Here is a 138712-nt window from a genome sequence, read left to right as displayed (position 1 = left end):
CGGGGCTGGCAGCCGCTGGTGACGGACTCGGGCCTTGTTTGCGGGAAACTCGGCCTCACCCACCCCAGCGAACGCGCCCTGAGCGTCGGTGCGGGGCGTGCGGTATTCAGAAGTTGCGTAGTGACGTGTATCTTCACCACTCCGCCACATGTGGTTTAATCACGAGCGTGTCTGTTTTCCGATGCCCCCGGTGCACCAGATGGAAGACGTCCTGAAGGCCCTGCAGACGAAGCTGTGGGACCTGGAGGCCCGGCTGGCCTTTCCCGGCGCCGACAGCTGAGGCCCGCGCAGGGCCCGCCCAGACCTCCCTGCCGAGGGCCGGTGGACGTGCGTGCAGCAGCAGTTCCTGTTACGGGTCCACTTCCCGTAGAGCCGGGGGCTCCGGCTGGCTGTGCACCTTGTCGTTTCTTGTATTGGTCAATGAGCATAATCGTACAAATCGAAATTTTAAACCCGTTTTGTGATACTTGCTGGAAATAGGATTTAGGAGTTTTTTTTCTGATAAGAAACTGCCATGATTTCTGAACTGTTTTCTCCTTTGTATCCAATTCATTATTCTTCATTTTGTGCTTTCTTTAAAACTTTCTTTTGTCTTTAATATTTGAGTAATACATAATATCATGTAGCAGGGAAAACCGTAGCAGTTTTCCTGCCGCTGTGCGACCGGATCTCCTCTAGAAACAAACGGCACAGCTCTCTGGAGACACCGGCCAGCTGAACTGTCCGTCTGGATTGCTTGGACACTTGCACGCGAACAGAACACCATGACCTCTAATGAGCAAACCCCGCTCGTCCCTGTCCGTTCACTGCTGTCTGCCTCTGAAACCTGCAAGGGTACTTGCCAGAGAAAAGCGGTCACCTCTGAGGGCGGAGTTCGGGGAGTTTTCAGTTTCCCAGTTTCCTATGATGTAAGATTTACTGTAAGCACACATTATTTTTATAATCAGGAAGAGAATAAAGATTAAAATGGTGTTTTCCAATTGTTTTTTTATGAAACTGTGAGGATGTGCCATGAAATCCACACCTTTTAGTGGCTTAACAACTGAGTTTCTCGTCAAGAGATGAGACGTGAAAGAGCGCCCAGGCCACGGCCTCCAGTGCCAGGGCGTGCGGGGGCTGGGAGCCGGGGTCACCCCTCAGGTCCCTTCAGGAAACTGTCGGTGGCTTCAGATTGGCCACAGTTGGGAGGATTCACACCAGAGAGGTCAGCGAGTGCTGCAAAAGGAAGATATGTCCCCCCAGAGAGCTGGTTTCCTAGCACGTTACTTTAGTTAAAAAAAATTATTGATTGATTTTCGAAGAGTGAGATGAAGGGAGGGAGAGAGAGAGAGAGACTGATGGATTCATTGGTTGAGTCTTGTATGTGCCCTGACTGGGGATCGAACCCGCAACCTTGGCATATCAGGCTGATACTCTAACCAACTGAGCTACCCAGCCAGGGCCTCAGCACATTACTTTACATTTTGAATCTCCATCCACACTCTTTAAAAAAATTTTCTTTATTTTTTAAGATTTTGTTTATTTTTTAGAGAGAGGAAGATTTGGAGAAAGAAGGAAAGAAACATCAGTGTGTAGTTGCCTCTCCTGTATCCCCTACTGGGGACCTGGCCTGAAATTCAGGCACGTGCCCTCACAGGGAATCGAACCGGCGACCTTTCAGTTCACACGCTGGTGCTCAGTCCTCTGAGCCACACCAGTCAGGACCCCTCCACACTTTTTTATTTAAAGCTTAAGAGAGAAGACAAGACTCTTTAACAACCAGTAAGACCAAGTCCTAACATTATCATTTATCTAAAACGAAAAGCTGTTTCTTCACGCGTCAGTGACTACAGCCACATTCTGTTGTTCCCATCTGGAGAAAAAGCAAAACATGTTGAGTCATCCCTGGGTCCCCACAGGGACCGGTTGCAGGGCCTGCCTGGACGCCAGCATCCTTGGGTGCTCAGGTCCCTGATGTAAAAGGGCGCGGCCTTTGCCTCTGACCCAGCCCACACCCTCCCGACTGCTCGACCCCACCGAGAGGACTCCCAGGACCTCCTGCAGGGGAGACGCCAGGTGGGTCACCGTGAGACTGCGTTGGGGGAGGGGCGGCAGGAGAAGGTCGTGTGCGATCCATACAGACGCACCGTCACGGGCCCGACCACGCAGTTCACGGCAGCGACCGTGCAACAGTTCTTCCCAAGCATTTTTAAAAATACTTCATTGATTATGCTTTTACAGTTGTCCCAGTTTTCCCCCTTTGCCACCCTCCACCCAGCACCCCCACTCCCTCAGGCCCCCACCATTGTTCACACCCATGGGTTGTGCATGTAAGTTCTTTGGCTGCTCCATTTCCTATCTCCGTGGCTGTTCGGTAACTACCTGTTTGTACTTCCTAACCCTCTCATCTCTCACCCCTTCCCCCACAGCCCTGCCCCATCCGGCAACCGTCAAAACTCTCTCTGTATCCATGATTCCGTCTCTGTTCTTGTTTGCTTAGTTTGTTTGTTTAGATTCAGTTGTTGACAGATTTCTATTTTTTCCCATTTTATTCATAACTTTGATTTTTTGAAGTAAGCCCCTTTAACATTTCGTATAATAGTAGTTTGGTGATGGTGAACTCCTTTAGTTTTTCTCTTGTCTGGGAAACACTTTATCTGCCCTTCGATTCTAAATGATAGTTTTGCTGGATAGAGCAATCTTGACTACAGGTCCCTGCTGTACATGACTTGGAATATTTCTTGCCAATCTCTCTGGCCTACAAAATTTCTTTTGAGAAATCAGCTGACAGTATTATGGGAGCTCCCCTCTAGGTAACTAACTGCTCTTTTCTTGCTGCCTTTAAGATTCTTTATCTTTAACCTTTGACATTTTAATTATAATGTGTCTTGGAGTGGGCCTCTTCACATCCATCTTGTTTGGGACTCTCTGAGCTTCCTGGACTTGCATGTTAATATCCTTCACCAAATTAGGGAATTTTCTTTCATTATTTTTTCAAATAGATTTCCAATTTCTTGCTCTTTCTCTTCTTCTGGTATCCCTATGATGCAAATGTTGGACTTCTTGAAGTTGTCCTAGGGGGTGCTTACACTACCCTCATTTATTTTTTGGATTCTTTTTTCTTCTTGTTGTTCTGATTGGTTGTTTTTTGCTTCCTTATGTTCCAAATCATTGATTTGATTCTTGGCTTCATCCACTCTACTGTAGATTCCCTGTAAATTGTTCTTTATTTCAATTAGTGTCCCCTTCATTGCTGACTGGGTCTTCTTTATGCTGCTGAGGTCCTCACTGAGCTCCTTGAGCATCCTGATCACCAGTGTTTTGAACTCTGCATCTGACAGATTGCTTAATTCCATTTTGCTTAGCTCTTTCTTCTGGAGTTTTGATCTGTCCTTCAATTTGGGCCATGTTTCTTTGTCTCCTCATTTTGGTGGCCTCCCTGTGTTTGTTTCTACATATTAGGTCGAGCTGCTTTGACTCCGTGTCTTGGTCGTGCGACCTAATGTAGTAGGTGTCCCTTGGGGTCCAGTGGCACAGCCTCTTCTATCACCCAAGCTGAGTACTCGAGGTGCCTCCTCTGTGTGGGCTGAGTACACCCTCCTCTTGTGGTTGAGGCTTGGTTTCTGTTGGCAGGTTAATGGGAAGGATTTACCCAGGCCAGTCAGCTGCAAGGACTGGCTGTGACCACTGACCACCAACCTCTGCCCTCCATGGAGGATCAGCTGTGCAGGGCAGGGTGGTGGTTCTCTGACATGGTCTGTAGCTGTCCACTGAGTGCACAGGCTCTGGGTTTCCTGGGTGGTGCAGGCCAAGGTCAGCCCCCACCTGTGTTCCCCCCAGGGCCGCCCTGCCTGAGCTATAAAGCAATCTGAGGTGGCTGCTACTTTTGCTGGGCTTGGGGATTCCCAGGTGAAGCCAAGCTGGCAGCTGCTGGCTGCCTGGGGCTCATTCAACTGGATTTCTGACAGTTTTGAACGATGGTTGTTCTATATTTTAGTTGTAATTTTGATGTGGTTGTGCAAAGAGGCGAGCGTGTCTGCCTATGCCACCATCTTGACCAGAAGTCCTTTCCGAATATTTTCAGTCAGTGGTTGGCGGAATCTGAGCATGCGGAATGGGTGGATAGAGGGCTGACTGTACCCAAAAGTAAATGACTTAAGGTTTTATATAAATAGATAATGTTATAGAAATCATTTGCTCTCCCTGATTAACCTAAATAGCTGGGCTGTTCCACGCCTGTGAACAAGTCAAGGCAGTCCATTTGCGATCATTTTTCAAGTGAATTGACATACAAAAATAAAAAGAAACTACCCCAAATGCGGTGGTGAGTGGGGTTAGAACTGGATGTTAACCGTGTAGATAGGAATGCCAAGGGGAAGTTACCAAGTGGAACCTATTTACATGGGTAATTACCCACCTGTGATCACTCTGTCTTACCTATTCCATCCTCCTCCTCCCACATCGAGTTTAAAATACTCTGTATCAAAACAAACATTCTTTCTAACCAAATACAATGAATTCTTGGGTTGGGGGCGGGTGTAGCTGCGACTCTGCCACTTGCAAGGAGATGTGGAATCAGTGTGTGTGGCAGGTGTGGGGGAGGAGACCCGGGCGGCGGCGGAGGTCCGGGAGTCAGCGCCGTTGGGGACCACCTGGGGGTTCTGGTGGTCAGCAGGAGGCCCTGAGGAGGACGCTGTTATCGATGTGGAGATTCACAAGACCCCCCCCTCCCCGGGGCCGTCTGAAATAGCTGCCTTCGTGACCCTGATAGGGCAGGGAGGTGGGGGCAGGGTGACCTCAGGGCTGGGGTCCACAGCCCGGGAGCTTGAAGAAGCTAAAGAGAAGTGGTTACCCAGACTCCTCAGTGTCTGGGTGTGTGGGGACCTGCCTCCCTGGGGCCTGTGGTCCCCAGAACGGAGACCTGACGGAGCAGCCCAGCCCCCGGACGACCCACAGGGCGGGCACCCCCTGGGAGCTGGTTGGGAGCGCAGACCCCCAGGCCCGGCCCTGCTGCCTGTGAGCAAGGCCCAAGCTGAGCGGCGCCCTCGGGTCCCCTCTCGCCCAGGTTGGAGGCGGGCCGGTGTAGGGGACAGTGGCGCAGTGCCCCTTTCCTGCGCCTTTCCGCTCTGTCCCGGTCACTGACCTCTCTGATCACGGGCGGCAGGTCTTCAGGCCTGCTGGACCCGGAGAAGTGGGCTCCTCGAGCGTGGAGCTGGGCTTGCTTTTCCCTGATCCGACCACCAGGGGCCGCGTTTCACCACATCAGTATTCACCCCGTGCGGCCTGCAGACACCCCTCGGCCCTGGTCACCAAGCTCCTCAACTAAACTAACGGTCAAGGCCTCCCCCAGCCCCTGCCAGACTGCCAGCTGCTCAGGTTGCTCAGGGCCCTCAAGTCGCCCCCTGCTGCCCCACCAGCGCTGCCCTGAGATGGGGAGAGCCTGCCACACTGGGACTCCACCTTTCCCCCTCCAGGTGTTTGACTGGGTTCGGTACTGCGTCCCTCCCCCAGGGCTCCCCCTGCTGCCAGCTGGGGTGGGGACCGCCAAGGGCGAGGTGTCAGGTTTCCCAGAGCAGCGCCCTGACCCCCAGCGCTGTCCTGGAATGCTCCTGGGCGCTGCGACCACGGAGTCCTTTAGACAGGCTGAGGGACAGTGTTGTTGTCTCCGTGAGCTGCCTGTTGCGTCAAACAAGTTTCCTTCCAAGTGGAGGGTTTTCTGGAGCCTTGGGGTGCCGTAGGCCCCCTTGCCCCCGGGGACACGTTCTAGGGCCCGCAGGTGCCTGAGACCCGTGTGCAGGGGCAGGCAGAAGGGGACCACCACCGCTCGCAGGAAGAGACGGGAATGAAGACGCAGCACAGCGTGAACTGATGTGTGTGCCCACCGCCGTAAGCCCACGTGTGCCCACCCCCGGTCCGCTGCGTTTCACACACGCAGGCCTTTCCGCTGGACGGGAGCCGTTTCCGGCTCCTCTCGGATGCGCCAGGGGGGCCGCTCGCTAGCGCTGGTGTCCTCTGGGGCTGTGGCTCCGCCCGAGAAGTGTCCCTGGGACCCAGGCCCGAGGGCAGTCCGACCGAAAGCCGGGCAGGGAGGGTGAGCTGCGTGGACACACTGGACAAGGGAGGGCTCACACCCCGGCGGGCCAGAGCGGGTCGGTGCGAGGTTGCATCACGCTGCTCCGGATGCGCGCAGCCTGAAGCAGCGTCGGTGGCTCCTGGAGCCTCCCACTCCAGGGTGGTGATCCCAGACTGCGGCGGGCCGCGGGTGACGGAAACCGAGCACAGCCAAACCCACAGGGGGAGCCGTGTGTTCCGGCAGTGACGCTGTCAGCCAGACTTCTCTCACGAAAACGAGGTTAAAAGACGAAACAAAACATACTTGTGCGTTAAGTGGCTTTACATTACGCAGTGCAGTGCGGCCGCGGCAAAGCGGCCACGGTGAGAGCGGGCTGGGCTGGGGAGCCTGGTCCCGCCGGCCTCTGAGCAGCCCTGCAGCCCAGCCCCGGCTCCTGCCGGGCCCCGGCCCGCTCTCCCGGCCCCTGGGACGCCCTGTTCCAGTTCCCCCTTCGACGACTCTACTCCGAGCAGTCGGAAGCGTCCCCGTGGTTTTAATTAAGTGATGACCGGAAGTGCGCGGTTCGGGCAGCAGAGCTCGCAGGGTCACGCAGAGCGCCCCTCGTCTGCCAGACAGCGCCAGGGTCCCGCGCTCGGAGAACCGGGACCACCCAAGGGGCTTCCCGCCCACGCGCTGGCCGAGTGCTGCTCCTGCTGCGGGACTGAGCGGGGGGTGGCCGGCAGGTGGCGCCTCCTGCAGATGCTGGTGAAGGGACCCCTGGGATCCCAGCAGGATCAGCCTGCGGGCACGTGAGCGCGTCTTTGGCAGCATCTCGGGCCACCGGCGGTGAACGAGGAACGTTAGTTTTCGAAGGGCGTCGGGGCTCCTCTGTCCCCGCTCGAGGTGCTTTCAGGGAGAGGGGTGTGGGTCCTGCTGGGGTCACTGTACGCGCCTTCCCGAAGCCACGACCCCCCACAGCCTCCGGTCATCAGGGTTGGACGTCAGCCGTCCAACAGGCGGGCCAGCCCGGGGACGCCAGCGCCGGGCAGTTTCCACGGCAACCGCTGCCGCCCCCCCCTTGCAGGGCCGCCTGGGAGGATCTTCTGTCGCAGCTCATCGGTGCTGGGGGTCGGGGGCGTCTGCGCGTGGGGGGGGGTGTGGTTCCGGCCGAGTTTGTTCTCTCCCCAGCGCTGAGCGAGGCTCTGAATTGAGCTGCTTTGTGGTGGGAAGTTAATAGTGTCTTTAAAACACACCCAGCCCACCTATCGGAGACTCACTGCAAGATCTCCCAGCGATTAAGAAGTGAAGAGCCAGGACTCTCACAGGAAAAAGAATCGTTTTTGTCACCAGATGGGGGAGGGGCGGATGAGCCGTAGCCAGGCTGGGGAAGGAAGGGCACCAACCGTCCGCACCCCCCAGGACGCCCGCAGTGTCGCTGACCCCCCTTATCTGTGGTTCTGTAGCATCTCTCATCCACACCAGGGTGCAGGGGGGAGCGCATGGGGGGCACGGAACACATCAACCACCCCAGGCCAGCCAGGGGGTCACCCTGCCCTTGGTGCCTCCCAGCGAGCCGTCCTGGGGACACGGGTCCCGGCTAATGGAGCCGGACCCCTCCCTCCAGGCTGGAGTGGGAGAGACTCCAGGGCCCCGGATGAGGGCCAGGCAGACAGGAGCAGGTGAGGGGCTGCCCCCCGCAACACCATGGGGGTTTGAACCACAGTGCAGGGACACCCCGGAAGCCAAACAGAGAGGAGAGGAGGGGAGGGACTCAGGCGCGGTGATGCTGGGGGGAGCACGTGTCGGTTGGCTGCCCTCAGTGGCGTTGTGACTTTGTCCAGTGAAGATGAGCACCTGGGACTTAAATTGGAGCAGTGACACGTGAGGTTCTGGGGACAGAAATCCTGCACAACCCACAGGAAAACAGTGTTTGTGGCTTGTGGTTCACCCTGTGTCGCACGCAAACACAAGTCACAAAAAGCGGCCGCCGTGAGCTCGGGAAATAGGCCTGGTGCTGCCCCAGAGACGTAACCGAGCTTAGCGTGCCTACTGAGTCAAGGACAAGAGAAAACAGACAAAACAAGGTGGTTGTCTTAGGACATTAAATCAACTTCCGGTGCAAACACACGTTTGTTCTCCAACCGGATGCGGTTTCCTGAGACCACGCCTCACCACGATAAACAGTGATCCGAGCCCAGGCCGCTGCAACAAAGTGTCGGACTGGGTGTCGGACTGGGCGGCTCCTCCTCCCCATCAGCGGGAGCTTATTCCCCACCGTTGCGGGGGCTGGAAGCTCAAGACCAGGGTGCCCGTGGGTGTCGGTTCCGGCGAGGACCTCCCCGGTTGCAGGCATTTTCTCATTGCTCCTCGAGGGTGGGCACGGACGAGAATGTTCTCTGGGGTCCCTGGGATCAGGGCACCGGTGTCAGTCCTGAGGGCTCCACCCTCAGGGCCTAGGTGCGCCCGAAGGCCGAACCCCCAAGACTGTCAATTTGGGGGGTTAGCATTTCAGCATAAGAATTTGGGGACAGATACAACAGTCCATTGCAAAGTACACAAAAGTATACCTTTACTGTGGAAAAGTGAGAAAAAGCAGATAACTGAAGGAAGACAATGAAGTCGTCTGTTTCTAGCAGCCATAAACAACTACTAATATTTTAGTATAGATCCTTCCACACTATGTCCTGAGTATTTTATGGTTTTTATTTTTTTATTTTTAAAGAGAGGGAGGGAAACATCAGTGTGTGGTTGTCTCTCACGCGCCTCCTACTGGGGAACCTGGCCTGCAACCCAGGCATGTGCCCTGACTGGGAATCGAACTGGTGACCCTTTGGTTCACAGCCCATGCTCAGCTTGCGGAGCCACACCAGAGAGGGCTGTCTCCCTCTTTTTAATCAACCTTTAATTTCAGAAGAGTTTCTGGTTTATTCACAAGACTACGGCAAAGAGTTCCCACACCCAGTTTCCATGTTGTCACCGCTGCTCTGGCGTGTCTGTCACCAGGAACAAAGCCGGGCGGACACCCGCGGTTTCTTCAGATTTCCTTAGTGTGTCCCCCCCTCCCCCGCCACGTCCCTGTCCATCCCGGGCCCCCACCCAGCTCAGCCTTGCAGCAACGTCTCCTTCGGCCGCTCTGGACCGAGCTTCTCCAACATTCCTTGTCTTGGGTGATCTTGACGGGCTTGAGGGGCGCGGGCCGGGTGTTCTGTAAAACCGCTCCCCTTTGCGTTTCTTGTGCCTTTTGCCCAGTTGGAGTCCCTCCTCGGGTCCAGCGGCCGCAGCCAGAGTCCAGGGAGGCAGAGCGGCCACCTCAGGTGGGTGCAGAGGGGGGTCTCCTCGGACCCAGCCAGCGAGCCTCCGTGTTTGGAGAAGTCGGACCCCCCAGGGCCCATGCGAACTATCACCGTCACGAGAGTAAATAAACGTTGGCAAGATGTCCCTGAAGCGCTCTGGCACATGCCGGGCGCTGCGCGAGAGCGGCCCCCACCCGTCTCCGGGAACACGTCCAGCTGAACAGGCTTTGACTCTCTTTCCCAGAGTTTGTGACTACCCGGGGGCCTCCGTCGAGGCGAGCAGCTCCCGAGACCCCACCGCACCAAGGGAGCCCCCTGCACACGGGCCGGCACGTACAGCGGCGCCTCCTGGGGGAGCGCCTGTCTCCTGGCCTCCACAGAGACTGACCAGCAGCGGGACCCTCGGTCATCAGTGCTGACGAGGGCAGGGTCCCCTGGCCCGGGGCCAGCAGTGGGGACACGAGCCCCCGGCTCGGCCTGGAGCAGACAAAGCTCAGAGGGGACTTAGAAGGAAATGCCCGTTTTATGTAGCGAGGAGCTAAGCCGCAGTTCACGTAACATGATGGTTCTTAGACACTTGGGGCCACAGAACTCGGGGGAACCTGGGGAGGCTAAGGACACTCTAGAGGAACACACGTGCACAGGCACGTCGGCACCCGGTTTCAGGAGCCGCAGACTGAGAACCTCCGACAGAGGTGGGGGGGCGAGGCAGCGGGAGGAGGAGGAGGAGCACTCCGGAGCCTCGACGAGTGTGGCTTCCCTGAGGGGCCTCAAGTTCGGTGCCATCCCGGGGTGGGACACGGGGGCCTGGCTGCGGGGCGGGCACGACACAGTGTCCACGGAGATCTCGGCGCTCGCTCCAGACGAGGCTTGGGGAGCGCTGGCCCAGCAGGGTCCCCTGCTCTGGCCCTGCCTGGGAGGCCGGCCCGGGGTTGGGGAGGGCAGCTCCGGTCTGGAAAAGCACAGTCCTGAAAACATGATACCCTGCTCTGGGAAGCGTTCGGTGTACTCGGCATCACAATTTGCTTTATTTTATTTTCAAATGAATTTATTCATTGGGGTGGCGTTGGTTGGTAAAATTGTACAGGTGTCCTGGGCAGAGTTCCGTAATACGTCACCACCCCAAGTCCAGGCTCCGCCCACCACCGTTTATCCCCCATCCACCCTCCTCTGCCCTCCCCTCCCCTGCCTCCCTCTGGTCCTCACCACACTGTGACGTGGGTCCCTGAGGTTCTTTTCCGTTGCTTAATCCCTGCACCTTTTCTACCCAGTCCCCTGAGGGCCCCTCCCCTCCGACAGCCGTCCGTCTGTCCTCCGTGTCTGTGAGTCTTTCTCTTTTGTTCGTTAGTTTATTCTGTTCATTAGGTTCCACACGTGAGTGAGATCACGTGGCACTTGCCTTTCCCTGACTGGCTCATCCCACTCAGCATGTGCTCTCCAGGCCGTCCACGCCATCGCAAGGAGCAGGAGCTCCCTCTTCACTGCAGCCACGCAGCGTCCCACTGTGTCACGCCCCACAGCTGTTCCAGCCACTCACCTACGATGGATGGACACCGGGCTGCGCCCAGATCTGGGCGACTGGAAGTGACGCCGCTGTGAACACTGGGGTGCACGTGTTCTTTCGAGTCAGTGTTCTGGGTTTCTCGGACACATTCCCAGGAGTGGGATTGCCGGCTGATAGGCAGTTCCAGTTTTAATCCTTGGAGGAAACTCCACACCACTTTCCCCAGCAGCCACCCCAGCCTGCAGTCCCACCAGCAGCGCATGAGGGTCCCCTTTCCCCACATCCTCACCAGCACCTGCTGTTTGTTGATTGACTGATGATACGCGTTCTGGCTGGTGTGAGGTGGCATCTCATGGTGGTTTTCATTTGCATCTCTCCCATGATCAGTGGTGCTGAGCATCTTTCCACGTGTCTGTTGGCCGTCCGCGTGTCCTCTTTGGAGGAGTGTCTGTTCAGGTCCTTTGCTCATTTTTTAATTGGGTTGTTTGTTTTTTTCTGTGTTGAGTTGTACGAGTTCTTCATAGGTTTCGGATGTTAACCCCTGGTGAGATGCGTGGTTGGTGCACACGCTCTCCCGGTCAGCGGGCTGTGTTTCCCTGTGGCTGACGGTTCCTTGGCTGCACATCCTTGCCTGTGCGGAACCTGTTAGTCTGAGGTGGTCCCGCTTGTTTGATTTTTCTTTGTTTCTCTTGCCCAAGGAGACAGGTCAGAAAAAAATACCACTGTGAGAAACGTCAAGAGTTTACTGCCTGTTTTCCTCTTGGAGTTTTATGGTTTTAAGTCTAACATTTGGCCTTGAATCGGTTTTGTGAATGGATTAAAGGAGGTGGCCTCATTTCATCTTGTTTGCAGGTGTCTATCTGTCCGCCTTTCCCAGCACCGCCTACTGAGTACACTGCCCTCCCCCCACTGTGGGTTCTTGCCGCCTCTGTCCAGGATTAATTGGCCACGAAGGCGCGGGTTCATTCCTGGGCCCTCTGTTCTGCTCACCGACCCGTGTGTCTGTTCTTACGCCAGCGCCACGCTGTTGGGCTACAGTGGCCTTGCACTGCAGTCACAGTAGCCATTGTCTGCCGTTACCATGGGGATCGGGTGGCGTGCTCCCTGCAACTTTGTTCCCCCTCAACGTTGGGGGGGCCGTGGGAGGTCTTTCCTGATTCCGTGTACATTTTTGGATCATCTGTTCTAGTTCTGTGACATACGCCGCTGGTGTCTTCATGGGAATGGTGTCGAGTCTATATACTGCTTTGAGTAGTCTGGACGTGTTAGTGATGTGAGTTCTTCCTCTGCACGAACACGGTCTGTGCTTCCACTCATCTGTATCTCCCTCAGCTTCTCTCCTCGGTGACTTAGTATTTTCCAAGGACAGGTGCGTGAGAAAAGGTGCTGGTGAAATCTATTCCTAGGCGTTGTTTTTCTTTTGATGCAGCTGAAAATGGGATTGTTTTCTTAGTTTTCCTTTCTGGTAGTTCACTTATTATTGGTGCACAAAAATAGAAATGATTTCGGGATATTTATTTTGTATTCTGCTACTTGACTGAACTCATTTATCAGTTGTAATAGGTTTTCAGTGGAATCTCTAGGGTTCTCTATATACAGCAACATGTCATCTGCTCATAATTTTCTTTTAAACCTCAACACAATCTTCATATTTCTGATGGATACGCCGAAAAAAAATCCAACAAAAGCCCACGAGTTTCCCTGCCCCACGCTCACGCTGAACCGTTAGTTAGCAAGAGGCGCCGGGGCTGGGCTCCCCCACAGAGGGCAGCGGCGGGCAGGCCGGCGGGAGCGCATGGGTCGGGGGCCTACCGACTGTCCCTGCGGGGCTCTGCCAGGCCGGCTGCACAGGGTGGGGGGTCTGGGCTGCGTCACCCCCAAAGCCAATGTCCCCATCAGGGTGTGTGTGTGTGTGTGTGTCTCTCTCTCTCTCTCTGTCTCTCTCTCACACACACACACACACACACACACACGGCGTGAAGAAGGCTCACATTCCCCAACGACTCACGTGCAGAAGCAGCTGCCCCTTAAGCTGCTCCCCTCGACCCTGCACCCCCCTTTCCAGGACGTCCAGTTCCTGGGCTGGCTCTGGGGACACTTGCTGTCACCTTCCTCGACGAGACACGCGCTGCAGCGTGTGGGCGTGTCGGGTTCCACTGTGGACCTCCGGAGGCGGACGCCCCTTTCTGTGGCCTCTCAGCAGCCTTCGGAGCCTCCTCTTCGCCGGTCTCTCCTGGCTTCCCGGGAGAGGAGCCCGAGAGAACTGCTTCTCAGCCCTCCTCACAGGCGGGCGCGGGGACACTGCCCAGTGGCCATCTGTCAGATGCACCCGCTCGGGCATGGGAGGACAGGGACATACATGGGGTCCAGAGGCCATGGGTCCGGCTTCCACAAGGCCAAAGGGGCGCAGGCTCCGACGCCTGGGGCCTGGTGTCAGCAGGGCCCCGAGATGTGGGGGCACCCACAGGGCAGCCCCTGGCGTCTCAGATGTGGGTCCTGGAGATTCGGGGTGCTACCCAGTTCGACCACCTCATTCCCTGCTTCTCCCGACTGGGGTCGGGGCTGTGGTCTGCAACCAGCAGCCTCGACGTGCGCGCTGCGCGCTCCGGGGACGAAGCTCCCCGTTTCCGGTCACGGTCCAGGGTCACGCTGTCCCATCGGTCGTTGGTGTTTGCATGATGACGCCCACGCGAGCGCTGTTCCCTGTGGGCCGGCGCGTCCCTTCCCGTCTCACCGCCCAGTCTTCTTGCTCCGCTTTCCTAGTGTCCGTCTTCATTTGGAGGCTGCTTCTGCAACTTCCTACTACAGAGAAAATATCTTCCCAGAAAACAGAATAAAGGTCCTCAAAAAACTTAAAAATAGAATTATTCTACGGCCCAGAAATTCACCTTCTAGGTAATCCCCCCAAGGATCCGAAAGCAGGTTCTTAAAGCGACCTCTGCACTCCCACGTCCACGGCAGACGGCAGACGGCAGCCCAGGGGAGCCCGCGGCTCAGCGGACGCGCGGCCGTGGGACGGACTCGGAGCCGCGGTCCTCGCACGAGGGTGGACGGTCACTCGGAGTGTAAAGAGGAGGGAAGTCCGGCCCACGCCCCGGCCGGGTGAGCCTCGGCCTCACGCCCAGTGAGGTCAGTGAGGTGAGACTGTCGGAGGGAGACAGATCTGTGTGAGTCCACCTCTGTGCGGGGCCGGAGGGGTGAGACTCGGAGACGCGGGAAGCAGGACGGTGGGGCCGGGCTGGGCCGGGGGCCGGGGGCTGGGCCGGGGGCGGTGCAGGGTGAGGAGCTGCGGCTGGAGGTCAGCACAGTCGGGGGTGGGGGAAGGAGAGGAGAGGGTTCGGGGACGGGTGGACGGCTCGTTTGCACGACGACGGTGTGCTGGTGTGCTCGCCCGCGCTCACGGCCGCCGGGCCGCACTCCCAGGGCAGGCGAAGGCGGCAGGTGTCGAGTGTGTTCCACAGCCGGGAAGAGCTGCCAGGAGCCCCTTTCCGCCCTCCAGCCGCGTCCCCAGACGCCCCGAGCCTCTGTAAGGGGTGAGACGTCTCCTCGCTTTTTGAGCAATGCTCTGTTCCGGTTCAAGGTTTTGTGTATCCTTCCGTTTCCAGCGGCGTCGCCGGCACTCAGGGCTTCTCTCTCCGCAGTTTGTTTGGGGGTTTGGGGGCTTGTCTCTGGTGCCGAGGCCGGTCCTGGGGCACCAGGTGAGCCCTCGGCTTCCCATTCACCTCAGAGCCAGGCTGGGCGGGGTCGCGGGGCCGTGTGGCTGCCTCTGTCGGGGGCGGGGTTGGACGGGCAGGCCTCCTGCGGAGTCGGGGCGCGCTGAGGCCGAGGTGCAGTCAGGACCCCACCGAGGCTTTCCTCCGGGGCCGTCAGCATCTCGGGAGAGGAGTCCGCCGGCCTCCCGGGGTTCTGGGAGCGAGTGGGGGGAGGGGCCGGCACACCCCCACTTTGTAAAACCGACTTTCTCTCGGGGCCCTCGTGTTGTCAGCCCCGTCCTAAGGCAGGCCCCACGCTGGCTCCAGGACCCCCAGGGCCCTGCGGGAAAGTCATGACCCACTTGTCTGCCGTAGCAGCTGTGGGGGGGCCGGGGGTCCACGGCTCTCTCGGCTTCTGGTCTCACTCCCCCACGCCCCTGCCGGGGCTCTCTGGGGTCGAGCAGACTCAGCCAGAATAAACTGGAGCCTCTGCCTCCGGGCCGGCGTCTGGGAAAACCCAAGCCCAGACCCTGTTGTTCAGCCAGGGTCGCCGTGCGGCCAGGAGAACAGAAGCAGCCCAGAGGGACCTGTGTGCCTCTGGCCCCCCCCATGAGGGCCCTTCCTTCACACACACACACACACACACACACACACCCCTTTCCTGAATACAGGGCTGCGGGGTCCCTGCCTCCCCTTCTCGATGAGCCCTGGAGCAATTCCAGGAGTTAAATGGCAGTGACGCCACCACGGGGGAGACGCCACCACAGGGGAGACGCCAGAACCCCAACAGCCGCCCTTCCCTGTCCGGTTGGCCGCTCGGGGATGCCTGGCCCCTGTGCCCGGGCCAGCCTGTCCCTGCCTCTCCTCTCCCACTTTCTGGGACGCACGGCTGTGGAGACGGGTTCCTGAGAGCTCTTGCAGGAAAGTTCCAGAGAGGGCCCTGACTGGCGGGGTGCAGGCCAGGTACTGCCCCAAAGGGCTCACCAGGCCCGCGGGGCGGGGCATTGCTGGGACTGCCGCCTGGCCTTTGCCTTTCGTTTTCCCTCCCCTCCCCCCCACCTCCCCTCTCTCTCTCCCCCCACTCTCGCCCTCCCGCCCTCCCACACCCCTCCCCCTCCCTCCCTCTCTCTCTGCCCGTCATCTGTCATCCATCACGGCAAGAACAAACTGCCTGAACATTGGTAAGAAGACCCGGGCCGTCCCCGGTGGGAAGGGGGGTCTGCACGTGGTGCCGGCGCCGGCCCCGGCTGTGGCTTCCCCAGGCCGTCCGCGGGGCTGCCATGCCATGGGGGCAGAGCTGTGCGGTGCGCCCCTGCAGGTTGGGGAGGACAGACCGCACGCCCGCCCCCACCCCCTCACTGTGCTGGCCGCCCCGGTGGAGACTCGGGGGCGGATGCGTCCAGGGGACCTTTCAGCTCATGTTAAAGTAAAACAACCCAACATGAAAACCCGCGACAGCCTCTGGGCTCAGAACCTCCGCCGTCTCCCCCGTTTCTCATCAAAGCCGGGCTGGCCTCTCCTCTCACGCGGCCCTGGGCGGCCTTGATGTTGACCTAATGCGACATAATCAGGCGGACAGGAGACGGGGTGGGGGCCGCCTGAAGCCGGGCCAGTTGTCTGCCTCTGGCTCCTCGGAGCCCTGGAAGCCGGGGCCGGCGGCCACCTCCGGCTGCCCAGGTGGGCTGGCAGGTGACCTCGCCCCCCTTCCAAGGGGTTGCCCCTGCCGGTGACCGTCTCTCTGCTGATGCCCCTGCGCCCCGAGCCACGTGGCTGGGACATGACAACAGAGAAGGGACACTAGGTAAAAATCAGGGACCTCTAAACTGAAAAAGGACTTGGGTAATAATGTATCCATATCGATTCGTTAATTGTTACAAATGTGCTGTAGTAATGTAAGATGTAAGATAGGAACGTGAGAGTGTGCATGTGTGTGTGTGAGTGTGTCGGGGGTACATGGAAACTGTACTATCTCTTCAACTTCTCCGTAAATACAAAAATGCTCTGAAAATAAAATCTCTCCCGAAGGCACGGTTCCTGGTCTCTCCGAACCTGTGCCGTTTGAGATGGGAGTAAGAAACCGGCCCACAGGGCGTGCCGGGGTCTGAAGCCGAGCGTGTGAAGGGTTTTACACGCGGTCAGCGCACGGCAGTCTTTACGGCCCCCTGTTCTCCCTTAACTGACTGAACGTAGTTGCACAGCCGCCTCGAAGCCCAGGTCTGCCCGTGCCCACACCGTCCGGTCTCCAGGGGTCGCCGTTTCTCCAGAGAGTGGCCGGTGTCTCCTCGGTCCTCCGCAGGCTGGGTGGCCTTCGGCTATGTGCCCTGGATGTCATCGTGAAGTTTATGGTGGAATTCTGGATTCTCTTACACTCTTCCAAAAAGAGTTGATTTACTTTTGCTCTCTTTGTTCCGGAACCTAATTGATTTGATTGAACTGAAACTGCAGGCTCACCTTCGGTGCTCAGAAGCCATTGCCGTTCAGATACGGAGTGACCGCATTTTAACCACGTGGTGAAAACAGGTTCAGGCGTAGATCCCCCGCCCCCGAACCGTAAGCCCGTGTGAGGCAGGATCTCCTGCATCTGTGTGTCCTTCACATGCAGCCCCGTGTTGCGCACAGCGGCCCTGCCACCCGGCTGAATGCAGGGTGGACGAACCACGTCCCCCGGGGAACGTGCGCCGAACCGGAAGGACGGAACTAAGAGATGCAGGACCGGGGGGGGAGGGGGAGCTGGGGTTCAGGTGTGTGTCGGCTCCCACCTTCCCACTCAGTGTGATCTTTGGTTATTTATCCGGCACCAAGATCTGGGCCTTGGCGACATTTAAACCACAGGCAGTGAGGGTCTAATCGTGACTTGGGCTTCGATTCCATAATGTGGAATTAATCTAAAAGGTACAGATTCGAATCACAGTTCAGGCCCACAACTCGATCCTCCTTTATTCATTTATTCGGTCCCCGTCTGAGCACGGTGCTCTCCCAGGCTCCGGAAGCAGCAACAGCAGTGAGCACAGCTCCCGTCCAGAAGGGGTGAGGACACACGCAGGTGAGCCGTGGACTCAACCACTGTTTACGGAGCACGTGCTTCAGGCCGGCACTTCGCTAGGACACGGTGACAGGAAGAGGGACAATCCCCTGTTCTCGGGGACGCGGGGTTGCTCTGGAACTCCGGACCCGAGGGAGGTCTCCCACATCCCAGGCATTTCAGTGCTGCCCGCACGGCTTTCTTTTTTCTTTTTGTTCTTTGTTTGTTTTGCTTTGGTCCGTGCCATGCGGTTGCTGCTGACTCATATTTTATTCAAGCCTCCCTCTTCAAAAGCTGGGATCAATTTATTTAAAAGGGAAGGCTATCACGCGGATCGGCTGTGCTGCTCATGCTTTTCGAATCCACATGGAAGCACACGCACCGCGATGAAAATGACTAAAAGCGAAATACCCAGCATTACCGGGCCCGGCCCCGCTCTGGGAGACGCTGCCGTGCGGTGCTACATGCGGCGACAGGCGTTTATACAGGGAAAGGTTCGACGGGGCCATAAAGGGGGTTGTTGATCCCACCCGTGCTTACAAGGAGCGCTGTGCGGAGGAGTCTCGCTAAGGGAAGTGGCCTTTACCATCTTATCCCCCGCGGTGGTCAAAATAGAGTCCCCCCAAAGCTGGCCGGGCCCCACTCGGGACCGTGGACTGCACTGCACGACAAGGTGGAGAGAGTGGAGGTTGCGGATCATCGCTAACCAGCTGGCTTTCGGACGAGGCGCTCAGGCGGGGCCACGTGGGTGAGCCCGGTGAAATCACCAGGGACTTTCCAAGTGGAAGAGGCGGGCGGGGAGAGTCCAGGTGATTGGGCGATTGGGCGTGATTGACACGGAGGGGGCGCTACCGCCGTTGCTGCAGTGAAGACAGGGGCGGGGCCTGCTGCAAGACCCGCACGTGGCCTCTGGAAGCGGGAAAAGGCGCCCATCAGCGCGCTCCCCGCACCTGGGGGCGGTCACGCGGCCTTGCAGACACCCGGGTAAGCGCACGGTTCGGCCGCGGCCGGATTCCCGGCCTGCGCGCGTGCGGGACGGCCAGGCTGTCCGTGCGTGTTGTGCTAAGTCACCGCGTTTGCGATCCTCTGTTCTGGCGGCCGTGGGAGACCCTAGGACCCCACGGCGCCGCGGGGCGGATCTTAGGCTCCGGCTAGAAATAAGCCACCCGTAGTGGGGGCGCCCCCTAAGTTCTTGAAGGGCAAGAGCCTCCTCTTTCTGTCTCCCGCAGACCCAGGGCCCACAGTCACCGCGCACACAGTCGGGGGCCAGTGACCCCTTGTTCGCGCTGGTGGACGGCGACCGGGCGCGGGGTGCACCGAGGAAGGACGGCGCAGGAGGCGGAGCTGCCTGAGACGGGGCGCGCGTCGGTGGTGATTGGAGGGACAGCTCTCACTCGGTGGAGAACAGTGTTCGGGGGGGTGGGGGGCGAGCAACGGGAAGCCCGCGCCTCGCGGGGCAGGCGGGGCCCTTGCGTGGTGCACCCAGGAGTCCGGCGGGGTCCTGAGGCCGCAGGGAGCCAGGCCCACCTCCTTCTCCGGGGCATTAGGTGACACGGTCTCGCCCTCCCTCCAAGCTGGTTTCTCTGTAACACCCATGGCGCCCCGAGTTTCTGGGGCCAGGATCCTTGCAGTCCCTGTGGATGTTTGGGGACAGAGCCCAGCCTTGCGGGTGTGGCTTCTTGCTTGGGCAGAGGGTCCAGTGCTGCCCATTAGGAAAGGCCAGACAGGGAGGCAGCCGCGGGCCGACAGCGAGTCCCAGCCCCCGCGCTCCCTCCTGCAGAAGCTGATGAACCGGGGAGGTTTCTGAGTGAACCCCGCCCCCCATGTGTGTGCAGTGTGGCCACGGAGCTGCCCCTGGGACCGCGGCTGGGGCCAAGGGCTTAGTTCTGGAGACGTTGCTTCCGCCCCTTCCCTGTGCGTTGGGGAGAGAGATTATTTTGCTTTCTTGAAGTTCTGGTGCGGAATGAAGGGACAGCAATGAGTTCCAGATGCTTGTGTTTTTCTCCTCCCGTAATTGGAAACAAAAACACAGCGTGGCGTTTCGGTGGAGAGCGCCAGACCGGGTTTCGCTCGCCGTGATTTACAGCCCAGCGGGGGCTGCGGCCGCCCCCACGCCCGCCCGCTCCCCAACACGCTCCCTGCAGACCCCGCTCGGGCCGTCCCCGCGCCTGAGGGGGTGCCACCGCGGGTCCTGGTGCCGGAGCTCTGGTGCCCGGAGCCCTCCCTTGCACAGCAGACCTCGTGGGGCGGGCAAGTGGCCGCTCAGTCAAGGGAGGCTTGTTCCGCAGACGCCGGCTCGGGCCTCCTTTAATTGGGGCTCCCCTGGCGCACCTCCGTGTCTCCCTACACCTCATTAATTTCCCAGGAAGGGGACAGCGAACCTCCCAGCTGCAGCGTTCCAAGCAAAGAGCAATTAAAAAAAAAAAAAAGAACAAGCGACCAGAATCTTGGAGTATAAAGTGATCTTAGGGAGAAAGAACGCTCAAATTACCAGGGACTCGGTGTGCAGCACCCGCCGTTTCGGGAGACCTGGACGGCTGTGCCGGGGAGACTCCCGGCCACGGTGGGACTGCCTCAGCCTCCCTGTCGGGTGGGCAGGGTCACCCTAAGGGCGAGGGAAGAAACACTCGTTGCATTTAGGTTCGAAGCGGTGGGTTCCTTTTGGAACCCTGCCTTCGGCCCTCAGCCAGTGGCCGTCGGAGCCTGGAGCAGTGGGGGTGTGGGGCCCACACTCAGCCCCCACCCACAAGACGTAACCGCCGCGCCGTCCCCTCTGTCCAGGGAGCAGGGAGCGTGTCTCGGGTGCCCGGCAGCCTCCAGCCCTAGTCTCCAAGCAGCCAGGGGAGGGGCGCACACAGAGCTAACCAGCCGCTCCGGCCTCACTCGGTGCGCACAGCCCAGGGGCACAGACGGCGGCTCTGGCCCGGGGCTGAGATTTGAGACTGGCCCCTTGCCTTTTGTTCATGGCGGAAGAAATGCTCGTTCAAGTTCTCTCCTGATGCCAGGACCCTCAGGTCAGCCTTGCCGGGCAAATTCTCTCGCGGCTGGTTCTGTTGCCTTTTATACTTTCCTCTGGCAGCGTCCAAGCAACTCACTCTCACCACGTGACTTGTCATCCCCCAAGTGCCTGCAGTGTCCTGGCCACCCCCCAGGGGCCCACATTGGTAGCCATCTCGATGCCCACTCTCCAGGCCCCTGGGTCACCCGGCAGTGCCGGAGCCCGCAGGCCAACCCTCTGTCCTGCCCTCGCTCACTGTCCACAGCCAGGCGTGTGGTCTGAAGAGATGACTCAGTGGTTTCTCACCTTTGCAGAACCTTCCGGAGGCCGGGGCTCCACCCTGGATCCAGAAAGTCGGGGCCCCTGGGGTCTAAGCCTTGAATCTTAAACCTGCTGCCCCCGGAAGCTGTGCGCACTGGGCTGAGAACCACGCAGGGGGGCTGGGTGACTCGGGGTTCAGGGGCGATTTGGAGTGCTGCCCCCTTTGCAGGGAGCCCTCCGCCCTGCCCTGGGCGCCAAAGCCCGCTGCCACTCTCCACGAGCAAATAGTCGGGGGGGGGGGGGCTGAAGCAAAAGGCAGCTCCTCATCTGACAGGCCCCCCGGCCCCAGGCTGGCTCCCGCCCCTCCCCCGTCTCCCGAGCCTAGTGGTTCTGAAGACCCGAGTGAGCCCCCCAACCCTGAGGCTCCTCTGTCCCCGACCGGAAGCGGCTACGCCCTGATGCCACAGAGTTTTGTTTTGTTTTGTTTTGTTTAAAGCGTGGATAAAACAACTACGGGACAGTTACGCAATGGAAGACTCTCAGCCGTAAAAAGAAGAAAGCCCTGCCCTTTTCAACAGCACGGATGGCCCGGAGAGCATTGTGCTAAGAGAAATAAGCCAGTCCGTGTTTGAGTGAGACACACACCACGGGATCTCACTCCTTCCCGTGCGGCTTCTACTGAACACACGGAACTGACCAGGGACATGGGGACAGATGACAGCTCGTTGCGGGGAGGCGTGGGGGTGGGGGGACTGAGCACAAAGGAAAAAGGACTCGTGGACACGGCCACAGTGTGGTGATTGTAGGTGGAGGGGGCATAAGGGGACTCACTATTATTGGAAAAGCACAGTCAAGATTGAATGAATGAATGGGTGGAAGAGCTGTGACCTCCAGCAGAAGGTCTGACCCAGAGGGCTTACACTGCGACCCAGGCACTTCTTTGCTGTTGGGGCTGCCCAGGGAGGTGGCCCCCCAAATCTGGAGCAACTGAGACCAGAGGTAGGTGTCATGCCGATGGAGTTCAGTGTCGCTTCCATGTCCGATAAAGGTCGGCTTGGGGCCCTGGGTGAGTTCTCTGGGCCGACCGCGCCTGGCCCGTGGCTCTGACCCGGCCACGTGGACCAGCTCCTGCCCGTCCAGCCTCCAGCATCGGGGCGCTCCCTGCAGTCAGGCAGGAGCCCCGCCCCCCTACAAAGCGGGGCTGTCCTGAGCTCTCCAGCAAAACACAGCCTCGCCTCCTCTCCCCGGCGAGGGGGAGGGCGCCAGAGCGCTGTTCTACAGTGACGGTCAGCCAACCGCTCCCGGGGGGTGGACGCTGGCCGTCTGCCTGCTTGGTAATTGAGTTTTATTGGCGTGCGGCCACACGCCTTCATGTATGTGTCATCTGTGGCTGCTGTCGCGCCCCAGCTGCACAGCTGAGCGCGGTGACAGAGGCCTCCTGGCCAGACGGCCGGACGCTGCTGACCCCTGCACGGAGGGCCGCCCCTGCCTGCCCGGCCTGCCTGGGCCCCGCGGGGCCCTCGGGCACTGCGATTCTCCAGGTTCTCTCTGGCGCCTCCTCCCGTCCTCAGGCGTTTGCGGAATCTCCTCCTGGACGTCTCCTGGGCCTTTCGAGTCGCCGGGGCTCGGCCGGGGCGACCACATACATAGTGAATGGGTCCAGGCCAGGGCGGCTGCGGGTTCGAGGGGCCTGGGCAAGACTCGGGGTAACAGGCAGGTCCGGGGCTGCCCTGGGAAAACGGAGAACTGTGGCCGTTTTAAGCGAACACACTCATTATCTTCTCCCCCCAAACCCGGTCTTTCTCAGGAGTTCCCGGCAGCTCTGGCGTTGCCGCCCTGCCGGGGCACCCCGGAGGAAGCCGGACGGTCCTCCACGTCACCCTCCCCTCTCCGCCCACCTCCAGCCCCTCACCTGCTCCCGCTCCCCACTCCTCTGTGGGGCCCGCCCACTTCTCCCAGCTGAGTGGCCCCGGCCGAGTCTCACCTGGGAGTCTCAGCCGCCTCCTCACAGGCCCGGAGCCCCGGCGTCAGCCCCTCCTGCCCCCCCCCCCCCCCCCGCAGCAGCCGGACGGGATCCCGTGGAACTTGAGCCTGGTCGGGACACCCCTCTGCATAAAGCACGTGGCCTGCCCCCATCCTCTTCCTGCGTGGCACCTCCCCGAGCCTTTCTGTGCTGGGATCTTCCTCCGCGTCCTCTCCCGCCAGAGCTCACCCTCCACGCCAGGCCGCCAGCCCCACGGGCGGGCGCCGTGCTTGTCCCCAGGGCACCCAGCCCCACGGGCGGGCGCCGTGCTTGTCCCCAGGCCGCCAGCCCCACGGGCGGGCGCCGGGCTTGTCCCCAGGCCACCAGCCCCGCCGGCTGCTGGAACCAGTCGCTGTAAACTCCGTCCCCGGAAACAGCAGACCTTCCTTCCCTCCGGTTCTGGGGGCCAGAGCTGTGACAGGAAGTCCTGCAGATGCCCCCGTGGGGACCCAGGGGGCCGCCTCCCCCAGCCCCTGGCGCCGCAGCCTTTCCCTGGCCGGCGGCCACGCAGCTCCAGCCTCGGCCTCCCCCGTCCCCTCTCCCACATGGGACCCAGTGAGTGCTTCGTGGAGACGCCGTCACGGCGTCAAGGGCCCGCCCAGATGGCCCACGCCCCTCCCCTGGCCTCCAAGTCCCCCCTCGTGTTCTCTGCGAAGATGCTTGCCCCGAGTCAGGTCGCGTCGACCGGTTCCGGGGCGAGGGTGTGGGGCTCGGCCTGCCCTGGGGACGAGAGACCCGGTTGGGTCCCACAGGAGTGAGGCTCCGTCTTGGGAAATTCGGGTGAGAACCCTGGCAGACCAGGGGACAGAACAGGTGTCAGCGGTGGCCAGGGAGGTGCAGCCTGAGGACACTGCCCCCGGGGTCAAATGCAGGCCGTTGTCCCCTCCCCCATGCTGCCCCCTCTGCCCCCAGAGACCACTTCCCTAGCAAAGTGCTCTGGTGGGAGTGGGCAGGGTGGGGGCGAGGGGTCCAGGCTCCTGCTGCCGGTTTGGAAGGCGGCCGGGCAGCTCACAGCTCCAAGGCGCCACCCTGGGAGTGGGGCCCGGTCCCTCTGTTTCTACATCTGATTGTATCGTCTCCCGCTGACCGTGCTTCTCTGGGGAGCTCTGCCCAGCACAGCTGGGTATAAAAATTCCATTTACAAATAGTTTTCACTCGTAGTTTTAAAAGCATCGTTCCCTTGTTCTCCAGATTCCGTTATTACAATTGAGAAGTCTGACTCCGTTCCAATTCCGAATTCTCTATTGGGGGCCTATTTTTTTTCCGCCCTTGGGATTTTTAGGGTATTTTTCTGAGCCAGCTCTCCTTCTCGAATCTTAAGAGGGTTTACCTTGATGCGGGTCTCGTTGTCACTCCTCAGGCCGCAGCTCAGGGAGCCCTTTCCGTCTGGAGATGTGCGCCGGCATCGGTGGGGTGGGGGGCAGCGGCGTCCCCTGCGCCTCCGCTCTGTCCCCCGGAACCGCTTCCCTCGGTGCCGGCCTCAGGCCGACTGGTGGGTTCCCACGGTTTCCTCTCCTCTCTCCCGTTCCACAGTTTCTTGTCTTCACCCTGGGGGATTTTTTCACATTTGTCTTCTAACTATTCATTTTTTCTATGCCCTTTTAAAATTTCTGTCCTCATACTGTGAACTTCCAAAAGCTCTTTCTCCTTCTATACCTTCTACAAATGTTACCCCTTTTTTACTCCGTCTCACCTTTCTAAGGAGAACTTTTTAAAGATTTGTTTAAAAACATTTTTCCCCACTGCTGTCACTCTCTGTCTCCTTGGAGTTCTCTCGTCTGCCGTTTTCCACTGTCATTCAAGCCAGAAGTTTCCCCTCGGATGCCCGGTGACCCCTGGTTGTCCATTTTTAGTCAACAGTAAAGCACAGGGGCGTTCCTTTGGGGGATAAAATGTTTTGGAACTTGATAGACAGGTGGTCGCACCAAACTGTGAATTACTAACTGCCACTGGATTTGTCCATTTTAAAATGGTTAATTTTATGTTATGTGAATTTCACCACCAAAAAAAAAAAAAAAACTGCAAGAAAAGAAAAGAGTGCGAGAAAGGAGCACAAAACCACATCGGGACCAGCGTCTCTGTTGTTGGTGAGTCGGGCCCGCTGACTGACAGGCCGGGTCCCAGGGGAACGGCCCGGGATCTTGTATCTCACTGGGCATTTCCTGTGTCAGCACCCGTTGCCTTGCCCATGAGCTCAGTTCCCCAGCAAGGGGTGCTCGTCTCCTGCTGGGGCAGGTCCACGCCCAGGGCCCAGAGTCTGGGCGCCCAGGAGGGGTGGAGGGCGTGCCAGCGCTGATGCACCTGTCTTTTCTCGGTGTGGTGTCGCTCACCCCACTGTGCTGCTTCTGCCAACTTCAAGGTCAAAGGCACTCAGGTTCATCTTCTCCCGGGAGAACACAGTGACCCAGTTCTCTGCCGTGTTCCAGCAGGATGACCTCCCGGCCGCGTGGACCCGGGAGGTCTAGCTTCGCACTGTGCTGATCCGCATCTTATTCCCACCCACATCCCTGCTGACCTGGGTTCTTGAGCCTCCAAATCTTAAGACACCCACTTTTGCTTCCTCCTTGATCTTCAGCTGCCTGCAGCTACCCGGCCCCTCCCAGACACAGGGCTCTCCCTTCTGCTGACTGCACTGTGTGTGTTTTCAGGCGCAGGGACGGCCTCCTTTTGGCGTAGGTGGTCCTGTGCACGGCTGCTGCCCAAGGAGGGCCGTGCGAGCACGGGCACAGGGCAGCGGTGCAGAGTCTCGGGACCTAGCCTCCGCCGCGCTGACACCGACTGGCTGTTTGCACGTGAGCGTGCAGCGGGGCGCTCCGCATTCCTGTTTTGTAAACGCCTCCTGACTGTAACACGGTGGGTTGGAGGCGGGTGCGTTCCCAGCCCTCTGGGCGGGGGCGGGGCCAGAGATCGAGTGTCGGCCCCTTTGGGAGTTGAGAATTGCTGGGAGTCCCTTTGAAACCCCCAGCGAGCCGGTCATCTAATCCCACCGCACCTTTGGGGCAGCATTTTCAGCTGAAGGTATAAAGCTCGTTGGAAGTAAGGGGATACTGGAGACACAAGATAATCCCTGGGGGACAGAACTGTTGAGGACAAGGGGACCAGAGCCTGGCCTGTAGGCTGAAATCGATATAAACTCCCAAGCATAAAGGGCGGCCAATAGTTTGGCCTTGCATTTCTCCCTCAGTGGCCCCTCCTTCCCGAGGTCAGGTCCTGGCGCCCAAACTGCGGCTGAAACTGGAGTGTGTCCAGCACTCGGGCAAGAGCGGCTCCTGGGCCTCAGAGACGCCCAAAGCAACGACGGAGCAAATGCTCACATTCTGGAAAGACACACAACACGTTCAGAGGGAGGGGAGCCGCAGGGGCTTGGGGGGCGGGGTCCGGGGCCCAGAGGAGGTGTGGGGACGTGGTTGCTCAGGGGCTCCCTGCAGATGTTTTTAAACGCAGAGCCCTCTGCAGGGGGACTCCGAGTCCGGGCGGCTCTGAAAGCCTGCTTGGGGGTTTCAGAGCCTGAGCCCTGCGGACAGGTGTGTGTGGTTGCGGGCCCGAGTCCCGTGCACCTGAAATGATTCTTTTCTCCCCGGCTGCCCTCCTCCACCGCCCCCCCTTGCTTTTCTGCTCCTGTCTTTCTGGTCTTCCTCCTCCCGAGGTCACCCCTCTCTGCAAACAGGGCTGTCCTGTCCCTCCCTATTTCCCAAACCCTGGGCCCCGCCCCTGCCCCTCCCTCTAGCCCATGGCCCCTCCCGGCTGCAGCCTGCCAACCTCTCAGCGGTCAGGGGGGCCTGGGAATCAATCCCTTTGGGTCACTGATGTTTATCTTCCAAGTTGAAAAGTTTAACTGCAGCTCATTGTGAGGCCTTGGAGACGACAGCTCAGGGGCAGCAGGGGGGAGTCATAAATTCCACCCACCCTGCTGGACACCCACGCCCGCAGCTGCCCCGGCCATTCAGGGCTCCACGGCTGCAAGGCTGTGCCCACCCGAGACCACCGGCCTGTGGCAGCTCTGGTCTGCTCGTTTCTGCGCTAGAATTTAATCTCCCCTCCGCCCACTTTCGCCCGACTCTCCCGGTCCTCTCTTCGGGGTGACTTCTTCAGTCCCACCTGGCTGACTCAAGTGCGGGGGGTGGGGCCGGGAGCACGGGGAGGCGGAGGAAGCTCTCGGGCCAGGTCGCACTGTGGGGCCGCGGCGGCCCAGCAAGGCCTGTGCGTTCCTCTCCGGACGAACCGGAAGTGGTCTGACAGGTGGAGGAGGAGGCTTGGCTTCCTCTGAGACGTTAAGCTGAGTCAATCTTTTCTCCATCCTTGATGAATGAATGAATGGGTTCATAAGCTGGCTTTTTATTTATTTTTTTAAGATTTTATTTTTAGGGAGAAGGGAAAGGAAGGAAAAAGGGAGAGAAACATCCATGTGTGGTTGCCTCTCACACGCCCCCTACTGGGGACCTGGCCCACAGCCCAGGCATGTGCCCTGACTGGGAATCGAACCAGCGATCCTTTGGTTCACAGGCTGGCGTTGAATCCACTGAGCCACACCATCCAGGCTATAAGCTGGCTTTTTAGAAGCTGTGGGTTTTTAAACATACCCACCCACCCTCCCGAGGGCCCTGGAGTGCCAGTCAGAGCAACACAAAGTTCTGAGCGCAGGGGAGCCACGGGCCCAGCGGGGCCTCCCGGGAAGGCCCCCCAGGGCCCTGCGTTCCTGCGGCTCGGGTGGGGAGCACCTGGCTGCCCAGAGACACCCTGGCTGGCTCACTGTGCGGCCGTGGGCCTCGCGCCTGCTCCGCCGTCTCCTTCCGCTGTCGGTGGGACTCGGGCTCCTTCGTGGGGTCCCAAGGACACGTCCCCGGGACCTGTGTGAAAGGTGCGGCCCCGCAGTGAGGTTCATCCAGGTGGGAAGATGCCCCTGCGTCCAGTCTCCATCCGTCCCTCCCGCATGGAGGAAGCCCAGCTGGGGCTCCAGCAGGGCCGCAACAACGGCCGGAGCCCAGAGTGTCTGCGTCGCACTGAGGCTCCGTCCTGCGGAGCCCGCGGGGCCACACGGCCGGGGCCCCCACGGCTGCTTGGCCGGCGCGGTGGTGGATGTTTCCCGCTGCTCCAGCGTGGGTCCACCTGGCTGCGGCCACGTGGCTGCTCACCCACACGGCTGTCGAGGGGGAATGCGTGAGCTCGCGGGGCAGGTGCGGGTCATGAAGCGAGGGAGCTGCTTCCACCCCGGGACTGCAACCGGGGGCTTTTCAAAAGGACTGACCGACTTCCCAAGGTTTCCCTGACTAACGATGGGTCCCCCCAGCTAGACGGACAGGCCTCTGTGGTCAGGCACTCCCGCGTCCCCCAATACTCCGGTACCGCAGGGCGAGCACAGCCCCCGGCGCGGGAGACTCCCCGCGCTCCCGGGATGACGTCTGCTCCACAGCGCCCCCTGCGGAGGGTGTGAGTCGTCAGTGCCGCGGCTTCCTGGCCCAGCACGCAGCGCGTGCTCCCCGGTCATTAAGCTCCGCGACTCATTCCCTTCGCTCTCTTTCTAATTAACAATTAGCTAACGACCGACAGTAATGCCCACGTGCAAAATCTGAACGCAGAGAACGAGTCCTCCGGTGGGTTTTTACGGCATCTGCGATCCACGCAAGAAACACTCGGCCGCGTGGACCGCCGGGCCCGGGCGAGGTGGGGCGGGCCGGGGAGTCGGCGGCCGGGCAGGCCCCGGGCGGCGCTGGGCCGGCGTCTCTGCTCGCCGCCTTCTGTGCCCCGCCTCTCCCAACGGCCACCGGGGACAGTTAACGGTCACGTGGACCAAGACCCTCTTCTCCACGGATCCCTGCTCCTCGGGGCTCCTCGAACTGGTCAGTGGGCCTTGATTCCGGGGCGTTCGCGTTCGTCTCCATGTTCGCTTGTAGCGAGAATCCTGCTGAGTCCGTTTACCCAGAATCCCCCCCCTTTGATGCTGGGTCCGGGTTCTTCCCCCACCCCCACCCCCACCCCCGCGTGACGGCTGATCCCCCCGGGCTGCCTGGCCGGCTCGGCCGGAAGCCCCCACCCCGGGGTCTCCCTGTGGTGACTTCCCATCCACGGACCCCACCCTTCCCCTCGGCGGTGAACCCCATCTTCTCGTGCTGCATTCGGAGTCAGGTCTGATTTCTCCCCCTCCGGTGGTCCCTGCGCCTACCCCGCTGACCCCGCTGACCCGCGCTCCCTCACCGCCCGTTCCCCGAGTCACCGAACCCTCGTCCCTCCAGCAGTGGTTCTGACTGAAATCGCTTTTCTGTGCGTGTAGCGCCAGCCGGCGCCGCAGCTGTTGTGGTCACTGTTACTGAAGCTCAGCTTGGCGGGGTGGCTCCCTAGCACCCGCGGCTGGGGCTGGTGGGCTCCCCGCCGTTTGGGCTCCGGGCCGGGACCCCTGAACTCAGGGGCCTGCTCTCCGCCCGAGGCAGGAGGAGGGGCATCGCCAGTTCGAGGAACTCCTGGAGCACGGAAGAGCTGCCGCTGGCGCTGAGCACGGGGATACTTGGATGAACCTGGACTCCCTGCCCCAGTACACAGGTAGTTTCACCTGCTGAGATGGGAACGCACCAGCCCCCTTACAGAGCATCAGCTGTGCTCCCCACGGGGACCGCCGCCCTGGCCGTGAGCTTTGAAATGGGCCCTGGGCGTGGCGTGCGATATTTGGGGGCATGTGCTGTTCAGGGGAAATATTCTGAGCAACTTGAAGGAGTTTTTTAAAAAATATATTTTATTTATTTACTTTTAGAGAAGGGAAAGGAAGGAGAAAGAGAGGGATAGAAACATCACTGTGTGGTTGCCTCTCATGTGGCCCCCACTGGGGACCTGGCCTACAACCCAGGCGTGTGCCCTGACTGGGAATCAAACTGGCAGTGCTTTGGTTCTCAGGCCAGTGCTCAATCCACTGAGCCACAGCAGCCAGGGCTGAGGGAGCTTTTTAAAGCCACCGAGCCCTGTGGCCAGGCTATGTGTCACCAGAGAGATCACCCGCTTCCCACAGGCTCTCCAAGCCTCCCTGTCTCCCGGGCAGATCTCGAACTCACTGCCGCCAGGCCGCGCCCGGAGCTAAAGGAAACTCGGGAAGAAAAGAATTTGAAAGGGGCCCGGAGACCCCGCACGAAGTCAACGAGCTGGACAGAAGGAGCCGAGGAGACTCTTTAGGCCTCACCTGTGCCCTGCGGGGTGGCCGGGACGCGGTCATGGAGGGCAGATGGCTGGTGTCTGGGACGGATGCTGGCCGTTATGCAACGTTCCCAGGGGCGGGGGGGGGGGGGGGACGGGACACCACAGAGGAAGCCTGGGGGGAAGAGAGTAGGGGTCATGTGACCCGGGCCCAAATCCAGGGTCAATTACTAACACCCGTGTGACCTCAGAGGTGTCACCTCTCCTGTCCCCAGTTCCCTCATTTGCACAAAGAGGGAGTTGGGCAAGGCCTCCCCGTTTTGAAACCTACAACCAGGTAATGTTCTTCACTCCTCCATTTCCTGCCCCGGCCTCCACGGGGCGCAGGGAAGGGTCTCGGCGGGCGGCAGCCGTTGCCAGCAGTTCGGGGAGCACCTGCCAGCCCCCGCCCCCAACATGTGCAGGAAACAGTAGTGTCACTGTCCCCCACGATTGACACCCAAGTGGGGTGTGTGGTGAGACAGCCTTCCATGGACGTTGTCTGAACCATGAAGACAGGCAGCCCCGTGGGCCCCAGACCACTGGGAAGCCTGTGGCGGGCTCAGGCCCGTGGAGAAGGTCCGTTTTTCCACAGAAGCACCACGAGCCTGCAGGAGCTGGCCAGCTCGAGCCTCTGACTGACGCCTGAGGTGACGCCTCCGTTTGTGGTCCCATGTTGCTGTCCTCCTGGCCTCCCGTCCTTCCTTCGTCCACACGCCCACCCACCCATCCATCCATCATCCACCATCCACCCACCCATCAGTCCAGTCACCCACCCATCCATCCACCCATCCACTCATCCACCCACCTACCCATCCACCATCCATCCACCCACCCACCCACCCATCTATCCATCCACGATCATCCACCCATCAGTCCAGTCACCCACCCATCCATCCACTCATCCACCATCCACTCATCCATCCACCCACCCATCCATCCATCCACCATCCACCCACCCATCAGTCCAGTCACCCACCCACCCACCCATCCATCCACCCATCACTCCAGTCACCCACCCATCCATCCATCCTCTATCCACCCATCCATCCACCATCTACCCACCCATCCACTATCCATCCACCCATCAGTCCAGTCACCCACCCACGCATCCATCCTCCATCCATCCATCCATCCATCCCCCCACCCCATCTTCCATCTGTCAACCTCCAGAAGTGGTCACTGAGCACACGTTTTGTGAGGGCTGCGGTGGACCCTGCGTGGGACACGAGGGACGAGTCGCAGGTGGCCCTGTGGCAGAGGAGCCCCTTGGAGATCTGGAGAGACTCCAGCCACCGAAACCCAGGTGACGAGGCGAGAGTGGCCGTGCTGAGGAGAGCGCAACAGCGCTGTGGGGTCCTGTGGACCCTCCCTGCCCGCCCCCTTTGTTCTCTGGGACACCTGTGTGGCAGCCTGTCCCTGCCAGACATCCCCTTACCTGACAGGGATGCCGTGGTCACGAAACGGCCGGCTGGGACGTGGCCCTCCGAGGCATGGTCACTCCGGGGCAGCAGCAGTGCCTGGGGCCACCGCCACGTGCACTCAGAGACGGCACCCAGAAGGGGCAGCGTCCCTCCCCGCCGCTCCGGAGCTGGCCTCCGACCCGGAGAGGGGATGGGGGGTTGCACAGAGCGGCACCCGGAGGCGAAGGGCCCCGGGACAGCGGCAGCAGCGCAGCTCGGGGGCACCGGGCCGCCTGGGCTCTGGAAGGCCAGGGGCAGCAGCCCCGGGGGCCACGCGGGAGCATCACTGGCCCCATGGCAGGGGTGGGTTTCCTGTCTCCTGCCCCCCCCCCCCCCCGGGCACAGCACCCGCCCCCCTCAGCTGCTCCCACTTCCGGCCCCGGGACAGAAGGGTGCTCTGCTCGGGGCCCCTCTCCAGGCCTGGCCTTCAGCACGCACCTCCCGTGGGCACCGCTGGGCGCCTGCGGCCAAATACGACTCCAGGCGCGGACTTCCTTCCCAGCTCGCCGACGTCCTGGGCTCCGCCGCTCGCCCGAGGGCCCCCCGGCTCCCGAGAGCAAAAACGGGAGAAAATCCACATGAAGAGGGAAATGTATCCACGGACTGGAAGGCTCGACACAGCAGAGACGTCCCTCCTCCCGCAGTTGAGCCGCAGAGTTACCGTGACGCCAACCGCTTGTTTCTTTCTCCCGCTGATTTCCAGGCCGCCTGCTCCAAGCGTGACAAGAGCACGTCCGGCCGCCTCTCCCGCCGGCGAGCCGCGGGGAGTCCTCCCTGTGGGAGGGCCGAGGCTGCTTCTGCCCCTGACGGTTGCTTGTCGGGCTCCTCTCGGACAGACCTGTAAGAGGACACGTTTCCAGATTCGAGGACGACACGCGGCAGAACGGGTGAAATGATGCCCCAAACCCGGTGAGGGGGCCCGTCGGGTTTGGCTGGAGTTTTGTTCCGAAGGGATCAGGATGAGTTTAAATAGTAACCGAGGTACAAGCCTGAATTTAGGCGCCCCAGACCCTCCCGTCCGGTGTAGAAGGTGGGGAACCGCCGCGGGCAGCGGCGCCCAAGAGGAAACCAGGTCTCAGGAGCCACCGGGGCCACCGGCTCCGCGGGAGAGTGAGCACAGCCCGGCCCGGAGTGTCCGCCCAGCACTGCCGCCCGCCCTGCGGTCCCGCAGGCGCCCGGTCCCCTGGGGCCCATTCGAGGAGGAGCCCCAGCGACCCGAGAGTCCGCCGCCCGGCCGCGCCGGGCGGTGGGGAACTCAGAGCCGCCCTGTGGGAGTCACGGGGGAGGGGGCCGAGTCCACTCAGCCCGGGAGCCGGAAACTGGAAGACAGGGCAGCCGGCCTTCAATGTCAAAGGGACGCCGTGGGGGCGAGCATCCTGACCCTGCTCCCCCAGAAAATGCACAGAAGGCAGAGGGGCGTCTGACGAAGACCCGACCCCCAACACCTGGGGCGGGCGAGAGACAGAGCGCCTGCCTGTCCCTTCGGCTGACACACTGGCTGCCACGGGGGCGGCCGAGGGAGGGACCCAGCATGGGAGGCCGGGGACTCGGAGGGAGGGGCTCCGGGCTGTTCTCCAAGGTGGAGCCTCTGACAGGGAGAGACAATGAGCAAGGGAGAGAGAACAAAGCCCAGGACCCCCAGGACGCAAGGGGATGAGGGTGAGGGAGCAGCCCACGTCTGGGAGGGAGCTGGAGCCCCCCAGGCGGACGGGCTGCGGTGGGGGGGGGCGTCAGAGGGGGACGCGTTTCCCAGCGACGGGGCGGGAGGAGGCCTCTGGGGAACGCAGGCCTGCCCGAGGAGGGGCGTGTGCAGGCCACAGGGAGGACCTGCGGCCCCGGTGCCGCTGCGTGCGTGTGCTCAGCATGCGGCTGCACCCCCCCACCCCCCACCCCCCACCCCCACCCCCCCATGCAGCCTCGTCTCACTCGGGGGCTGTGGGTCACCGGGACAAAGCTGGTGACAGTGAGACAGGCTTTCCTCCAACAACAGGCCAGTTGGCGTCTGACCTGCCTGCTTTTTAGGGACCAACAGCAGCCCCTCCGGTTCTCAGGGACCTCCAGCTCCGTAAACAGGAAGTGTGTCGTCCCCAACCCACGGAGGAGAAACTCACCGACAGGAGCTGAGCCATGTGCCCGAGGCCCCTCAGTGGGGGGCGGGGCCCGGCGGCCAGGCGTCTGGCTCCAGCACGCACAGCCGGCACGCACGGCGTCACACAGAGCGGCCCACGTGGGGCTGGGGGCTGCACCGAGATTCGAGAGGCCGGCCTTCTCTGTCTTCCCCTGGAATCTTCCGGAAACTCAGCCCCACACTCCAGTGCTTTTGGTGGGACGGCCTCTTGCTGGGGCCTGGGAAGCGGCCGTGTCCTGCCTTACGGGACCAGCAACGCACACCGAGGCGCGTGGCAGCAGGCGGTGTGCAGGCCACACCGAGGCCGTGGGGACGGGCGGCCCCTTCCGCGGTGCAGGGGGCGGTGAACCGGCCTGCCCGCGGCCTCTCCTCACACGCAGCAGCTTCCTCGCACGCGACCCGAGTCCCGCTGGCCGGCGCGTCACAGAAGGAGGGTCTGAGCCCGTCCCCGCATCTGCTCTGGACCCTCAGAGGAGGCCGTGACAGCCCAGGCACAACGGCCCCCGACCCGCCACGTCCCACAGCCACGGCTTCCTTCTTGTCCACGCTACGTGTCTCTCACGGGTCGGCTTCGCCCCCACTCACATCGTCTTCTTCCAAATCCAGGCCGGTGACACAGCCTCCTCCCGGACCATCGTCCTCCCGGCGGGAGAGGGAAGGGACCGCGGCACCACGCCCCGCTGCCGTGCCGGGAGGTGGCGGCCACGGGACTTCTGCCAGCATCGTCGGCAGGAGCCAGCGGCAACGCCAGGCCTGGTGCTGGGGATGGTGGGGGGACGGCAGAGCACCAGCTCCTTGGGGAGGGCCAGCGAACACTCCTGACCGACACTGCCATCTGTGACAGTCTCGAAGCACAATTCCTTGCAGACAGACAGAAAGTTCCGCCCCGAGCATGGTGACCCAGTAAAACGTCCTTGCCCTCGACCGGGAGGCATCCGGGGAGCGGCGAGGGAGGGAGGGGAGGGGCGGGAGGCGCCCCTGGAGGCCAGCAGCAGGAGTCAGTGCTCACGAGGGAGGGAAGAGAGCCGCTTTGGAGGCCGAGTGCCAGGGCGAGTGCCCTTGACCGGGGTGCTGCGGGGCGGGGGCTGGGGGCTGGGGGTGCAGGCGCAGGGTTGGGGGGGTGGCCGGTGCAGAGGGCGGGCTTGGAGGAGGACGGCCGGCCGGCCCTGCCCGAACCTATTAATGTCTCATCAGAAAACGGAGCCACTACTTTCCCGTGACCCAATTTTAAATTAGACTTCTTAAAGAAGCTGGGGAGGGGGGGCAAACTTTAATCCCTAAAGGAGCTTAATTTCTCCAAAAAAAGAAGGAAGACAAGGAAAAGGAGCATGCCTGGACAGACAAGCGCCCTTCGGTTCAAGGCTCGGAATAGAAACAGTCGGAGAGCAGGCCAGGGCGAGGCTGGGGGTGCGCTGTCCCCAGCCGTCCCCATCCCGAGGGCCGGAGGGCACCATGACACAAGGGGATGGCACCTGGCCGAGGGGCCCTGAGGACGGTGACAACGTTTCCCCACTGAAGCCACAGCGCACACACACACACACACACACACACTGTGAGCCGGGCCAGGACCCGTGACATTGAAGCTGTCCTAGCAATCTGGGCTACGGGGCCACGGAGCCCACGGGGCCCCCTCCCAGGCCCAGATGCACGGCCCGCGCAGAGGGCTCTCTCCGGACAGGCCTGGCTGCTGCTCGGACCTGCCCCTCAGCTGTTTGAGAACCTGAACGTCGTCACAAGCGTCTGGGCCAACCTCCTGGGTGTAAGGAGCCGAAAGTGGCAACCTGTGCTGGCAAGCAGGACAAACCAGCGACGTGAGCGGGCATTCGACAAGGACGGGGAAGTCCGGCGTCCATGCCCACGGTTCCAGAGCCCCCTGAGGGCCCGTGAGGAAGGGCAAACCTCTCACTGATCCCCTCCCCCGGGGCCAGCGGCCCGGAGGCTCTAGCAGAGGTGAGGACGAGGCGGAAGGCCCGTGTCCCCTCACCTCCTCCCGAGCAGTTTGCAGGCAGCAGGCCGCCAGGCTTGGCCACCAGGCCGGCCAGGGGCCCCGGGGCCACGGCCCAGCCCCACGCCCGCCTTCCAGCCTGCACACGGGTGCGGAGGGCAGGCAGCTTCCCCGAGGGCGGGGCCCCGGGGCTGGGACCTCGCTTCTGCAACGTCCTACTTGCGGGCACTTAGCTGCGCGGCCGCCGCTGGCTGCGGGGGAGGCTGGGAAGTGCTGTCCCCCTTGGGCGTTCACACCTGCCGGGAGGGCGGGGCCGGGACCCAGGCTCCGTGAAGAGCGGTAAAGGACGCCCACCGCTGTGTGTCCACAAACAGAAATCGTGCGTCGTCAAAGCCCCTGAATAGCACGCTCGGGCCGATAACAGTACCTGGGACCATTGCCCAGCGTGAGGAGCGCTGATGGGCGGTCTCCAGCTGTCCGTGGGGTCTCTGAGACCCTCTCCAGCGTGCTCGTCCAGCAGGGGCTGCCCCACAGCCACCCCCCTCAGGCCGCCAAGCCTCCCGACGTCTGAGCTTTGTGGCTACTCGGGCAGCACCCAGGGAGTCTGCGGTGGCCCCCGCCCCTGCAGGTCCAGGGCCCCCCAGGGGGTTCCCCTGGGGCTGCAAGACTCCGGCCAAAGCTGAGGCCCCTGCTGCCTGCCTGGGCGTCTTCCTCTGCACTCCCTCCCCCGCCCCCCTCCCCATCCCTCTCCCTGCGGGTGTGACCCCGGCGCCCAGGCACAGCAAACCGGCAGCCCCTGTGGTTGGCAGGATCGTCCGTCTAAACGTTCAAGTCTGTGCCTGTGCTGCTTCTAAGCTCGTCCCACCTCAGGGGGGCCCACGGCCAGGAGAGCAAGCGGCCCGTGAGGGTACGTGAGTGCCCCCCGCCCCCGCCCGAAGACAAGGCCCAGTGTGGCGGGCTGACCTCCGCCCCTGAGTTCTCGCCTCCCCTCCGGGGCCTTTCTGGCGGCTCGTCCGAGCCCGGCTAGAGTCCCCAGGGGCACACGGCGTGTCCTCAGCCGCCCGGCGCGCGCCTCACCACGTTGGACCGGCAGGCGGGCCGTCGGCAGCGGGGCGGGTGTCCCGTGGTGCCAGAGAGGGAGCCGCAGCCCCGCAGGCAGGTCCCAGAGGACGGCGGGGGCCAGGCCGGTGTCCCTGCTGGCTCAGCGGCTGCTAAAAACGGCGGCAGAGACAAGGCTGGCGAGGCAGAAGGACATTCGTGTTGGGACCAGCCTCCCCCCCTTCCCCGGGAGCTGGCGCTGTCTGGGAGCTGCGGCCAGCTGGTGCCGAGCCGGCAACCCACATTCGCAGGTGTCCCGCTGCGGCCTCCCGAGGAGACGGACAGACGGACAGATGGAGTCGGGGAGGGTGGGGGCGGGGCAGTGGAAAGGAGGCACCGGGGACAGGACTGAGAGCGGAAGGGAGAGGGAGGGAGAGCAGCAGCAAGAGGGCGTGTGGGAAGGAAGACACGAGATGGGGGGCGGGGTGGAGGTCGTCCCGTTAGCTCAGCCCGGGGTCCAGGCTTTTCCCGTCCAACCCCCTCACTGCAGGTATCATGATTAAACCGCATCCCCTCTCCCACCCCCCAACACGTACGGTGAAGCCCCGCCCCCAGGACCTCAGAGCGTGACCTCGTTTGGCACCAGGACCTCGGCAGATGTCGTCAGCTCAGATGCGGCCGTGCCGGAGCAGGGCCGGCCCCGCTGCGCCGTGACCGGTGCCCTTCCAGAAAGCCCCGGGGACAGAGCGAGCAGCCCTGCGGGGTGGGCAGCGGCTGCGGTGCGCTGGGAGCCACCAAGCTGGAGGCAGCGGGGGTCCTTCCCGCAGGTGTGGGGGCGCAGCCCTGCTGACCTCCATCCAGCCTGCGGGGCGCGGGGGGGGGGGGGGCGGGGATCTCTGCTGTCCAAGCCCCCCAGCTTAGGGCCCTTTGTCCCAGCTGCCCTGAAGGACAAAGGCACAGGAGTGCTGGAGGGGGGCTGGGGCCCCGGCCCCCGAGGAAGGCGGCTGCCCCCAGGCCCACGAGCACACTGGCGGGTGGCTCCCTGGGGGGCGGGTGGCTCCCTGGGGGGCGGGCGGCTCCCCGGGGGCCGAGTGGCTGTGGGGAGGGCCAGACCCGGGCAGCTGATGGGACACTTGCAGCTCGCGGGGCTGCAGCTCTGAGCTGGCCGCGGTCCTGGCTGCAGGGCGGCTCCTGGGCACCAGGACCGCGCCCCTTGTCCCTCTGCAGCGGCCAAGCTCCCAGACCCCCCCCGGAACCGCCATTATCCCACCCCCCTCACGTCTGCCCGCCGCTCCCCGGCCCCAGAAGGGCGCTCATCGTCCCCGCACGTGCTCCTGTGGCCAGGTCCGGGCCATCTCTGGTCATGCAGTAAAACCAGAGAATACATCGAAGGCCTCAGGGAAAACGGGAGTCCCTGTTCCTGGCGCCTCCTGCAGGGGGTGCTCTTCTGCAGAGCCACGCCCGCTCCCCCCAGGGCGTGGGAGCTAGCACTCCAGTCCGGGGGAGCCCCCCCACCAAGGACCAAGGGCCACGTCCAAAAAGACCCTTTGTGGGCTGGAAAGACAGGGTAGGGAGGGAGCAGGTGGTCCGCCTCGCAGGAGCCAACCTTGGGCAAGCACGGTGTCTCTTCCGCGTGTGGTCAGGGAGAAGGCCCCCGAAGTCCACCCGGATGGAAGCTCGGACTTCAGGGCTCGCTCCCGTCCTCGGCTGCCACGGGCCCTGCCTCTAATGTGGGCGAGAAGCCCTCTGGCCCGCTCTCGGGGAGAGACTCGGGGAGTGGGGTGCACGGTGGCACCGTGGGGCGCTGGGACCCCAGGTCATCTGGGCGCCAGGGCAGAGCAAGGGGCTGCACGACACACGATGGGACACTGCGCAGCGGCGAGAAGGACAGGGCTCCTGCCCGTCACCACAGCGCGGACGGAGCCGGAGAGCATCACGTTCAGTGAGATGAGCCAGGCGGCGAGGGGCCAACACCACGCGATCTCACCTTTACCTGGAACCTAGCCAAGGAAACGAACGAGCGAGCAAAACACAACCAGAGACATTGAAGTTAGGAACACACTGACAGTGACCAGAGGGGAGGGGGAGGGGGTAATGGGGGGAGGGGGAGGGTTTTCAGGAACGACCACAAAGGACACACGGACAAAACCGGAGTGCAGTGGGATTGAGGGGGGGAGGGGGGGATGGCTGGGGTGGGGGAAACGGGAACAACTGTGCTTGACGGACAATAAAAAAAAGTTAAAAAAAAAAAGAGAAACAAACGAGCCAACCAGAGAACGGGCCGACGACCTTGGCAGACGCCTCTCAAAAGGAGACACACAGGTGGCAGGGGAGGAAGCCCAGAAAAGACGCTCCGAGTCACGTGTGGCCAGGGAAACGCAAACGGAAGCCACGACGAGACACCGCCGCGCACCGGCCAGGACGCCCGAAATCCGGGACGGCGGCACGCCCTCCCGGCGCTGGCGAGGACGCGGACGGCGCAGCCGCTCCGCTTCTTACCAGACGGGGCGGCTCCCGCGCGCCGTGCTGCTCGCCCCTGGAGCGGAACACGCATGGGCACAGGGAACGCCGCGCGGGGTGTTCACGGCAGCTTGCACCACCGTCGCCAAAACCCGGCAGCAGCCACGACGCCCCTCGTGGTGGCGGATGAACACGCTGTGTCCGCCTGGCCGTGGTGTGGCGTCCGGCGGTCAGCAGATAGGAACTACCAAGCCCTGAAGAGACTCGGAGGAAACCCCGTGCCCGGCACGGGGGAGGAAGAGAATCGCGGGTGGGACGGTGGCCGGGCTCGAAGCGGCCAAGACGGGGAACCAGGGAAGCTCCGTGGACGGGCAGACGGGTGGAGAACGGGAGAGTCACAGTCACAGGAGAACAGCACAGCGACACGTCACTGGCAGGGTCCAGCTGGGGGCACACGGCGTCTACGGCCCAGTCCTTACGCTTTGCTGTGTGTTCGAGCATCTTCACGACGAAGATAAAGCCCCGCCGTGAGGTGGTTCTACGATCACAGTGGGTTTCCTTTTCTCCCCGAAGCACCAGCCTCCAAGTGCGTGCGCCAGGCGGGCGGCCGCCCTGTTCCCTCTACCTTGGACACGTGTAGGACGACATCCCGGAGCGGGAGGAGGGCACGGGGGAGCCTCATGAGACGCAAGTGCAGTTCACGGTTCAGTCGAAAGTCCCGTGTCGAGACTGGCCCTTTAGCTGTGACAAGTGTCCGGGGGGAAGGAGGTGAAGGGTGACAGGAACTCTTCCCGCCGCCTTCACAGCTTTCCCGTGACTCTCACGGGTCCTGTGTCGCCAGCGTTGCTTAGAAGAGAACCTTGGATGAGGCCAGGCCAGAAGAGAGACTATGTTGTCTATTCTTCCCAGAGAAATACCGTCAAGTTCCATTTTATAACCACATCCTTACACAGCCCCAAATGAAGTAAAAAAAATAGACTGCAGTGGTGTGTCAGGCCAATAATTAAAACATTATGTAATATTTTATGATGTTGATGGTATTTGTCAGCTTTTAAAATAATTAAAATTGTATGTTTTCCCTGTATTCTAAATATTTACTCGTGTGCCTAATGTTCTGTCTATTATTTCACATTATTTTTCCCTTGAGGACCCCCCGGGGACAGCGGGGTCTGCCCCCGGGCACTGGGGCCCAGCATGAGCCAGTGCAGGGTAAGACCCGGGTCACTGGGACACTCTGCGGCCCCCCAGGCCAAAGGCATTCATTTAGATGTTCCTGAAATAAACCCACGGGAAGCACCCGTCGCCCACAGTGTGTTTCCGCGGCTGGTAAACAAGAACTTGGCAAACATGTTGGGCAGCCTCCAGAGCAGAGGTTCGGGGCCGGGCTGCCCACCGAGTCCCAGGGGGCGGGGCCAGCGTCTCCGGGGGCGGGGCCAGTGTCAGTGACACACTTAACTCCCAGCGACTCTGACACTCAGCAGGGTTGAGAATCACGGAGCGAGTCCGACCCCAGGGGTCCAACCAGGGGTTCACGCCATGGGTCCCATCGCGGTGTCCGTGTGACCTGTGTGCCCATCGCCGAGGCTGGCAGGAGGGACGCACTGAGGGGTGAGGACACCGTCGGGGCCGTCGGCCTGCACATCCTGGAGTGGGGTCAGTGTCTAGATCTTTCTTCGGGGAGAAGCCAAAGAGGAAGTGAAGCTCGGACGCCCGTGGGGCTAACGATGGGGATGAGCCCAGAGAGCTGCGCCCCACGCTGCCCCGCCCCGGGGTGCTGACAGGTCGGAGAGTGGTCCGTGGGTTCCCAGAAGCTGAGGCCGGCCGCAGCCTGTGACGCACCCACACAGCACTGTGGGCTCTGACACCCGTGGGGCTGTGCTGGGGGGCCGGAGCCCCTGCCCGCAAGGAGACAAACACAGCCGAGCAGCAACAGCTGTGCGGTTGCTGAGGAAGTAGGCGGTGCTGGCCCGGCGGGAGGGGGTGCAGGAACGGGTGAGCGGTGGGGGGTTAGGAAGCACAACTCGGTGGTTACGGACCAGCCACGGGGATGCGAAGTGCAGTCCGGGAAACGGAGCAGCCGGACGACCTATGCACGACCCAGGGCCAGGAACAATGGTGGGGGGCTGACTGGGGGAGTGGGGGTGCTGGGTGGAGGGGGCAGGGGGGAAGACTGGGACAACTGTGAGAGCATCATTAACAACATATAACAAAAACAAAAAGAAACACCGATCTATTTTTTAAGAAAAGAAAATATAAAGGAAGAGAGAGATAAAGAGACGGGGGTAGGGAGTGTCCAGCTTACAACAGCAACAAAAATATGAAATAAGCCCTGGCTGGTGTGGCTCAGTGGACTGAGTGCCAGCCTGTGAACCAAACGATGGTGGGTTCGATTCCCAGTCAGGGCACAGGCCTGGGTTGTGGGCTGGGTCCCCAGTAGGGGGCACGTGAGAGGCAGCCACACATGGATGTTTCTCTCCCTCTTTCTCCCTCCCTTGCCCTCTGTCTAAAAATAAATAAATAAAACCCTTAAAAATACATATATAAAATCCTGGGGGGAAACTTGCAGGATGTACAGTCAGAAAACAACAAATATGACTGAATATGTTTTATGTTTTTACAAATCCACTTTGCAAGCAGAAAAAAGAGAGTTAGGAAAGTTTAACATTGTAAACACGTGTATTTATCCCACACTAACTATACATATTCATTAGAATATCCTAATAAAACTACTTTTTGACCTTGACAACAACTGTAAGGCTGACTCGGCAGAACACGTGAAACCGGAGAGGGGAGTTTCTTCAGGCGGGGGAGGCGGAGCACGCACCTTACCAGACACCGAAACACATTTCAGAGTGAGGACGCAACGGCCCAAGCGAGCTCAGGCTCGAGCAGCTACGGAGCAGAACGAGCCGCGCAGAAGCCGCCACAGTCACACGGCGGAGCCAGGCGGGATGAAGGCAGCGTCTGAATGGGGGACACGTGAGTCGCTCCACACAGGACCCACAGTATCGGGGACCGTGTGGAAAAAACCACGCCGGGGCCCCTCCTCCTAACACCCACGGTCGTAACTCACGTGTGGGTTATTGCGCTTCTTAAAAACCTAAAGGCACCGGAGGAGAAGAGGTAAAACCTTTATGTAAACTTGTCGTAGAAAGAACTTCTTAAGCACAGCGCCAACGGAAAAATCAACGAAGTAACATATTGCGAGAGATGATTACAAAAAAATACTTTTATAAGTCTAAAATAACATGAAAGGCCGAGTACATCTGGGAGAATGGCTATGACAGATATGAAAACCACAGGGTTTCAAATCCTTAAAGTACAAAGGACCCTGGCAGATAACGAGAGACAAATATTCATACAAAATAAATGGGACAGAGAACGAATGATTTTCACAGTAACTACACGTAGCCGACAACACATGGTGGGGGGGGAAGCATTCCACCCCCTCCGTCAGCAGAATCTCCAGGAAAACAGAGAGAAGCCTCACAAATGAGCAGAGAGGGCACGGAGAAATAGGCTGCCCCAAAACCGTGAACGGGCTAGGGGTTCCTGGAAGACGGTTCGGCGACGTGCCCTCCAAAGCTCCCACAGACGCTCAGCCCCTGGCCCGGCCCCCCTTCCGGGCGCTGGTTGGGAGGTGACAGCGTAAAGCACAAGGCGCAAGGAGGCCGAGGGACACTCCCGTGGGGGCTGCAGCAAAGCAAGGAAACCTTTTTTTTTAAAATCGAATTATACATTTGAGGTTTCAGAGGAGGACTCAGGCGGGCATCACAGACAGATCAGAATCCGTGGAACCTTCTTTATGGCCTCCTGCTGGTTTTAGTTTCTGCTTTGAATCAGGCGGTGGGAGTGACCTTGGTCTCCCCCGCTGTGTCTGTCATCTTCAGATCTCAAACCATAAACCCCATTCTTTTTTTAAGAATTTGTTTATTTATTTTTAGAGAGGGGGGAAGGGAGCGGAAAAGAGGGACAGAAACATCAATGTGTGGTTACCTCTCGCATGCCCCCTACTGGGGACCTGGCTCACAACCCAGGCATGTGCCCTGACTGGGAATCGAACCAGCAACCTTTCACTTCGCAGGCCAGCGCTCAATCCACTGAGCCGCACCAGCCAGGGCTCAAAGCACACCCTTGACAAAGATGTTCAATCTACCGTTAACACTGTGGTGATGGAAACCTGGAAACGCAGCACACGAAGCAGTAAGCGAGTCTTTTAAAACGCCCGGCACGGCCACGACAGAGCACCGGGCCACGGAAACTCACCTTTGCACTGCGTACTCCCCGGCACCGTGAGGCATTCACAGCTCCGCTGGTTAGAGACAGAGTCCGAAGGCGGTAACCAGGTAAGACCCGTTTTTGTGGAGTACATATTTGAAATTCCGTTTATGCAGAGAAAAAGCCCAGCAGACGAAACAGCAATATGAGTACCATGTTTAGCTGTGTGGGGCGGGGGTGGGGGAGGGGATGGGCAGTGCTTTCTGTTTGTTTGTTCTTTTAATCCATATTTTCTGAATTTTCTCAATGAAATGACTTGCTTTTGTAATAAAGAAACTAACTGAAAATTTTAGCTGCCTAGTTTTAATACTTTCTGGGGCAAGACAGAGTCTGAGTTAATTATTTAATTAAAGAAAACAGATTGGCAGGCTCCAAGCCCTGTCTCTGGGCGCCCGAGCCCTGGTGACAATGCCTGTGTTTGTGAGTGAGACCCGTGGCAGGCCACACCCGAGACCAGGAGGCAGGGGAGGGAAGGGGGCCCTCAGGACCTTTGGTCTGCGGAGCCCGAGGCTCTCCTGGGCCTTGCCGGGCTCCCGAGAGGCCTCACCAAACCTGTCCCCAACCTCAGCTAGGGACAGTCAGCACGCACCCAGAGGCTGACCATCCCACTTGCCCTCTTGGGCCCCCTCCCCCCACCCCGCCGCCTTCCGGGGTGGAAGCCAACTGAGTCAGGCCTGGAGCCCTGCAGCCCAAGCTGGACAGAGGCCCCGGGGATATGCGCACCGCCACAGCGGCGCCAGGCCCGGCCACTGTGGTGCTGGGGCTGCGCTGCTCGGGATTGCAGCTCCTGCCGCCCTGCAGCAGAGAAACGGGCTCTCCACGCACAGCTGCTGGAGAATCCCGAGTTAGTTCCCAGAGAGAGGGAGCACTCAATGGGGCCAACCACCACCCGGACCGCAGTCCTGGGTGGGGGCCTCTGTGGTCCCCGCCTGCTCCGCTCTGTGAGCCAGCAAGGCCACCGCCCCTGCCTGCCTCGACGGAGCCACCCCGCCCAAAACACAGGTCGCCCTGCCCGGCGCCATTGATTCCCCTGAAAAGGTTTTTTTTTTAATATGTACTAGCTATATACACTGTAAACAGATTACTTTGGTCTTCTGGAAAAAAATATATTGTAGCCTTGTATTCTGGCATATTGTTCTTTCATCTTCGCTTGTTAAAAAAAAAATCTTTCCAGTGGCTTGCCTTCCGCGGGAGAATAAATAGTACGTCGTTTCCGGAGGGACTTCGTAAATGAGTTCAGATCTTAGTTTAAAAATACTTTCGTGTCATAAGACGGCTGCAGAGCTAATACTGGCTTTTTTGCTGCTGCCGCTCCTCTCAGCTAACCCCCACCCCCACCTTCGTGTTTTGCCCCACCGCGCCCAGCCGCGGAGACAGCAAGAAGCGGGCTGAACAGTTAGTTACCTGCGGGCCCAGGCACGGCGGCCGGCCGTCCTCCTGCGCAGGTGGGCGGGACGAGGCGGCACCGACGGGAGCCTGCGCTCGGACGGCGTCTGGGCGTGCAGGGCTCGCAGGGCACGAGGCACAGGAACCCGGTGCCCGGCGGAGGGCGGAGGTCGCCGCGGAGGTCAGGGTGGGGAGCGGAAAGGGAGGTTCCCCTGCTTCCCCTCTTTCCTGCAACTGCGGAGCCTGCCTGCCACCCCCAATCTTGACAGTGGGGTGGGGAGCACCCCCAAAGGTGTCCGGGGGACCTCCCTCCCCTGACGAGTGTCATTCCATGAAACAGCGCCCAGAGCGGGAGCAGCATTCCCTAGTTTTCCTGTCTCGACGCAAGTGTCTCCGGCCTCCCGACCCCACACTCACTACCCCCCGCCCCTCGGAGGGGGAAAGCAGACCAGCAGGCGTGGCTTCCGGCCCCGGCCCCGGCCCCGCCCCTTCCGGCGGCCGCCCTCAGCTGAGCGAGGCCCACGTGCGCCTGTGGTTTGAGGGCCCTGGCGCAGGTGCTGGTGCACCTGAAGCCCGGAGGAGGGATCCCCCGGCCGCAGAGTCGCAGGCCCGGCCGGCGCTGCAGGCTGGCTCTGCCCTGCTGGCCCCTCCACTCTCAACACGTGCATCTGGTCGAGGCTGGAGGACAGTCCCAGGTCATGCACCAAGTTCATGGAGCGGACCGGAGGGACAAGAGGCCACGGGGTCCGCCCGTGCGGCTGGCACGCATGTGCCGTGCACCTGTCACCCTGCAGGGCTGTGACACACCTGGCAGAGACAGCCCCTGGGGACCTGCTGCTGCCCACCTGGGGCTCCGGCAGACTGCCCCACCCGCCTGTTACCAATCTCTAAGTCTTTGGCAACCCACTGCCCAGACCCCCGCTGAGCTTGGACACACCCCCTCCCCTTACCTGCTCACACCAGGCTCCTGTGAGTCTGTGAACCCCTGGCGCTGTGAGGTGGCCCCGTCTGCCGCAGTGTGGTCTCCCGCCGCATAGGGGGCCCCCAGTCCCCGCAATTCCATTTGGAATTGATCACTGAGATGCACCCGCCTACAGGATCTTCCTGCACCCAAGGGTGTCCCATGGTTTGCCAGCCTCCACGATGGGGCGATGCTCTCTGGGTACAATCCCTGCAGCTGAGCCAGCCCAGGCCTCCGGGGGCCTGGAGGCTGCAGGCACGCTGGACGCCTGGTGCTGCCTGAGAGCTCCGCCTGACACAGCCCCGCCCCTTCCCCGTGGGCTGCCGGGAGCCGCCCTGGGCCTTTCCTCTGTATCTGTGCAGCGGGATGTTGACAAGCAGCCCTCTTTCCTGCGAACGTGGTCAGGATGCAAGGACGGAATGCGTTTGCAATCCTTAACATGTTCCGGGCGCGTGGTGCTCCCTGAATGGCAGCTGCCATGAGGAAGGAGGCCCAAGGGAGAGGGCCTCAGTTTGCTCTCTGTGACCCAAAGAGAAGAAACAGGGTGAACGGGCGGGGCTGTAGGGAGAGGTTGCAGCTGGGCTAAGGAGCTGGCCAAGGACGGGGAGGGGGAAGCAAGGTCCTCCCGGGAAAGGTGTTCAGCTCAGGACAGACAGCATGAGTGACCGAGTGGCCTCGGGGCCACAGGGGTCAGACCACCTTGGCCTTCAAGCTCCTTCCCACGCAGAGGCCTAGGGGACACCTGGCGATGGTCTCCCACGGGCTTTGAAACAGACACAGTGGACTCAACATTGTCCCCCTTATGGAAAACCAACTGTTAGGGCTTCAGTGGTTTCTGTCTCCCCAAAACTCACGTGAAATCCTAACCCCTAGGGCCTCAGAGTGTGCCCACCTTTAGAAACGGGGTCACTGCAGATGTAATTAGTTGAGATGAGGTCATACCGGAGTAGGGGGCCCCTCATTTCATATGGCTGGTATTCCTTATAAAAGAAGGAAATGAGCCCTGGCTGGCGTAGCTCAGTGGATTGAGCACGGGCTGCGAGCCAAAGCATCACAGGTTGGATTCCCAGTCAGGGCACATGCCTGGGTTGCAGGCCACAACCCCCAGCAACCGCACATTGATGTTTCTCTCCTTCTCTCTCTCTCTCTCTCTCTCTCTCTCTCTCCCCCTCCCTCCCTCCCTTCCCTCTCTAAAAATAAATAAATAAAATTGAAAAAAAAAGTAAAACAAAAAAAGAAGGAAATGAGGTCACAGACACGCACGTTGGGACGACTCCATGTCGATGTAAAAGCAGAGATTGGGGTGCAGTGCCTGTGAGCCGGGGAACACAGAGGGCACCCGGAAGCCACCAGAAGCCGGGAGAGAGGCCTGGAGCAGGTGGTGCCATGGCCGCGCAGGGCACAGCCCTGCTGGTGCCTTGGTTTCCGAGTTCCAGCCTGCAGAACAGACACAGTTTGGGCAGGGAAGCCCCTGGCGTGTGGTGCTCTGTCACGGCAGCCTGAGCAGAGTGACATGTCCCCTCGGAGTGTCTTCTCGCCAGGAGCGGGACAGCCACCTTTTCCTCCCTGTGGGTGGCAGCCTGCTTTGCCACCCTGTGCCCGGTCGCAGGCAGGCGTCCAGCAGCCCAGGGTTGCCTGTTGCGGACAAAGCCATGCTCAGAGTGCTCAGAGTCGGAGCGGCGGCCTGCTCCAGGCCCCTCGTGGGAAAGCAGCCCCCGGGGCCCAGGGAGCTCTGGCTCCAGAGCCACGTGAATTGTGGCCAGGCAGGAGGAGTATGGCCTTCCCCGGCCAGGGGTCACGGCCCCTCTGCTCAGATAAGAGCACCCACGGGGCCCAGGACAGGGGAAGAAGTAGAGAACAGGATCCCGGAAGGCCCCCTGACGAGCAGCTTTGAGGACCCGGCTGCCCTGCGGCCGGTGGGTTAATGCAGGCCACTGGGGCCCCAGTCCCGGCGCCAACGGCGTGGGGCTGGACACGCCCTGAAGAGGTGGAACCTGAGCTCTAAGCGAGGTGCTGCCCTTGAGTGCAGCGAGCACACAGAGGACAAGAAGCCAGAAACCATGGCTTCCACCGTCAGTGTCCTGAAACCCTTCGCGACACCTCGACTCTTTCCAGCACCCTCGGTGCGGCGGGCACCGTGGCGGGCCCCTCGTGGGTGCTGAGTGCTTCCATCCTCTCTGCTCCAGGGGCTGAGCCCCTCCCTCAGCCCAGCTTAGGCACCAGGGGACGGGGCCCAGAGCAGTTAAGGAACCTGCCCGAGGCCAGCTCCGCACTCAAAACTACCCGGCTAGCGGCTTCCCCTTGGGGCGCTGCCCCGGGGAAGTCCCTGGGCAGACAGTGGGTGGGGCCGGACCGGTGGAGACCCCTGAGGTCGTGAGGGACAAGGTCGAGGGCCTGGCCCAGGGCTCTTGTCTCCCTGTGAGCCCACTGCCCGGCGCGTCGCCAAGCCCCACCGGGCAGAGCTGAGCGGGCCCTGGCGTTCGTACGTCCCCACCGCTCTCATGAGGAGGCTGAGCCTCTCGAGGCGACGACCGGCCCCAGACCCCAGAGCACGTCAGTGGCAGAACCAGGCCAGCAGCAGCGTCCTGGTTTCTAACCCAGCATCTTCCTTAAATACCACGCTGTCTTCACAGGAGGGACTCGTTTCCTTCCGGAGCCCGAGAGAGTCTCTAAAGATGCCAAGAAACCCTTTCCTGCCCTTCAGGTTGTGACGTGTCGGTGGGCCTGGCCGCCGCGGGTCTCCCGTGGGAGTCTGGGGGTGGGGAGGCACCGGGACACGCACCGTGACTCCAGCTGGGACCAGCGTCCCACCTGCTGCGGGCGGGCGGGTGCCCCCGGGGGGGGGGGGCAAACGCAGGCGGACATCTCCCCAGACCGCATTCAGGTGTGGAGCTGAGACAAGTCCGTCAGCCCTTTGCACTTCCCATACCGGCCACTGCCAGTGTCGCCGGAGGACGGCGAGGGATTCGTGTCCACACAGCATTCGGAGGCAGCTGAGAGAGCAGGTGTCAGCTGTTAGAGTGTCTTGAGACACGTCTACGAAGTTTCCATCCATCCAGCCACCCCCCCCCCCGTGTCCATCTACTCCTCCGTCCGTCTGGCCGCCCGTTCGTCCGTCCGTCCGTCCGACCCCCCGGGTAGCCACTGCGTCCCTCCTCTGCACAGTCCCCCCAGACCGCAGGGCTCCCGACGGAGCCGACCCAGCTCCCGCCCTGCGAAGGCTTGGGTTCCGGCGGGGGGGCGGGGGGGGGGGGGCAGGTTCTGGCTGCGACTGCCCCCGACGAATTCAGGAGGAAGTAACCGAAGGCCGGAGGGAAGGGAGAGGCCTCCTCGGAGGGCGTGACATGAGGGTGGGCCCTGAGTAGGGATTTGTTCAGCTGACACTGGTAGAGAGAGAGGTCACTCAAAAGAAAGAGCAACGCACAGGTGAAACCTGTGTGATCTTACGGACTAAGGTCACTGCAGTGAACAGAAGCATGTTTAATGCTCACCCGAGGATACGTGTGCACTGAGCCCAGAGAGAGGAGGGCGGAGGGAGAGGGGGAGGGGCGAGGATGGTCAGAGAAATGTTGCCGGCTGCCTCCCACTCGCGCCCCGACCTGGGATCCAGCCCGCAGCCTTCCGGTGCACGGGAGGACGCTCCGACCAGCTGGCCCACCCGGCCAGGCCCCCCAGTAAACATAATAAACACACCAGCACACAAAGGAAGGGATGCATGGCGTGGGAACGAGACGGGGTGATCACGGAGAGAAGCAAAGATGGGTGGGAGCACAGTGGGGGTGGGGCAGGCAACACTCAGGACCCTCCGTCGGTGTGTTCAGCCACTGACGGACAGACGGACAGCTGACGGTGGCCACACCTGCAGGGCGCCGTCCCCGGGCTCCTCAGGAAGGAGAAGCGGCACAGCCCAGCCACAGTGACCCGGGAACCTGACTCTCACAGGCCGTTTCTTTCTTTTTAAACCTTCACCCAAGGGTATTTCTTATTATTGATTAGAGATAGAGTAAGGGAGGGGGGAGCATCAAGGTGAGAGATACACACGGACTGCTTGCCTCCTGCGTGCGCCCGACTGGGAATCGAACCCACGACATTCTGGTGTACGAGAAAACACTCCAACCGACTGAACCACCCGGCCAGGGCTCACGGGATGTTTCTTTGTTGACGTAATCTACTTGCCCAAGATAGACTAGACTGGCGGGGAAAAACACCTCTTGACGAGTACACAGTAACACAACTCTACAGCTCATAGCAAGAGCTGACTCCAAAGGAAAGTGAAAACCCCTCCACCTCCTGCCAAGCGGAGTATTTGGAAGCCACCCAAGGCAGAGGGTCCCCTCCAAACCACGGCTGCCGGGGGCGCCCGCAGTGGCCTCTCAGAGCCCCTCGGGGTGTGCCCTCTCGTCCCGCCCGGCGCCCCCAGCCCGGGTCTCGTGGTGAGCACGGTGATCAGGGTGCGTGCTGCCGACGCGCACCCAGCCGAGAGGAAAGTATGCCTCGTCCCTTCGCCTCCAACCAGACAACTTCCCCGGGTCTCCTTTCTCTCGCACCGAGAGTTCTAGGGGCCAGCGGAGGAGCGGGGGAGCAGGGAGGTGCGGGTAAGCAGGCTGAAGGGAAGGCGGTGGCGTGGGTCGGGGCCCCGGCCCTCGGCAGGAGGTGCGCAGGTGTGCCGGGGGGGGGACCCGCCATCGCACGCGAAGCGTGTGTCTGCGCCTGTGCTCCTTTGGGTGAGCAGCGAGGGGCGCCACGGCTGGACGGATGGGCATTCTATGCATCAGCCAGGTTGCCCCTAAACCGGAGACTGGGAGTGGAGCCAGAGCAGCCCTGCCGCCTGCAAGGTCCCCGCCGAGAGCGGACGGGCGTCTCTGCCCGGGGCAGCGGGCGGAGGGCCTCGAGCCGGGCTCCCTGGGCTCAGACCCGTTCTGCGGCGGGTGAGCTGTGCGGCCGGGCAGTCGCCCGCCCTCTCCGTCCGCGGACATCCCCGCGGGAGGACTGTCCGCAGAAGACAGGGTCTTTCCTTGGCTAAAGAAGAGAAGCATTCCCTTGGAAGATTGACAAGAATGACCCTGAGGGAGGAGGGAAATGGGGGAGGAATAAAAGCAAAGCTCCCGGAGGCCCCTGATGACCCCAGGGTGCCAGCCGCTGCACAGATAACCTCTCCGCCCTGGCGTGTCGTCCAGATCCGTCCTGGGGCTGAAGGTAAACGGCCACCACACCCAGTTGTGTGAGTAACGGGACTTCGCCCCTCTGGGTGCAGGCCGCCCTTCTGTACGTCGTCCCCGTGCTGTGAGCAGGGGCCTTCCGGGCGGCGAGGGGCGGCGAGGGGCGGAGTGCCACCAAAGGGAAGGACACAAAGGAAGCAGAGTAGTAACCCTCATGGGCTCCTGAGACTGAGGAGGTGCACGGGGACAGGGCAAAAGGGGGGCAATGATGCCCTGGCCGGGCAGCGAAGCTGGTTGCAGCGTTGTTCCAATACACCGAGGTTTCGGGTTCGATCCCAGGTCGGGGCACACACAAGAATCAACCATGGGACGCATCAATAAGCGGAGCAGCAAATCGATGTCTCTCTCTCTCATCGACTTAAAGAAAAGAGGCGGGGGGGGAGGGGGTGATGGTTCGTGATGCGCCGACCCATCGTGGTCGAGGGCTGAGAACCTGCGGGGGAACCCGAGGCAGGAGGTGAGCAGGTTGCCTGGGGGGGACTCACAGGGCTGCCATTTCCTGGGCGTCCTCCTGAGCCGTGGTGGCGGACACCCAGCCGGAGAGACGTCAGGAGTCTCTGTTTGTATGTGCCCACACGTGTATTTACATTGGTGGTCACACTCATGCCTGCGTGGAAGGAAGCACACTCAGTCAGACTGCCCGCTCCCCTGTCCTCCAGTGCCAGCGCGCAAGGACGCCGCCTCCTCAGAACCCCCAGCCGAGTCAGTGCACACAGGCTCAGCAGGCGGGCTCAGGGCCACGGCCCCGCCGCCCCTGGCCCAGGCCTCAGGGAGACGCCCGCTGGCCACCCACCGTCCAGACTGCGAGCTCCCGGCGGGCAGGGAGGGGCCGTGGGTATCCAGGCCAAGACCCCACGGCGTCCACACAGTGGGCGTTCAGACCTGTGACTTGGCAGCGTGGGGCCCAGCATGGGGCACAGCCCGGCCTCCAGGGCTCGGGCAACCAGGCAGGCACCCTGAGCCCCCATGCCACCCCGTCGTGGGCGTCTGGTCACACGCCTGTGGGAGAGGAGCCGGGAGGCAGTCCTCACCCAGCCGGTCAGTGCGAGGCCTGCTCGGCTGCCCACGCGAGTGCCTGAGGAGTGGACGCGCCCGCCCACAGCCGGGCTGGCCGGTGTGTCTGAGCTGGAGCCGGTCACTCCGAGTCGGGGCCGCAGACGGCCCGGCCCTCCCGTGGGTCCTGCAGAGGACCGCAGTGCCCGGCCAGCCAGGGTCACAGGCTGCTGGGGACAGGCGCCCCTGCAGGGCTCCCTGGGCGGGTCACTCCCGGCACCTGTCTCTCCCGCCCCTCCCCCACCCCCACGCCGGTCACGCCAGTCAGCGAGGGGGAGAAAACCCCGAGCGGGAACTGTGTGGACAGGATCAGCCCGCAGAGCCGGATCAGTCAGAGGGTCGGCCCTGGGGAGGGGGAGAAGGAGGAAGCCGGATCCCGCTCCTCAGCCGAGACTCAGATTAATTCCAGATGCTTCGAAGGATTAGCCAGAAAACTGGGGGGGAGGGGGGGGTGCCGGGAAGGAGGGGGCTTCAGAGGTGCTGCGGGCTGGAGGGCTGGAGGGCGGCCCCGCGGAGGCAGCTCCCGGACGGGAGAGCGGGGAGAGCGGGGGTGTCGCCGGGGAGGGCTGGCCGGGTGCAAACACACACAACCTGCCCACAGGCAGAGACGCCCCGACCCCCAGGGCGAAGCACAAACCGTTTGGCACACGCGCCACGGGGTTAACAGGATTCACGTTTAAAGAGTTCTCACGAAACAATACAAGCTGAACAATAGCAAAAAAGCCAACATAGGCGAATACACATTCGCCGAAGAGATACAAATGATGATGCCCATGTGAGAATAGTAAAAACAGCTAGAAACCAAAGACTAGTTAAACCAGCAACAAGGTATCATTTCAGCTATCAAAACCGGCAAACATTGTGGAAAATCACGCTCCTTGAAGGGTGTGACGTTGGTCATAGGAACGGAGCCGTGCTGACCGGTCAGGTCTGGTAGAGCTGTGGTGCGAACGTTCGCTGGAATTAACCGCCACCGCCTCCCCGCCCAGGGCTGACCCGCTCTCCGGGCCTGCAGCCTCTGCAAACGTTCAATCGCATGCCCGCCCCGGTTCTGCAGGGTTAGACATACCTGAGATCTCCGTGTCTCTAATCTGTGTCTCTATCTTCTCATGCTGCAAACAGACCCAGGGTTTGGGGGCCCCGCCCAGGCACGACCGCACGAGGTGCTCCAGTGTTGCACTTTGAACTGAGTTGGGAAGGGGAGCTTGCCTCATCTCCACAGGTGTCAGCAGGGTAGCCGCACCCGCCAGGGCCGCTTCAGGTCCTAGCTCCTGGGTCTCGGCGGTCACCATGGGGGGCGGTCCCCAAGGCCCCTCCCTGTGTGTCCTTCACTCAGGTGGCTTGGCTCTCTCCTGGCGCTCACCTCAGGCAGCGGGCCATCCCCCATGGCCGCGGGCTGCCCCGGAGCCTGGCAGGGAAGCTGCAGGACTCCTTAGCGTGGAGGCCGGGCGTGGCTCAGCCTCACTCTGCCCACGGCTGACGCACGAACGTAGCTGGGCCAGCCCGGGTCCAAGGGGAAGGGCGACTGGGGTGGGGGTGGCCCTCACTGGGGCCAGCAAAGGAACAGTGTCCCCGGCTCCGGCTCCGCACTGGTAGGAACATTGTAGCAAATTCCCTGGAAGTGTACGCTGGTCGGTCAGGAATGGAGTTTGCATTTCCCCGCATAGAAACTCCTAACCTCAGCAGAGCCAAGTGGGAGAGGATGGATGGCGCGCCGTGTGTTCTCCTGCCAACGTGCGCCTCTCACCCGACGCGGTGGGCGCTCGGTCGGCTCGGACGCCCCAGGACCACGGCTCCTGGGCGCCACTCACCAGGGTCACTGCCATCTAGCAGCAACGCCTGCTCCTCGCTCCCTTAGAAGCAGCGGACGACACGGATAACCGTGAGCTCAAACGTTGCTTAGGTGCCCGACGTCTTCGGTGACCTTGGAGACGCAGCAAGCACTGGGGACACAAGTTCCCCAGGCTCATCCGGCAAGATCAGCACCGGCCTCCGTGAGGAGGACTGGCAGACGCCGCAGACATTCAGCTGCAGCCACTGTGGCTGCGGTGGGCGGGACCCCAGAGCGTGAGCAGCGAGATGTCTTGACCCCGACCCCCCACCCGCCCTGGGCCTGCTCCATCTCCCACGGGACCGGGACCGGGCTCCTCGGCTGTCTCCGTCTCGTCAGTACTGCCCACCTCCCCTGCCCGCTGGTCACCTGCTGGTCAGCTGTTGTATCTGGGACTGCAGACCGCGTCCCTCTCAGATGGCGGCAGCACCAGCACCACGTGCTGGCTGTCCCCGGCGGCTCCCTGAGCACCACCCACACCGACAGCCACAGCCCTGCCAGGCTCTCACTCCCAGCCCCTCCGCAGGGGCGCCTGCCCTCGGTGTTTGCCCTCCCCCTCCCCCATCCCTCCCCCTCGGGTGCCAGCCCTCGCCGAGCTGCAGCCTCCCCCCATGGACCCCGATGGAGCTCGCCCGTGGCCGCCTCTGCCAAGTCGCCGGCAGACCCTTCAGCCACATGGGCGACCTTCTCACAGCACAAAACAGGTGGCCCTCAGTCTGTTCTTCTCGGGACAGAGCCCGGCGCCTCCTTCCCCGCCTCCCCGACGGCCGCGGCACAGGCCGCCCTCTCTCTGCCGTGAGGGTGGTGTCTGCAAACCTGGGCGTGGCCCGATCTTGGCTCTCAGGTTCCTTCCAGGCCAGGGAGGTTCTTAATCTTGAGCCCAGGGCTTCACGGCGTGCGAGACTCTGGAAGCAGGACCCACAGGGGGGTTGGAGCGTGTTGTTTTTCTGCTGAGATTCCCAGAACCTCCGGTGGACCCGCCTCGGCCAGTGCAGGTGGCCAGCGCCTGCCAGCCCCGGTCTGCCCACCACAGAGCCCTTCCCTGCAGTCCCAGCCCTGCCCCACCCTTGTGAAGCTGAGGAGCCTGGGTCCCCCGATCGAGGGGAGCCCACAGCGGCTTGCCTGGGGCCACTGTTGCCCCTCCCAGCCCTGCCAGGTGCCCCAAGCGCCCGGCCCCCAGGCCAGGCTGGCTGCACACCTGTGTCCCCACCAACCGCAGGCTCCGCATGCTCCTGCCTTGCCCCGGACGACCTGTTTGACCTCCAGGCCCGGCCCGTGGCACCACCCTGAAGCTCCCTCTGGTCGAGGGGACAGTGGCCGTTGCTGCCGCCCAGCGTCCAGCCTGTGAGAGGGCTCTGCTCGGTGCCAGGCGTCACTAGCGGCGCCCTCGCTCGGCCACGCACCCGCCGCACGTGCGGGGCTACCGGGCAGCCTTGCTGCTTGGCAGGTGAGACACTGAGGGGCTGAGAGAGGGTCGACACCGGGCCACGGGCACCGGCTGGCATGCAGTGGTCCTCAGAGTCAAATACGCCCCAGCACGAGCCAGGAAAGCCGCCTCAGCACCCAGCCCGCTGGCCCCGTGCGGGTTTCCAGGCTGCCACCCAGAAGTCTCTGACGTGGCCGGGCCCGTGGAGGTCCGGGTTAGCAGGTCCCCGCAGAGGCCGGGGGAGCCAGCCCTGGGGGCTGGCCTTCCCCTCCCCCTCTCCCACCATCACCCACCCCCGTTTGCTTTGTTGTCTGGCCTTGACCTCGTTGGGGTGGCAGCTCTGTGGGCCCACAGGCCTCCGGGGTCCTTTCCCCCCGCTGACCCCCAAGCCCCTGGAGTGGTGCTGAGACATCGTGGAAACTGGACGGCCCTGAACCGCGTGGGAGTGAGGGGGACGGACCTCACACTGTCCATCACGGAGACTCACCTGTGCTGACCATTCTCCCCCCACCCCGGGCCCCCTCTGGCCTGCTCTGTGCCCCAGGCTGACCCCTGCCTGCACTCCCCAGGCCCTCTGGGGGCCCAGCCGTAGCCAGGAGGGCAGGAGGGGATGGGGGTGGGGATTTGGCCTGGGTCCCTGGACAGCTCCTCACTGGGCCCAGATGACCCCCTCCCCACCCTCCCCTCCCCCCAGGCCTGGGGCGGGAGAAGTCGCTCCGATTGTCAGCACCTGGAGCCCCTCCTAGGGGTCCCTTCCCCATCCACAGCCAGTGGCCGCCCCCCAGGTGTCTGAGTCTGCACCGCCTGGGACCAGGGCTTCTCCTGGGGTCCCGTCAGCGCCACCGGGCAGCCCCCCTGTGTGCACGGGACTCAGGTGTCATCTCTGCCTTTCCAAGTGGTGTGAGCGTGGGCTTCCCCCTTTTTTCTCTAAGTGTCTGAAGAAATGCTGCGCCTTCATTTATACATTGTCCTCTGTTACTGACACACCGACTAAAGGTGACATTTATCCGCATTACACTGTGTGTGTGTTTGCCACCCGGGAAAACTTGTGTTTTCACTGTGTACGATGTAGAACCATCTAAAGAGCTATCTTAAATAAAGCAAGGATAGGTTTAGAAAATACAAAATAAGAAAATATCGCTTTTAGCCCTGGCTGGCGTAGCTCAGTGGATTGAGCGCGGGCTGGGAACCAAAGCAAAGCAGGTTCGATTCCCAGTCTGGGCACATGCCTGGGTTGCAGGCCACGCCCCCCCAGCAACCACACATGGATGTTTCTCTCTCTCTCTCTTTCTCCCTCCCTTCCCTCTCTAAAATAAATAAATAAATCTTAAAAGAATGATAAAAAAGAAAACATTGCTTTTAAAATTTAACCTCCCCAAAGTAACTCATGAATTTAGAGCTAGTCTAGTAAAACTATTGAAGTTTGGAAGGGGTGTTGTTGCTGCTCTTCAGGGTTTTTCCCAATTGTTTTTAAACAGACAATCAAATTTACTCAGGTAAATATCACATTACTTGTGGAGACTTCCAATAGCAGCTCACGGCAGGTGGAGATGGTCTTCATTGCTTTCAATAAGGTCTGTTCGATGTCAGACTTCAAGGATGGCCAAAGTACTGGTGGACTGTTTATTTAAATCAAATACAACACTCATATTATCTAATTCTAGAGGGTCCAGTGTATGAAAATAATGCACAATATTCACAAAATTATATTAACCAAACTTTATTTTTAATGAATATTTTAAAACACTAATTTAAGATTATAAGTCCATATCTACTTGAACTAGAGGAACTATAGTATCAATTAAATAACTGTAGCTAAACTCAACAGAGATGGATCGGAACCACCGGATAGAAACACAGGCAGATGTTGTGTCCTGGGTGTGGGGGCTCAGGGCCCAGCTGCCGCGGGAACCGAGTCAGACCTGCAGGTGCGTCTGGATTCTCGCTCCTACTGCGTGACCCTGCTCCTTCCTGGGGACCCGACGACCCAGGGGACGGCCTGGCACTTCGGGGCCTCGGTAGGCTGCGGGTGGAGCAGCAGGAGCAAAGGGGCCGCCCGGGAAAGGCCGGAAGGTGGACCTGGCCCTGGCCAGCAGCTGCCTGTTGTGATCGTTCTCTCTCCACAGCTCCTGGAGCTTTCTCTCCGTGCGCTCGGCGGCCGCCCGGGCCGCCTCCGCCCTTTCCCAGTGGCACCGAATCTCCTTCTCGTAGTGGGAAGTGCTCCTCCGCAGTTCCTGGTTCATGTCCTGGGCCATCCTCTTGCAGGTGGTCAGCATCCGATAGGTGGACTTCGTGTTTCTCCAGTCGTCGAGCAGTTTCTTCTCCATTTCTGAGCAGCGCCCTTCCGCCTCCAGCAGCTGTTTCTGGAGCCGTGTGAGACGGTCCTCATACACGTCCGGCTGAACTTGAAGCCTCAGCTTCAGCTGCTGGATCTCAGCGTTCAGGTCTGTGTTTTCACTCTGCAGAGACGCTCTCTCGGTTCGCAGGCTCGTTATTTCTGCGGCCAGCTCTTCACTGGCACGCTTTTGCTCCCACAGTTCCCGGGCTCTTCCCTGATCTTCCCCGTCAGCACGTGGAAGGGGCACGTCGAGGTCAGCATCACAAGGGACACCCTTGAGATCGCCTTCCCACCCACGGACAGACTGATCAGCATTTCCTGCTTCGCTCTGATGTTCGACCTGTGACTTGACCTGAGCCAAGTGACCTCTGAGGACCTCGGGCCTGGGGCTGGCCTGCAGGGGGGCTCCCCCCACAGTCAGGGACTGGCTGACTGTACCGTGCAGGTCCCGCTCCACGGGTGCCGCCGACGGCTCCAGCCCTTGTTGCTCCTCCTCCTGGTCTCGGACGTCCTGCTTCCGTCCCCCGATTTCGTCTTGGCGCAGCTCTGGGCTTTCGGGATGACGAGCGTTTTTGTTCAAGTCACCCGGCACGCTCTCCGGAAGCTGTTCTTGGTCAGTCCCCGGTGCTTTGGTGACGGGCTTCTCCCGGGTCACGCGGGCACGTCTGGGAGCCGGGGTCCTGCGCACCGCTCTCACTAAGTCGGCCAGGTCCTGCGGCGACGACATCCTGCTCAGGTGCTCGTTCAGGGCCTTCAGGCACAGGGTCTGCAGCCAGAGAGGGCTGGCCTCCACCCCAGGTGGCTTGGGGGTGTCGTCAGCTTCCGTCATCGGTCCGGTATTCTCACCGCGTCCTGCACAGACATCGTCACGGGCAGGACACCTTCTGTCCGGCGCCTTCACACTTCCTGACGTGAGTCGTCTGTTCACCATCAGAGACACCACCGCCACCAGAGCGCCCACCGGGATCACAGAGAGGAGCGCAGGGAGAGCCGGGACGTGTCTCAGGCCCTCAGAAACCAGCAGCAGAATCGCGCACAGGTGCTCCAGGATCAGCTGGAAGGCGGACGCGGTGGCCGTGGCCGTGGCCGGCACCAGGCCCTCCATGGCTAGCAGGGCTCACAGCTCTGCCACCGACTGCCAGTGTCCTGTGGGCACAAATAACCGCTCAGAACCCCGCGGAGTGTTCTGTCTCCATGGTGATTGGGTGCCTAGCAACCAGGGCTGGTCATGGGTGGGGGGAGGGGCAGCCAGTAGGTCTGGAAAACCGTCCCTCCCTTTGCTCTGGACAGGAAGTGCTGGCCGCCTACGGGCCCTGGGCGGAGGAGGGCGCTCCCCGTAGCTGGAGGTCGGTCCCTCCAGGCCCACCCGCTCCGCAGCACACCCAGGGGGTCGGGGCAGGGCCGGGCCACGTCCCCTTCCGTGCACAGGAGCCAGTCAGGGCCGAGGGTGGGACTGACCCCGTTGGGTCCATTCTCCCGGTTTCAAGTTTCCTTCTGCTGGGGGGACACCCGCTGCCGCCCACCCCAGAGCTGGGGCTGTCCCTCCTCCCAGGAGCCCTTGCTCCCGTCCTGTGGTCACCATGGGCGGGCAGGAGCCCGGGACCCGGGGGGTCCCCACAGCTACGAACTCCGGGACAGGATGCCAATCCACCACCTCAGGGGGAAGCAGTTAGCACCAGGGGAGTCACCGGCCCGTGGAGCCCACCGTCCTGCTCACGTTTCCTCGCCGGGAGTGACTCCGCCCCAGGGTGACATGTGACCTGGGCTCCTCCCTGAGCGCAACCCCCCCCCACCCCCAGGGTTGCCTGGAAGGGTCGGCAGCCCACCGAGTCTCATTCTCCTGCCTGACTGGCTGTTCTGGGTTAAACTGCACCCCTCCCCCAAATATACATGTTGGCCTCACAGCGTGGCCCCATTGGGAGGGAACCAAGGTCTTCAGGAGCGGCCCGATCCAGCAGGACCCGCGTCCCAGTGAGAGGAGAGCCGGGGACGGACAGGCAGGCACGCAGCCGGTGGGGGACTGGGGGCGGGGGACGCTGCTGCCTTGGGGCCCAGCTGTCATCGGTCCCGGTGCCCCTCCCACACCCGCCCTCTGATGGCCGGCCCCCTTTGCGCCTCAGAGACACGCTGTCCGGCCCGGTCACTGCAGCACGGTTGTGGCTGGGGGTCCCTCATCAGCAGACAACGGGCTCCCAACCCTGCGATCCACCCGGAAGGTTCCCCTCCCCCACAGCTGTCTCTCCACCGTCTGCAACAAGGTCCATGAGAGCCTGGTGGGCGTGGGGACAATTCAGTCCACAACAGAGACAGTCAAGTGGGACCACGGAAACTGTCCGTCATATCTGGCAACGAGAACGTTCCTGGAGGCGCTGGGGAAGGATTCTGGTGCGATGGTGGGGGGAGCAGCCAGAATGCAGGTGCGGAGTGAGTGAACCTCGCAGAGCAACCGAGGCGCAGACACGAGAGCACCGTCCGTGAGTTTGGAGTCGGGGAAGGGGAGGGAGAACAGGTTCAAGGTGGAATCGTGTCGGGTCACTGGAGTGGCGTATTCTCATTTACGGGGCTCTGCGGAATCGACCTCTGGGGGGAGGCTCCTAGGAGCGCTTCCCAGCCTGAGGCCAGGCACGTGGTTCTTCTAAGGACAGAGTCTTAGGGTTTTTCAAAGAAACAGAACCAATGGATGGATGGTGGATGGATGGATGGATGGATGAACAGATGGATGGATGGGTGGTGGACAGATGGATGGACAGATGAATGGACAGATGGACGGAGATAGAGAATGAGGAAGTGGTTCACACGATTATGGAAGCTGAGATGCCCATGGCCGGCCTGCCGCCTGCAAGCTGGAGACCCAGGAACGCCTGTCTGAGGCTGAGGACCTGAGAGGCCTGGAGCCTACGATGCAAATCGCAGCCTGAAGGCGGGAGGAGATGTGACAAGAGGCCCCAGCCCTGCCGGGGAGGCCGGAGGACAGCGGGAGTTCCTCCTTCCTCTGCCCTTCACTCTGTTCCAGCCCTCAGCAGAGTGGGCCGCGACTCCTCGCACAGTGACAGAGGGGGCTGGTCATCTGTGTCCTGCTTCCACCGAGCCCGATACTGATCTCCTCCTACACCCTCCCAGACACACCCGCAGGCGGTGTCCAATCGGGGCATGCCGCACTGAGACAAGGGGACATGCAAAATTCATCCTCACGGACGGGCGGAACGTGTCTGCCTCTTCCCCGTGAGCACCGGCCCGCCCCGCCCACTGAGGTGGGTTTCTGGGTCCGAGGGGCTGGCCTGCGAGGGTGTCAAGGGACGATGTTAATAGGGACATCGCCTGGCGGCAGCAGGAACCCCCCCCCCCCCACGGACAGGCAGGCCTTGCCGGAGGGCAGACACAGACATGCCAGCCCCTTCATGCCCGTATCACAACGGTCATTTTAGGAGCGAAGAATCTCACATTCTGCATAAAGAAAACAATGGGCAAGCCAGACGTTTGGCGAATTACAAAGAAGCATTTGGAGGAAAAAACAAGAACAGATGGCAAGGAAGAGCATTCCTGGTCGCCACAGCAGATCGAGAGGGGAAGGAGCCGGTTCAGCCCCTTCGCGCGCTCGCTCGCAGGAGCGAGGAGGCGCCCAGAGGCCGCGGGGTGGACCGCTGGCCGGGAGCTCGGCCCGGGGCTGCAATCCCGGACCCCAGGGGGACGTCGGGGAAAACCTGACGAGGGCTTTGAATGACGACCTTCACACTAAAAAAACGTTAACATTTGTTCTGACTTTTTAAGGGAGGACTGAAAAAATTAGAATGCACACAGGTTCTTAAGAAAAACAGTGCCCTGACTGGTGTGGCTCAGTGGACTGAGCACTGGTCTATGAACTGAAAGGTCACTGGTTCGATTCCCAGTCAGGGAACACGCCTGGGTTGTGGGCCAGGTCCCCAGCTAGGGGGCACACGAGAGGCAACCACACATTGATGTTTCTCTCCCTCTCTTTCTCCCTTTCCCTCTCTCTAAAAATAAATAAATAAAATCTTTCTTAAAAAAATGAAAATATCTGCAGGGCCAGTTTAAAAAAAGACAGAAAAAAGAAAAATAGTGACTGATCACGGGCCATAATGCCTCTATCATGACCCAGAAGCAAAGCGTGAAGGTTTGTGGTACAAAGTTCAACATCCCCAGGACGTGGGAAAAACATCCCTTTGAAAAGCGAGGGTGACGAAAGCGCCGGCTTGTTCCTGTAGCACCAGCGACACCGGTCACGCTCCCTTCACCACGGCAGGGAGTCGCTGGCGTTTAACGAACAGACACAAGAACGGCTGGAGAGCGGGAAGCGCCTCTGAGCGACGACCCGGCTGTGACTCGCTCCTTAGCCGAGGCAACGCTGGCTCACGCCTCCCTCCCGCCGCGCAGTCTCTGGTGCAGAATGTTGCTTAACCCACCTGACTACCAACCCGTAGCTCGCCAGCGAGGGTTCGGAGTGACCTGCTGTTCAACCCACTCACGGAGGAGCTACTGGGTCGGCCTCTCTGGCAGCCTTCGGCAGACCTCGGTTCTGGGGCAGGGAAAACACCAGGGCACCTCCCGGTGCTGGGAAGTAGGGGAGGGCTCCCCAGAAAACGTGGGGACACGACACCCTGCCAAAGGGGCCCAGGGACTCCCGGCGGCTGAAGCTGGGACATCCTGAGCCGCAAAATGAGCGGTGTGGTGCGGGCAGGGCAGACGCCCATGGGTCCGCACCGACACGCAGGAGCCCCAGAACAGACAGACCGATACGTGCGGGAAAGAGACACCCCCTCCTCAAAGAAAGGCTCTGGGGGACACTCCGTGCTGCAGGACGCGCAGCTGAACACCATTCTCCTCCTTCCGGGGAGGGGTGGGGGCAGGGCAAGACTCAAGCCCTGGCCGCCCGGAGCTCAGGGAGCACGGGGAAGAGCAGGAACCTCACAGACTCCACGGGAGCCGCATGCTCCAGGTCAGCCCCACCGGCGCTCCCCGACACGCCGTGACCGAACGGGCACCCCCCTCCGCGGCGCTCCGCACACACCCCCACAGCCCCGGTCTGCCCCCGAGGGAACCGCCCGCGGACAAACCTGTCCCCAGGACACCTGGCCGGGCGCTCCGAGACACCCCAGGTCACGAACACCCACGGAAGGGGGAGACACGGCCACAGGCCGGAGTGGGCGGGGAGGGGGGACGTGACAACTTGACACAGAGCGACATCCCGGGTTGGACCCCGGAGCGGAAGAGGATGTTGACGGGACAACTGGTGACATCCACACAAAGCCTGGGGGCTGGTTGGCGGTGACACGCCAGTGTCGGCATCTCAGCTGTCACTCACGTCCCCTGGCAGCGTGAGGGCCAACGTCGGGGGGCTGGGTGCCGGGGACTGTCTGCACTGTCTTTGCATCTTCGTGCCTAAACATTTTCAAAATCAGGTCAATTGGAAAAAAGAACAGCACGAATCCCGGGAGCAACACCACAACAGAATTCCACCTGCGGGGCGGCGCAGTGGGCGGGGGGCTCACGTGCACCAAAGGTTCGTGGGCTCGATCCTGGGCGGGACGCGAACAGGAGGTGGCTGTCTGGTGTTTCTCTGTCACACGGATGATATTCTCTCTGTCTCTCTGTCTCTCTCCCTGCCCCCTCTTCCTCTCTCTCTAAAACCCTCAGGACCAGGCTGAAGCCGGGCAGAGCCTGCGGACGGAAGCCCCCCAGCAGCGGAGAGAGAGGCCGGCCCACCCCGCCTCCGCTGCCCTCAGGCGGACTCTTTTGGCCGGCCCAACCCTAACCAGCTCACGCAGCACCACGACGGACTCTTCCGGAGAACGCCAGCCCGCGTGTCCCACCAAGAGCCCCTCGGCTCCCTTTTGGGAGTGGGGGCAGCGGCAGCCCTGCTGGCGTGAGCAGGGCCACCCACACCTCCCGGGGGGCGGACACACGGCCACGTCCCAGGGTCCCTGGGAGGGCTGACGCGGGACCTGGCCACCTCCATCCCGAAGGCCAAGGCCGGCTGGGCCTGGCTCCGTCAGCCTGCGAGGTGAGAATGGCGAGCACGTTCACGAAGGGCAGGAAAACAAAGCCGAAACTGAAAACTCGGGGAAGCACAGGCAGCGGACCACGTGGGAGCCCACGAGTGGGAACCACCGACTCTCGCTCGGGCCTTCCACCGGACAGGCTGCGGACGCGGGTCGGTGCTCAGAAAGAATGCGGGGCCGGCACGTGGGGGGCGTCAGTGGTTGGGAAAAGGGTGAACGGGATGCGGGAAACGGGATGGAACCTGCAAGCTCTGCCGACCATGTGAAATCTGAGCGATGTACAGAATTTGTAAATGTTCCTGTTTGCGCCCCCGCCCCCACCCCCACGCCCACCCACTGGGGCCGCCACGACGAAACGCCAGGCTGGGCGGCTGGAGCAGCGGGCGCTCACCTCCCCCCCCCCACCTCCCCGTCCTGGGTCCAGGGCCCAGGTGACGGGCAGGTCTGGGTCCTCCTGAGCCTCTCTCCTGGGCTGGCAGAAGCCGGTCTCGGGTCTTGCCCTGGTTCCCTCTGCGGGCCCAGGCTTCCTCTTCCTACAAGGACACTGGTCACGCTGGACCGGGACCTGCCCTCACGGTGGTCTGTTTCCGCCCACTGCCCACTCCCCTTTCAAGGCCCTGTCCCCAACCCCGACCACACCCCCAGCCCCTGGGGGTCGGGGCTACAACGTAAGAATTTGGGGGATACAGTTTGGCCCTTAACACTCCATAGATGGGGTGAAAACACTGATAACAAAGCCCACCCCTTTTTCTAGCTCCAGGAGTTGGTGGGGGATGGTGGAGTGTGCTCCTCGGACCCTCGAGTTGCCGCACGATTTAAAAATGACCTAAAAATGCGAAGACGCCCCTGATGGCTCGGCTTGCTCTTGACTTTCCCTCCGACCGCGGCAGCCACACTGTCCAATCGCCCGTGTTCTCTGAGGGGCTGCCCTGCCCCCCAGGTGCCGCCCCCAGGCCAGTGCACCCAAGGACCCGGTTATCGAACCAGGTGAAGGTGTGTGCAAGGAGGGAACCTTTCCTGGGGACCCAGCCTGCTCTTCCTCTAGGGGGCTGGGGTTGAGCTGGACGAGCACGGGTCCCTCGGAAACGCTCTGATCACTCACAGGACGTCGACGTGAACGCTCGATGCTCATGCCTCCCCGACACCCGCCTGCCTGCGGGGCCCCGGCAGGGCCCTCGGGTGCTGCCACGCCACCCTCCGAGCCTCCGCACAGGGGACACAGGGTGTGAGCAGGGTGGTGCGTGTGAAAAACCCACTGTGCGCGCTCACGAAGTCAGAAGTGGGACGGTCCGACAGCCCACCCAGACCCCTGCCCAGTCCTCCTCCTCGCCCCCCTCCCACCCCTCCCCGAGGCTAGAACAAGGACCAGCCCTCAGGCGACATTCTCCGTGTGCCCTTTTCCGAGTCTTCGTGGGAGAGCCCGTGCCCCCCAAAGAGAAAAACACCGACTCTTCCCGAATGGCCGTTTGCTGCCCATCCGTCCCGCAGACCTCGGTTCACAAAGCAGGGAGGCGAGGGCAGCCAACACCCGCAGACCCCCGCCCCGCCCCGTGACCCCACCTGCCCTTTGTCGCCTGCTGGCCAAGCACCTCAGGCACCTGCGGCGTGTTTCACGGCGTGTCGGCAAACACGAGAGGCAGGCACAGCGAGGGGAGAGTGTGTTCACAGTCTTTATAAAAGTACAGACACTTAGTGACAGTGACACGCACGGTGACACACACAGTCCTCACGACCGAAGCGGACTTCCCCTCCCGGACCTCGCAGGCGGCCAGTCCGGCCGTTTCCGTCAGGGGGCGCAGGCCGACTGAGGCCACAGGCGAGACAGACAGTCGTGGGTCGGAGGGACAAGACGCACCACACTCGCCCAAGGGACAGCCAGGCCTTCCGAGTAAATACAATAAAACAGTGAGGAACCGAACACCTCCCCTCTCACCCGACCCCACACACGGGCCAGGCGCTCACACACGGGGGAGACAGCGCAGCCCCTCCCACCGCCCCTCGCCCCTCACTGGGTCTGCCACGCGCCGAGTTCATTCACGGTTCAGGGTCCCGAGGGGGTGACAGCCCGCCGCTGTTCTCGGAGCATGGGGGGTGGGGGGGGCCGGGGACAGCGACACGCACGCTCACATCCGGAAGGGAAGGGGGACACGAGACAGGCCGGCCGGGCGAGGGCTGCGAGGCACAGGTGCGCGGCCCGCCGGGGACCACCTTGAGGGCGGGTTTCCCCCCCCGATGGAACACCAAGCTCCCGTCCAAAGGAGAGGGTCTTTTCCACGCGCTTCTCTCTGCTTCGAAAGCCCTACTTTGGAGGGAATGTTCCAGAACCCAGTCTGGAGCTACACGAAGAATCACAGCACAGCCAGGAGCCTGATGCCGCCCCGGGCCAGCCTGAGCTCGGGGCGAGAGCCCATCCACCGGGAGCAGCCGCTGCAGGTCCGTCCAGGCCAGCCAGGACTGGGCAGCACCGCGGCTTCTGGGGTCAGCAGACGTCCACCCTCTCCCCACTCCGTCAGGGACATGGGGGCAGAGGAGGTCCCCACGGGCGGATGAGCAGAGACCAGCCTCCCCCGCCCGCTGGCGCCGCCGGGCCACCAGTGCAGACGGATGCCGGCTTTCCGGCCCTCGAGGGCACAGCTGGCTTCAGCAGCACACCCTGGGGGGTCACCAGGGGGGCTCCTGTCTCCCCTGCCTGAGGACTCCCCAGGCCACCGTGTGGTCTCTCTGCTGAGTTAATCCCTCGCCAACCGGTGCCAGTCCTTTCTCCCACGCTGCTCGTGGCCGAGGGGTCCCCTCGTGCCAGGCCGAGGCCCCACGAGGAGATGGCCACCGGCAGCGCCCGCGAGACACGGTGAGACCTCACCGGGGTCCACAGCGTGCACACGCAGGGGCAGCGGTCACAGAACTGCGTGTCTTCGGCTCGGTCCTCGGCGCGAGGAGCAGAAACGGCGACTGGACCCCGAGTGAGGTCAGCGACCAGGAGCCGGTCTGGGGACCACGGCTGTCCCGGGAGAAGACACAGGACTGTCCTTGGAGGGCGGCCCCGCCAGGCCAGCCTGCGGGCTCGCAGGGAACCGGCCGAGCTCTCAGAGAACCGCACCCGTCCTCTGGGCAGCTGGAAACCGCGGGCCGCGGGCTGCACGCCCCCCCGGGTGCGTCCCGGTCTGACCTCGGCCGTTCTCTCTCTGTAACTGACTGACCAAAACCCTGTTCTGCCACTTCCGGAAGGATCGGGGCGCTGCTGCTGCGTGGACGCGGGGCTGGCTGGCAGGCCCAAGCCGTCCCGCAGGTCGCCGTGGGCCACCGGCCACGACAGCCAGCCCCATGTGGGTGTTTCTGCCTCCACGCCGGTCCCCTCGTGGACGCACGCGGTTGGTGGACCCCTTCTCATCTCTGCCTCCGGCTTCTAAAAATGTCACGTCGACCCAACGATGCCACACAGAGAGAACTCATCTCCGGGGAAGATCACGGACCCCTCGGCAAGTTTCTGCCGAAAAGGCAGCAATCTGTCCAAACCTCGCCCCTCGGCCGCCTCCTCTCAGGGGGGCCCCCCCGCGGCCTGGATCGGTCTCTGCCCAGCCGCCCCTCCCGCTCAGAGGAGCCGGCGCCGGTGGGGCGGGGCCTGTGAGGGAGTCGCCTCCGCAGAAGGACGGACGCCGGACACGGTCGCCTGGATGAGCTGCTGCAGGACACTGCCGTCGGCGTCCTGCGACCGTGGCCGATGGCGAACAGGCAGTGACCGGGAGGCCCGGGCAGGGCTCACAGTGAAGGCGGGTCACAGTCCGTACGTAGTCCGAGCGGCCCCAGGCCGGTGCCCCGTGTCCACCACAAGTGCCGCCGAGGGAGTGGGAGGAGGGGACGGCTGTCACCAGCGGTCCCCACCGCCCACCCTGCCGGTGGACCCCGGCCCCGGGGACGCGAGCTGCCCCCAGGCAGGGTGCTGCGCGGCGGGGCCCCACCGCTGCCCTCGGGCCACCGCCGACCCCCGTCAACACTGGCCCTTGACGCCGTCAGCCACGTCGAAGGGGAGGCCGCCGGGCGCCGCGGGCAGCAGCGCGGGCATGCTGGCCTCCAGGGGCCGGTCCGCGGGGGGCTGCAGGCTCTGGTGCCGCTTCCTCAGCATCTGCCCGATTCCCATCGTGGGGAACCTGCCGCGGCTCTTCACGCAGTTCGGGCTCCCCAGGGGCCGCGCCGCGCCGGCCCCGGGGCCCGGGGGGGGCACATACACGCCCCCCTCTCTCGGGGGGCAGCTCCTGTCCTCGTGAGCAAAGGAGACCAGGGTGGGGTGCAAAGGAGTCTGGAGAGGCGACGGGCTTCCGGGCAGCAGGGCCGGGGACAGCGCCCGCTCCCCGGGGCTGCCGTGCACCGAGCCCCCCGGGGAGCCCGGGGCCCCGCCGTGGTGGGCGGGGGACAGCAGGTCCAGCGGGTCGTCGCGGTCCACGGACTCGAAGGAGCGGACCATGTCCGGCATCAGGGGGTCCTCCCGGGGCAGGACACCGCTGCCCCCCGGGCCCTGCTGGGGGAGCTCCGCCTTCTTGACCACCCGGGGCGTTCTGGGTGGCGGCAGGACAGCCACGAACTCCATGGAGGAAGACGCCACGCAATGGGAGTCCGAGGTTTTGCGGAAGATGTTGCGGCAGCCGAAGGAATCTGAGCACGAGAGAGCAAGGGACGTCGTGAGGCTCCGGCCGCTGTCCCCTCCCCCACCCGCCCCCGCCCTGCTCGCCCGGCCTCCTCTGCACAAGGCAGCCTGCGCACGCGGCCGGGTCTCCACTGTTCCCGCGGGCACAGGGTCCGTGTCCGCCCCGGGGCCACACGGCGGCCTGGGGAGCAGGCCCGGCGGACCCACCTTTGTCGGGGAAGCCGGACTTGGCGGCCTTGCGGTCCCGCAGCAGCACCCTGGTGCCCGGCACCTGCGTCGAGGGCGAGGCCGGGGGCGGCCTGTGCGAGGGCAGGGGCTTGTCCGGCTTCCTGGGGAGCGGCCAGTGGAGGAGGTCCCCTCTTTTTTCCTGTTCTTTGGGCTTCTTGTCCTTCAAAGCAGAAGCGGACACGGACTCAGACACACGCGAGAATCTACTGCGCTGGCCAAACAGGCCGTTTAGTTTATCCCATACGACGGCTCTAGTAGTGCTGAGTGGTCTTTAACTCCATTCAAAACAATTTTGCTAGGTTGTACTGTGACAGCTGTCATATCAGTGTGCATTTTTAAAAAGATTTCATTTATTTATTTATTTTTAGACGCAGGGGAAAGGAGGGAGAAAGAGGGAGAGAAACATCAGTGTGTGGTTGCCTCTTACGCAGCCCCCTACTGGGGACCTGGCCCGCAACACAGGCCTGTGCCCTGACTGGGAATCGAACCACCGATTCTTCAGTTCCCAGGCCTGCGCTCAATCCACTGAGCCACACCAGCCAGGGCTGTTACTTCTCTTCTCAGCGTGCATTTAAAAAAAAAATCAAAATTGGTGAATTTTTGTGAGGCCGTTTTAATATTGAAGATGGAAGAAAACATGCAACCTTCTCAGCATACTGTGCCTTATTATCTCGAGAAAGGTAAAAACGCAGCTGAAACACAAAAGGATTCGTTCAGTGCACGGAGAAGGTGCTGTGGCTGACTGAACGTGTCAGAAGCGGTTTGCGGTGTTTCTTGGCACTGCTGACGGCCTGGCCTAGGAATCCTCTGCTGTGGGCTCTCTCGTGCACTGGAGGGTGTTTAGCAGCCCCCGGCCTCTGCCCAGTGGGACCCAATAGCGGAAGATAGTCGACATGTGCAAATCACCCAAATCAATCAAGTTATCGGAGAAAATGAGAACTGTGTCTTTTACGGGAAAAACGTCACTGACTTTTTGGCCAGCCTCGTACACGTGACCCCTGCGTGAAGGGTTATGCACGCAGATTTGAGAAAGCCAGTTTTTCACAAGTCTCTGAGCAGAGCCGGCCTGGGGGTGCTCAGGCACCCGCCCCGCCTCCCCGGGCCCAGGCCTGGGCCTGGCAGCCTCCTCTGCCCCCGGCATCCCGTGCTGCGTCGCCTCCCAGGGCCCCAGCCGGGCAGGGGCATCCCCAGGAGATCAATTATTCTGGAACAAGCTGGACAGACGGAGGCAGAGCAGGAGAGGGCTTCTGGAACCCGCCGTCTCGCTCTGAAGCAGAGCCCCGAGGTTCTGCCACCGTGGGTAGGCAGCCACGTCACCAGGACACGGCTGCTCAGGGGGGCTCGGCCACGCAGAGGGCCGGCAGGAAGCCCACCGGGCCCTGGGCCAGCCGGGGAGTCTCCGACACGCCGCCGCCGCCCCCGGGCACGCGAGCACTCACTTGTGTCCCCCTAAAGGGGGCACCACGCGGCCATTGTTGCCGCAGTCTTGCCTCCGCTGACCTCGACTGCAGCCCTGACAGGAGCGAATTCCACTCCTGTCCCTTCAAACCCACAGCCTCGGGCGTGAGGCCAGCCCCCGGGGGAGGCGTCACAAACGGTCACCAGACATTAAAGCAGGAAACGCCGGTGGGAGCTGCCGGGAACCAAAATGAAACGAGGTCAGACTCCCGGGAAGAGGGGCCACCGAGAAGCGGTTTTCTGTTTCTGGCCGCGGGAGCCGTGTGATGTCTCGTTCTCACCGAGCAGCGGGCGCCGGACCTCACGGGACTCAGGGGACAGAGGGCCAGCGGCCCCGCTCCCGCCTCGAACCGGGAGCCTTTTCATCCCAGAGACCTCGCCTGCTCTCGAGGCAGAGCCGCGCCGAGAAGCTTCTGGGGACACAGCTCTACCCCGGCCGCGCCTCTGCGGTGAGGACGTGGGGAGCCCTCACAGACTCGGGCGTGTCCCCAGTCTGAAACAGGGCGCAGGGAAGAAAGAGGACACAGGGAGGCCACGCCGAGCCCCGAGTCACCGTGCAAGGCCGGAGGCCCGGTTGCGGCGGCCCGTGCCCCAGGGAGGGGGAGGCAGGCAGACACGAGAGCCAAGGCTGCTGCCAACTCCCTCCCCAGCATCCGCACGGCCACCGCAGCCTGTACCGGGGACACCCCGAGTGACGGATGCCGCACACTGAGGGGACGCAATGAGGCAAGGCCCGTGGTCCGGCCGTCCTCCAGACAAGGGGCAATGCGAGTGGCCAGCTAACCCCAGAGCCTGAGGAAGACCCCGATTTCCCCAGAGCCCCGAAACCGGGGTTCGTAACCCAGACTTCACACTGCCCCCACCCCAGGAGCCGGGGACAGGGAAGGGCGGGCCATCCTGGTGGCAGGCACAAAGGGCAGACGCAGCTGCTGGCCAGGGCGGGGGCCGCTCAGAGTCTGAGGGCTCCAGTCAGTCCCCGAGACGCTACGGACGAAGCCGTGGGCCCCGGGTCACCAGGCGAGACACCACCCGGGGGGGGGGGGGGGGGGGAGGGGCGCGTCTGCTCCAGGTCACCTGGGTCGGTCCCTGCTTTTCTCTCCCTGCTTCTGCAGAATGGCCCCTCCCCCTCGAAGGCCAGAGAGAGCCAGCTCTCACCCCTCCCCCCAAGCACCAGAGGGGCCGTGACGACCGTCCCACCAAGTGGGGCTGCTCTGAGGTCCCCACGCCGTCGGGGCTGCCGGCGTCTCCATGGCTTTGCCTCAGGCCTCTCCCTCGCTCTCGGGGCTCTCCAAAGCTGAAGGGTCGAGACTCAACAGGCCACCAACCCCCCACCCCCGCCCCTGAGAGAGGCGTCCAGCCATGAGTTTTCTGCAGAAAGAGACCAGGACTGGCCCTAGAAACCACTCCTGTGACCGACGAAGGGACGTTTGGCTACAGGCCCCGTGAGGGCAGGAGAAAGGAAAGTCCCAGGAGCCCTGCTCCGGCCCCCCACTGGACTCGACCCCAGCACCCTGTGCCCACCCGGCTGTCCTCCAGCCCAGAACAGTGGGTCACTCCGCAGTGACTGGTGTCCCAGGCGGTCACCAGGCGGTGGCCACCTGACTGCTCCCTGCTGGGGACAAGGCACCGGGGACCAGCCCCCGGTCAGTCCCTGTGGAAGGGCCCCCGGCCCTCGGACACCTGTCTGCGTCCGAGCGCCGTGCCCCAAGCGCAGGTTACCGATGCGACGCCCGTCAAATGCCCCCCTCCCCACCGGCGTGGCCTGCGTTTCGTTTCCCAAGAGGATTCCTGGAAAGCAGGAAGTTCCCCTGCCCCGTGGGACAGACCCAGATCGTCCGACAGACTGACGTGCCCGCCTTCGGCGTGCCGGCACTCAGTTAAAAGGTCCCATTTGGGCCCCCACGCCCGGTCCTGAACCCCCCAAGGCAGATCAGAGAGGGGACCCCAGGCGGCCCCAGGTGTGTGCGAGCCACACACAGCAGCTTCTTTTCTGCCAACCACCCACCGTGGACGTCCGTGGGGTTTACGTAACCGGTCACTGCCGGTGTGGCCCCGCCGGCATTACCCACCAGGACTCCTGAGCCGTGGGCCGTCTGATGGAGGGGGGCGCGGAGGCGGGGAGCGAGGACCCGCTGGGCGCCTGGGGTGTGACACCTACGGGCGTGACAGCCGGGGGGTCGAGGGGGAGCCCGTCCTCGGCCCGTGACCTGAGTATGGGGCGCTGGTCTCCGGGGACTCAGCCTCCTGTCCCCCAAAGCCGGCCCCCTCCCGTGGGGGGAGCAGCAGCGTGACTTTCGGGAGGTCGCCCCCCCTAAAGGAAGCGCCTCCCTCTGTAACCGAAAGGGCGGGTCCTTCCAGCTCTTCCAACATGAAGGAACCCACACGCGTCCCTGCTTGCTCAGTGTAACGAGGACAGGTGCACCAGTCCCCCCGCCGCCCCCCCCCCGTCACCCTCATTGCCCAGGCAGCCACTCGTGTCCTCAGCGGGGACACGTGGCCACAAGGAGAGACAGATGCCCACCGCGGAGGAGCCCTGGGGCTCGAGACGAGCCGAGTGACCACAGGCCCCGCTCAGCACGGCTCTTCTGGAGCCTGCTGTCCCCTGGACCATGAGCGAACCTCATCTGACCGTCTGGGCCATCAGAGCCAGGTGCCCAGCGGCTGAGGTGCTGGCTGGCTGATCGGGCTCCTTGCTGCCCGTGCCACAAGGGGAAGCCTGACTTTGCCGCAGGAAACACACAGGGGCGTTGAGAAAAGGGGGCTCGGTTCACGAACCGGGCCCCTGAGCCGGCAGCCCTGCACAAACGCCGTGGCTCACCCAGGCAGAAATGCACGTGCACAGCCAAGCACGCAGCCACCTCAAGGCAGTGTAAAGCAGCTGAAAGGAGGATCTGGCCGGAGGGGCTCCCGGCAGCCTCACTCACGGGGGTCCCTGCGTGTTCCACTCAGGACGAGGACGGGCGGGCAGAGCCCAGGGCGCTGGGCAGAGTGCCAGCAGCCCTCAGGGGCACACCCGACGGCCAGGCAGCCAGTGTCGGGCCACACACCAGCCTGGATGTGGCTGTGGGGCGTTCTTCAGGCGAGGTTAGCGTTTTTTTTTGTTTGTTTTAGATTTTTTTACTTATTTATTTTTTTTTATAGAGGGGAAGGGAAGGAAAAAGAGAGAGAGAGAAACATCAATGTGTGGTTGCCTCTCACGAGCCCCGCACTGGGGACCTGGCCCACAACCCAGGCATGTGCCCTGACTGGGAATCGAACCTGCGACCCTGTGGTTCACAGGCCCGCACTCAATTCACTGAGCTACAGCAGCCAAGATGCTATTTTTAGGTGAGGTTAGTGTTTTAATCAGGAGCCTGAGTGAAGCAGATGACCCTCCACCACAGGTGGGCCTTGTCCAGCCATGGACAACCTTAAGAGAGGCAGACGGCAGGGTCCCCAGGGAGAAGAGTCCCCAGGGAGAAGGCTCCTGACTCCCGACGGCTTTGGGACAGGAGCTGAGACACCCCCTCTTCCCTGGGTGTCCAGTCGGGGATACCCGCACCCCACTGGGTCCGCTTCTCCCGAGAACGCCGACCAGTGCACCCCAGCGCCCCAGGGGCTTACCTGCGCGGCAGGGAAGTCCAGGTCCCGCGTCCAGGCGTCCAGGGAGGCCTGCGGACAGCAGCGTTCGTCACAGGTCAGAGGCCGCACCTGCTGTGGGTCCCGCACCTGCACCCGCACCCCTGCCGCTGGCCCCTCGTGTGAGAATCACGCAGCGCGGTGTTCACACCAGACACCAATCCCCAGGTCACGGTGCAGACAGGCGGCAGGAGCCCCAAGTCACGGGCTGAAACACGTGCCAGGGACTGTGTTCTCAGCTCCAAGGCACCACGGAGGAGGGCTCCCGGGACCAGTAAGCAGGTCAAGGGGTTTTATCGAAATGCAGCCCTTGCTGGACACCCCTTGGGCCCCACCCGTGTCCCCCCACCCCAGTCCCCAAGGCAACTCCGTCCTGGTTTCTAACAGCTCAGCCGGCCTGAGAAGCCTCATTGTAAAAAGGTGTCGAGGTCGTGAAACAAGACACAAAGCGGACAGTTGAGCATCGTACCCTTACTCACACGGTCCCCTTCATGGGTGGGATTGTGTTTCCCCAAGATCCTACGTGGGGACCCTCTGCCTGGGACGGGGCCTAATTTGAGGACGGCACCAGGACAAGCCTGTCACGCCCCCTTTGAAGTCTGGGGTCAGTGGGGCTTGGGGAAACCCAGTCCTTTGCCTTGCAGAGGGGGGCCGGTTGCTGTTACTGGGCGGTAACCAGGTTAAAGGGAGGTCCCTGGGGGCCCTAATGCAGCTCGACCAGTGTCCTTATCCAAAGGGCAACTGGACACAGAGACACACGCAGGGAGGGTCCCGTGTACCGACAGGGGCAGCGGTCGGGGCGATGCCCCCACAGGCCCAGGAGCCGGAGACGGCCACCCCCTACAGGAGCAGGGAGAGGGGCCTAGGGCAGTGGCCCTCAACCTCCGGGGACGGCCCTGCCACACCCTGGTCTCGGCCTCTCAGTCTGCGGTCCTGTGTCACAAACACAGCCCCCCACCTCAGCCCCACCCCCAGCTTTTCTCCCCCGACGGTGAGGCCACTGGGACAGCACAGAGAGCCCCCCCCCCAGTTCCGTCAGACACTCTCCTACACGTTGACGTGACTTTATGGCTTCCGGCTCTGTGTGGCTTCACAGGCCAGTTTGAATCTGATGACCACCCCTCCTGGACCCTCTGGTCCTCTGGGGCCCCTTCAGGAAGGGGAGTCCCCGGGGCCTGTGCCCGAGGGGTTCACACAGGAGGCTTGGTCCCGATTTCACAGACACACTCCCCGCCGCTGGCAGGAAGAGGAGGCGGAGACGGGGCTGAGTCGCAAGGTCCTGGCACTGAAATCCCACGAGGGAAGGTTTTCCACGTAGTCCAGCCCCTTTGTCTCCCGGAGAGGAGCGGGATGGAGAGGAATACCAGGCTGCCCGGGCTGCTCCGTGTAGGCAGGGCCCCGGGGCCACTGCCCCGCCACCCAGGGCACAGCCCGGGGCTCCCAGCCGCCGCCTGGCCACTGCTCCCCGCCCCCAACCTCCCCAGCCGTGGAAGGCGGCTGTTCTCAGACACCCAGGGGCGCCGCGGGGCCGCTCACCTCGTAGGGCTCCTTGCTGGGCCTGCACCTGCCCACCTGGGAGAGCGGGGTCCTGGGGCAGAGGCCGTCCTGGACGTCGGGTTTCTACGGAGGAAAAGAGCGAAAGTGTGCTGAGCGTTCGGGAAACAGAAATGTGCGTTAAGGCCGACTCAGCTTTAAGCCGGGGCTGGGCTCGAGTGCCCCACGTGGCAGGCCGAGGGCTGGGAAGGGCAGGGAACCACAGGGAGGCCCCTCCCCCCGCCCCTGGCTCTGCCAGGACAGGCCAAGGGGCCCCGGCGGGTGGCAGCTCCCCTTGGGCCTGTGTCCCCCGTCTGTGCGGAGAGATGCTCTGCGGTGTCACCGCGGAGCCCAGGGGCCGAGCTGGGAAGGGTAACGCCGTTTGTTTGAGCTGCTCCACGGGACACAGGTCTTTGCTACTGGCTTCTCTGACAGGGGTCCCGTCTGCCCGCCCCTGCCCCCCAAGGGGAGTCCCAGCAACTCGTCCAGGTCCAGAACAAGACGACAGGCAGCTGCACCTGTGATCGAGGGTGGGCCACCCTCCCCCACCCCCATCTGCAGACAGGCGAGACTCCGTGGCCCATTCGTTTATCGGCCAACAAGTGTTTGCAGGGCGTCCCTGCAAGAGCTCCGAACTGAAACCCCTGCTTCTCGGCTGCAGTAAAGAGAAACAGGATCAGGAGGGCAGAGGGAACAACAGGTGGGTGAGGTCAACCGTTTCACCCTCTCAATCACGGGTTTCATTTTCAAAGTCACACGTGCTGCCCTTAATTGGTCGACATGAAGAACTGGGACGGGGCGCACAGTGCCATTAAATTAGCCCCGGCCCGCTGGAGCCCCGAGCGCTGTCCTCGGCCCTGGGGACGCGTCTGCCCCAGTTAAGAGCGGCAGCTGCGAGAGCAGGCGCGTCCTGGGGTTTCAGCGCGAGGGCGGAACAGACACCGGGAAGGAGGCCCGTCACCGGCAGGAGCGCCGTGGGGGGGGGGGGGTCCGGACGGAGGACAGTCTCCGCAGACAGGGTCGTGCGCGGCCCCGCGACCCTGCGGCAGGGGCGACCCTGAGGCCAGGCCGGGCTGCGGAGGGCGCAGCGCAGCCGGCGGCAGGACTCCCGGGAGGACGCAGGTCTCCCCCGTTCGGGCCGCCCCGAGGGGGTGTTCCCGGGAAGAGTGGGTGAGAAACCAAGTGCGCCTCCGCGGAGGCGGAGGGAGACGCCGGAGAGGAAGGGCTTCAACGGCCGAGCCCCTCCGCCTGGCGGGTCGGCGCCCAAAGGGCAGGTCGGCCGGCGACGCGGCCACCTGCCAGCCTCCGCGCACGCGGGAGCGTGGACCTCAGGCCGGGTCAGGGAGACACTGACTGGAGACCCGTTTTCGGAAGGCCGTCCACCCTTCGGAAGCACAGAGCCGGCGGGCCGGTCCTCTTCCCTCCCGGGGCTTGCTCCGATCCCCGGCGGCCGCCCCCCACGACCGCGGTGGCCACGCTGTGACCCTGCGCCCCCGGGAAGTGCCGCGGGCAGGCGCCCGGACGGCGTGCTCCTGCGTGGGTAACCCACGGGCAGGAAACAGCCCACGGATGTGTCCGCATGTTATACACAGATGACAAAGCGGGAACGGGAAGCGGCGGGAAAGCCAGGAGGGACACGCGAGCCTCTGATGGGACACAAACGAGACACAGCTGCGAGGGCGACCTGTCCTCCAATCCCCGTCGCGGCCGGCAGAACGGCCGGAGCCTCGGTCGGAGGAGAGAGTCTCAGCCGCTCCTTGTCCCGTGACAAGTGACAGAAACCAGGCGCCGTGTCCAGGGCTCCGTCTCTCTGCCTCGACTGCTCCCCCGTGACCGTGGCACCGGCTCCAAACCCGCCCGGCCCGGCCGCCCCTCGGTCTGGTCCCGCCCTCTGCTGTCCCGGAGCGCCTCCCCCTACATCGTAGCCGCTCTCGACGTTAGAGGCCCTGGGCCCCACTGAGCCAGTTACTTCCCGGGAACACCCTTCCCTGGGCGGCCCAGCGAGCACGGGCGTTCTGTGGGTCGTTCGCAAGTGAGCACTCCAGGCTGCCTCGGCTCAGAAACCCCTGTCCTCTCGCCTGCCCGGCTGCTCCTCGAACCCCCAAACCCCCGGGGAAGGTCCGTCGGCCGGGCGGCAGTGTTTCCCGGAGCCTCCCCAGCCCACTCACTGCAGAGACACACTCTGACCCGTCCCGTCTCCTGGCACGCCGGGGCTCATCGCCGCCCTGGCACAAAGGAGGCCATTTCCCCGGTCGGGGAGGGTGTCCATCTTTATCTCTCAAATAGGAACCTCAAGAACTGCTGCCACGCCCCGGCCGGGATGGCTCAGCTGGCTGGAGCGGCATCCCGTAACCGAAGGGCTGCAGGTTCGATCCCCAGCCCGGGCACATAGGGAAGGCAACTGACCGATGCTTTTCCCTCGCATCAGTGATTCTCCTCTGCCCTTCCTCTCTCTCTCAAACCACTGGGGGGGGAAAAAAAAATCCCTGGCCCTGGCTGGCCTAGCGCAGCGGATTGAGCGTGGGCTGCAAACCAAAATGTCGCAGGTTCGATTCCCAGTCAGGGCACATGTCTGGGTTGCAGGCCATGACCCCCAGTAACTGCACATTGATGTTTCTCTCTCTCTCTCTCTCCCTCCCTTCTCTCTCTAAAAATGAATAAATAAAATCTTAAAAAGAAAGAAAAAGAAAAAAAAGCCCTCAGGTGAGGGAAGAAAAGGTTTCCAAGCCTATTGCAGGGACATTTTGTGAAATGTTAGGGTTACCTTTCAAATAGCCCCAAAAAAACCCTGGACTGCAGGGGTGTCCATCCCACAGCCCAAGGGCCACGTGCGGGTCAGAATGGCTGTGACTGCGGCCAACACAAAAGCGTAAATTTACTGGAAACACGATGAGATTTTTTGTGTGATTACGTGTCACAATATATTTCATGTGTGGCCAAAGACAGCTCTTCTTCCAGGGTGGTCCCGAGACGCCCAAAGGTCGGACCCCTGCTAGAAGTTCACCTCTGTGGTGCATTCACGAGTCTTCCTGACAGCGACCAGCCCCACAGCTGGGCCTCGAGGCACCCGCCCATAGGGTGGACACCCTCTGTCGAGGCAGCGGAAGCAGCACCCAGCTGCCCATGGGTGCCTGACACGCTGAATCTTGAGCCAGTCTTCCCTACGGAGTTCTTTGTGATCCACTGTCCCCCGAAAGAGAGCTGATTTGGTCAACACTAAGGCCCACCACCACACGTGTAAACTCGCAGCCCCAGGGGCGCGGGAGCCGCTTGGGGCAGAGCGAAGTGGCCACGGGGCGAGGGCGCCACCCACCCAGGTGGTGGGACCCCGAGGGACCCCACGGGGGCACAGGACACCTGCCCTCTGACGAGCAGCCGTGGAGAGGAGCGGCCAGGGCCCAGACGGCGGCTCTCGTCTCGTTCTTCTGGAGAGCAAATGGGCACAGGGGTCTCCCAATGCACCGCCCCCAGCTTTGACAGCCACCCGGGTCCCCAGTGCCTCCGGTGGCAGCCAGAAGTGGCAGCCAGAAGGCAGAGGAGAAGCCACAGGGAGAAGAGGCCCCGGGGTCCCAGCAGTCTGCCCTGAGCCCGACTCTGCGTGAGGACATGGGAAAACCCCTCGGATGGACACCGTGTCCCCCGCCCCAGCCCCACCGGGCAGGTTTGCTGCTGTTCTCAGCTCCCCCCGTTGGGACCCTCAGCCTCCCCTGGGTCTGATGTCACCGCCGAGGTCAAGGGTCGGTCACTGAGGGGCCCCACTCACCCCCGACAGGTAGCGCTCGAGCTTCTTGTTCAGCAGGAAGTAGACGGCGAGGATGTGGCAGGCGCGGTTGGCGAGCACGGTGCTGACCACGTCGCTGTTCCGGTAGCCCAGCTTCTCCGTCATGTGCAGCACCACGCTGGGGCTCAGGTCGGCCAGCGAGATCCTGCGGCAGACGGACAGGGCGCGGTCACTGAGCAGGGCGGCACTCACGCCCGTGCACGCAACTCGGGGCCACGGCCCCGGCCGCTCGCTGCCCTTCCGCCGTGACAAAGGTCCTTCTGCGGAAAAGCGGAGGAAACGGTGTCGTCCCCCACGTGGACCCAGCGCCTGGGTGGCCGAGGTCAACGCTTCGTTCGCCGAGTTTCCTTCTCTTTCTTTCCTTCCCCCCACCTCCCCTTCCTTCCTCCCTTCCCCTCTCCTTCCTTCCTTCCTACTTTACACCCCAGCCATCCCGGCACTCCTTCCCGCAGTGCCCCAGCGTGTGCCCTAAGTCCCGTCCATGTGCCCAGCCGGGCAGCAGCCATCCCTCCGCACTTCCTAACACCTGGACTGCAGTCCGGGTCCCCCGGAGGGCCCGGGTCTCGCTACGATCGGACGTTCTTCCCTCCACTGCACCCGTGGGACACGGTGGAGCCCACACTCAGGTGGGTGTAAGTCGGGTAATACAGCAGGTTTTCAGGCACTGGCCCAGAGCGGGTTAAAGGAACAGCGTGAGCTCACGAGTTCGTAAAGCAGGACACCGGGGGCCCAGCTGCAGAGCGAGCAGGGTGCCCTCCACAGACAGGCCAGACCTGCGCAGGAGGAGGGCCGTGGAGCTGGACTCTGCGGGGTGGAGAACCCCAGAAACACCGGCGTCCGTTCGCGCATCTGTCCACTCATTCGTTCATTCGTCCATTCACTCACCCAACAAGCCTCTCCCCGAGGGGCAGAGAAACAGGGCCCCACGCAGCCCTCACGACGCTCCCGTGGGGGCATCACTCACATCCCCCCACTCACAGACGAAGGAAGTGGCCCACAGTGGTGACGTGACTCGCCCGGGGTCCCAGAGGCAGGAAGTAGCAGCCCCCGAGTTCGAGCCCGGCCCCCCGGCAAGCTGGCCCAGCTCCACGCGCACCGCCTCTGAGACGGGCAGGCGGGCGGCCACGGAGCACAGGCGGGCAGGTGGGCCGAGGGGCACCGGGCTAGCGCGCCGGCGGCTTCCCAGACGAGACGTCTGACACACGGGGCCCTTCTTTTCTTTCCTCCCCGACGGCAAACACTGACGGCGTCTATAACGGTTAAGCCTGGGGCGAGGCACGTTGGGAAGCGACAGAACACACTTTAGGAAGAGAGCAGCCCCTTCTCGGGGCTCAGTTCCTACTGCGCGCGTCTGCGGGCTGGGGAACCGGAAGAGGAGCTGTCGCTGTCTCCCCACCTCCAGCGCCTCTCGAAACAAAGACGGTGAACACGCTGCGGCTCCCCCAACGGGAGCAGAGCTCCAGCCTCACCCCGAAAACCCACACATCACGCCGCCTCCAGCAGAGGAGGGGCAGCAGGCCTTCCGTCGACAGGACGCGAGAGCCCCGTCTCTGGACCACGAGACCCGGGCCCTTTGTGTGCACAGCCTGCCCGACTGGCTCCCACGCAGCCTTACACTTGGGGCCCAGTCCGAGTTCAAGGGCCCTGGCCTGGCCGAGCCAGCACAGGGCGCTAGAGTGCAAGTTTTCATCTACGGAAGAACTGCCTGCAGCCTGCGGGGAGAGTAATAAAGGAGACCCCTCCCAGGGTGACACTTTGGGAGCGACACTTCAGTGAATGGGGGAAGCTCTTTCTGACACCAGGTCTGCTTCCCGAGACAGCTGCCGTGTTACCGGACTGAACCAGCTCGTTGGGACAGTGACCGCTGGCCGAGGGACGCCTCGGGCTGCCAGCGGCACCCACACTCCACAGAGAGCGCACCCAAGTGCCGTCTCCCCCCGGGCGCCGGCGAGCAGGCCTGGCCCAGTGGCGCTCTCCGTCCCGCGCTGGGGTGACTTTCTGGGTCTGTTTCAGATGCCGGCCCAGCTGAGCCTGAGCCGGGAACCAGCGGTCTGGTCCCGGGTGCCCCGGGCCACCAGGAGCCCGGACCCCGTGTGAATCCCAGGTGACGAGTGGGTGAGGCCCCCTCGTCTGTTGCCACGGGGCAAGTCTGACTGGGCAGGGGGATGTGGTCCCCAGGAATACCCACCCGTGCCCCCTTAGGTTCTTCCAAACCAGGGGTGCCAAACTCGTGTTCCCCGGGGCCCCATCAGCCTCGCGGGCGCCTTCAAAGGGCCAGATGCAGTTTAAACTGTTTAACAGTCAAGGAACAGTTACATTCACACAGTCCCGAAGTTACATTCGGCCCTTTGCAGGCCACCAACTGCGAGGCTGACGTGGGCCCCGGTGAACACGAGTTTGACACCCCGCTCCAGACCTCCCTCCCCAGAACAGACCCTGCCGGCCCCTCTCCCATGGAGAAGCCAGCACCACGACGCCCATCAGGCCCAACGGGAGTGTCCAGACCCTCCTGGGCAGCCTGGAAACCTGACCGCAGAGGACACTGCTCCCTGGCCTGTTGCCCCCCCCGCCCCCGTTCCCCAGCGGCCCTCCGTCCTCACACGTGCAGGACGCTCCGGTCTGAAGGACAAGCCACAGCCCCCACGCTGGCTCTCAAGGTGACCACGGTCAGGCCCCCTTCCCTTGCTTGCGTCGGCTCCAGCCGCACGTCGAACCGGTGGGAGAGCAGTTGGCGGAACACCCCCGAGGGCCGGCCTCGGGGCTGCGGGCAGCCCCCCGCACGAGCAGGGTGTCACTGGGGTCCCGGCGCCGGGGTCCCCACGCCGGGGCCCTCCGCACAGAGGCTGCCCCGAGGAATCCGCGCCGGGAGCCTTCTCGGTGGGAGCCCCAGGGAGACACCGCCCGGAGCCAGAGACGCCTGCTACCATCCGTCCCTCCCACCCAGACGCCCAGCGGCAGGGCCGGAGGGTCGTTTGGAGGAGAGAGAGGCATTCCACTAAAGCCGGTGGGGGAGCCCAGGTGGGTCTCCCACTCACACACACACATGTGCTCACACACTCAGACACACACGCTCCCTTGGGCACAGCTGGTCTAAAGGGTCCCTTTGTGTGAAGACGAGGAGCCCCCTGGGAAGGGTGCCCCTCAGCAGTAGGTGTCACGAGGGGGACAAGGCCTGGATTTCAGCCTCACCCGCCCTCCACAGGCACCGCACAGGGTGGTGCACGGGGCAGGGGGACCGCGTCCATCCACACCTGCTCCTGGGCCCTGAGCGGGGCCGGTCGGGGCTGCGTGCGTGGGGGCGGGGGGAGCGGCTGCGTCCTGGGTCCCACACAGCTCCCTCCCTGTCCGGACTCTCCAGGGCCCTCGGAGGGGCCTGTCCGGCCGAGGGGGGGGGGAGGGCCCCCCGGGGAGGCCCCCGCTCACCTGTTGGGGTAGGCGACGCTGCACGGCACTCTGCCCACGTAATTCTCGTTGAGCCAGCGGTTGGCCAGGGCCTGCTGGATGTTGGGCCTCTTCACGGGGTCGGGCTCCAGCAGCGAGCGCAGGAAGGTGATGGCTCCTGTGGGGACGTCGGCCACACGCCCGTCACAAGCTGCACCCACTGCACCGTGGAGACGCGGCACCGGGGACCGCCCCCCAAGCCACCGAGCACCGGCCCGTTCCCTGGGTCCCCGGGCACCGCAGGCCCGAGGAGTCCAAGACGCCTGCTCAGCAGGTGCACCTGGTCTGTGAGAACGCCAAGGCCCCCGGGGCCCCGTGATTCCCAGGGCAAGCTGTGGTCCGGTCCGCGGCCATGCCCTCGGAGGGGTGTCCTGTGCCGGTCAGCCCGAGGGGTGACAGACAGTGGAGGGAAATCGCTTCACCTCGCAGCAGGGCTTGAGCACTCGGAAAGGAGCCAGCGGGGAAGGCGTTGGAAGCCAGACCCTCTCACACGGCCCTCGCAGGGGGACACCCGTCCCACCAGGCCAGGGAGGTCCCGCTGCCCCCTGGTCCTCCCTCCACGGCCCCCACATCGCCCCAGGCTCGGAACAGGCCGGCAGCAGCCCAGGCCCACCCGGTGCAGCCAGCCAGGCCGGCGCAGCGCCGGAGGCCGTTTTGTCCAAGCGTTTAGCAAACTCGAACGGCGACTCGGGTTGGAGAAGCCCTGGCTCGTGGGCAAAGGCCTGGCGAGCGCCGCACTGGAACCGCACGGCTGCCCGACGGGCCTCTCGATGGCTCCTCCCGACAGGAGGAATGCGCGCCCGCGGCCCCCACCACCGGGAGTCGGGGGCTGCCTGTCGCCACCCATCACCCGGCCGTCTTTCCTGACCGGCACGATGGGAGGCAGCTCTCCGGGCCCAGCCCCCTTCCCGGTGAGCTGGCGGAGGAGGACACGGCACAGACACACGGACCACAAACACGTGTCCCGCGGGCGGCCTCACAACACGGCACGTTCCAAGGCCGTGGCGCCTGCCTTTACTTCCGCCACGGGGACGGCGAGACCCTTTTGCTCCGTGGGTTCCAGGCAGAAGAGGCCGTGAGGGGCTCGGAACCCCGGTGGGAAAGGGGAGGGCGGCGGGGAGACAGCGACGGGAACACTTGCTTCTGTTCTAGGAGGAGACCCCGAGCCGCCGGAGGGGGGTCCTCATGCCCTCGCTCCCAGACCCAGCCCGCGCCCAAGCGTGACCCTGGCAGGCACGTTACCTGTGGAGAGCTGCGCGGGGAGGGGGTTCATCTCCTTGTCCACCATCTTCTGGTACAGAGCCCTCAGGCTGAAGGGCTCCACGGTGAAAGGCAGGGTCCCCGTCAGCATGGCGTACATGTTCACGCCTCTGGAAAGAGAGAGGCCGCAGCATGAGGAGACCGCCCAGTGAGGCCCCCAGGGTGTGTCTGTCCTGCCCTTTCTAGAACCCTCCGGAACCCATAGCACCCCCCCTCCCCCCGACACTGCCCAGGGGAAGGGCCGGGGTGGGGGTGAGGGTGAGGGTGTGGCTGTGGCAGCAGCGGCCTGGGCGCTGGGTGGCGGCAAGAAGAGGGGTCTGCAGGTCCCCGAGAGCTGCCCGAGGAGGGGCCCACCATGCCCCTCCCGTCTGCAAGGAAGTCCAGACCAACGCACTGGGAAAACACCGGGCGTGGTAGGGTCTCGAATAAACGTAGTTTGGTCGTTACTCGGTCATCGTCCAGGTGTGGTTTATGAGGTGGAGCGGGGGGGAGGGGCAGACCTGTGTGGGGCACACATCACGGCCCCGCCGGCGGGCCTGGTGACGGCTCTGCCGAGACACGAAGCCCCACCCAGCATTGGACCCTACTCTTACCCGGACCTCCGGCCGGGCCTGGGACCAGGGGAGCTCCTTGCGGGGCCGGGTGTCTCCCAGCCACTCCTGTTCGTTGGGCCCCTGTTTACTGAGACATTGTGCCCCCCCAGCCCGGCCCGGTCTCTCGGGCGTGGGGGGAACACCGCCCTCTGTGCGGGCTCCTCTGCTCCCCTCCAAAGCCAGCCGGGAAAACGGCAGCGTCTCCTCGGAGGGCGTCTGTTCTCCCGACGGCGGAGCCCGGCACCATCGCGACGAGACTTCCCGCTGGGCCAAGTGTCTGCCTGCCAAGAGGCCTCCAGCGTCCCAGAGCGCCCAGGGAGACGATGCTTCCAAAACCGGCCGTCGGATTTCCAGTCACAACAAGACCCGCCAGACGAGACGGGTTTCAGTGAACGAAGACCCTGGGGGCCCAGGCCGCCGAGGCGCGTCCGAATCGGAGCCCTCCCGCCTCCCGCCGGTGTGGCCACGCCCAGCCACGCCGCCTCCGTGACCGCAGACGCGGGCTGGGACACGCCCTGCACCATCGTCACTCGCAGCTGAGTCGGGAGACACACACACGCACACGCACACACACACGCACGCACGCACACACACGCACACACACGCACACACACAGCCACTGCACAGGTTCCAGCGGCTGGCTCTCTGCCCCGGGCAGGGTACAGCTGTCGGGTGGGGGGGACCAGACGAGGAGGCCCCGCCTTCTTGGACTCAGGTGGGGGGGGCAGGATCAACAAGGAAACAGACAGATGGGTGCGACCCTTCCGGGTGCTGACAGATGAGGAGGGGACAGGAAGATGCCAGACGGCCCTGTTTTGGGGACCTGGAAAGAGGGGTGACCCATGGTGAGGGAGGCAGACCGGGGAGCCGGGGACGGAGCCCGTCTGGGGGGTGGCATGGAGGACGAGGGCCGGCGACCCCCTAGGGCCCTGGGGCAGCGCTGCATTCTGGGTGTGCTGGGCCTAGACTCAGACAGCCTCGCTTTGGAGGGTTCTGGGAGATCAAGATGGGGAACGCTAGGAGGCCCCCCAGCTGTGTAATGTCTGCACCCAGAGGGGTCTTGGACACACTGACTAATGGAGGGAAACCCCTGAGCACCCCATAGTGCTGCTGTTGGGGACCATGAGCAGCCGCTGGCCCCGCTGTCTCCAGCCTCCAGTGCAGCGGCTCCATTCGGGGCGACCCCATGCGTGAGGGGGGCTTCCCATCACGGGGGGTGGGGGGCGACACCGGGTGATCCTGCCGGGCTCACCTGTGCTGCCTCTGTTGTGGCTCCAAGTCCGACCCTCACGCTGCCCAGGCGGGGACGTACCCAGCGCTGCCTCCCCAGGTAGGTGCACCCACCCCAGGCAGCGTCTCCGGAACCGAGGTGCCTGGGCACACCCCAGGGGCTCTCGGCTCCACCTCCCTCCCCTCCTTGGTAACTCGGGGAACAAAGCTTCAGGGACAAAGCCGCACCGGCCCCCCAGACGCCCGTGCAACCACGTGCACCCCCACATCACAGCCTGCTTCTTCCCATTTCACTGCCCACACCTTTTGCCCAAACATATCATGTCCCGGGCTAATGAGGGAGGGGAGGGGTCGCCTGTCAGTGAGGTCTGCCCGGGTGCTTCTCTCCGTGGGGAGGGACGGGGAGCCCCACGGAGGTTCCGCAGTGTGGTCCGTGGGCAGCACACCGGGAGCCTCTTGGGAACACGAGCCCCCGGGCCCACCTGGGCCCGCCGACGCCAGAGCTCGGGGCCGGGCTGAGAGCCCACTCACAGCCTGGCGAGAGCTTTGACCACACACCAGGGTTGAGCGCCACCGGGAGAGGGACGAGGGTGAGTGGTCCCAGGCCGCCCAGCCGGAGCCCGCGGCCCGGCAGCGAGGAACGCACCCAGGCTGCGCACAGCCCCCTGGCTCTGGCGGGCAGAGCCGGGGCGGGTGGCCACCTCGGCCCCTCGGGGCACCTGGGGGACCTTTCAGGCCTGTTTGTCGTTAACTCGTAAGTGGTTTTGGGTTCGTGTCTGCACAAAGCCGTAAATACAAGCAGTTTCATTTTATGTTGGTGAACATCAACTAAAACCTAAATAAAGATAACGAGGGAAGGAGAGGGGTTACCCAGAATGCTTTTCCCTTACAAGAAGGCGGCCGCACGCTGTTTGAGGAACACTGACCTATGACCTTTCTGTTCCTTTTCAGTGTGAGAGGCCGGCCCAGAAAGTCACAGAGGGGGAGGGAGTGCGCCCCTGGGCTTCGCAGGCTCAGGGAACAGAAGCAAGGGGGTCCTCGGGCCTGGGAGAGGGAGGGGTTGGGGTGACGCGGCCGGTGGGGGGTGGGGGGCGAAGCGGGGGGAGCCAGCACGGGCGTGCTCCGGAGTGGGTCCCCGACCTTCTCTGCACAGGGCCCCACAGAAGGGAGGCCTGCCCGGGGGTGTGCTTGGAGGGGCCAGGCCGTGGGCGCGATAATTTCTCGTTTTAATGCGAGCATTTCACCTAAGGGACCCCGAGGCGTGCCTGCGTGGGATGCTGTTATGTTACAAAACGGCACACTCATGGTTTTGTAATGAAAGGTTTTGTAGTCAAAGGGGAGTCCTTTGTGCCGGACCCCGCATTTCCATTTATCCTCAGGGGACACGGGGGTCCCCGCCACAGGCGCAGCACGCGGCAGGGACACTACGGAAGGTGGCCGTCACGTCACAGCAGGGACCTGGCAGGGCCACCTCCAAACCCTGCGGGAAAGTGTCCCCTCAGGGCGTCCTCGAGGCAGGACACTCTCGTCCCCCGTCACCCGCCAGCTGCAGAAGTGGACAGAAACCTCCATCGCCTGCCGGGCCCCTCCGTCCGGCGGGGACCACACATACAGGCAGCAGGTGCCTGTCCTAACGGCGCCAGAAGCGCTGTGGGCCAACCGGGACCCAGGCTGGTTTCCATGGTAACTCCCACTGGGAATTTGACCAAACGGACGCCAGGATTCCCTTCCCTGGGAGGAGTCTGTCACCAGGCAGAAGGGTCGCAAACCCCTAGGGAGCACCTGCCCCCTCGCTCCCGGGGCCTCTGGTCCACAAAACTCGGACAGTAGCCTCGCTCGCCGAAGACGACGCAGGGACAAGGCCGTGGGCAGCGCTCTGCGGGCAGGTGAGGGTCTGGTGAGCCCCTCGCACGGGTGGGCAGGCGGGCAGGGCCCCCAAACACTGCCCCCATGTGCCAGACGCAGCGGAAAGGACCTCGCGCCGACCCCTGGCTTCTGTGTGTGGTTCTTCGAGAAAGAAACTGCCTTGGAAAACCTTGAAACGACCCTGACCTGAAGCCGCGCCGAGTCCCCACGCCAGCGCTGGAGGGTGCGGGGGGGGGGGGGGGCAGCACCATGTCCCCACACCAGTGCTGGGGGGGGGGGGGCGCCGAGAGGGATGGGAGGAGCTCTGTCCGCATGGAAAGCCCCAGGCGACGTGACTGCCCCTTAACTCACCTGTTTTCAAAGGAGTCGTTTTCACGGATTTTAAGACTTTTCCCCCTTCCTTTCTTCCTCCCCCTCTGCTGCTTTAAATGCAGAAGCCAACCACAAACACAGTAGGTCTTAGATTTTGTAACTGAAAAGTCTCAGAAGCCAAAACCAGCTTCTCTCTTGAAAGCCAAAAGCCCTAAATGACCCAAAAGGAGGCCCAGGTGCCCCCTTTCCATCTCCTCCTCCTGCCACCCCTCGTTTTGAGGGGTCTGCACGTCCTGCCATGGGTCACCCTTTCACAGAAGCAGAGTCGGGCCCTGGACCAAGTGTCCCTCCTCTGTTACCAGCCAGGTCCGGATGGGCTCCTCTCGGCCGACTGGTCTACCCAAAAGACCGCCCTGGGGCAGAGTGCCCCATGAAGGGAAATAGATTCGGCAAGGCGGGGTGGGAGGGGGTCTGAGCGCCACCCCCACGAACACCGGGCCTCATGCAGACGCTTCACCCACCCAGGGCCCCCGAGACAGCCAAGAGCAGCTGTGGTTGAAAAAACGGATTCTCTGCCTTTCAGGGACAGAACTCTCAATTTCCCTCTTCCTTCCCCCGAGAGACACACCGATGTTCTCAACGAGCTCGATAATGTTCTGAAAATAAGGTTAATTTTGATTCTTTTCATTTAAAAGGTGTATCTGCATTAAAGTTTTTTAACTACCGTGTATGCCACTCCGAGGAGAAGTCGGTTAGCAATAAAAAGGTTCACTGCACCAGAGTGAGCATTTTTGTTTTTGAATCTGAACGCTCCACGCCGACTGGAGGTACAGGCCTAAATATTTCATGCATCTGGACGAGAGCAAGGAAGTGAACGATTTTAAAGGTGTTCGTGCGTGGTCCACATGTGAAAATAACGACCTTGGAAAACGGTGGAGCCCCCTCCCAAGGTGCAGGCACCGCCTTCCATTCCCCTGGGTCGTCCGGGGCCACGGCAGGAGGGGAGCCGGGGCCTCGGTCACGGGGAAGAGCCTCCTCTCCCCGGGACTAGCCGGCTCTGTCCCTCACTCAGGCTCAGGTCCCGGGAAAAGGCCGTCTGTCCGCCGAGGGCCCAGCCCTCGGGAGCGGGGCGCTGGCTTTCAGTTCAGGAAATGAGCTCTTCACTGTTGTTGTTTCCGAGCAGGAAAAGGGGGTGTGTGGTGACAACAGTGTCTGACCGGAGAGAGAACCGGCTCCGCGTCCCCCGTCTTCCCAGCAGCCTTTGACGTACATTACACTCTCGCCGGGTGTTCCGTGTCCGGCGCTGGCGACCGAGGCCAGGGCCCCACACAGAGACCGACCCCGTCTCAGACACAGCCTCCCAAAGCGCAGAAAATCAATCCCCGCCGCAGGCTCTGGAGCGTCCCGTTTTCACTGAGATTAAGAGCAGCGGTGGCCTTCCCGCCTTCGCCGGGAGGGCCCCTCCGCTCCTCCACCCGGCGAACTCCACCTGGACCCGCAGGTGCGGGCTGTGCTGGCCTCCGACACCCTCCCAACCCGACCCGGATGGCAGGCCTGGGTGTTCCCCGCGCTGTGCCCCCCAACTGCTCCGTGTGCTCACAGGGAGACGTGCGGGTAAGCCCATGGCCTCGGCGGTCCGGGCTGCCGCAACAAGTGCCTCGGGCAGGGTGGCTTCACCGACAGGCCTGTATCCCCTGCAGTGCCGGAGCCGGGCGTCCCAGGCTGGGGTGAGAGCTGGCCTCCTGGCTCACGGACTGTGTGACGGTGTCTCACGTGTCGTAGGGAGCGAGCTCTCATGCGGGCAGCCTCACCTAACCCAAGACACCCGCCAAGGCCCCACCTCCAAACACCGTCATGCTGGGGGTCAGGACCCCGCTCCATTAGGCTTCATCAAAGCGCTACACAGACCTGACCTGGGCCGAGCCTGCGACCTGGGCGCGGGTCATGCAGTGCCCCGCCCCCTCTGAGGAGTGTTCCGGGGGCGGCGGGCAGTCTGCCCCAGGGAGAGCTCCCTCACAGATGGACCCACACACGGAGCTTCGGGGCTGAGCAAAGGGAGCAGCTCCAGCTCAACTCCCCGCGGAGGGGCATGGGGACAGGGACCGGGGCACAGGGACTGGGAGCACCGGGACAGACCGGGCGCTGCCGTGTCTGGTCCACCCGGGCCTCCAGAGCCACGCCGCCACCACCGTCGGCTTAGGGCCGGCACCTGTGCAGCGCAGCACCGTCTAGCGAGGCCTCTCGAGTGTGTTACGTGGAGGCACCAGGCCCAGGAGCGGGGCCTGCTGGGCGCTCTGTGGACGGCCTTCTCGGCGTATCTGCTTCGTGGGGGGAAATGCCAGTAAACAGGACGTTAGCTAAGAAGCGTCCGGCGGCCCCCCGCTCAGCCCAAGCACATCGGCAGCTGGGGAGGAGGGAGGCGAGTCCCGGCCCCCTGGTCCCGGGCAGTGTCCAGCCTTCCTGCACCTGCATCCCCCCCTCCACGCCCCCACTGTTTCTGGGTGCGCGGTCTCTGCTCCCGGGTCACAGCGGGTGGCAACAGACCCGCCCCCAAAACGCAGAGGCAGGGGCGTCCGTGGTCACTGAAGGGGTCCCTTCCCCGTCCAAGGACTCGGCAGAGGGGCTGGGCCGGAAGCGGACCCTCGGGCAGCGCTGCCCCGTGTTCGGGGTGAGTGGCTCGCTCCCACCCACCGTGGCGGGAGGGGCCAGGAGCCCCGCTGGCTGCCCGGCCCAGGCCGCTCCCACAGCCGTGACAAGCCCGGGACTCCCCCCTCCTACCTCACCCCCAGGCCTGAGGATGCACTGGCCCCAGCAGGGACGGCTGGGGAGAGTCCCCTTCCACAGGCTGAGCCCCGTTGTCGTCACCATGACGACCGGTGACCACACCGTGTTACTGCTCAGTCCCCTCGAGAGCCAGACCCCAGGGGCAGCCCGGCACCTGCTTTCCAGGCCCCAGTCTCCGCTTCCCCTCAGTCACCATGTCCCCACCCCCTTCCCTGTCACCGCACATGCACGACACCCCTGAGTCTCCTGGTCTCTCAGGCTCCCCACTCTCCACCGCCTTATTTCCTCATTTTTTGGTGCAAAATCTGTCCCTTTCAGAGCTTCCCATTCAGCATAAATGGGTGCGCTGTTAAGGGAAGAATATTCACATTCATCCAGTCCGCGAGCACGGGCCGAGGGCAGCCACGTGCCCCACACTTGCAGGAGGGCACGAGCGCCAGAGGGAACCAAGAAGGCATCTCACTTCCTGTCCCGGCGCTGCTGGGGTGGTGGCCGCCGGGGCTGGGTCGGGGGGACGAGGAGGCCCCCCGGTGCCCGTCTGGAGTCTGTGACCCGCAGCTCCGCCGGGTCACCATGGCCCCCCACAGCCGCTCCCTACCAGCATCCCCACGGGTCACCGGCGGCCCAGCCACACCTCCCGTGGGGGGCGGCGGGGGGGCAGGGCTGGCCCGGGCAGGGCGAGGGGCACGAGGCTGACTGCTGTGTCCGTCTCCAGATGCCCAGCCCCTGCCCCTCTGTCTGTGTCCTGGGGTCGGCAATGGGCGCGGGGTCCTGGCTAATGTGCCCCCTGCTGACGGGCTGGACTTTCCGGGGTTGGGGGGAGGTTCGGGGAATTCTGTGGCCCCCAGACCCGACTCTCACGTCCATGTCCTCTCTCCCCGACGTCCACCGGAACCACAGGGCTCCCCCAACTCGTGGAGCCCTGCGCCAGCCACGCACCTCAGTCGCATCCTCTGTCAACCGCAGCTCCAACCCTGTCCTTCTGCTTGCCCGGGCCACAGGCCTGTCCCCGCTCCTCTGTGTCTCCCTCCTCCCCACCTCCCTCCCTGCCTGTCTTCTTCCCTCCCTCCCTCCCTCTCCGGCCCAGGCTCTGTGCCAGGGGCCAGAGAATCCCCGGAACGACCTGGGTGGTCCCTGCCCCTCGACCTGCAGCTGGAGGGGTTCCAGCAGGTGAGCAGTGACTCCGTGACCACAGGTGAGGGCCAGGAGGGCAGTGATCAGGGACGTGAGGAGACCAGGGAGGCCGCCAAGCCAGCCTGCGGGAGGCAGGAGGGCCCAGGGCAACCGGCCCCCACGAAACCCCGGGGAAAGGGAGCACCTCTGGCCGGAGGACTGTGCGGAGGAAGGGGGCGGGAGACCAGAGTCTGCTGGAACACGGTGGTGGGTGGGGACGGGGACAGTGGCCTCCGACAAGCCCCGCGGCCCGAGCAAGGGTGCACACACCACGGTCAAGACTCGGTCCTCCATCTGGAGACCCTGGAGACCGCCAGCTGCCCCCTCCACGGCCCCATGACCTTGAGACACTTCATCAGTCCCTCTCGCGATCGGTGTTTTCCTCCGAGAAGCGGGGCTGACGGGGAGCCCAGCCTCCCCGGGTCGCCGTGGAGAGTAAACAACACAGGGCCTGCCAGACGCCAGGCCTCGGCGAGCTCCGGCTTTCCCGCAGCCCGGACACAGTGTGGCGACGTGAGAGATGCCGGGGAGCTCTAGGAATGTTCTGGAACAGCTCACCCTGGTTCCCATCAGCCCCTTTCTCATCTCCAGCCTCCGCACCGTCAGCAGCAGCCCCCTGTCTGTCCGAAGCCACTTCCCCAGAGCCAGGGGTCTACTCCCCGGGCCACCGACATGTGAAGCCGGGGGTACTGTGAGGGACCTGGGTCCCGGGACCAGGGCCCCAGTGGGCCCTCCCCCGTGGTGGACACTTGGTCGGCTGGCCAGTCGGAGGTCCCCCCTCAGGCAGCGCCGGGGAGTCAGACACAGAGGGACCGACGGGCGAGGATGTGCTGCACTCTGAGGCGCCAGAGGGACGCGAGAGGGTAAGGAGACAGAGCGGGAACTGGGGGGGGGGGGGGGGTAACCGTGTGACGGGGATGCAGAGACGGCCCCCGCAGGACGGCCCTGGGGGAAAACTGGAATGGGGGGCTGGACAGGCCATGTGGAGAGCTGGGGTGTCCTGCAGGGCCAGGGAGCAGGTGTGCAGAGCCCGGTGACGGGGCGACGGGACGGAGGCCAGCGCAGCTGTGGGCCGTGAGCGCTGTGCGGGGTGGGGGGCGGGGCGGGCGCCGGGCCAGAAGAGCCCTGCCGGGAGCGTGCGTGGCCCCGGGCCCCGTCACCGGCACCGGGCTGAGTGTGGGCGGGTGCTGGTGGGAGAACCATGGGGGGATGTTAAGCAGCAGAAAGACGAGAGTTCCGAGAGTGCGGGGCGTGTGCTCTTGCCTCCGCGGCACCTGGACGGGGTTTCGGGAACGGCCTCTCCGGCAGTGTGGGGGGGGGGGGGCCCGAAGGAAGAGGGGGGAGGCGGGGCCCCGGAGAATCAATCACTCAGCACCCATGCCAGCCCCTCCCACCTAAAACCTCCCCAGCACATACCCCAGCGCCACCACTGGAGGGAGGGGCGGCCGAGCCCCCAGGTGGGGGTGGGGGGGCCGGGGGGGGGGGTGTCCTGTTTCACAAGCTCAGCAACTCACATGGACCAGACGTCGATTTTGGGGCCGTACTTCTTCCTGGCCAGCAGCTCGGGCGCGGCGTAGGCGGGGCTGCCGCACTGCGTGCTGAACGGGTCGGAGTGGCCCAGGATCCCCGCACAGTTGCTCAGCCCGAAGTCTGCAAAGAGGGGGACAGACAGCGCCTCGAGTTAGCACGCAGTGGGCTCAGGGAGGGAGGGGGAGGGCGGCAGGAAAGGAAACCTTCTCCGGCTCACGCCTCGCAAGCGTCCAAAAGGAAGCCGGGCAGCGGCGGCCAGCACCGACCTCTGGACTCGAGTGTCCAGCTGGCTGCGCCGGAGACATCTCCTCTCGGGCCTCCCTACGAAACCCCTACAGCTCGAGCTCAAAGAACGCGGAACCGAAACGCATTTCTAGCGAGTCTCAGAACGAGTCACCCATCCAGGAAAGGGAGCCGCTCTGCCTTCTAGGACGGAGGAGGAAGCGAGGCCACGCGGGGGCCCCGGAGTCCCGCTCCCTGTTTCCCCCACCCTCCCTGTGGCCCCTGGGGAGCGGCGGGAGGAGGACTGAGTTTCTCCGGCCGGTGTCGGCGTCGCCCCGAGTGACACGCGACCCCACCACGTGGAGACGACTACTCCGGCCGAGTGTTTTCACTTCCAGCGAGTCTCCCGACAACGCTCCCGACGCAGGCGGGGACAGATGGTGCCCCGCACGGCGGAACGCCACTCGCCCGGTGACGCAGACAGCGCCGATGCCGGCTGCAAAAGTAACGCCGGGGGAGAGCGGCGAGGACCAGACGGAGGCCCCTCACGGCGCCCCTTTGCTCCTGCACCAGCAGTGAGGCACCGGGGAGAGGCGAGAGGAGGACCCCACCCAGAGCGCCCTCGGCCCTTGTGCCTTTGGGGCCCCATCTGCCTCTGACCGTGAAGGCCGGGGACCAGGGAGCGGTGAGTGTCCCGCCCTCATCTGACGGCCGCCCTGGGTCTTTGCTGAGCTCAGAACCTGGACTCAGTTCCTCCTCCATCGTCGACAGGAACTCGGCGGGTCTCGCCCCCACACGGAGGACCGCCCGCCCGCAGGGCTCGGGCGGGAGGGGCTGGGGTCAGGGGCCGACCAGCTGCAGGGCTGGAACGAGACCCTCGCACCTTCTCGCCGGGCGGCACGTACATACGTCTGTCGCCACTGCTGCGTTCTCTCCCGGCCTCTAACACGTCTCCACCCACCACGAGCGTGACCTCGGGGCACGCTCCGGAAAGGAGACACGTGGGTGAGTCCATGAGGCTGCCACCCGCCGTGCGTCCAGACGCTTCGGTGCCGCTCCCGGGGCTCAGAGCGGTGAGACGCACGGTGGAGGCGGCTTTCCAAACCCCGTCTGGGCAGGGCCCCGAAAACTCCCCGGGGCCCTCAGTGCCGCCTCCCCCTCGGGGCTGCAGACGAAGCCCCAGAACCCACGAGGGGCCGGCAAGCCCTCTGCCGACCCGTGCGTGCGTCCACACGCCGAACCCGGCTTCTGTTTGCTCAGGATTCCCTCTGGATTCTCGCAGCCTCGCTCCCCCTCTCGCCCTCGGCTCCCCGCCCCTCCAGCCGTACCGGCACCCAGCCTGCACCTGCGCCCCAGGAGGTCCTCGGGGCGGCTCTCACTCCCGGCGGGGCGGGGTCCCTGCTCAAAGGGATCTCAGGGCCCGGGTCACGGAGGCGAAGGCAAGGCGGGGGGCGTGGCTACTCTTGTAAGAAGGAAACTCCTGCCGAGCTTTGCTCTGGACGCCGCAGGAATGCTCTCAGTTTGAACACCGACCTGAAGGAACTTTAACGGAACGACGGAGGCTGGAGGGCGCCCGCTCTGGGGAAGGGCAGCCCCGGGAGTCAGGGCCACCTCCGGCCTGGGCAGTGTTCCCGGGGGACGGGGGGGGGGTCGTTTTCCTGGGCTGCCCGTCTCCTGGGGCCCCAGCTAACACAGCTCTTGGCTTCTGAGATCAAAGCAAGAGCCCAGCCTCTGTCCCTCACCTCCCCGGGGGTTCCTCGGGATCACTGCACGGAGCGCCCCCACTCGGTGCACGCCCCCTGCGTGGTCTGCCGAGACCTGCCTGACAGCAGACAGGGCCGCCCGAGAGATGAGAGGCGCCGCGGTTCCCAGGCGGGCGAGCGTGGGAACACAGTCCTGCCTTATCTCGGCACAGTTTCAGGAAGATAAACTCTCGCAGGGCCAGGGCGCGGCGGAGATAAAAGCTGCGGTGTAAGCGGCTGATGCTGATCTAGTGGGAAGGGTTTCACTCCAGATATCTCATAGAGAAATACGCCGTGCGTGCCCCGTTCACCACGGTAATTATTCACGTGTCAGGGAGGCGCCCACAATCGGGATGTGATGCAGGAGAGCAGCTCCCAGCAAGGTCCCGGGTGGGCGTCCAGCGGAGCGGGGGGTGCCTAGGTCGGCTGTCCCGAGGCCTTCTGAACGCTGCCAGGGGGTCTCCAAGAGCTCCCAGGAGAGCCGCTGTGGGAATCCCAGGTGCAGCGGCGCCATCCCGGGTCGCACGCGGAGGCCGCACTCCACGCAGCAGTCAGACGCCAGGCCGCTTTGTCGCGGAAGGAAACAATCATGACGGCGAAACCAAGTCTCACCCCCGGTGAGCGCCGGTTTATGTGAAGCAGGGCTTCGGTGAGTCTGTTTAAATCAAACATTTCGAAGAAAGAGAAGCTGTGAAGGAGCGGTAATTGCCACACTCGACCTCTGGAAAACGACGGGGTGCAGTTCCTCAGAAGGAAAGGTTCCAAGGGCTTCCGAGCTGCAGAGAGACGTGACCCAGACCGCCCCACCCGGGGCAGAGACACCCAAGGCCCCGGGCACGGCTCCCCTCCTGCCCGTCCCACCGAGTGAGAAAGAGGAGGAAATGCAGACTCTGCCAGTGAACCGCCTGGGGCGGAGCGGCTCCTTCCACTGCGGAGAGCTGGGCCCTCCGTGTCCCCGGCTCCCGGAGTCGTCAGAGGCAGGGCCGGTGCTCAGACCTGGGGCAGCCAGTTCCCGGCAGCGCCCCTGGGGCCCGAGGCTGGGCCGCCCCGCCGAGGGGCGATGGCGACCAAACAGCAAGGGTCCCAGTCTGTGGCTGTCTGACCACACCTGAGACTGACGTGGAATGACAGTAACGAAACTGCACCTGAGCAAATATTCGAAAAAAAGAAAGAAACCGAAAGCATGACCCATAAAAGGGGAACGCCCGGCTCCTGGCGTCCGGAGGGCCACCGCCCCACGCACACCGCGGGCAGCAAGTGGGGCTCGGGCCCAGGTCCCCCGGTCCTTGGTCTTCTGTGACAGGTGGGTCACGTGGCCGGTCCGTGAGCACGGAGAAGGGCGTCCACGCTTACAGTCATCGGTTCCTCCAGAACCTTCCGAGCAGCGCTGCGCACCCCCGTTCACCCTACAGCGCCCGCCTGCCGGTCTGGCTCTCCAGATGCTGGTCCAGGGCTCTCGCAGGGGTGGGGGCGGGAGGGGAGGCCGAGGGGAGCAGAGGAGACAGTCTCTGCCCCAAGGCCCCAGGCTGGGGACCGCCCGGGGACCGCTCGGGGTCCGCACTCGGCCGAGCGCCGGCCTCGGGCTCGACCGGACGGGAACGCATGCCCAGCCTTCCTGCAGCCTGTCCACCCACAGTCTCTGCTGCCAGAGGGGACCGCGGCCCCTGTCACCCCCATGTTTTCTGAAAGCCGGTTACCGGTCAGCCTGCTAGGGCCCCCCCCAACCACCTCCTGTCTCCACGTCTCAGCCCCACCAGGTCGAGCCTCAGTTTCCTGCTGCAGATCTGGAACCAGGACCGACAGCCCGCAGGCGTCGGGCCCTCAGCCTGGTTTACAGCAGCTGGAGTCAGCCCTCGGGACAACGTGCAAGGGTCGAACAACCTGATACAGAGAAAAGTCTCTGAATTGTTCAAGCCTCTTCTAAGGATACATTCTTTAAAATCTTTGGGGGAGCCCTGGCTGGTGTAGCTCAGTGGATTGAGAGCCAGCCTGTGAATCAAAGGGTTGCCAGTTCGAGTCCCAGTCAGGGCACATGCCTGGATTGCGGCCCAGGTCCCCAGCGGGGGGCGCACAAGAGGCAACCACACACTGATGTTTCCCTCTCTTTCTCCCTCCCTTCCCCTCTCTCTAAATAAAATCTCTAAAAACAAAACCAAATCTTTCAGGGGAAAAAGTTGGCTTCCTCTTCATCGCCAATCGTCTAATAATGGGAGTGTCCACTGCCGCCTGTCCCTGGGGCTTCACGGCCCGGCCGCGGGCCTGCGGCCCCCGCAGCCCTGCCTGCCGCTGGGCTGGGAGCCGACTGCGGTTCCAGAGAATCTGATCTCTCATTCGAAGGACGGGTTTCGGAGTCTTGAAATGGGCTCCGGTGTCTGCCAGACACAATTTCCTTCTTGAGCACAACAGCTGAATTCGCCAAGCCCTGCTGGTCCTCCTCTCTTCCCCCAGTAGAAGGCCTTTCTCAGGCCACTGGGGGCGGGGGAGGGACTCCCTGCCCTTGGGGTGGAGAAAGAAAGGAACGAGCCACCCGGCAGCCGGAGTGGAAGGGGCACCCGAGCCTGGGCCGAGAGTCGCCATGTGGGCGAACAGAGACGGGGTCTGCTGGAAGGGCGTGCGTGGGCCAGCCGGCTCACGGACCCTGACCTGCGCCCCGGGTCCGACCCGCTCCCTCCCAGAACCGCCTTCTGGTCACCACAGGCCTCACTGGGGCCCTTGGGGGGTCTCCCTGCGGAGCCACCCTGTGCTGTGGGGCCAGGGGGACCGGACCCAACAGACAAGGACACCACGTGCCTCCGGTTCCGGTCCCCAGCGCGCACCGAGAAGTGAGACACGGCGGAGCCACGGCAGCACCTCCGAACCGGACGACGGCCGCTGTTTTTAATAGGGTTTCCAGTTAATCCAAATTAAAAAAAAAAAAAAAAACGTATAAAAGCTCAGATCCATCTTGAGTCTTGAGTTGGGAAGAACCTGAAGCCTGAACAGCCCGAATATTTATGGATTTCGGGCTGTGAAGTCCGTGTTCCAGTCGCTTCACAGCACCTCACCTTCCCACTTAGGCTTAAATTGTGTTTTAAGTTGAATTTCACTTTCAAAACCGTGACTACACATTGGCGGTAAAGGACGTCCCCTAGCAATACCGTCTGGGGACTGGAAACAGGCCGGGAACAATTCTCTAAGCCGGTTATCCGGGAACAAAGGAGAGACGAGGACCAGAACAACACTTAAAGGATAATCTTCTTTAAGGAGAAAAAAAAGTCATACCAATCAGCTTGATGTTGTTGTCCTCGTCCAGCAGCAGATTTTCTATCTTCAAGTCCCTGAAACACACAAAACCGCACAGAGCGTCAGGGGGGCGTCCGGGCCACGACGTGACATTTCCCTTCTGCGGGGAAACAGAGGGTCCGAGAGCCCCTCTGACGCCGCCCACCGAGCCTTCCGCCAGAACGCCACCGTCCGACAGTACGCATTTACGGGACACAGTAAACATTTACAGGACGTGACAGAGGTGGCTGCTAGAGGGTTTCAGAGAGGACAAGGTGCGCTGAACACAGAAGGTTCTGGAAGAAGCAGGACGGATGCCGAAACCAAGGCGTGAACAGAACCATCGGCGGCAACAGCGCAGCCGCGCGCTGGGGAGACGCCGGGCGACCCCCGCCAGGGGGGCGGCCACAGACTCGGGAAGCAGTTTTAACAGAACCAGGCACCGGAAAACTCCGCCAGTCCTACAGCCTCTCCGCCTGGAGGCCAAACGGGCAGCTGGTGGCGAGTTCATCTTTCCGCCGGGCAGGTGCCGAGGGGGGCAGAAACACGGGGCCCTCGGACGCTAGGGCCCTGACCCCTGGTGCTACACGGGAGTGCGGGCTCACCTCACAGGACCGCCGTGCGCAGACGGAACGAAGACCACTCCCCGGAGGACGGGAGCCCCTGATTAACGGGCACAGGGGGGGCACGGGGGCCGTGGGAAGGAGGAAGGGCCCCTAGAGTCTGCGCTGAGGACCGGGGCTCCCGGGGGGCAGGAGCGGGCCTGCCCCCTCACCTCGGCATGGCCAGGGGCTCACGGAGTCCCGGGGAACCTCCGCCAGCAAAGAGACCGCCTGGGGTGTTCGGAGGGGGGAGAATGAGGGCAGGAGCAGACACTCGGTCATTGAAACCATCCAGGCCGACGACTCCCAGCATCTCAAACGGCAGCCTACCGACCCGGACGCCTGAGACCGTCACGTACGGAGGAGCGTCCCTCCCTCCCGCACACGGTCAGGACGCTCTGCCCACCGGTGTTTCCAGACACAGCGTCCCTGGTCCGGCTCCTACTTTCCCACCTGGGGACAGGGACGCGGGCGGAAGAGTCGTGTTTCCCTCCTGATCTCTCTTGTGAGAACAAGAAGAGTGCGATCGTGAAGAGTGCGATAGTGATACACGAACACGGGGACGGGTGACACCACGCCAGAGTCCTGAGACGTGAGGGGACGGGGGCAGGCCCGCGGCACCGGGACGGGGCCCGTGTCCCGGGGACAGTCGCTCACACCCCCACCCGGCACCGCCCGCCCACCCGTTTCCAGGAGAATCTGGTCTCGGTCCCAGTGTTTCCATGCCGCCAGCAGATGCACAACCAAGACGGTTACCGTCACTTGCACCGAGTGCGTTAGCCTGCAGGTGCAGGCTTCCTGCTTTCAGGTGGGTCGCGGCTCAGCCTCGAAGGGACGTGCGCCCGCCCGGGAGAGCACGGACAGGACAGCGAGGAGGAGAGACGGCTGTGTGGGGCCGCCCGCTCGCCTGGGGACCACGAGGGCAGCGGGCTGAGATGGGAGAGGAGTAAGGAGTCAGGCACCGAGAAAAGGTGAGCTCTCACGAGCGTCCGACGGATTTCAAAGCTGCACGGTGGCTGTAGCCTTGGGGCCGGACACGCAGATAGGAAGGGAGCGGCGTTGGGACGCACGGCTGCAGCACGGACGTGGCTCCTCCCGGACCCCAGCGCACACGCGAGGGGGGAGAGGGGCGGCACGTCTTCACGCCAACCCCGACGAAACAGCACACAGAGTCCGTTAGGGCCATCACGGCCCTTTGAAGGCACTGCATGTGTCCCCATGCGGGTGACCCCCCAGGTAAGGGGGTCCTCCCCGTTTTTCCAATGGGACAGGCAAAAGTACTTGGAAAACACAAATATATAATTTTTTAAAAATGCAATGAAAGTATCCAATGACTGCGTGTGCTCTTTACCACGGAGCCGTGCCATCCTGTTTAAGAGCATACACGCCGACATCAATGTCATTGGTTTTAGAAACGTCATTCCCACACCCTCAGCTCTTATGACAGGAATCACTGACACCCGTCCCGAGCGGCACCGGGACCACTGAGACACGGGACGTGACGTTGACGTTGACCGGGTGTGGGCGACAGAGCGCTGTGTGAATCTCCGTAGGATGTGACTGCCGGAACTCTCAAACTAAGCCATTTAAAGAGTAAGCACCCATTTAAAATCTTTATGAGGGAACTACTCAGAGATGGTTTCAGGGTGGTCTCACAAACCCTTGCCACAGGGGGGACCTCTGGGAGCTACGACAAAACCGCGATAAAAGGTCTTCCCCCGCTTTCTGCCGGTTCCCTTGGGGGGCGCCCAGAAGCACCCTGAGTGGTCAGTGAGTCCAGCAAGCAGGCTGCATCTTCTCCGGCTGGTGTGTGTGTTGCCGGAGATGAAAGCCCTGAGACTGCACCCCGTCCAGCAGGACACTTGGCAAGGACTCGGGGAGGTACGTCCTCCCTTCTGAAGACCCTCAGGACACACGGCTGCCCTGACCTTCTGTTCACGTGTGTGCAGCGTTCCCGGCCCACACGTGCGCTCGCCAGCCGGGGTCCCGGAACACCGGTCACAAAGCCGCGGCACTGTTCAAATCTAAAGGAAGGCTGCAGCTTGCTCCCGGCAAATTGAACCTCTTTCTCCAGCAAGAATGGAAGCCACACTAAGACATCAAAGGGGGAATTTAGTTTAGAACAAACACCGCGGAGAGCAACAGCTTTAAAGAATGAGGCCAGAAAAGGCGACCGCCGGGGAGAGTGGCACGAGCTGGGGAAGGAGCTGGGGCTGCGCGGGCCTGGGAGCAACCGCCGTGCAGAGAGGAAGGGCCAAGACGGAACACGGGAAGGAAGAGAAAAGGCCGGAGGGGGAAGCCGGGGGAACGGGAGGAGGCACAAACATGTAATTATTCGGCAAACCAAGAAAAATGAAATCCTTTGAAGCCACTCTCTTCCCACGCAGGGCCTCCCACGGGGACGTGCCCCAGCCCCGAGCAAACCCGGTTCGGGGCCCACTTGTCACCTCTCCGTGGGGGTTCCTCTAGGGAACCGCACCGCCCGCTCACTGCCGGTTACGGGCGCGGGCAGCCACGCCGGCCTCCGTCCGGATGGGCACACCGACTGCCTGAGGCAGCGGAAGGGTCCCCCTGGGCCGGCTTCGCCCGTGTCCGCCTCCCGCCCGGCTTCCGAAAGGCAGCCAGAAGGAAGGGGGAAGACGCTAACCTTCTGCCCCTTTAGGAAAACAGGCTCTAAAGTCCTGTTTTTAAACGCAGCTTTCCCGCAGGCATTTACCGCCGTGCGTTCGCCAGGCAGGGACGCCGATGTTTACAGCGGCCGCGTGCCGTCGCCGAAACCGGGAGGCACCGGGTGCCTCCAGTGGGTGAGGGACAGGTGGACTGGGGGGGCGTCGGACAGCAGAGGGTCACTGCTACTCCGTGAGCAGAAGGAACGAGCTCTCGGGTCCTAGAAAGACCCGGAGGAACCTTCTGCACGTGTGTCTAAGGGGAAGAAGGCGGTCTCTGAAGAGATGGCAGACTGTACGGTTCCAAGCACGTGACCTTCTAGAAAAGGCAGAACTACAGACAGTGAAAAAGGTCAGCGGCTGCCAGAGGTTCCGGGAGGAGGGAGGGGGAGGGGCGGGGCTCCTTCTTCTCGGGCGGGTGGAATCAGCCCCTACGACGCCGCAGTAGTGGCAGCCACGTGGCACCGTGACTTGTCAAAACCTACAGAAATCACAACTCAGAGCACCCCGCTGCGCCCGTCCCCTGGCGAGCCCGACGCAACGCAGGGGCCCTAGTCCTGACCTCTTCCCAGGGTCGGCTCGTCGACGGTCACGCGTGAACCACACTCTTCCACATGTTAAAAACAGGGAAACCGATGCAGAGGGGGCGGGGAAGGACGGGGGCTCTTGCGGCTTCCGCACCAAAACTAAAACCGTCCTGAAGATACAGCCTGTTCACTTTTTAAAAGTAGACTGAGCATCTCTCCTTGTCCCACGGGCTGACCACCAGGAACCGCACGGCCACAGCCACACGCCTCTCGCAGGACGTTCTCGGCAGGGCCTCCCCACCGCCTGGAATTTACCGCCAGCCCCTCAGCACCTCGGGCCCCCCTGCCCCGCGGCCCGGCCCCGTGGCAGTGACCGAAGAGGCTGAGACGGACCCCAGAGGCCACCGAATGGAGAGGCGCCTCGGGGATGATGGGGAAGATGAATTTATTCGGAAGGTTTCACCGTGAATGTGTTGTAGTGCACCTTTAAGAAGACCTGCAGGCCTCCCACCACGGTGGGCCGTGGGAGAGGGAGCGCCATCCCTCAGAGCAAAGCACTGGCCCTGGGCAGTGTCCCACCTCCGGCTGGGCAGGAAGGGTGAGGGAGGTGAGGCCCATTTCTCACTAATGCCCCTGATCCGACCAGTCCCTCGGGGACGGGGAGAGAGAGGAAGGGGCCGTTCCTCCCTCCGGCAGGCGGACCAGAAGCTCGGGGTGAATCAGCGGCCGGGAACAGCAGGAAAGTGGGAGGAAGGGCCCCTGGACGGAGGGAAACAGGTTTTTCTTGGCCAAGGGGCTGGCAAGAGGTGTCAGAACTCGGGAGGAAGGGGCCGGGCACCCCCCGTGGTAGGGGGCGGTGGGTCGGGTTCATGGCGGGGGGGGGGGGGGGGGGGCAGCAGTCTGGGAAACTGCTGGGAACAGGGAGCCCGGGGGTGGGGGGGAATGGAGGCGCCGCCCCTCTCAGGAGGGAGCTGCACCTCGGGGCTCCCCCAAGGCCCTCAGCCAATGGGCAGTGGGCTGGTTCTCGCCTGTGCTCGGGGGCAGGGTGGGGGTGCCGGAGGTGGGGGCGAGCCCAAGTGGACAGCCCGACTCCCCAGCCCCCCTCGTGCTGAGCGGTTTCAGAAGAGCAGGCCCCAGCAGGCCAGCCTCATCCGCACAGGCTCACCTCCATCCAAGCTGCCGAGCGCCCCCCCGCCCCCCACCCACCCGGGCTCTCCTGGTGTGTCTGCGAGGACGAGGACGAGGACGAGGACGGCGACCAGTCGCCGAGGGCCGGAGGCCGGCCACAACGAGCTCCCCCGGGAGAGGAGGGCCCCGCGGCCAAAGCAAGCACAGTGGTCCCGGTGGGGGCCCTGCAGAGCGGAGGGGCAGACGGGAGCCTGCCAGGGTGAAGGGGCATGCATGTGTGTGTGCGTGCGTGTGTGCATGCATGTGTGCCGGTGCACGGGTGCAACGAGCGTGAGCACATGTGGGTCTGTGGGTGCACACTGCACGTGTGAACATGTTCATGTGTGTGTGTGTCGGGGGCATGCATGCACCCGTGGGAGGCATGGGTGTGTGTGTGCACGGGTGTGAGTACAGCTCCGGGGACAGGGGTGTGTGTGGAGTGCACACCCGCACGTGTGTGAGGGTGCTCACACCTGGCCTGAGCACTGGGAGGGGATGAAGGAGTTTCTCCCAGGCCCGGCCAAGGCCAGCAGAGGTCGAAGGTCGGGCTCTAACACACCCGAGGCCTGGGCTGAGGGGCAGAAACTCAAGAGGGAGCCTGGAGAGCCCCTCAGGGCCGCCCTGACATGAAGGGGGAGCTGAGTGATGTAACAGGACAGTGGGGGCCTCGGGGTTCAGGGGGGCAGAAGGCCAGAGGGAGCCTGGGGGAGGGGTGGAGCCAGTGGAGACCCACGTGGAGAAGCCGAATGGAACCCCTGCCCCCCGGGGACGGCCGGAGGGCAGCTCTGCAGCAGGCCCTCTCCCGCCGACCAGCCGCTGACTGCCCTCCCCCCAGTCACCCGAGACTCGGTCGGAGCTCCGGACTCTCCCTTGACCGAGGGCCTCAAGAGAGGGTTTGTCTGCAGGGCCGCCCGCCGCAGGAAGTGAGAGCGCGTGTGGCCCCGTGTCCGGGGCCACGCCAGGCTGGACGGCCACGATCCGGTGACGGGTCCTCACCCAGGTCCAGCGGGAGGTTCCGGAAGGACTCAGTGGGGGGACGAATCTGGTGACAAGCACACGGTGCTGGGGCGTCAGCTCTCAAGTGAGAGCTGAGGGAGGGCTGGACCGGCCCGCACGGCTCCGGCCTGCAGGAGGACGCTCTGCCCGTGGACGCGGCCGCAGGACGGACTTCAGGCACACAGCCAGGACACAGCGTCCACAAGAGCACACGGCTCCCCAGGCAGCGTCTCCCCCGAACGAGGGTGTGAGGGCTTCGGGTTTATCGTCAAAAGCTCCGTATTGAAACCAAATGACTTTTAATCGTCCACTCATTTGCAACGCGGCAACTTGGTAAAACGCACACACAAAAATGTTAAACGTGCACCAATTTTACGTGTTCAAAAGGAGAGCCTAATTGGGTCCCTGCAACATTTACACAACGAAAGAGCTATTCATCACCAAAAAAAGGCCGTTCTCCCCACTGTGACCTGAAAAATAAACAAATCGGTACCAAGCCAAAGAAGAAAATGCCCTCAAAATTCCAGGAAACATGGAACATTCCAGGAAGTACGTGGCACCAACCACCAGAAAGCTGCCACCCCCACGCTGGCTTGGACGTGGCTACACTCGATCAATTTCCCCTCCTCACGCAACTCATCCCAGAGTGTGCCCCCCCCCCCCCGCCCCCCGCCACCGGGCTGGCGGCGAGCCCGAGGCCCCGCCCCCAAACTCCCCGCCCACCTGCCCGCCCCGCCCTCCCCGCTCCAGGAAAACCGAAAAGCTGGAAGAACCGCTTCGTTCCAGAAGGGTCTGGGTTGTGCCTGCTCCTCGTCAGACCCACAGAGCAAAGCAGGGCCCCCTCTTCCCGGCATTTCCCCCCGCCCCCAGCACACGTGGGCCCGTGCCCGTGTCCGTGGACAAACAAGGTCACGCCCAGGGCAGGTGCGCTCCACCCCCGAGGGTCACACGCCTCTGCCCTGCGGCCGGCTGGTCTCTCCCCGCTCAGGGAGGGCGGCACCGTGCCGCCCCTCGAGGTCCGCCCGTGCAGCGTGGTTGGGTGGGATCTGTCAGTTTGCACACTCGGACGACCCCAGACCAGCAGCGTGAGCAGAGGCGGCGCTCACGGATGTGGGGCTCGAGCTCGGTGGGCAACATGACAATCATCAGATTTTGGCGCCTGCTGGCGGAGCTCGTTGGAGAAAAAGAAAAAACTCGTCAGAGTGTAACCGCGGGAGGGTCTCCGCCGATGCTGGGACGAGATGCGGGGCCCACACCGCCGTGCCGCTGCCGGAGTCGCCCACGGCCTGTCGCACACAAGACGCCAACCTCATGGCCGGTCGGGTGCGGGAGGCAGCTCTCCCCGCCAGCAAAGGAAATCCGCTCTACGCGGGTTCAGTTCCTTTTTTTACAAGATTGTTGAAGGCGGACCTTCAAATGACACCGACCCAGGTCTGGGTGGAAAGTCGGGCGTGTAGCTGTAACGTCCCAGGAGAGACGGCTCCCCTGAGGTGTCGATGGTGACGACACGCCAGACAGGCGGCAGCCTGCACCCCGAGGACCCAGAGCCCGTCACGCCAGGGAACGTGGGCCCACGAGCCCCGTGCTCCCCGCCTTCCCCGACTCTCCAGCCCCGGCGCCTTGGCCCCACCGGCTCACGGATGCGTCTCCGAGGAGGGGGGCAGCGCGAGCCGGGGCTCGGAGGGAGAAACAGCATCCCGTCCTCGCCGTCCAGCATCCCCCAGCCCCTTCCTTTCCCCCCGAGGCGGCGGCGGCAGGGAGAGGGCCGGGTTCCCGAAGATCCCATCACCGGGCCGTGGGGAGTGTCCTTCCGGAGAGACCCCGGCACGGCTGTCATGGGCGTCTCCCCTGTTGTCCTCGCAGTCCCCAGAGCTGGGCACACGAACCCCGTCCTGACACCCGGGGCCCGCGGACCTGCCCTCTGCTGTGGCCGGGGGAGCCGGGCCCCCGCCGACTCACCGGACGGCGTCGGGGGTGTCGTCCTCGTCCACAGACACGCACCTGGCACTCGGGCGGCCGCCCCTCCCCCAACAGCGAGGGCAGAGCCAGGACGTGACGGGCAGTGCAGGGAATTGTCGGAAAGAGCCAAAAATAGCGTTATTCACTCAAAATTTCTCAATGTTCCCTTCCCTGCTGGTCTAAACTCAGAGAGTCCTAACGACGCGTGATGTCGTGACGCCGGCGCGGGACTAAAAATAGGGGCTTGGAGAGGCTCTCTGGCTCGGGGAGGAAACGGCCAAGGCCTGGAGGGCGCCCCAAGGCCCAGGCTGGCTGCAGGGGCGGGGGGGGGGGGGGGCCGCCCCACTGTGTGCCCCCCCACCCCAGGAAGGAATGTCTGCCCCCAGCCGGAACGCCGGCCAGCCCGGGACTTAAAGACCTGCAGCCCCTCCCCCGGCCAAGCACACTGTGCGCGAACGGCTCCCCACCGACAAGGGCACCCTTGGAAGCTGTTTTGTTTAAAGCCACGTGTTTCCGCGTAAGGTCAAACACAGGGCTGCCGGTGACCTCACGGTTCCCCAGAGCAGGGAGAACGCACACGAGCATGGCAGCAGCTCAGGCGCGACAGCGAAGGGTGGGCCAGCCGCACGGCCGCCGCTGAGGGTGGACGGCGCGGCTGCGGCGCTCAAGGTCCCTCGGCCGTAACCAGGAGGGGCGGGCGCTCGGCACCTGCCCCGCCGCGGCGGGACCCGGGGGGCACGGCCCTGGGGGAAGGCAGCCGGTCGCCGAAGGCCACAGCTGTGCCTTCCCGCCCAGAGGAAGCGTCCCGGACACGCCGGTCCACAGCGACAGACGGGAGCGGCGTGGCCGCCCGGGACGTGCGGGAGTCGGGATCGGGGGCAGGGGGGCGAGTGGGTTTCTTTTCAGGGTGATGAAAACCCCCCCAAATTGGGTCAGCGCTCACCGGTGGACGACCCCGGCCCGGTGCAGGTGCTCCACGGCGGACACCAGCTGCCGGACATATCGGCGGGCCTCGGGCTCCTCCAGCCGCTGCTTCTCGTAGATCCTGTGCATGAGGCTGCCCCCGGGGCACAGCTCCAGCACCAGGTAGTAGCTGTTCTCCGTCTCCAGGATGTCCAGCAGCTGGGCGATGTTCGGGTGGCGGATCATCTGCTGGATCTGCCCCTCCCGCCGCAGGTTCTTGGTGACGTACGTGTCCTTCCTGGCTCGCTTCTTGTCGATGACTTTTATGGCCACCTGGGGGGACAGCGAGAACAGGGCCGTGGTCAGTCCCCGCAGGCAACGGTCCTCCCCTGACCCTGCGCAAGGACTGAGGAGAGCACACGGCTGCCCCCTGCACCGGGAGAGACGCGAGACCCAAGACACCTCAAGGGACAGAGCGTGCAGTGTAAGCCCCGCAAGGACCGGAAGGCACAGTAATTGAGGAAGGAGGGAGGGAAATGTTCTGAGGCGACTTGGAAGGTGGTCTGCGGGGGGGGGGGGGGGGGGACAGTGTCCCACTGGGGTCTCCAGGGGTGAAACACCAAGATCTCCCCGGCCAAGGGCCTCTCCCCACCCCTCAGGCCTGGCTGTCCTCCCTCCCTCCAGGGTGGGTGCCCCCGGCCACCGCTTCTGCACCAGCCAACGCTGCCCCGCCTGCCCTGTGAGGCCGCGGGTGGGGTGCCTCGGGGTGCAGGGCCCAGCGAGGAGGTGGCACAGCAGCCCTTACACCTGGCGCCAGCCCCCGGACCAGGCCGCCCGCCTCCAGTGCTCAGGTGTCCCCCCAGGAGATCAGGTCAGGCCCCAACCTGCAGCTGCTCCCAGGCCTCACCTCCACAACACACAGGGCACTCCTCCTGCGTCACCTCCCCAGAGTCGATGTGTCACACGCGTGCACCCTCCAGCCCCTACCAGCCACGGACGCCCTGGGGACCCTGTCTGCTGACGGCCTCCCTCGCCTGTCCCCCTCCCTGCTCCGGATGCCTCTGGCCGGGCTCCCCTGGGGCCGGGCCCCCCAGAACCCGGACACCACGCCTCTCCGTGAGACTCGGCCGCCCGCGGGGCGTGTGCCCGCCCGCTGCCCAGCGGCCCGGGCGCCCGGGCGCAGGTTGGAACGGCGGCCTCCCCGCTCCTGCAGACGTCCTTCCCGTGGGAGCACACTCACTGGCGACGGTTCCGTGATGCTCTCCATGGCCGACACAGATGTTGACGCAGGTCAGGGTTGAGTGACCGGTAAACAGCTGGTGCACACACACAGACCCGTTTGCAGAGAGACACGCAAACGCCACTTTCGTGACTCGGGTTTGTGACGGAAGAATGAAAGTCCGGCCGCCACTAGCGGGGACCGTGACATCAGCGGCGTGCGTCCCCGACACTCACCTTGACCCCTGGCCCTCTCTCTACACTCGCCGTCGAGACCCCAGGTCCCCACAGCTCCACCCAGCTCTTGCCCGGCTCACCCAGCAGCCCTGGGACCCACCAAGTCTCTCCCCCATGCACCCCCGTCACCCCCACCCTCACTCAAAGAAAGGCCCCCAGGCCCTCAGACACCAACTCGAGTCCCACCTCCCCACTACAGAGGGTCCCCTTAACTGCCCGCCTTACGTCCCCACCTCATGCTCCAACGCTCCATCTCAGGCACTGTTTAAACCACTGGCCCCCTCGACTCCAGGGCCAGCTCCCCTCCGCCACGCACGGGCCTCTGTGGGCGTGAGCGACCGACAGGCGACCGAGGGAGCGAGCACTGGACGGTGTCTCTTACCACAGGAGCAAAACCGGCTACAGACATGGGACCTGCTGTCTCCTCGGGCGAACAGTCCCGTTTTCACTGAGACAGGAGCGACACGGAACACGTATGTACTGGGTCCTGTCGCACGGCCTGACGGTGAGACACATTCACACACCAGCTGCAGGGTGACCAGGTGCAGGGTGACCCCAGTGTGTCCAGCGAGCAGCCCTCGCCGAGGTGCAGGCCTGCGTGTGCGCGGTGAGAGCCTGGGCAGCCTCCACACTGGGCAGCTCTCACTCGACCCCCCGCCACTGCACACCACATCCTGGAAGCGTTTCTCTTCCGACTGGGGGCACCTGGGCCACCTTTGCTCCCTTCCTGGGGATGCTCAGGCCCCTTGACCCATAGACAGGACGCCGGGGGGGGACACAAGGGGGACAACCAGCCAACAGGACCAGACGAGCAGGGGCCACACTGTCCCCCGGTCAGCCGGACGCGGCTGCTGTCCCCCTGCAAGAGGGAGGGACGGAGCATCCCAGCCGCAGTGCGGCCCCAACCAGTTCAACAGATGCTGGACGAACAGCCGTAAAACCTGTACTTGTTTGAGACCGTGCACACGCTCACACACACACACACGTGTACTCCCACACTCACACACGTGTACTCCCACACACACTCCCACACACACAGGTGTACTCCCACACACACTCACACACACACACACACACGTGCACTCCCACACACGCTCACACTCACTCGCACCCGTCGTCTTTCGGGGGGACGTGGGGGGGTTACACAGCAGGATCAGAGTCTGCCTTCGGCTTCGTCTGTGTCGCGGTTTCAAACTCACGCCCTTTGGCATCGAAGGACGAAACGAGAGCGAACCCCGGCAGCAGCAGCGGGACCCGCCTCTCGGAGCAGAGCACGTGATTGTTACCGTTAGGGTCACTCACTGGGCTCTGAACTGCCCGCAGCAGGTCGTGCAACGGCCACCCAGAGACGTGACGCCCCCGTCCCCGGAGCGCGCGGGTGGGACCTTCTTTGGAAAGAGAGGGGAGAGTGGCCGGCGTCGGCCAGGGGGCCCTCCACATCCTCTCCAGCGTCCCTGTTAAACAGGCGTGGCACACTTCGCACCAGCGGGCAACGGGGGAGGAAGGGGACAGAGGTGGCGGCGACAGCCCCTAGCCAAGGACCACCACGGCCCCCGGAAGCCAGGAGCGGCCGAGGGCCGAGGTCCCCTAGCACCTCGGAGGGAGCACAGGCCTGCCGTCTCCTGAAGTCGGTCTAGCGAAGGACGTTGCGGGCTCCGGCCGACAGAGCCGCGAGACAGCGAGCTCCCGCTGCTCTGAGCCCGGCAGTAGGCGCTGCCAGGCCCATAGCCGCAGGGCGAGGACACAGCAGGTGCGTGCGCCCCGCCAACCCCGCAGCAACCAGAGGTCTGCCTGCCGCCTGACTCGGGGCCAGGGGGGCTCCCACGGAGAAGACAGGCTGCCTCAGTCGGGGGTCTTCAGGAGGAGAAGCGAACCGCATGTCCTCGCCCAGGACCGAGGGCGGGGACCGGACCGGAACCCCCCCCCCCCCCCGAGCTGTCCTGAGCGGGCTGAGGGGGGGGGGGCCAGGGGGCCGGCAGCCTGCGCGTTGCCACCCTCCGAGACCAAGAAAAGGGACGATGGCATGGTGACAGGCCCGAGAAACAAAGACTCCGGCTCGTCCACGGCCCCAGACGAGCCGCCAGCCCCAGAACTCCACAGAGGCTGCCGCGGGCCTCCCTGCGGAGCCGCGAGCGAGCACACGGTGAGGGCACGCGGCTCCCCCTCGGCTCCCCCACTTCCGTCCGGTGAAGGAACCGCATTTCAGACAAGGCGGCAGCCCCACCCTCCTCTCCGCCCCCACCCCCACTCCCGCCAAAACAACGATAAAACCAGTGAACTAACTTTTAAACAGCTAAGCCGGCAGGAAAGAAAAGGACAAAAACCAAAGAAGCAGCTCTAAGGAGCCTCGGGGGCAGCTGCAGGGGTGAGGGGAGGAGGGGTGGGATGGGCTGCCCTGCAGGGAGGGGCCGGCACCCTATCCACCCCAGGGACCGGGACGCAGGCCCCCGGCTGTGGGTCCCAGTCATGGAGACCAGCCTGGTGGGAAGACACCCGCACCTGAAGGCCCCTGTTACTACGCGTCAGGAGAGAAATCACCCGTAAAACTGTACTGGACGAGGGTGCACCAAGCATCTGGCCCAGCCACCGCACATACCCCACACACCCGTGGGTGCCTGAGGCGGCCGGGCCACGCCCTTGGTGCCGGTGTGACTTTACCACAGAGCCTGGAACAGAGTCGCGTGTACCACCCAAGGCGGCCGTTCAGCGCCCGTCTGGTCTCCCGCCTTCCTTGAACGGCGACACAGTTGAGACTGACCACGCGGCACGGCCCGCCCGGCTGCGGGTGTGGGGTCCCGAGTCACCGTCCCCGACCTGAAATCCCCCTCCGTCACCCAGGGACGCGTGAGCGCTCGGGTCACACGGGAGAAACCCAAACCACCTGCTCCTTTCCCGGGGAGAAGAGAACAAAGAGAGAGAAGGGAAAGTCTGTTCAACGAAGGCTCTCGATTTTCACGTCTCCACGTGCCCGTGGCTGTCACCGGCCCCTAATTAAACTGTCACGCTGTCCACCCAGACAAGGGAGGGCTGGGGGGAGGAGCAATCAGCCCTGGGGGGATTTTTCTCTTCCAACTTGCGGGGGGCGGGGAACAGGGGAGCAGCTGATGGTCACTCCAACCCTTGGCACACAGGAAGCCGGAGCCCGGGGCCGCTGCCGGTTCCAGTGGTGACTCGGGACTCAGCAGGGTCACGGGTCCCGAGGCTCCAGGGCAGGGTGCGTCCCCAGACCCCCTTCTCTGTGTGTCCAGGGCGGTGGGGGCCGCGGGCAGGGCCTGGCCGAACTCCTCTCCCTCCCTCCTCCTCCGTCTCCTCGTCTCTCCGACAGGGCAAAGCCGAGATGCGGACCCCTGCAGAGGGCCCCCGGGGCGGAGCGGCCGACGTCTCCCCGAGGCCCCCTAAAGCCCTAGAACCCCGCGTGTCTCATTCCAGGGAACGCTCTCACTGCCACGCGGTGAGTCCTGTGGGGGGGGGGGTCCCGGCTCGGGGCAGATCTGGCTCTTGCCCCCATTCACAGCGCCTTCGGTGCCTGCCTTACACAAAACCCTCCACTGCGGGGGAGAACGTTTGGGACAGAAACCTGGGCCCCCTGGACCTGCCCGCCTGTGTGCCCTGGAGCAAAGGCAGCGAGCCCTCCCGTGCCCCAGGGAGCCTCGGACGCCCAGAGGGGCGCCCTGTACCCTGTGGTCTCCCCAGAGGGGACGCCTTTTCCCCAACCGCCTGCCTACGCAGGCTCCTTGCACTGACTTGTGCAAACGCCCCTGCCAGCCGCCCTGCGTCAGGGAGACAATCAATAAATGTCCGAAAGAAGAAACACAGGCCATCTCCAACCGCCGAGTGAAGGCAATGCTCCTCCTCCCTGGACTGGTCAGACCTGGGAAGTCCCGCCCCCCAGCACACCAGCATGGGGCGCTAGGGTGAGAAACGAGCGTTTAAACAGGGCGCAAGGGCGGGGTAGAGTCTTCTGGGCGGGAGGGAGAGAGTCCGGAGCTCCCCCTCTCCCCTCCCCACCTCGGCCTTGGGTCACCCTCACTCCCACAGCAAAGGCACGAGACGTGCCATCTTCAAAATGTGACATTTAAAACTCTAAACTCCAAAACGGGCTCTAATTCAGGAAGCATCCCCGCCTGCGGCCGCAGGACGCAATCAGCAGTCCATTCTCACAGCACCGGACGCTGGGCAGCCCAGCGCAGCTGAGCAGGGACAAGACTAGGGTCGCTCTGGGGACGCGGGGGGGACCTGTACGAACGGGAAACGCAGAAATGCGGCCAGCAGCAGTCCAAGACAAAGTCCCCGACCCGGTCCTGGCACCTGGAGCGACCTCAGCCCACCCTGGACGTCACGGGACCTCCAGCCGAGAGCCCGTCAGCAAATGAGGAAACTGCAGCCCCTCAGGCCGGCAAACTCGGAGTGTGGGGAAGAGCTGGGCACCGAACCAAACTCGGGGGAGGGGGGGGAGCAAAGCCGCACAGCGCACCTCCCCACGCCACACCGGCCCCATGCCCCGACGCCCTCGCTCTCCCACAGCTCAGGGGGTTTCCTGCAGGTGCAGGAGCCGGGCGCCGGGGCAGGTACACCAGGAGGACCGGAGGGCACCTCCCAGCACCACGGCCCCATCCAAGGAATGGGAGGCGACCCAGAAACACCTGGAAAGAGCACGAAGTAAAAGCCGGGGGGCAGAGAAGCCCGCAACAGCGAGAAGCCCCGCCAGAGGACAGAGGACGCTGCCCCAGGCCGCGGAAGCTGCCGGAAGCCCCTGGCAGAGGCCGGGAGGAGGACGTGGAATGCAAGGAATGCAGACACCAGTCCAGTGGGCTTCCCGCCCTGCGTCCTGCGTCCTGCGGGGGCTGCTGGCTGCAGAGGGGGAGCGTGGCCAGTGTCTCCCCCCCTCCCCTCCCCTTCCTCCCGAACATGGAACCGCACCGCCCGCGGCGAGCGGGGTGGGCGTCCACCCCTCCGTGTCTGAAAGAGGCTCAGTGACACGGACCTTCAGACACGGATGTGACAGTGCGACAGGCGGGGGTCACCAGCTGCCACGCACTCCCCGACACAGCACTGAATCTGTTCTCAGGCCCTGTGCTTCTCTCTCTCTCACACATCTCTCTCTCTCTCTCTCACACACACACATACAATATACACGTGTGTATTTCTAACACACACACGTCTCTACATAGTCCAACTCCCATCCAGTCCCGTCAGGTGGCTGCATCACGTTAGTCAAAGATTCAGAAACTGGAGCCTCAAGGGTCTGGCCTCCTTCCGGAGGCTGTGCGGCTGCGGAGCAGAAAGGCGGCCGGGACGGAAGCCCGTGGCCACTGGCGCGGCAGTGCCCGGGGCCGTCAGGGCGCGTCCCCCTGCAACAGGCTGGACACCCACGTCAGGGGTCCCCGCCCCTCACGACGGTTTTCTGCAGACGGCGCTGCTGCCGCCTCGGGACTGGCTGACAGAGCGGAACCGACGACAGGCCCTCGGGCTCACGGCAGCCTGAGAAGTGAGAGGGAACTGAGGGCAAAGACAAACTGGTTGGACTAGACGAAAGATGCAATTTCTACGGGTCTCCTCCAAAAATAAAATAACAAAGACAAAAGTGGAATCAAAGGCAAATGACCAGCTGGAAGAACTAGTTTTTTAAATTATAAAGAACTCCAAACAATGGGATGCTTTTTATCACCAAGAGTCAAAATTTAAAGACGATTTAACGCCGTGGGGGAATGCTCTCTATACATTAGGATGGGGGAAGCACGGTTACAATATGAAGGTCGCAGCCTCGGCTTTGCAGCACACGACTTCAAAGGCGGAAACAGCCCCACAGCCCCCACCGCTTCACGCGGAGATCCGTTCTGGATAATGCGGTGGCGGAGAGTTGGCTGCCCCGGGAACCCTGGAGGCCCTTACACACACCTGGGCGGCAGCCTGCCGCACCCGTGGCTCTGCGGGCAGCCGGCCACCCCCGGGCTGCGAGCACGTGACACCACACAGGGGCACACGCGGTGACCGAGACGCGGTGAACTCGGTGAACATGACGTGTGTGCGGCCCCTGCAGGTGCGGCTCGGCCTGCTGCTCACAGCACACCTGTTTCATAAGCAGGAAGAGCCCACTCTGAGATAATAAAAATGTAGCAAATCACACACCAGGAGCAGAGACGTTTATCGTCAGTGTCCAGCATGCTGTGCCGCACGTGACTGTGTGCTGGCCGTGTGGGAGGTTCTTCCGCACCAGCCTCGCCACAGACAGGGGAGTCCCAGGTGTTGGGGGACGTCGGGACGGCTCCATGGTCATGGGGCGATGGGGAATCTCCATCCCCATCATAATCCTCTGAGGCCACGGGCCACGGCGACAGGCGGTGCGTGGCGCATGCCTGACAGGCATGTGTACACGCACATCTGTGTCTCACACACCCAGCCCACGCACGGAAATGTGATCGGTGATGGATGATCGCTGGGGTGTGTGCCTACACGTGATTTTTGTTTTTACTTTGTGTTTCTATTTATTTTCCACAAGGAGCCGGGGGTGGAAAAAAATCATGCTTAATTAATCAGGAGAAAAAGGATAATTTTTAAAAACAGGAGAGTAGGTAATGAAATGCAATTGGCAAAGCGAAGTGGCGAGTGGCAGAGTTAACAATGAAAAGAGCGGATGTCAGTGGGCGTGCAAGAAGAGCGTGCGGCAGTTAACAAATGTCAGCCCGGGATTTATTCCGGGAGATTAGTTACTCCGAGGGCTCTGGAATACACCAGCCACTGGACTTGGTTTCAAGGATTTTAAACCACCGAGCACTTGGTCCAAAGACTTTAAGATTTATTGTTAAAATATTTCTACTTTAACATATCTATACTTTAAAGTAAATAATTAAAATATTTGTACTTGAAATTTTAATGTCTTCAATAGTTATAGCTGACCTGGGAAAAGCACTGATTTACATGCGATCATTTGTATCTATTTTTGAACACACGTGCCCCTTCGGAATCTAAGTCCGATTATTGGAAAGAAACTTTGTTACTCGCTCGCTCCCCGGGCTCGGGCTCGCTATGCTAAGAAGCTCGCTGTTGATCTACGGGAAAATGTCTCGCATAATGAATTAGGTGGCAGCCCGTCCGCCAGGCAGCCCGTCCCCTCCAGAGGGAAATTCAAGTTCGTTACCTCAAATTGGGCTTGAAACTGCCGCGGCCGCTCACAAACACACGTTCCTCCCGGAACAAAACGTCGCCCTGTGGGAACAACTTGTTAGAGGCCCGGAGCGGCGCTCCCCCGGCGGCACGGGCCTTGTTTTCTCCGCGCTCCCAGGCGTCAACGCCCCGCGGAGGGCGCGGTCACGGCCGGTCCGGCGGAATTCCGGCCTGGACCGGAGGGCGCACGCAGACACCCAGGCTCCCCGCAGAGCGGGCTGGGGGTCGCCAAAGGCGACAGCTCCCGTCTCCGCCCCTCGGCTCTCGCAGACGGGGAGCTCGGATAAACTGCTGGAAGGTTCTGGCCCCAGACTGGACGCCAGCCTTCCCAGAAGCGTCCCCACGGTCCCCGGCACGATCTCATTCTGAGTGCCACGGGGGCCCCAGCCCAAACGGAGCCGCGGAAGCTGGCCTGGCTCCAGACCGTCTGCAGGGCGAGCCAAGCCAGCGGCACTGGGGGTGCGGCTGTGTCTGAGAGGAGCCATCTGTGTCCCTGCGTCCCCTCCTGGAGGAGGACGTGAGGTCAGGGGTGTGCGGCTCCGACAGGCGCTGGCAGCTGCCCCACCTCGTCCAGAGTCCCCGCTCCCCACCCGGGGATGGTTCTCCTCCCGGCACGAAGGGGAGGTTCCGCCACCCGGAGTGACCGCCCGCCACAGCCTCCCCAGGCCCCTGCTTCCTGCCTCGAGAGAGTCTGCTCCCCAGAAGTCCTGCCTGGCACATTTCCTGGTGTGTGTGTGTGACAGGGTACATGTGTGCACACGCACACACATCTGTGGGCGTGCACACATGAGGTTACCCCTGGAACAACTCGGGTGTGGACTGGCGGCCCATGCACACGGGATGTGGGGCTTTTTCAGTACACACAGTAGGTGTGTTTTCTCTTCCCTGTGACTTTCTCAATGCCCTTTTCTTCTCTCCGCTTACTCTGCTGTGAGAACACAACACGTGATACGGGTAACACTCGCACCCCGTGCTCGTCGCCGTCAGCGGGCTGCTGGCCGTCGGCCCTGGGCTCCGCGAGTCCCGTCCGCAGGCAGAAGGCACCGTTGTCCACGCGCAGCGCGGCCGGCTCCGCCTGCACACGGGGGGCCTTGAGACCAGGGCCGACTGCGGAAGTCTGGGGGCAGCCGGGAGCTGCGTGTGGATTTCTGACTGTGCCGGGGGGTCGGCACCCCCCACCGCCGCGTTGCTGACGGGCCAACTGTCTGTGCACACGTGCACTGGGGGGGCATGCACACGCACATGCACACGGCTCCACCTCCTCACTTCACAGTGAGGAGGCCGTGAGAACTGGCAGACAGACGGGCCCCGGGCCCCACGGGAGGCTCCGAGCCCACAGTGAGCCTCGAGTGCTGGAGCGAAGGGGCAGGAAAAGGGAGCCGGAGGCACCCGGGGCGACTGTCACCCACACCTGGCGCCCCGCTCACGCCCAGGGCTTTGGGCTTCCGTGTGGTCGCCGCTGACCCCTGACCTCACGCTTTTGTTTGAAAACCCCCAACGAGACTCCAAACCCTCTGTTTGCTTGGGTGAATTGCTGTTATCGGAAGGACTCCCCCAAATGCTGCACTCCTGGGGCTACCCTTCGGAGAGTCGGGGACACTCCGGGACAGCCGGTCGCCCTCAGCTGTGAAGTCGGGACGCGGCACCCACAGCAAAAGGCCCCGCAAGGACTTGTGGTCTCCGCAGCCAGGCCTCCAGGCCAGAGCCTCGAGGGCGGTCCGAGGTCCGTGAAGGTCAGTCACCCGTGTTGGTGTGACAGCGCCACGGGCAGTGCAGGGCATGGCCCTCCGTCCTTTCCCGCGGGCCCTGGTGGCGCCAGAGGCCGCGGAGCCCCCGCCCTGCTCCGGGCAGACGGAGGAGTCGCTGGGAGTCTGAGCCTGGCCGACCGAGGACCTGTACACGGAGAGGTCCGGGCCCCTCGCGGGCAGCTGCTGCCGCGCCCTCTCCTTCCCCGGCCCTCTCGCTGAGCCTACTGGGCGCCTGTGGCTGCTGTGCCCACGGCCGCTGCTGGGCGCCGCGCAGAGAACCATGGCACAGGGTGGGCAGGGAGCCAGAGAGACCTTCACGGCACGGGAGCCTCGGAATGGAGGCCAGGAGACCGAGGGCCTGGAGGCGGCACATCAGGCAGCGGACGAGGGCGGCAGGAGTGGCTTAGGGGGCAGGTGAGGCGTCGTCGAGGCTCAAGGGTTGGGCGAAAGCAGCCTTTTGGCCCAGGAGCCTTACAAAAACTTACAAAAACTCTGTCGCCCAAGAGGCAGATCCAAGCCTCCCTTTACCTCCGCGGGAACACCCACAAAAGCGCATGTTTGCACACAGCCACCTCGCCCACCTGTCGCGTGCGCCGTCCGTGCAGCTTCCCGGAGAGCACCGAGGGCTCAGTGACCGTCCCCTGGCCGGGCGACACACTCTCTGCTCGGGCTGGTGGCCGTCACTCTGACGCCGGCAGGAGGCACGGGTGTCGGGGCTGGCAGTCCTCCCCAGGAGCACCGGTGCACAGCCCACTGAACCCCACCACTCACACGGGCACCCCAGGGGCTGCAGGGGAGGCAGAGGCACTTCCAGACGGCCCCCGAGGGCCGTCCCCTCTCACCCTGGGAAGCCCAGAGCCCCCTTCGGTCCCGCTGAGCCCCTGCTCAGCTTCAGGGGCCACTCCAGGCCCCGGGGCGGAGCTGCCGCCCCTGCCTCTCGGGAGACAAACAATCAACACAAGTACACGCCGGGGGTCGGGTGAGGGATGAGCCCAGGGGGGCCTCCCCCCAAACCCGTGTGTTTGAGTCTTGTCTTCGTGCATCCGAGCTGCTGTCACACGACACCGCAGACCGGGGAGCTGGGGAGTAACAGCAGTGTATCTCTCACACTTCCGGGGCCTGGGCAGCCCCGTCTGCAGCGGGAGACTCGGCGTCTGGTGAGAGTTCCACAGCCACCTTCCCGCAGTGTCCGCACCGGGGGCCGGGGAGTGCGAGGGGGCCCCTCAGAGGCCACTCGCCCCGCCCACGAGGGCTCTGACCTCCCAAAGGCCCCACCTCCTAAAGCCACCACATGGGGATTAGGTTTCACATATTAACTTGGGGGGGTCAGAGGGGCCCAAACATCCAGGTTCTGCTGAGCCCCGACCCCCGGGACCTCAGAACATGGCCTCACCCACTGGGAGAGGCTACTACGCCTTCAGGGGCGCACCCAAGGCGCAGCGAGGGCGCCAGGATGGACCCTGGTCTCCCGTGACTGCCGAGCACGTGACCAGGGGAACGCAGCACAGAGACGGGCACACACGGGGCGGGGGTGGGGGGGGCGCTGGCACAGGGGACAGGCCAGCAGGACGACTCACGACGCACGAGACGGGGACGGTCATCGCGGACCCCGCGTCCAGGGAGTGCTGGGCAGTTGTCACTGGAAGGAAGGAAGGAAGGAAGGAAGGAAGGAAGGAAGGAAGGGGCCCCACACCAGTTCGGGGGAAGGACGTTCCAGGCGTAAGTAACGCTGGGGAAAGGGGACACCGAGCAGCACGCTCCCTGGAAAGTGCATCGTTCTACGCCCGGGATTTACACGTGAGTGTGGACAGACGCACGCTGGCCTGTGCGGGGGGGGGGGGGGGGGGGGGGGGGGGGGGGGGGGGGGAGCCCTGGTGCAGGGCAGGCCGGGAGGGGGGAGCCCGCACGTCCTGAGGCCCGCAGGTGAGAGGCGGAGCTCTCTCACTACATCCCACTTGACTCCTCTGAGTTTCCCACCAGGTGTGGGCATGAACTACACCAACACGAACCCAAACGGATCTGAAAATCCCACAACAGTGATTAAAACGCAAACAGGACCCTGTCTCCAGCAGCCGCCTCACCAGGCGGACAGAGCGGGCACAGCGGCGGTGGCAGGAGGGTGCCGGCAGGTGGCTCGGACCTGAACCCCACACCCCTTCAAAGCGTGCCCAGGAGTGGGGGAGCCGGGGCCTCTCTCCCAGGCAAGTCTGTCCCAGGCAGCGCTCTCTCTCGGTGGGCACCCCGGTCGGCCAGCCAGCCCAGCTCTGCTGACACGGAGTCCTCCGGAGAGAACACACAGGGCGCATCTGAGTGCCCTGCGGCGCCCACAGACACAATGGAGGGGCCTGAGAACCCCGACCACAGGGAGGCTCAGAGGGGCTGGACCGCAGACGCCCTGGGGCCCCTCATTGTGGGGCGAGAGGGACCAGACCAGGGTGGGCGGCCGGGGCGGGGAAGCGGCCTGGGCTCAGGGGCAGACCCTGTCCCGCTCAGAAGGAGCGGGCGCCAGCACCCCCTGCCCGGACGTCCCTTTGGGGCTGCAGACCTCGCTGGCTCCCAGTGCGGGGCGGGGAGGGGACGTGGGACGAGGGGGGAGCTTTACCTCAGGAACCGCCCCTGCAGGTGCCCGAGGCCCCGGCCCCTTCCCGGGGCAGCCCGTGCCCAAACACAGGCCACACAGAGCTACAGAGGCCCAGGCCCCTGTGCGACACCCCTCCGAGGCGCTGGAGCCTGGCTCCTCCCCCCCACCCAGGGTGGCTCGGCTCCCCTCCCCACCCCCTGCCCTCCCTTCCCCTCCCCTCCCCTCCCCCGCCGCAGAGGTGCTGGTCCAAGTGTATTACCCAAGACCCGGTTCTCTCCCCCTCAAGGCCTGCGCACCAGGAAGCCACTTGCACACAACCCTAACGCCCTGAGGGGTCTGATGTCCCCGAGTCAAGACAAGGTCCGACTCCATTAGGGTCCTCGTCCCCAGATCCAATGGCTGGCGTCCTGAATGGGAAGGAGGGGGTGATGTGGACACAGGTGACACACGGGGAAGGCAGCCACCCGAGCGCAGAGGCGGAGGGCATGGAGGGACGTCACGGCAAGCCCAGGGCGGTCCTCGGCCACCAGAAGCTGGGACAGATCGGGAAGGATCCTCCCTGGAGCCTTCAGAGGGGTCTGGCCCCGCAGACGCCTTGACTTGGGACTTGTGGCCGCCAGAAGCCAGAGAGACTAAATCTCGACAGTTCCAAGCCTCGGGCAGTGGCGGTTGTCTCGGCCGCCCCGGCTGTGACGAGAGAAGGTCGGAGGGAAGCCTACTCTCAATGCTCCTGCCCCGTCCGTGCCCAGGGGCCCCGCAAGCCCCCGAGGGGGTAACTAACGCTCAAGGGGCCGGAGGCACCCACCACCGCCGTGCCGGTGGGCACGACAGAAGAGAGGCAACTGCTCCCGCTGCCCCGCAGGGGTGTCAGCCGCCGGTACCCCCCAGGCCCCAGCTCCTTCCCACCAGCCATCGCCCCAGCCAGCCAGCCAGCAGCGCCCACTCCAGAGCCTGCAATTCCACTCAGCCCTCGGCGGCGGCCGGAGCCCCGGCGGCAGGCAGGCAGGGGCTTGTCCAGCTCACTGAGGAGGGCTGGGCGGTGCCGGTCTGCAGGGTTCGGCGCGCGGCTGTGTCACCGTGAAGGGCCGGCCGGGCTGCCCGCGCAGGGTGCGCGGCACTTCGTGTGCGAGCCCCCGCCCCACGGTGCAACCGGACTGCCCGTCATCTCCCGGGCAGGCACAGCCACCCCTCCCCCCCACGCCGTCTGGGAGGGTGACCCCGGGGGGGGTGGGGGGCTGCTGCGCTGCCCGGGACCACCGCACCTGTGGAGGTCGCGCCGGGCCGCCCTCCTCCGAGTGGGCGGCGCGCAGCCGGTGGCGTGGCCGCGGCGCCCTTTGAAGTCCCTGGGGCCCGGACCTCCAGGAGCAGGAGTTTCCATCCATCCACGGGCACGCGGGAAAGAGGCGGCCCCGCCTGACCACACGCCCGCACACGCGGGCGCCCGCGGCACACGGAGCAGGTGCTGTACCCAGACGCCGCCCGAGCGCCAAGAAACCCCGCCGCGGACTAATAGGAATCTCCAGGCTCTAAGCATTTCTCGCTCCTCAGAGCCATCACTGTTCGATTTCTAACACTAAAAAAAAAAAAAAATTACTGGATTTAGCACCTGTTTGTTTCAGAAATACTTGCTAAAAACACTAAAAACAGATCCGCCAAAAGGCCACCTTTAAAATTAGTCGTGTTTCCCGCCCGGCGGAGCACAGCCGTGTATTTTTAGTAACCCTCCCACCCCAGGTAGCTGGCAGCCGCACCACGCGTCGTTGTCGGCAGCTTACTAAGCAGGGCGACTGTTATTTTCAGCCCCCAAACAGCTCCAATGAAAGTCATAAACAGGCTCATTTCTGAAGCCAAAGGTTAGAACAAGATATTTAAACAGCTTCACCAACCGTGTTCCATGCCCAGCTTCGGACCTGAGCGCGGCCTCTCGGCTGAAGGAAAAGGGGACCGTGGCATCGCGCCCCCTCCCCTCTCCGCGCCCACGGAGCCAGCTCCGGCCCGAGGCTCGCCCCTGCCTTCCTCCGCAGGCCTTCCCAACTACGCTGCATCCGTTTTTTAAAAATGTGCTCAGCACCTACTATGTGCCCATGACGGCACTCCACAGGGCTCGGGGACCCCGGTCAGGGCCCGAGCACAGCCCCTCTGGGTTTCCCGGGCCGTCCGCCCGCCGATGCTCCTGCCCAGCACCTTGGCTCTCCTCTCGCAGCCTCAGGGCCGCCGCCTCCTCCTCCAAACCCGATTCCCGAGCGTGTCCCTCCACCAGTCCCCAACGCCGGGCCAGTCAGTCACAGGTGCCCAGCCCCGACTGAGGACGCTGGCATCAGGAGCTTCCCGGGAGCACGTGAGTCGTTTACTTGTGAAGCCACCGGAAGAGACATTGCTCCAACTCCAAGCTGGAGGACAAAACTAGGTCTCCGCCAAAGCCATTGCCTTTTTCTCAAGCAGTAAGAGGGCCATCTCGGGGCGGATGACTTTTGAACAAACCTCGTCGGAGGAAAGGCAGGAAAACCCTGTCCCGCAGAATGTGGTGGGGGGCAGCCTCCGGAGGAGACAAGGCTGAAGCCCAACATGAAAGGAGAAAAGTGGGTGTCTGCCATCCGGACTCAGGCCGTCACTCCCGGCAAGCCACGAAGGATTTTGTCCCCGTCTTTCCAGAAATGTGCACCAGGTTAAAACACAACACACAGACACACATGCCCTCCATCCCCCTTCTGGCTTTTTAGTGAACAGACACCCCCCCCCCATGCACAGCTACCCTGGATCGGTTCGCTCAGGGGTGGCATGGGGGCATGCATCTATTTCTTACTACAGTGTTCATGACTTCCCCACCCACTGTGGTCTGCATCCTTTAGAAAAGGGAAGGAGAAAAGTGAAGTGCTTCTTCCAGAAAGTATGCACCCTCTAAAAGCGGGAGACTGTCGGGTGAGAGCCCTTCCTGAGCCCCCAATGCCACCACCCACCCCGGGGGGGGGGGGCACTGCAGAGCCCCTTCCTCCGGCTCTGTCACGGCAGGTCTCCCCTCACGTGGCTCACAGGAGCAGTGCTCCTGCAGGGAAACCCCCTAACAGATCTTCTTTGCAAGAGACCGAAGGCAGCGCGTGGTGTGGGGTGGCTGCACCTCGGCTTGGGCTTCAGTGAGACCGTGTTCATGACCGGGGTGGGGATGGCACTCGCGAACTCAGCAGTCCTCCTGGGCAGAGGCAGACACACACACACACACACACACACAGGGACTGTCACCTCTACGTCCGCCCAAACCCAGGCCTGCCAGTCAAGCTTCAGAGGTGCTGGGTTTGGCGGGTGGACGCCACGGACAACACCACTGTTTCCTCGAGGCTAGAGGTCACGGCGCTGAAGCCCAGGTCGCTCCTGAGGCTGCAGGCTGGGCCCCGGGGAGAACTCTCCCTCCTGCCCCTCCACCCTGGGAAGCGCCATCCTCCACCAGACCCAACCAGGCATCCGACTGACTGTTCCGGCCTTGCGGACGTGAAGCCACTTGGGTCATGGAAGAAAGGGAAGACGAAAGAGAAATGGTGTGAGCGCCAAGGGGCCGGGTCTCCTCTCGGGGACCACGTCTGGGCAGGAACTCCCCGAGTCCCAGGGAGCCCAGCGTGCCCAGCCCTGAGCCCCGGAACCCAAACACTGGGTAGGGACAGAGCTCAGAGTGCGACCTGGCCAATGCAGCCCAGGCCAACAGCCCAATGTCACCATGTTTCGGGGGGGGCGCCCCAACACGCAGTGGAGCAGGGAGGTGGCAAGAAGCCGCAGCGGCCCAGCGCAGGGCAGGCGGCAGAAATGTGCAGTCACGGGGCCACTGGCTGCCAGCACCAAGCCTCGTCTCTCCTTGCCAAGTTCACGAGCAAACACGCACAGCCACCCTCCACCCCACACGCCTGGGATGAGGATCGTGTCCCCACCGCACACCCTGGCGGAAAACGAGCTCGCTCCGAACGGGGGCAGCGAGCGCCCGGTGGCGAGGGACCCTGGTGGCCGTGTGCCCTCTCCCGCTGCTCCAGGACGGTCTGCAGTTTGTGTCTGGTTTCTGTCTTCTCTGCAGAGCTGCTTGGTCCAGGGAGTTCACCCCAAACATTTCCCTTCCAAGTGGAAATCCAAGCAAGAGGCACTTCTCAAAGTGCTCTCTGCCCCCACTCACCCCAAAGGAAGGGCTGTGGGAACAGCGGGCACAGGATGAGGCTGACAGGAGCCCTGCGCTCAGACGCAAGGGTCTCCAGGGCACAGTGAGGAGACCGAGGAAAATCGGGGTCTGGGAGGGGGGCGGGGTGGGGGGCCGGCGGCGGGCAGGGCACCTCACGCTGCCATCAGGGGTCACACCGCAGGGCATTCCCAGGCTGGGCAGAGAATACCACCAGGTCAGAGGGTGAAGGAGGGGGTTAGGGAGTCCCAGCTTCCCCGGCCCTCATTCCTTGCTTCACCCCCACCCCCACCCCCAACCCCACACTGCTGATGCCTCCCTGGGCTTTGGGCCACAAAAGCAACCGCTGACAGGCCAGTGCTGAGTGACCCCAGCCTGCAGGAGCCCAGCGCCCCAGCTGACCTAAGCTTCCGGCCAAGCAGCTCCAAGCGTGAGGCAACTCCAGGCTGGGGCAGCCTCCCCCCGTGCGGTGACCCGGGGCGGTGACCCGGGGCCTGGGCCGCTCACCGCCGAGGCGGGTCACCGTATCTTGCGTTTCTTCTCACAGATCTAAGTTCCAACGTGGGTGCGCCCGGGCTTGGCCTGGCACGGGGTCACAACTGACTAACTTCTAACCCGACCCACGGCTCAGAGGGTGTCCCTCCTGGCTGGCTCTTGCTCGGGCAGAGCGGGGTCGTTCCTGCAGCTTCCACGCAAGCACGGGGTGGGGGCGGCGGGGAAGGGCGCCGTGATAACCCTCCCCTGGCACGAAAACTTCCCCGGCTACCCCCGCGCACAGGTGGAAAGGAGGGCCTCCCACTTTCTCCCCAGGGCCCAGGCCGGCGCTCAGACGCTGGCCTCTTCCGGGGGCTGGCTAATCAGCCCTCCCGCCTTCGCCCCAAGGGCGCAGGAGCCGCGGCCCAGGTTCCTGCCTCCCGGGGGATCTCCACCCTTTCCCGGCAGGGAGCCGAGCCCCCAGCCCGCGCTGGTGTCCGCCAGGCGGCGCGCTTCCAGGAGCCAAAGGGCTGCAGGCGGCTTCTCGGCTGAGCCTGCCTCCCCCACGGGGTCTGACCCGACTCGCCCCAGCAAAGGCCGTGCTGGGGCTGAGAGGCCTGCGCTCGCACTGAGGTCGATCCTCCTCCGTCGGGAAAGTAAAGGTGGGGGCGGCCGGGACTCCGCGGCCGACTCCCCACGGGGCCCGGCGACCGGACCCCAGCCCCAGGTCGCGCGCCGTGCCCCGCAGCTCACCTTCTCGCCGGTCAGCACGTGCAGCCCCTCGCGCACCTTGGCGAAGGAGCCTTCGCCCAGCTTCCTGCTGCCGACCAGGTAGTTGCCCACGCGCTTGTGGTGCTGGAAGTCGCGCAGCCGCTCGCGGGGCACGCCGCTCACCCAGGCCGGCAGGAAACTTCCCTCGCAGGCCGCCGCCGCCGGCCGGGCCGCATCCTCGCCGCCCCCCGCCGGGGGCTCGCCCAGGAGCCCGTCCCCCGCCGCCGCCGGCATTGCGCCGCCCGGCTCCTCCTCCCGCTCCGCTCGGGCTCCGCTCCGGCTCCTCCCGCCGCCGCCGGGCCCGGCCCCGCCGAGCGCGCGCAGACAATAGCGGCCGCCCAGGCGGTGGGGGTCGGGGACCCGCCCCCAACAAGTTCTTCTTCGGAGGGTGGCCGGGCCCCTTGCAGGACGCGGGCCCCGCCCCGGGTCCCGTCTGGGCTGCCGAGGTCAGTGGCCGCGCTCGGAGGCGCAGGGAGTCGCTCTGGCCGGGGAGGGGCGGCGAGGGAGCGGTCCAGTGCCCGGGTCCCGGATCCCGGCGCTCGGGTCCCCGCGCCCGGCGCCTCCGCTGCCTCCGCCCCGCCTGCTCGACCGCGCGGGCTCGGGTCCGCTCGCCTGCTCGTCCTAGCTGGGCGCGCGGCGGGCTGCAGGCGCCCTCTGGACGGCAGCAGAAGAAAGCCCCATTCAGTCTGAATTTGCAGAAATTTAATCCGGGCGCGGGCGGCGGGAACAGATGCGAGCTCCGCGGCGCAGCCTGTGCACTTTCAAATCCCTCGTAGCCCCTCCCTCCCCGCGCGCAGCAGCCACGCTCGCCCCTCGCTGGAGACGGAGGGCGGGGGCGCGGAGCGGCGGACTGGGGGACCCCGCGCGGCCTGGCAGACGCGCGCTCCCGGCCGCCGGATTCCGGCCGTCTCCCGCCGCGCCTCCCGCGCGATTCTGAGCTCCGGCTTTCTGGACCTTTCGGCGGTGAAATACTCCGCCAGCCGCACCCACCCGGGGCAAGAGGGAGGGAGGCGCCCCGACCGGGTGTCCAGCCCAGGGCCTGGCGCACAGTACGACCCCCTGGACCCTGTGGGTGGACCGATGGAGGGGTGGGTGGCAAGGGTGGGGGAGGGGCGGGCGGGCGTCTACCCGGGTTCTCTAGCAGATGGGACCGCTCTGCTCCGGGGGAGCAGGCGCGACCATAACAGTCCGACAGCAGCGCAGGGGCCCGGGCCGCGGCAGCCCCTGCCAGCGCGTCTCCACCTTCGCGCCCCGCTGCGGTGCTGCGGGCGGCGGCGGGCTGAGCGGCCCCGCGCTCCCCGCTCCCGGAGGCTTTTGTTCTGCGCGCCCCGTGACTTTGCTCGCCCCTCGTAAACAAGCCCCGCTGCCCCGAGGACGCGGGTCTTTGCAGGACCCCCACCGTCTCCTCCAACCCAGAATGAGGAATCTCCAGAGGGGGGAAGCTGGCGGGGGAGGGGGAGCGGGGCTGGAAGGAAATCTACACAACGCTACCTGTTGAGCGGCCAGATAAAAGGCGCCAACGTGCGGCGCAGACTCCGCCCGGATCCTACAGCGTCGGAGCTGCAAGGGAAGACTCGGCCGGGACCGAGAGCCTTTCACCGACTCCCCCTCGGCAAACCGGCACGACTCGATCCCTGTCCGTGCTCTGAAGGGGGGCGGCAGCGCTCATTAACCCAGCGCCCTGGGAGCTCTCTGACCCAGCCGAAAGGTGGCCCAGGGAAGCACCTATTTTAAATAGATCTAATTTTGACTGTTAGGCTTTATCAACTACTCCCAAGTGTGCAAGTCGCCAGCCTTGGCGTCTATCCGTCTTCCCCATGTCTCCATTATTCCGAATTAAAGGGACAGTTCCAGATGTATCTCTTGGCGTGCTTAGGGGACTTCTTTGCCACCACCCCACCCCGACAATTTCCGCGAGGCCCAACCCATCTGTTTAATGTCCCTAGTTCAATAATCAGATTTCAAGAGGACAGTGACATGGGGGGAGGGGACAAGTGTCCAGTGGATGAGGACTACGAGGCTCGCTTTGGGGTCCTCACCGTGCAGTCTCCTTGCAGAAGAGCGCTCCGTGTCCCGCACAATGTCGTATTAATAGAACATGACATTTTAAAATTCCGGGCATTAGCGCTATACGGAAACTTAGACATTCCCTTATTCTGGCGAGAGGCAAATGTCAGACACTGTTCATCAAAGCGTCTTTATGACCTAAAAAAAAAAAATTAGCTTCAGGCATAAAAATGGTGGAAGACATCTACAATAAAATAGAGGTTTTCTTTCCTTTTAATTATCCTCTGGGGGTGGAGGTCAGGAAAGGGGTGAAGAAGAGAGAGAAAGCAGGCCCATTAAATCTTTTTCTAGCCTGATGCCTTGGTTTGATTCAAGTTCCCTGCTAATTCCATCAGCTGGGACGGGTGCCAAAGGGAAGTCCGGACCCAGTGCCTGTCTGGGCTCAGCAACTGGTTTCTGAGCTGCAGGTCCTGCTCCCTGAACAAGCTCGTTTAATAAAAAGTAACCCCAGAAATTCCTGTTCTGAGACAAATTAGTGCGCAATGCATTGCCCTCCTATCAGGCGCACAGAAAACATCTGGTTGAAAAGCAACCCCCCGCCCCCCCCCCCCAAGACTTTCTAATCGTCCTACACTAAGTTTCTTCTCCTGCCCCCCCCCCCCCCGCCGTGGGGTCGCCCTGGGCACTAGAGTTCCCCTGTTCTCACCCCTACACTTTTTTCCCATGCCACCCCAACCCCCGTCTGCCACCTCTGCCCCCTCCCTACCTTGTCCCCATGCATCCCTTTCCCACGAAGCCCTCGAAGCCCTTGCAGTCCCTGAGCTGAGAGCCAGGGGCCCCTCCCTTCCCACCACGCACGCCCCTCACTTCGCACTCTCCTGGCCGGTGGGTGTTCTCCCACTCACTACGGGTGTAGTGTCTCCTCTCTCAGACGCACTGAGAGTGGGAGTTGTGTCTCATTCCACACTTCATCTGCCCCGCAGGCCCTAGCCCAGGGCCTGAGACCTGGCCATTGTTCACCAAATATTTGTGGGACAAGTTAATGGAAGTCACTGTTCCGCTGATTCTCCAACGAGCGGCGTTTCAGGGCTCCTGAGCACCGCCCCCACCCCGCTCAGAGCGCGGGCAGCCAGTTGCCGGCAGCCTTGTCCGAGGTGGGCCCTTCTCCGCCGCGGGCGAGTTCGCCCTTCCGGAAGCGTCACCCACCGCAGTGGGCTGGAAGCCTGGGGAAGCTCCCTGGGTGGGCTCGCACTGGCCGCTCCCTTCCTCCCCGTCTCCTTCCCCATCTTCTCCCCCTCCCTCCCCGGGCAGGAGGCTGGCTGCTCACCCACAGAGCACCAGCCAGGAGCCCAGATGGACGCCGTCAGAGACAGTGAGAAGCGCTCAGGCTGGCACAGCCAGGGAGCGAGCTTGGCCAGAGGGCTGGGCCGCCCGACGCAGGCTGGGGCTGGAAGAGGAGCGACGGGGAAGGCCGGGCGGTGGGCACGAGCACCCTGTGCCTGGAAGATGGTCTGTGAGCTCCGGGAGTCAAACAAAGCTCCCAGGAAATCGTGGAGCAGGGCTGGCACCCGCATCCCCAGAGGTCATGGCCACCGTGATTCTTCCCCGGCTGTTTCAGGGGCTCCGTGCAAGGCTGGGCAGGAGGGCTCTGGAGTGAGACATGCTGGTGGTCTTGTGGAGCGGGCTGCCCTCTGCTCCCTGCAGCAAAGCTCTGCTCTGAAAGGGAAGCACAACGCGGACCTCCGTGCCTCGGTTTCCCCGTCTGTAAAACTGGGATCCGAGGAAGGAAGCGTGACCACCAAATGAGATTGGGCACATAGAGCCCACCCCCGGCCTCGGCACCAGCACAGACCGAGTTTGCCGTCGATACCGCCGTCACCACCACGCCGACAGAGGTCCCCCGGCAGTGCCCCAGAGTGGCACGGAGACGGCCGTCTCTGGTGCTGAGCCACCGAAGGCATTCTCTCCAGGCTGGGTGTCTCCCCCCACCCAGAGTCTGGCGGGCGGCACGCCCGGCAGGAGCTCAGGCCTGACCCGGACTCAGCGCCACGCAGCGCCCAGCACCCTCCTCCCTCCCTCCCCAGGACCTCACCCAGCTTCACCCACAAACCCGAGGGCCGTGCTTCATCGCTTCCTGTCCTTCCTGGCCCTCAGCGCCAATCCCTCGGGCAGTCCCATCCGCTCTTCTCCACAAGGCACCCACGTCTGACCACCTCCCTGCACCCTCTGTCCCTGTCCTCAGACACCGCAGTTCCAGGTCACAGCATGCGGCAAGATGAAGCATGTCCTCACCACCCTGCCCCCCCGCCCCCGTCTCCTGGGGCCAGCCCCCCAAGGCCCAGCGCTCCTGCAAGCGCGGACTGCCCCACCTTCACAGCCTTTGTCCTCGATGTCCCCTCCGCCATCGACACATTGCTCCTGGACTGGCTCCTGGTCTGCCTGTCCCTTCGTTCCGGGCTCTGCTGTCTCCCTCCAGGAGCCGCCCTCTCCGCCCCGCCCCTGCTCAGTGTCTCCCCGTGCCACCCCCTGGTCAGCCGTCACAGAAGACTGCACCCTAGTGTGTGTGTCCCCTGTCCCTGTCCTCTAGAACGTGAGGTCCCTGAAACCAGGGACTTCGTCCGGGCGTCCGCCCACCGTGCACGCCTGGTGGGTGCTAGGTGCCTCATCTCGACTCGCGGCCTGCACGTCTGGGCTTCGGGTGGCGCCTGCAGCGTGATGGCGTGTGGGTGGTGGCACCCAGCTGCCCTCCCGCGCCCGTTTCCCGGCTGCACCGAGCAGGTGTTCAGGGAGAGAAGAGGGCACAACTCCACCAGGACCCCGACGGCGGCCCCCGGGAGCGCCGACTCACATCCTGCCCCCCCCCCCGTGGGTCCCCGGGAGCCCGGTGTCACGCTGTTCCGTAAGAATTGTGCCCCCGCCTCCCAGCCACCGGGCAGGCCTGGGACTCCACGTCCTGGGGCGGTGCCCCTTTCTCCGAACCCTAGCAGCAGGCGGCTGAGCGGCAGGGAAGTTAGATTAAACTGGCTCCCAGGACGAGGTTGTCGCACACAGAGGTGGCCAAGGGGAGGGGCTGTGGGGACAGCAGGGTCCTCTGGGGCTGGGCCCCGCACCAGCCTGGTCCCGCAGGCACCCAGGCAGACTGGTGACTGCCGGCAGCTCCAGGCAGCAGGTGGCTGGGGGTGGACGAGGAGAGCAGCGCCCCCTGCTGGTTGAGTCGGCTCTCTGCAGGCAGGACACGGGAAAGCCGAACCAGGGTCCCTCCCCTGCTGGGTCCCTCCCCTGCTGGGTCCCTCCCCTGCTGGGTCCCTCGCCTGCAGGCAACGTGACCCTGAGCAGGGCTCGTATGTTCTCTGCACAGCCGTCTTCTCCGTCTGCAGAGGAAATTACTCCTCTCTGTCGTCTCCAGTTCCCAGGACTAAAGGAGGCAAACATATGTGAAGAAGCCACAAAAAATAGAAACCATTTTGGTGATTGTCTTAATTCAATGTGAAAAGTGTCTGGGACATAGGTTAGAAAACAGTGACTTTAAAATAAAATGAAAAGCAGGTGGCTAGACAGAGTGGGCACCCCGCACCCCTTCCTTGGAGGGGGAGGCTCTGGCGGGGGGAGGGGGGGCTGACCTGGCCGCAGCTGTCCCCAGCCAAGCTGACTGTCAGAGGTCCCTCACACGCCCCCCCCCCCAGACCTCCTGAACCCTCACCTTCCGACCCCCCTCCCTCCAGGCTCCCGCTGAGCCTGCACGAGGACAGCCACGTGGGTGGCGTGTGCGCTCTGTCCAGACGTCCAGCGGGCAGACGCCTGGGCCCACTGGAGCCCCCCCACACACAGAATCCTCGCCCCTCACTGCTGCCCATTGGCCGGTCCTGGGCCAAGCCCCACCACTGGCTTTCTGGGGCCAAGACCCACACACGCCATCCGGGGTCATGCAGGTGCTTCTTCCTCCCCCGTCAGGGGGTCACAAGGGGTCCCCACCCCGGTGGCCACAGGGCGAGCTGCTGGGGTGTTGCTGGTGCACGTGGGGCAGGTCTTGGGGGCCCGAGGTCCTGCCATGTTCCATCCCGGTGCGGCCCCTGCACCCCACGCAGCCTCCGGGAGCCAGAGTCCTGTCCGGAGGGGTCTGACAGGGTCCTCCCACAGGGGGTGGCTCTGGGGGCTGCCACCTGGGGTCCATGTCCAGATGTCCCACCCCTCCCTTTTTCTCGATTCTGTTGAATTTTTATTGACACCTAAAATGGTGTCTGTTTAAGGGCTACAACTTGATGGTTGGATATATGTATACGTTGAGAACCAGTTACCAAAATCAAGTTCATGAACACATCTGTCACCTCACACGGTCGCTGCACGTGGGTGTGCGGTTAACACCGGGGATTAGCGATTTCAAGCACACGACACAATGTTGTCAACTCGAGCCTCGTTCTCAGACACGAGCCCCCCAGAACCTGTTTCTCCTGTTTAACTGCAGCTCTGTGCCCTTGGCCCGCACCCCCCCCCACACACACACGTCCCCCTCCCCCAGCCCCGGTAACCACCACTGCGCTCCCTGTCCCTAGCACGGTCACCATTTTAGCTTCCCCACGGAGACGAGGATGGGCCGCATTCGTCCTCCGGAGCCTGGCTTGTGGCACTTAGCACCGTGTCTTCCGGGCCACCGCCGTGGTCCCAAGACTCGTCCCGCCAGAGCTGAGCCATCGCATCCCACCGTGCACATGCTCCACACTTTCATTTTCGTTTTCTGGGGGACCCTCACCCTGTTTTCCGCAGTGGTCATGCCAACTCACGTCCCTTCCGACGTGCTCGGGGGCTCCCCTGGCTCCGCGCCTCCCCCAGCACCTGCTGTCACTTGTCCGTCTAGTGACAAGTGCTCTGACAGGCGTGAGGTGGGGTCTCAGTGTGGCTCGCTGCCCGGTGACCGTACAGTCCAGCTCCGTTCCCGCACCCGATAGCCGTGTGCCCGTCTTCTCAGAGGAGCGTCTGCTCAGGCCCTTTGCCCGTCTTTAATCGGATTATCCGTTTGTTTTTTTTCCTGGGGAGTCATAGGGCCTCCTTACGGGTTTTGGATATTAATCTCTCATCACACACACAGTTTGCGGATATTTTCTCCCATTGCATAAGTTGCCTTTCCCTTGTGTCGGCTGTTCCTTTTGCTGCGCGGGAGCTTTCTGGTGCGAGGCAGCCCCACTTGTCTGTATTTGCTTCTGTCTCCTGTGATTTTGAGGACAGATCCCCAAAAATCATTGTGTAGTTTGTACGATCCTGTGTCCCAGGGGAGGCCCCCACACTGACGAGCTCTCCCTTCTCCGACTGCGTGGTCCAGCCCCGCGGGTCCCGCACCCGAGAGCGCAGCCCCTTGTGCTGGCCAGGTCCCGCAGTGCCTGCGGCGCGTGGCCTTCCGTGTGTGGCCGCTTCGCTCCTTCACCCAGACCGGTGCAGACCGGCAGCTCACCAGCCTGCTCCGTCGGGACTGACCCGCGCCCCAGGCCTCTGGGCCAGGAGGGGGGCTGCACCAAGGCGTCGGCCGGCATCACGTTCCAGCGGGAGGAAGGCGCCAGCCCCCGTCGGGGAGAGGAGAGGAGCGGACAAGAGTGGAGAGAATGATAGCGTCTTCCAGTGTCGGGATGGGCATGAAAAGTAAACGAAATGCGAACACTCCATGTTATTTTTAGGTCAGAAGCACAAGATTCAAAACACAAAGGGATCTCAAAAGAGAACAAGATTGTGCACATTTAAGCTTGTGCCAAAAACAAAAAACAAAAAACCCTAAACGAACAATAGAAAACCCAGCTGGGTACCTAGACTTGTACCAAAAACACAATAAAAGATTTCAATAATGTCTACTTAATAAACTAGAGCTTTTTTGGTGGTTCAGAACACGGCAGGGAAGGAAACAGGGACAGCGTAAAGCTCTGGCGGGGACGATGGCGTGCAGGCGCCTCGCAGAGAACGGAGGAGCGGGGGTGTGCCCGGGACGGCGGGCGGGGCAGCGGGCGGAAGCGGCAACTGGTGGAGGGAGCTCGGAGGAGTCAGCGGGCTTTCCCGTTCGTTTCTTCTTTCAGGAAAAAAGAAGTGTAAGAAGGAGGTTTCCTTCATGAGTTCAAACAATGGAGTGTTTCTATTTCCGTTTAGCGCACAGTCCTTGAGTGATCCAGGCGCCGAAGTCCAGGCCGGCGCAAGGCACGGACGCCCCAGCTCACCAGAGAGCTGCCAATCGATGGCCCCTGAATCCGACAGCCGAGCAATGCCCCTGAATCTGCTGAATGAACTTATGCGAGCTAACTCCCCATCTGAAAAAAATTGCTAAGGGTCTTGAAAGGTTCATCATTCCATTGTTAAAAACTCTGTTTATGTCCCCGTCCCGAGCACATTTATATCTCCTCCCCCAGCAGAGTCACAGCTGGGAGGAAGCGCCGGTCTCCGTGGGTGCCGGCGGGGAACGAGGGGCAGAGTTCGAGCCCACAGTCACCAGCCCACGCGGGCAAGGCTGCGGCTGGACCAGGACTCAGACGGTGTCAACGAGCCCCTCGTGATGCCGGGGTCACTTACTGTCACAGAAGGGGGGCACTGAAGGACAAGGACTTAGAGACGGAGCAGCAACCCCCACTGAACAAAACTGCAGCCCGTCCATGAGCGGTGCCGTCCCTCACAGCGACCACGAACCTGCAGCAGGACGGTGACCGTCGCTGCCGTGGCCAGTGCCCGAGGGTCACCACAGGTCATCGGGACGGGTGCAGAGCAGGCTCCGGACGAAATCCGACATAGCTCAGGATAAAAACTCTCACCACCCCGGGTCTGGGGCGAACGTTTCTCGATACAACGGAGGCCACGCGTGACGAGCCCACACCGACGGCATCCTCAACGGCGAGACATGGAGCACTTCGCCCTCGAGGTCAGGAAGGAGACGAGGACGTCCACTGTCCCCGCTCTCGCCGAATCTGGTGCCGGGCGCGGTGCCGCCGGAGCAACGGGTGAGAGGGGGAAGCAGGGGGCACTTGTGCGTCAGCTCCACTCCGTGAAACTCGGGGAAGGACATTGGCACAAACACTGCTCTTCAGCCTGAGAACCTGGGGCCCTCCGTGTCCCCCACGCTAACCTCACTTGCCCTGAGGCAGACAGACAGACTGACTGAGAGGCGGAGAGACAGATGGGGGTTCTCTAGACCGTCTTCCTGCTACGGCCGCAGCAGGTACATGCCGCACCGGCCGAAGTCAGCGTCGGACGCCGGGGAGCCCGCCGATCCCTGGAACACGCAACCCTTCGGCAGGCAGGAGTCAGAACACGCGTGCAGGGGGAGCTGACTTACACGTGGACTGTAAGTCGCAAGCGTTCCTACAGCTGCATGATGTATGACGTATGATATGATATGATATGATATGATATGATGTGATGTGATGTGATATGGAATGACAGCGTGTTTCTCAACCCTGCGACTTCAGTGTGACTGCAGAGGCCAGACTGCGCGTCACGGTGACGCCCAGCACCAACACGACCGAAGGCTGGCGAGAGCGGAAGAGGCGGGACGGCCCCTAACAGGGTTAACACCCGCGGCCTCCAACCGCGTGCCCATGCCCGGAGAGGAAGTGTCACATCACAGTCACGAGACGAGAGACCGACCGGAGTTCCCCATGTGCACATCTGGGCTGCGGCGCCTGCTCAATCCGATTTGCAAGTCACGGCCCGGGCGACAGCCACGCCTCGCCCCGCGCAGTTCCCTTGGCTCCTTAGACAGGCGGTGAATGGGTTCTCAGTGGGATTCGATTATTAGGGACACATTTCACTTTCAGATCTGAACATTTTTGCAAGGACGTGATATTTATAGAAAGCCTCCTGGCATTTCTTTTCAGAAGTACTACTGATCTCATTGAAACACCAAGTATGGAAAAAGCCAAAGCTGTAAAGAGAGGCATCGCAAAGGGTTGAAAGTACATTAACACTTTCTCATTTGAAAGAAAATAAACCGAATGCAGAACAGGCAACAAGAAGTTTTGTTACGTTTTTGGTTTTGTGTCCTCGGAAATGAAGAAATCACAGTGTATGAGCGTGCGTGAAGACCTTGGGCCTGGGTGCCCCTCGGGGCCCAGGCGTCTGTCCCCGGGAGAACCCCCGGGCTGGCCCAGGCAGGCAGTGCCGTCCACCCACAGTGTCGTGGTCACCGTGTGTGGGGCCCGGCGGGGCTTGGAAATATCGAGGGGACCACTGAGTGAGGTATGGAAAGGTCTAATCACTATGCAGTATAATGTAATGTTGAATGTCAACTGTAACTGAGTAAAAATTCTCAATTTCAAAAGCAGAGTTCCTAGAAAAGTGAGCAAAAAGACACACACACCCATGAAGTCGCTGCTTCACACCATCAGTGCAAATCAACTGGCTCAGGACTGAAGCCCATTCTTACAGCAGTCATTGAAAACGGAGGGTCATATGTTCATTCTCAGCCTTCTGGGGGGACAGCAAGCGAGAACCACACACACACACAAAGGACACATCTGACACCCCCCCCCCCAGGAGGCTGCCAGGATGTGCCGCCAGGACCCTGGGACAGGGACAGGACCCGGCCGCATCCATCGCCACCCGGCGCTGGGGCCTCGCTGCCCACGGGCAGTGACTGAGCCCAGGGGGCCACCAAGGTGGCCCAGTCCTGGGTGCAGGGCCGGCTCCTCAGGCCCAGGACCCCCGCCCAGGGCCACGAGCTCGGGAAGGACCCCAGGCCTGGATCAATGTTCTGCTGTCCGCTTTTTAACAAGGAGTCCTTCAGAGTCCTCTCATGCTAACACACACGCGCGCACACACACACACACACACACACACACGAGGTTTATTCTATGGAACTCCCTCGCACTGCGGGAGTCACACAAGTTCACGGTCAGCAGAGCAGCCTGAGGGCCGGGAGAGAGCGGCGCCCGCGGGCGGTCTCCAGACAGAAGGCGGGGCACAGACAGGGCTCCTCCCCCCAGGGACCCTCCTGCTGTCTCCTGTTGGGGAGAGGGGGGCTGTCAGGGGACCAGACAGGGCCCCACCCCACTGGAGGCAGATCCATCTCCACCTTCACTCAGGGCCGCCCGATTTCCGTGTGACCCACGTCCCCTAAGAGCTGTGTTTACAGACACTCTGGCCTGGCGTCCGGTCAGGCGTCGGGGCAGCATGGCCGAGCCCCAGAGCGAACTGTCACATCTCGAGGCTGACTCCCACCCTTCGGAAGGGCCCTCCCTCCGGGGCACAGGAGTCCTCCTCTGCCCGGCCCACTGCTCCGGCACACGGAACAGTGCCTGGCACACAGTGGGCATGTGTCAGACACTCACGGAACCGCTGCGTCGGTGCGTGAACGGACCAGGGCTGTCACAGGACCGGGCTGGTCAGGGGAGCCCTCACGGAGGGGCGGTGTCTGCACGGAGACTCGGGACTGAGAACGCTCAGCCACGTGAGGTGTGGGCAGCACGCAGAGGCCGCCCAGCCGAGCTCGGAGCGGGGCAGGGGCGTGGGAGCTGGCTGCGGCTGCAGTGCGGGGAGCCGGGGTGGCGGCCGGGCCGGCTTGCAGGGACCCCTCCGGTGGCGCCCCGTCTGCTAAGACCCTGTGAGCCTGGTGTCCGTCACCGCCCTGTGGTGGAATCCATCAGCCGCGCTCCTCCACGCGTCTCCTTGCTCCAGGAAGCACCTTTCCTCGACGTCGTCCGGGTACGCAGGACTGTCCGTGTGCGTCCCTTCCTCTCCCTGCAGAGGGGGAAGTCGGAGGTTCGCCCAGAGCGTGGGCGCTCTCCCCGAGCGGGTCCCGTTCCAACCAGGAAGCACCTCGTGGGGGCCCGGAACCCATTCCTCTCCCGCCTGCTCCGCACCCCTCCCGGGCCCCCGGGCGGACGGTTCGTCTTGCGTGGGGTGGCTCTGGACGGTTTTCAAAGCCCCGTCTCACGCCATCTGGGCCCAGAACCAAGCTCAGCTCCTCGGGGTCTGCGGCCTGGCACTCTGCTGAGGCGAATCTCTCCTTCCTCCTTCGACGTTCCGGAACTTTCTCCTTCTGACGTTTTTCCACCCGTCTCGAAACCACGGAAGACCCGTGGGGTCAGTGGGGTCGGGGAGTGGCTGGCGAGTTTTCTGGACCCGATGTCAATGTCGAAGGGATGTTGTTACTTAGTTGCCGCAACGGAACTCCCGAGATTACTCTGACCCGACTGCCGCTCTCCGCACAGTTCCCACGCGTGCCTGATCGCAGGCTCGTCCTCAGAGGGGCCGGTGCTTCTGGCTGGGACCTGAGGCCACGCCGGCACGCCACTGTGCGCCGTGCAGAGCTGTCCGCGGACACTGACTTCCTGAGGACTTCAGCACTTTGCACCATCGATCTGGAACCTTGGCGGCCCCTCCCTGCGGGCAGACTCTACGTCCCCGTGCCAGCCACCGCAGGTGAGGCCTCGGAACGTGCTTTGGACGATGGAAAGTCTCCGGCAGTGACGTGTCACTCCCTGGCAGTGACGTGTAAGGGCCCATGTAAGTCTGCCACGTGCCTTCACACCAGCCGTGGGCCAGTGGTGTGCTGGACAGAGGCTGCTCTGTCCACGTGCGCCCCACGGCAGAGCCACGGAAGATGTGCCGTAGACACACACCACAAGCGAGAAACGGGCCTTTCCCCTTGTAAGCCACTGAGTGTGGGGGTCACTGTTTCACAGCAGCTGCATGTGGCCACCCTGAATAGCACACGCACCCACTACACGCTCACCATTGTGCTAGATGTGCCATTTATTTACACGGACAACTCCTAGGCCATGACCCTGAAATAGCCTTGCTTAGTAGCAACTTCTTTTAAATCGGGGCACCGAGTCCCAGAGGACGGCAAGCCTCCTTTACCCAGAAGCCCCCGGCCCGGGATGCCCACTGGAAGGCGGATACCAGCAGCCCCGCCCGGGGTGACAGCGTGAGGCCGGGAACTCGGCCGCCCCGTCGCCCCGGAGACCGCACGCACTCCCAGGCCGACATCTGGCCGGCGGTCAGCGCTCAGTCGCCGAATCACTAAACAGATTATTTCCGGCAGGACTTCTGAGGACCCTCTGGGGAATTGTGTCCACGGAGAGAGTTTTAAGTTGCCATGGCAACAACAGGACCCTGCGGGAAGTTTCGGGTTGAGAGGCCAAATTCGCGGACAAAAAATAAAAGGATGGGGCACCGATGGTACAGCTTCAGCTCTTATTGCAACCGATCGCTCCTGCTTCCCCATCACAGCTCTGTCGGGGGTGTCAGCGGGTGCTCTTGAATAGTTGTGTTCCGCTGCCTGTGACCCAGTCCTTCCTTTTCAGGGAAGACACCTCGACTACGGGGGACCCACCCTCCTCCAGGGGTGAGAGTCAGAAGAAGTACCCACGACCATGACATGTG

General features: G+C 63.2%; 2 protein-coding genes across 3 annotated transcripts in view; one reads left to right on the top strand and one right to left on the bottom strand.

Annotated features, from left to right (window-relative positions):
* Positions 1-967, top strand: part of MIS18A (MIS18 kinetochore protein A) — an 8123-nt gene extending 7156 nt beyond the window's left edge. The window contains exon 5 of the mRNA XM_028503908.2: positions 200-967. Within this exon, the coding sequence (XP_028359709.1) occupies positions 200-280 (81 nt within the window). The 3' untranslated portion in view covers positions 281-967. The remainder of the gene's footprint in view (positions 1-199) is intronic.
* Positions 968-67452: 66485 nt separating this feature from the next.
* HUNK (hormonally up-regulated Neu-associated kinase) lies at positions 67453-125630 on the bottom strand. Of its 2 annotated transcripts, XM_036017401.1 has the most exons (12): positions 125339-125427; positions 124619-124796; positions 107054-107346; positions 98194-98249; positions 92953-93088; positions 83463-83590; positions 82203-82338; positions 78762-78924; positions 75002-75085; positions 73451-73498; positions 68369-68549; positions 67453-68169 (listed from the first exon to the last, which is right to left on the bottom strand). In XM_036017401.1, exons 3-12 carry the CDS (start codon positions 107257-107259, stop codon positions 67508-67510), a joined length of 1800 nt encoding a protein of 599 aa, XP_035873294.1. In that variant the 5' UTR covers positions 107260-107346; positions 124619-124796; positions 125339-125427; the 3' UTR covers positions 67453-67507. The 2 variants fall into 2 exon arrangements, with proteins under 2 accessions (XP_035873294.1, XP_028359744.1); XM_028503943.2 differs by lacking the exon at positions 124619-124796 and having other exon boundaries at positions 125339-125630.
* Positions 125631-138712: the final 13082 nt, after the last annotated feature.

This window comes from Phyllostomus discolor, chromosome 2, assembly GCF_004126475.2.
Source record: "Phyllostomus discolor isolate MPI-MPIP mPhyDis1 chromosome 2, mPhyDis1.pri.v3, whole genome shotgun sequence".
NCBI classification, from domain to species: Eukaryota; Metazoa; Chordata; class Mammalia; order Chiroptera; family Phyllostomidae; genus Phyllostomus; species Phyllostomus discolor.
The sequence above is the reverse complement of the archived record's forward strand: the minus strand, read 5'-3'. Positions and strand labels throughout refer to the sequence as shown.

Bases quoted from the DNA above. Each gene is read 5' to 3' on its own strand.
- HUNK (XM_028503943.2), bottom strand. From the start codon at position 125,590: ATGCCGGCGGCGGCGGGGGACGGGCTCCTGGGCGAGCCCCCGGCGGGG. The intron at 98,250-107,053 runs GTGAGCGCTGAC...TGTGTGTTTCAG, and splicing joins CGGGCCGGGGTCGTCCACCG to GGACTTGAAGATAGAAAATC. The intron at 93,089-98,193 runs GTATGACTTTTT...CCCTCTTTGCAG, and splicing joins CAACAACATCAAGCTGATTG to ACTTCGGGCTGAGCAACTGT.